Here is a 103,655-nt window from a genome sequence, read left to right on the forward strand (position 1 = left end):
AAAAAATGTATTGTTTATTTTGTCTTTATGTTATACTTCAGTAATAAATTAAATGAATAGTAAAATATGTTTTATACCTTAATGTTTTTGACAAATTAATAAATTTCACTGCAATCAACATGTTTATTTTTTTTTCTACTATAATCTCTGTTTTTTGGTAACAAAAGTGTTTTTTATGCACTTAATGAATTATATTATGTCAGTTAATTTATTTGAATGAATATACAAAAAAAAATATTTTGTACAGTGATTAAAATCAGTGTATTCACACAATATGAATAGATTTTCTCTTTTGTAGAAATAAGGTATGATTTTTAATGACTAACAGAAGGAAATTTATTTCTATAAGAAAACCAGTGGGGATTTGAAATCAGAGACACCAAAATATTATGATATGAGCTGATTTTAAATGTGCATATACATATAGCATATTCCTAAGTATGTCATGCATTGTATGAAAGTAATTTTTTTTTCATTTAGCAGGTTAAAGCAAAGCCACTTACACCAGGACACGATACCGCTGAGATAGTTAATGGTCTTGCTCTGGAACACAGTCATGGTCGCTTGACAGTGACAGGATTTGAACACATAACCTTTTCAGTCAGCACAACTAGTTCAAGTTCAGCTAACATTGTACTTTTATTTTTATCATATTTGTGTTGACAAATTTAATAAATTTATATCCAAAATGAGGCCCTTTTTAAAAAAACTGAGCTTGTGTATTTATTTTAAGACCTGCCAATTCTCTGACACAAGAAATTAAGGCTTAAAGAGAAAGGAAAAAAGAAATAGAACTGAGAAATCACAGATAAAGATTTTGTGAATGTAGTGAAATGTACAGCATGTGCTAGAAGAAATACCAAAGTTTAACAGTGTAATATTTATCAAATACACAAGCAGGGATGGGAAGCAGGATCCAGTGATAACCTGGCTTTAGAAAGCATATGTGTAAGATATATTAATATCTATCAATGTCCAAGCTTAACAAGAATTATTGTTGTCACTCTAGTCCACTGAAACAAGGATTCAGGTTCAAAGTAAAAAAAAATGGCTACAGAAAATTACAAGGTGAGTATTTCTTTGCATGCATTCTTGCATACAGTGCACTTAAACTTAGGTATCTGATAAATAGTTCAGGCAATGATTACTACATTATTAGTTTGGCCTATAAAAACATTTCACATAACATTAGTAAATTATTGAAAAAGGATGCCCATTTGTCCAATACATTATGTAAGTGAGAGTGTCAGCGGCGGGGGGGGGGTAAAAGACCCAAAAGCAGGACAGCGTAAAATTAAAAAGGTTTATTAACCAAAAAAAAAACACAGGGACAACGACACGACAACCAAAGACATGACCAGAATTGCCACAAGACAACAAGGAAGCAATCAATCCATTCATTCATTCATTCATTCATCTTCTACCGCTTATCCGAACTACCTCGGGTCACGGGGAGCCTGTGCCTATCTCAGGCGTCATCGGGCATCAAGGCAGGATACACCCTGGACGGAGTGCCAACCCATCGCAGGGCACACACACACACACCCATTCACTCACGCAATCACACACTAGGGACAATTTTCCAGAGATGCCAATCAACCTACCATGCATGTCTTTGGACCGGGGGAGGAAACTGGAGTACCTGGAGGAAACCCCCGAGGCACTGGGAGAACATGCAAACTCCACACACACAAGGCAGAGGCGGGAATCGAACCGCAACCCTGGAGGTGTGAGGCGAACGTGCTAACCACTAAGCCACCGTGCCCCCCCAATCAATCCACCTCCAACCAATCACGTTCTGATTTACTCGCTCTTCACACTCCATCACAGTAGGTGGTGGTATGCACCTATCAAGTTGGATCGCAACCCGCCATAAAACCTAAAGAAGAAGAAGAACTCCGACTCATATTGCTCACATGCACGTTTATCATGGTGGATAAACGCCATGATAAACGTGCATGTGAGCAATGCATACCGCCACCTACTGTGATGGAGTGTGAAGAGCGAGTAAAGCAGAACGTGATTGGTTGGAGGTAGACCGTGCCACGATTGGTCAGCGCCACGAGACCGTTGTCCGATTGGCTGGAGTAGACGGTGGGCGGAGTCTATTTGTGGATTCTTGTGCACGTCTTGACGTTAGAAATGTTTCAAATCCACAAATGCACAGAACGCAATCCACAAATGCGTGCAGTGATTCACAATTGCACAGAACGCGATTCACAAATGAGCAGAAAGCCATTCACAAATAAATACAATTAATTATATATTTATAAATATTTTTTTTATTTGCAAATCCCATTTTATTTATTTGTGACTTTCATTTCTTTTTGTGAAATTTATAACATATATTTACGGTTTGCTTATTGTACATTTGTTGATTTAAAAAATATTTGTGAAACTGTTTATATTTATTTGTGGATCATAGTATATTTTTTCAGAATAACGAAACAATTCTGACCCCATACCATACCGCCAACACTAACGAACTATGAACTATGAAATATACTGTATGAACTGAAAAATAAAATCACAGGGACTTAATAATTCTTGTCTGTCATCACTCCTCATGCATTATGACAGGAGTTGCTTATTGTCTCTTCCACATGCGGCACACTCAGCTGTACATCAGAAAATCTATGAGGAGACAAGCTGATGATTTTGTTAAATACCTTCATAACATTAGAATGAAATATTTCACATTTCTGGTGATGAGATATATGAACAGTACTAAATATAACATTAATAGGATTAACACTGATAAATGTTGCTATGGGAGAAATGAATCGAGGACACTTTTTTTATATCACAGATCTTCAATGACTCTGTCCATGGCCATATCGAGCTGCATCCCCTGCTGGTTAAAATCATTGACACACCGGAGTTTCAGCGACTGAGAAAAATCAAGCAGCTAGGAGGAGGCTATTTTGTCTTTCCAGGAGCTTCTCACAACCGCTTTGAACATTCCATCGGGTAAAACTGTCATACTTTCATACTAACATGAAATTATTTTAGGTGAAGATTGTGGTAGCTGATTTAAGTGATCATTCATATTCTAATTATTTCTATAAAGATTATGGACCAGGAGAGCTGATGAGAAAGACAGAACGAGGAAAGAAAGAAAGAAAGAAAGAAAGAAAGAAAGAAAGAAAGAAAGAAAGAAAGAAAGAAAGAAAGAATATATTCAGCCATTTTATGATTAAAAACAATGATATTAATTAATATAATAAATATAAATTTGAATAAATAAATAGTTGAATGAATAAACAAACAAACACAAAACAGTTGGTCCGTTAAAGCTTGTTACTAATACACTACAGATTTAATTGCTGCTGACTTACTGCTGCTAATATTTCGAGCACAATTATTATGTAATGTCTTACAATATTTATACCATCATGATGAGGTAAAAATACAACATTTTACTTTCCTTCACAGTGTGGCTCATCTAGCAGGAGAACTTGTGCGGAGTCTGAGAGCTCATGGAGAGCAGATAACTGATCAAGAGGAACTCTGTGTTCAGATTGCAGGATTGTGTCATGACCTGGGTGAGTTATATACTGTATATATATATATATATATATATATATATATATATATATATATATATATATATATATATAAATGCCCTGAATCAACACAACATATAATATATCATAATTTGTAAAATTATTTACAAATAAAAAATAAAAGTACCAAGTAGAAACATGTAACAAGAATCCTAATCATAAACACTAGATATGAATCAAACAAAGGCATGAGCAAGGCTGTGAAACACACGACACAACATCCGCACAATATAGTGACAAGAGTGATAGCTTGAAAAAGAAACGTACAGAAACCAGGACTTATGCTTATCATTAGGACATGGGATGCAGACACATGGCATGCTGAGGGTGATGGGTAGTTCAGTGTCAATTCCCACATCACTATCACACTGATAATTATTCAAACCTGTTTTCTACTTTTTTTAAATAAAGGTCATGGCCCTTTCTCTCATTTATTTGAAATCTTCATGAAGGAGGCAAAGCCAGAATTAAAGTGGACGGTAAATATTATAAAATCTATACAATAGATAATTGCCTTTTTTAGTGTCCTATATATTTCCCTTTTTTCTTGAATCAAAACCACCCATTTAAATTGAGCAAACAATTATCGCTGAAGAGAAAAATTACTGAAAAATCATATAAAGTAATACTTTTCATGATTTTTAGCTGTCACACATCTTATTTCTTTGTTTCTGTTCTCATGGCGTAGCATGAACAAGCATCAATCGAAATGTTTGAACAACTGATCAATAACAGAATGAATGACAAAACAATTAAGGATATCATGGCCGAATATGGACTTGGTGAACGAGCCATTGTGTTTATCAAGGAGCTCATCTTTGACCCAAATCCACCTACTGAGACGAGCAATCAATCTTCAGATCCAAATGTAATAATGATAATAATAATAATAATAATAATAATAATAATAATAATAAGAAGAAGAAGAAGAAGAAGAAGAAGAAGAAGAAGAAATAGATTAATATGTAAACAGACATAAATAAAAAGATTTAAGATTTAACAGGAAAAAGAATATATAGTTATATAATGTGTATTTACCATGCTGTTACATAAAGTTTATATTATATTGTGTCTTATTTAATGCAGTGGCCCTACAAAGGAAGAGCAAATGAGAAGTCCTACTTGTATGAGATTGTAGCCAACAAAATCACAGGTATTGATGTCGACAAAATGGATTATTTCAGTAGGTGAGTTGTGATGTGCTTATAGCCTTATTTTTATAGCTTAAATGATTGTAGGGAAATGTATTGTATATGCTACATATTTAGGTTTCCTTTTCCAGAGATTGCCTCCATCTGGGAATGAAAAGCAACTTCTCCCATGAGCGCTACATGAAGTTTGCAAGAGTTTGCACCACTGAGAACAATGAAAAGAAGATCTGCATGAGAGATAAGGTGAGCTGTAAAATAATGTGGGAATCATGTAAGCTCCAATCACCTTTAATTAAAAACTTGACAAAACTTAAGTTTGAAATTAGCTTTTTCTTTCAGGAAGGACTGAATATGTACGAACTCTTTCACGTTCGCTACCTGCTTCACCAAAACGCCTACCAACAAACAGGGTTACAAAAGCAGTTGAAAGGATGTGAGTTCACCAGTAAAGTCAGGTCAAAGTACATCACATGCAATTTAAGCAATGGTGTTTAGCTATATGACACTGTATGATGCTTAAATCACACAGAATGAAATAACTGTACTTGTACACCCCTACCCCCGTCTTTTTTCCAGGATTATTGATGCACTTTTGGCAGCTGAAGATGCAGATTTTAAGCTGGATGGAAAGAAAATCTCAGAGACTGTATCTGACATGAGCATATACCTGAAACTCACAGGTTGCCATTTAAAATACTTTGTTGCCCTGAATCACACACACACACACACAAACTAATGTTTTAAAGCTATATTCTAGTGAACAATAATATAGTAACAAAATTTTGTGGAGTTCACTAAACCATTTTTTTTAAAAAGTAGGAAGATATATAACATTAATAAACCAATCTTAAGAGAAGAAAAAATAATAATATAGATACAGAAGGAAATAGACAAGGGTCAGGTTAAAAGTTATACATGTTGTACTTTACTTTTTTTATCTGTTCTGTTTTTTGTTCTGTTTAACAGATAACATTCTTGATGATATTAAACATGAAACACAAAATGCAAATGAGCTCATTGAGAAAATTGAGAGACGTGATCTTTACAGATTTGTTGGTGGCAACCTATACAAAGGGAAACCAAACATCACTTATATGAAAGAGGTTAGTTAGTTACTTTATTGCAATTATTAAAATGGCATGACAAAGCTTAACAGCATTGTCACTGGGCAGTTTTTCCTAATTTTATTGTTTTTCCTTGTTCTGTCTTTTTTTTTTTTACTTACAAACATTTAACTTACAAACATTTTAAAGAGTTTTATTATTGGGGGGATTTTATCTACTGGAGCTCTCTCTCTGTGTGTGTGTGTGTGTGTGTGTGTGTGTTTCTCAGATACTGCAAAAGTGTCTAAAACTGAGCAAGTTCACACAATGCTCCGAAGAAGACTTCAGAGTCACAGTGAGTGGAACAGAAAACCCATAATATTTTTCAATTGGCTGTGGTTTTGGGTTTTAGGTTTTAAAGCCTGATGAAAAATATCAGGCCATGACGCTACTTGTGACTTTCTTTAATGTCAAGTAATGTAGCAAAATATGGCTTTAGTTTTCAGAAATGTCGCTGATTGTATTACAAGCTATGTAATACAAATTATTTTTTTTAAAAAAAGGTTTTATTTAATGCATGCACATTTAGCAAGAAAATGTAAATGATAATATAAACATATAATGAAATCCAATATATTGAATGTGCACAAGCATTTTAAATGAGAGCATTGTAAGAGAATTTAAATATAATATTCATTTAGTATTTAAACTGCATGCATATTCAACATGATGTTAATAATAACTACTATGTTTCTTTGTCCGTGGAAAACTGTTTTTTTTTGACACCACATTAAATTAATTAATCAGAATTAATCACAAATTATCTGAATTTACACCTTCACCTCAACACAAGTAATAATTTGTTGCCACATTACTCCCTGGTCATGACTGCTGCTGAATTATTAATCACTTCGGTACCATCTATTTCAGGTAATTAACATTGATTATGGGCAGAAAGAGAAAAATCCCATAGATTCTCTGTGGTTCTACAGAAGAGACAATGTCAGGAAAGCCATAAAGCTGAGGGAAGATGAGGTACTTATTTGCTTTTTGACCATTATCTCATTGTTTTAAACGTCTTTATAAATCGTAGATGACTTCTATAAAAATTATACTGCAATGTGCAAGCATTTTTATGGTATAGATTACTTTATGGCTAGAGAAGCATTTTCATCTGCAAAAGTGTTCATTTGAATGTATCTCCCTAGGTCTCTTACATTAAGCCAACAGTCTTTCAGGAAACCAAAGTTTTTCTGTTCTACACAAAAAGCTCTGCCCATGGCCTAAATGATGAGCAGCTTGAAGAGTTATGGAAACTAATAAAGAATGAAGAAAAAGAGGCAACACTTTCCAAGAAGGCTAAATACCACAATACTGTATAACACAATACAGTAACACAATATAATGAGAATTTAAAAGCACTAGATTGTGTGTGTTCAGGTGATCTGTGTTTTCCTATATTTAGTCCTTGAGCAAACGTCAATATTTTTTACTTACTTTTCACTCTCAAGATTATAGAGTTCCATATATACATTATGTAAACAACTATCTTTGCAAACGATTTGGCCACAGGTGGTTGGATTATCCTTAAAACGTAAAAACAAATTGTGCACAAGAGCCAAGATAGTTTGGTTTATTCCTGTACAGACACTGCTAATAGTGTAGTGGTGTGTACAAAAAACACACAATTGTTCACAATATAAGAGTGCTAAAAATGTTTACAGAAAAAACAAGTAGGAATAATGTACTGACATACATACTGATCTTTATTTTCCCATAATTATTAGTTTGAAGGATATTATTGATTTCTGTAGGTCTTTTTTTACACTTTGCTTAAACCTGGGTTTTCCTCATTCTAAACCCGGGTTTAACCCCAGGTAGAGAAATGTTTTAGTTTGATATCAAAAAATATTTGGTCAACTATGTGACTTTTTTTTAACCTCTATGTTAGTGATACGTTTAAAAATGAGGATTGAAACCATTCATGCAAATATGGTTACAATGAAAACACTACCTATAATCATCTCTATTATTTTAATGGTGGATTGTCCTAAAAATGCCTTTTGCTGTTTTCAAAATGTAACTAGGTCTCTTCAATATACATGATGGAAGGATGTACAAGCAGCTGCATAAATAAACATTCATTTTTAGAGGGTGTTATGGGGATTCAGAAAATATATTCAATAAAAACGTGTTCAATTATATACGAGTGTCACACATTCCTCCATGTTGTGTGGATTCCATACAGGTACTGTGATGATGCAAACTGGCTTCTTTTCATCATGAAAGCCATATCATATCACCATCCAGCCTTGCTCGGTAATTAACACTGTTTTACAAAATGGATTACAACGTTTTAAAAAAATAATAATAATAATAATTAAAAACTTTCTTATACTAATGCGAAAAGGGTTATCTTATAAATACAGATATGCCTTTATTTTCATTCTGCTGTAGCATTTTAAAAAGTGTCTTGTTTCACAACAGGATTGACATCTTGAGCAGATCAAGAATGTGGTGGTTCTCCCTCAAGCTTCATACTTATTTTTTTTAAACTCACTCACAGTGCATTAGATATTACGGCATGCACATTAGTCTTTAGCATTACTGTGCACAAACAGGACAGCATCTTTCACTGTACTACACTGATTCGCTCTGTAGTGTTGTTATTATAGATAAAAATCCCTTTGCTTCAGCTCTATGATTGAAAAGTTAAACACATTTTCTGGCTTATCGGAAGAACCTTGTGCTCATACATGAATAAATGATCAAAGGCCATGAAGGCAATAATAACTTTAATAATCAACTTTAATAATAACTTGATTTTTTATTCTTCTAGCTATTTAGTGCTAGACCAGCACTTAACAATTCAGTCCTGCCCACGTAGGCAAAATGTTCTTGCTGAACAAATTTACACAAGGCAGGCATAGTCTCACATACAGGGTTTCTGCTCTGGGAACAGGAGGTGAGTCAGGCTTGTCAAGGCTGGATGGCTGGAGCAGGTCTGTAGGGCAGGGCCATGGAGCAGGCCACCATGTCAGCCTCATATATATACACTTATTTGCTTATATACTGTACAGTATATATATATATATATATATATATATATATATATATATATATATATATATATATATATATATATATATAATTAGGCCACCCAAACCCAAATCTATGCTGAGGCAAATGTGGTGGCCAGCCCAGGCCCTGTACCAGGTCTTGTTCCACCCATTGTTTTGTGTTAGTCTTTGCTAAGTCATTGTTTCCTTATTTTTGTTTTATTTTTTTGTGTGGCTCATGTCACATTTCCTTCGCCCAAGTAAGTTCTCAAGGTCCCACATACCATACTCATAACATGAATAAACTCCTGCTTCTAATGGTAATAAGGAGATCTGCCTAGTTGGCACATCAGGCCCATCAGGCAAGAAAACATTGAAAATAGTTATGTAAATAGAGCTGGGCCGGGAGCACAAACACTGGCCAGGCTACAACAGGGTCAAGAAATCTTTTACAACTTTGGAAAAGATGTTACAGTCCTCTCCAAAACTATTGGAATTGTAAGGCTAATTCAAGTATTTGTGTTACACACAAGAGAGTTTAGTTTAAATCAAACTTTGATTGTGATGGTTTAACATCTCTGTGGTGTTTCCATGGAATCATTTGGTGCATTTTTAAGACTCATGAATGTGAATGACATTTATTGAAATATATCTGATTGAAAATCAGGGCTGTTATACACAGATTGATTGTAGGTTTGTGGTGGAATATACTTAATGTATAAATCACTTGTCCGCTTTTGAGACCACAGATTTTTATACATAAATCAGGCCTTCATGAACAAACAAATGGCTAACTAAAGAATGCATTGGTTACCTTAAAAAGTGAAACTAATTTGTTCACCTGGAGAGAAAAATGTTTGTACCAACACTGTCAGTGGTGGCTAATGGTGAGCTAAAATCTAAAAGCTATTTATAATGTAACAATTAAACTAAGTTAATAATAATAATAATAATAATAATAATAATAATAATAATAATAATAATAATAATGCTTAACAAATCAATATGTGCTGTATTGGTGATGGGTTACAAACAAATGGTGTATGCTACCAGATCATTTTTTTTTTTTCTAAAATGATTTTTTGGTTATTATATCAAATAAAATGGAAACAGATCTTAAATTATTTATCTTGTTTTCTTTTTTTTTTTGTCCTACTGCAGCTTATGAGTTCAAATGGACAATTATTTTTCCTCTCTCTATTTGCTAATCAAACTAGTTCTGTGTCTTAAATCACATACTATTCTAGATCATTATTCAAGAGTTAAAAATATCAGTAACCGGTTTTGTTAAGCGTTTGAACAAATATAAAAAAAAACATACTCAATCCTGAAAGCCCTATTTTGTGTACCATTCATCTGTCTTTTTAGTTTAGTAAATACTTTTAATTTAAGGTCATAGTTTTTAATTTGAGCTTAACCTCATGACAGCAGAAAGTTTAAAATAGAAACAAGACTCACTAGACTGTTTAACATCAAGTTCTGCATGATACCACTAAATATTTTACAGAAACAGAACTATTTTACAGAACAGGAACATGGGCCTCCTGTTCTCTATCCCAAGTCTAACACACAAAATTTACTATGAAAGCACATATAAACACTCACGATATGTAAAATTTCCACTACAAGAGATTTGGATGTTTTTCACAATACAGATGTAAATGCAGCAGAGAATGATTCCATAACTGATTATGTTAATGTTTGTAATGTTGGACAACATGCACACTAAAAAGGACATTCCTTAACCACAAAGCATTTATAACAAAACAGGGTAAACTCTGTACCAACAACAAAGAAGCAGCATTTAGAAATTGTGACTGGGTAGAGCTGAAAATAGTACAGAATTAACTTACTATCCATGTAACGATTTCAGACAAGTGCAGATGAATATTTTTCAGTATTAATGGGTCTTTGGACACCAATTCCAGATAAACCTTGATTTAAGAGAATAGTGACTATTCGTCTGTATCTTTAACCTCTGTTGTTTTATATAGAAGTTAATATATGGTATCCAATTTAATTTCCTTACATAAAGGGCAGACATTGATGTGTTTGACACCACCAACCACCTGATCTCTAAGTGTTTAGATGACAAAATAGTGCATGAATGACTGGTCTTTATTGAATTTTGTCTAATACGTTACCTTCCCATATTTATTATGTTGGCTTTGTAGAAGCCAACATTCTGATTTCCTTTATAAGCTTATTATTATTATTATTATTATTATTATTATTATTATTATTATTATTATTCTTAGCCACAAATTTATCAAGAGTAACTCGTCCTAGGGCTTTCGAGCCACATGCACCAAATTCGGATATGTCGTAGACCCTGGTCTGAAGTTTGTTGCTATTACTTTTCTAAGCGATCGGAATTCCGGCATTCCCGGTACGGAAGCTCAAAGTGGCCTTTTTTCGTATCCGCTTCCATTATAAACTTTGGAGGTTTATAACTCGGCAAGTTTTCGAGCGATTTACACCAAACTCGGACAGGTTCTTTAGGACGTTACTCCGGACAAAGTTCAGGACTCGGCGTTCCGACGGAACTTTCGGTTTTCCCGTAGTCGATGATGGAACGTCCCATAGACTTGAATGGGGAATTCCTAAAATTCCTCTAAGCTTTCACACACGCAGCGTGCGCAGAGCTCAGGCACGGCTTCTCTCCTGTGTTCTATGCAGTATAATAATAAGTAGAATCCCATAATGACTGCAGTATTGACATGAAAAAAAGTATTGGCACCCCACCGGGTATACTGGTGACATCACGTGACGTCACGTGTAGCCCCGCCCCCAGAATAAGCGAAATCAAAAATGAGCACAATATGGACGTCATATATCAAAACACTCAGCACAATGAGGGGAACTGCCCCACGTGTATTTTGGTCACGTCACGTGACGTCACGTGTATAGCCCCGCCCCCAAAATAAGCGAAATCAAAAATTTGCACAACATGGACATGTGACATATCAAAACACTCAGCACAATGAGGGGAACTGCCCCACGTGTATTTTGGTGACGTCACGTGACATCACGTGTAGCCCCGCCCCCAAAATAAGCGAAATCAAAAATTAGCACAACATGGACATGTCATATATCAAAACACTCAGCCCAATGAGGGGAAGTGCCTCACGTGTGTTATGGTCACGTCACGTCACGTGTCGTCACGTGTCGTCACGTGAAAATAAAAAATTAGCACAACATGGACATGTGACATATCAAAACACTCAGCACAATGAGGGGAACTGCCCCACGTGTATTTTGGTCACGTCACGTGATGTCACGTGTAGCCCCGCCCCCAAAATAAGCGAAATCAAAAATTTGCACAACATGGACATGTGACATATCAAAACACTCAGCACAATGAGGGGAACTGCCCCACGTGTATTTTGGTCACGTCACGTGAGGTCACGTGTATAGCCCCGCCCCCAAAATAAGCGAAATCAAAAATTTGCACAACATGGACATGTGACATATCAAAACACTCAGCACAATGAGGGGAACTGCCCCACGTGTATTCTGGTCACGTCACGTGAGGTCACGTGTATAGCCCCGCCCCCAAAATAAGTGAAATCAAAAATTTGCACAACATGGACATGTGACATATCAAAACACTCAGCCCAATGAGGGCAACTGCCCCACGTGTATTTTGGTCACGTCACGTGTCGTCACGTGTAGCCCCGCCCCCAAAATAAGCAAAATCAAAAATTTGCACAACATGGACATGTCATATATCAAAACACTCAGCCCAATGAGGGGAAGTGCCTCACGTGTGTTATGGTCACGTCACGTCACGTGTCGTCACGTGTCGTCACGTGAAAATCCACAATTTGCACAATATGGACATGTGACATATCAAAACACTCGGCACAATGAGGGGAACTGCCTCACGTGTATTTTGGTCACGTCACGTGACGTCACGTGTAGCCCCGCCCCCAAAATAAGCGAAATAAAAAAATTGCACAACATGGACATGCGACATATCAAAACACTCAGCACAATGAGGGGAACTGCCTCACATGTATTCTGGCCACGTCATGTCACGTGATGTCACGTGACGTCACGTGAAAATCAAAAATTTGCACAACATGGACATGTGACATATCAAAACACTCAGCACAATGAGGGGAACTGCCTCATGGGTATTCGGATCACGTCACATGCTTATGTCCGCTCGCCTCCAAAAGTATTGGCACCCTAGCAGTCCAGTAGCTTTCACAATCTTTCTGTCCACTTGCCTGCAAAAGTAACACTGACCCTTATGTCCACTCGCCTCCAAAAAGCACCGGCCTTTGCGAATACTTGCACCGTCAAAGCCAACATCAAAGTTTGTCTCGACGAACTTTACAAATCTAGTTTAACATGTTATAGCTTAAGTTCAAGTCAAGTCATTTCAAGAAGCTTTTATTGTCATTTCAACCATGTATAGCTATTGCAGTACACAGTGAAATGAGACAACGTTTCTCCAAGATCGTGGTGCTACATAAAACAAAGACATGGATAAGGATGTAAATATGTAAGTAGTCCTTGCCACATAAAGTGCAACCTGGTGCAAACAGTGCAGGACAAGAGAAACAAGACAGACAAGACAGTGCAGAACAAAAGAAAGCAAACAAAAAGTTACAAGACAATACAAAAAATACAAAAAAGTCAATACTCAAAAGACAATAAACAGAAACAGCGCTGACCAGTGTAAATACTGATGACCAGTGTAAATACTGACCAGTATGTTCAACAATATTGCGTGCAGTTATACTATAATGAACACAGTTTTGTCAAAATATTATATATATATATATATATATATATATATATATATATATATATATATATATATATATATATATATATATATATATACATAGAGAGAGTGGAACCAGACTCAGAAGGGAACCCATCCTCATTTGGGTGACACTGGGCTACAAATAATGTAAATGTAAATAATGTCCTTCCTACAAGAGTTTGTAGTTGAGTAAACTAATGGGTTAGCACAAATTTCGAGTCCACCATAGACCCAACCCAATGTCTTCCTGCCGAAGTCTTCAGATGATTGCTGATGAAGACCCAACCATAAAGCTGGCTGATGCAGCAATGGTTCAAAGAAGCCGAGACAGACTCTGGGCAGTTCCTTCCACAGAAATCCCATGAGTCACTGGCTGTCCATGCAGATCAATCCCCAGCAGAGTGCGCAACGGGTAGGGCATCAGGATTGATGATGTAGGTCTACCAAATAGCCAGTACCTTTTGTTCGAAGTAGTGATGGATTATAAAAAATAAAAAATAAAAAAAAAGATCGTTTAGGTACTGTGGCAGAAGACCATTAAGTGCTTTATAGGTCAGTAATAGTATTATATAATCAATGCAAAATTTGACTGGAAGCCAATGATAGGGGTGATGTGTTCATATTTTCTGGTTCTTGTTAGGACTCTAGCTGCTGCATACTATAATAACTGGAGCTTTTTTATGGAACATCCAGACAGTAAAGTATTACAGTAATATAACCTAGAGGCAACAAATCTCTGTCTCTGTCTCAAAAATCTGTCTCTTTTTCAGTTAATGGCTGTTTCAACAAACATATGAAATTGATGATCATTATCAGCTGCTTGGAATGGTTAATCATGACTCTGATCATACAAAATCCCTACTGTAACTTTGTGCAAGTGTAAGAATTGATGCTGTTAGGGTAGAAGCACCAAATATTGATTTAAGCTAGATTTTTTTTCTATTTGCTCACTTGTAAATTGATAAAAAATAAATAAGCAATTATAATACAAATTTTTCAAAGCATTCTTACTTTACAGCATTTCTTCACACTTGCCAAAACTTTTGCACAGTATGTTTTGTGCAGAGAAAAGTAAAAGCAATGAAATATGAAAGAATAATGACAAAGAATCAAGCTTTTGTTTACAATTGTCCCAAGCCTGTCTCTGGCATCCTCATTTCTGTTCCACCTCATAAAGTGTCACACTGGTCCTGGAACCAGGGACTGAGAAAGAAGACCCACTGTCATGGAGCTATTGCCACTTGCAGTAATCGTCAAGACCCTCATTAGCAAACACAAGGCACAAAATCAGGTCCTTTATGAGCTGTGTGAAGAGTAGGAGCAGTGCTTTCAGGCTTGTCTCCAAGCTCAGGCAGAGGACCATTTACAGCAGTGTTTACCTGTGGTGTGCAATATATTATTTGAGTCATTATGTTTAGAGAAATATTAACAGATACTAAAAAGCCTTGAGTTGTATGAAACTTGAATGCTGCCTTATCTACAGTGTGGGAAAACAGCATTCAAATACATTCTACAAATTGTATGCTTCAAACTTTGTGGGGAAGGCCACACATGGGTACAATGGTCCGGTGTAAACATGCTTTTAGAGAACAGTAGGGTAGATTTTATTGACCCCAAGGGGAAATTTGGTCTCACAAAAGCCACAATACAAGTGTAACATAGAGGACCAGGACCCATGAAGAAAACACAACACTTGAAGTGCACAAAAAGTTTGTCACAGACACATACACAGCTCTGTGTTTACAGACTGAAACTGAGGTCTCTGTACAGATTAACTGCATGCAAAATATTTACAAGTTGGTAGTTTAAAAACTGTATGTCAGATATATATGATGAGTAGTTTGTTAGTGTGTGTATCAAATAAATGTACAATGGTCATAAGTAAGACATAAGAATGTACATTGACACTATGTAAAAAAAATAATAATTAAACAAATAAGCAATATGTAGTGTAGTAGATGGTATTAAAAATCAGTTGACATGTTCATTGTCTTCTTTGTCCAGAGAGTGTTTCATTGTCTCTTTGTTTAAGTCTAAATAAAAACCTTTATAAGGAGTCCTGATCAAAAATTAATGCCATTTTATCTTTTTTAATTGAAATTTAATTGCAAGATTAAAAACTCATAATCATGCCTTATGTCAAATATCTTATGTCAAAAAGGTCCACCTTAATACTGACTAAGGTTTAATCAGCACTCTCTTTGCCTAGGTTTTAAATGATGTGCCTTCCTACAGCAATGCACTGTTTTTGGTTGATTTGGTGCACAGCTATAAAGAGCAGTTTTAATATTAGGTCATACAAGTCCTATGTACTAGGCTCTCTTACACTAAAGAGCATCTCTTGTATTAATTTGCCTGCAATTACCAGATAAGGCGTCTAGCAGATTGAAGTATTTTTTGTAGGTTTGTGGTTGAATATACTTGAATGTGAATACTTGAATGAGACTCTTAAAAAAAAACAAAGGCTAAATACAGTAAATGTCTCCTGACTAAATACCATATACTGAAAAAAGCATTCATTTCATTGGCGATGGGGGGGTATGGGGTTTGGGGCTTCGATTTCCAGTTCCTGTTATGTCTGCATGCATGTTCTTCCTGTGCTTTGGGGGGTTTCTGCCCCTGTGCAAAGACATGGGTTGTTGGCTGATTGTCATCACTAAATTATCCATAGTATGTGTGTGTGTGAAATAGTGCTCTGCAGTGGACTGGCGCCCCATCCAGAGTGGCCCCATGACTTTTGGTCCATTTCTATATGGACTACAGTATATGTAGCAGAAATAATTCATTAAATTGATGGAAGGATGTTATCAAACTACAAAACAAGAGTTTACCTTCTACTGAGAGACCATTTAGTTTTTCCATGTATTATAGACATATGGTCAGGTGAACAGAATTCTTGGATTGCTTTTATTGAAAAGGACATACGGTGGTATGAAAAAGTGTTTGCCCCTTCCTGATTTTTAATTTTTTTGCACGTTTGTCACACTTTAATGTTTCAGTTCAAACCAATTTAAAATATTAGTCAAAGATAACACAAGTAAACACAACATGCATTTTTTATATGAAGGTTTTTATTATTAAGGGAAAACAAAATCCAAACCCACATGGCCCTGTGTGAATAAGTGTTTGCTCCTAAACCTAATATAATTGGTTGGGCCACCCTTAGAAGCATGAACTGAAATCAAGCGTTTGCAATAACTTGCAATGAGTCTGTTACAGCGCTGTGGAAAATTTATGTTCACACATCTTTGGTAGAATTGTTGTAATTCAGCCAAATTAGAGTGTTACTGAGCATGGTAGACAGCAGAATTCATGGTTCCATTTATCACAGTAAGTCTTCCAGGTCCTGAAGCAGCAAAACAGCCCCAGACCATCACACTACCACCACCATATTTTACTGTTGGCATGATGTTCTTTTTCTGAAATGTTACTTTTACACCAGATGTCATGGGACACACCTTCCTCGTCAGTCCACAGAGTATTTTCTCAAAAGTCTTGGGGATCATCAAGATGTTTTCTGGCAAATCTGAGACGAGCCTTTATGTCCTTTTTGCTCAGAAGTGGTTTTCGTCTTGGAACTCTGCCATGCAGGCCATTTTTGCCCAGTCTCTTTCTTGTGGTGGAGTCATGAACACTGACCTTAACTGAGTCAAGTGAGGCCTGCAGTTCTTTGGATGTTGTTGTGGGGTCTTTTGTGACATCTTGGATGAGTTGTTGCTGCACTCTTGGGGTAATTTTGGTCGGCTGGCCACTACTGGGAAGGTTCACCACTGTTCTATGTTTTTGCCATTTGTGGATAATGGATCTCACTGTGGTTCGCTGGAGTCTTTATAAAATGGCTTTATAACCTTTTCCAGACTGATAGATCTCAATTACTTTCCTTCTTATTTGTTTCTGAATTTCTTTGGATCTCAGCATGATGTGTAGCTTTTGAGGATCTTTGTCAGTCAGGTCTTATTTAAGTGATTTCTTGATTGCGAACAGGTGTGGCAGTAATCAGGCCTGGGTGCTGCTAGAGAAATTGAACTCAGGTGTGATAAACCACAGTAAAGTTGTGATTTACAGGGGGGGCAAACACTTTTTCAGACAGGGCCATGTGTGTTTGAATTTTGTTTTCCCTTTATAATGAACGCCCTCATTTAAAAACTGCATGTTGTGGTTACTTGTGTTATCTTTGACTAATATTTCAATTTGATTGATGATCTAAAACAAGTGTAACAAACGTCCAAAAAAAAGGTTTTTCACACAACTGTATACAATGTTGCGCTAATATTTGGCAATAAAAACAGTACCCAGGGGCAGATGCTTTCTGATAGGGATAGGGCTCATCTAAAAAAATATAGAGTTAACTTCTGATCTCAGACCTATAGAGTCGCTCACATTTTTCAGAGACAGAGACCCATTTTTTGTCAAATGAATTTGCCAGACTGGCCTTATTCATATATTTACATTTACAGCATTTAGCAGACACCCTTATCCAGAGCAACATACATTTTTTATCTCATTTTTATACAACTGAGCAATTGAGGGTTAAGGGCCTTGCTCAGGGGCCCAGCAGTGGGAACCTGAAGGACGTAGGAATCGAACTCACAATCTTCCGATTGGTAGCCCAACACCTTAACCACTAGGCTACCACATCCCTATAAATATTTTATTAATTAAATATGTATAAATATGTATAATGATATTCTGGCTATTTATTGGAGGCAGAGTGTTTTTATTTCTGAAATCCCCACCAACTAAAACACTTTAGCTTTCTTTCTATTTCAATGCGCTTAGGTTTAACTCCATTTAATTCATGTGACATGTCAGGACTCAGCCCGGACTTTTGGCCATGTGCATTTGTTATGTTCCTTGTCACGTGTCTGCCCCGCCTTTGTCTGCTCCTCCTGTTTCCACACACCTGTTTCCTATTGTAATTACCTGTCTATTTAACCGTGCCGCATTGCCTTGTGCTTGTGCCTGTGTTGTCCACTGTTGTCTTCGTCTGTGTCCTGTTTAGTGTCTGTTTAGTTAATAAACCCCTGTTCCGTTTTCCTATCCTGCATTTGGGTCCCGTTTTATCCTGCATACATGACAGAAGATTCCACCACTTTAGGACCCAGCAGGATAGCGCCAGCTTGGACCGACTTTTTGTGGGAGTAGTTCTATTCTTTTGGACTGTTTTGTTTTTTGGGATTTTTGTTTTGTGGGTGACATAGGTCCGCATTTTTTCTGGTGAGGGAGGTTAGGTGGGGGGCGTCGCCTCACTTCCTGGTTGCGGTCCATGTCACCAGCCCGATTTTTTGGTTTTTGTGTTTCTCTCGGTGTCCTGCGACATCGCCCCGCACCTGTCCGGTGGGGGACGTCACTCCACTTCCTGGTTTTCCCGTGGAGGACGCCGCCCCACTTTCTGTCTGCGGGGGGTGTGGCAGGCCCATATGTTTTTGCCCTAGGGGATTTTTGTTTTATTTATTTGTTTATTTTTTGTTTGTCCCGGGGCGGAAGACTTTCCCCCCCTCCCCTCTCCTGGTGTTCTGGACTCGTGTAGGGGTTGCGCTCGGCCCTTCAGCTCAGCTGTGGATGTCGCTCGGCCCTTCAGCTCGGCTGTGGACGTCGCTCGGCCCTTCAGCTCGGCTGTGGACGTCGCTTGGCCCTCTCTGGCTACGCCGCCGTGTGCCTTGCTCCCCCCACCTGCCTCGCCATGTGCCTTGCTCCCCCCCACCTGCCTCGCCATGTGCCTTGCTCCCCCCACCTGCCTCGCCATGTACCTTGATCCCCCCACCCGGACCCCGTCGGGACTATCAAGACGGGTTGGCGCATTGGGAGCCGCACCTTGGGGGGGACTCTGTAAGGACTCAGCCTGGATCACAGCATAGAGACTGCACTGGTAGTAAATGACCCTTTGATTAGGGTTGTGTCTCCTTCCTGGTTGCCTTAGAGCAGATTTTGACTCTACTGGACATACTAATCTTCTTGATGAGCTAGAAAATGTTATTGGTTTTTAAAGATACAGGCCATGTCCACACTAATACGTTTTCGATTGAAAACGTATATTTTTCTCTCCGTTTTGGCCTTTAGTCCACACTGAGACAGCGTTTTAAGTCAACAAAAACGTAGCTGTTGGAAGACGCTCTCCAAAGCAGATAAATTTGAAAACGCCGTTTTCGCGTCTTAGTGTGAACTGTGAAGACAGAGGCTTTTGAATACTATGACGCACTTTGAGTCATGTAATGCAGTCGAAAGCAAATAAACACCTAGCGGAAATGACGCAGGTCGAAGCTTTACTCATGCGCAGTAGGGATATGTAAGCATTTTCATACATTTCAGTGTGGATGAGCCACTTTTGGAAAACGTTTGAAAATGATAATGTGGACGCGGAGCATTTTTAGACGTAAACTCCATTTTCAAATATATCCGTATTAGTGTGGACATGGCCACAATGCTCTCCTGGCTCAGGTCTTATTTGACTGATCAATTTCAGATTGTAGATGTAAATGGTTACTTCACTATGCATACCAAGGTAAAGTTTAATGTTCCACAAGGTTCTGTTTAGGGCTCACTGCATATATGCTACCTCTGTGTAAAATTCTTTGTAAACATGGTATTTGCTTCCACTGTTATGTTGATGATATACAGTTTTACATTTTAGTTAATAGTGTAGCAATTTGTACAAAGACACACATTTATTTGATCACAGTTTCACATTAACAACACTGCATGGGGTATGTAATTGAATGTGCTCATGCCATTACAACCACATCTATTTGAAAATGCCACATCAAGTGTACATTGAGAACCAATATAAAAACATATATTTATTCTGTGGAGATGTTTAGAAGGCTTAATGGTCATTAGCTAGAATTTCATTAATTAATAGAATAATTAGTCAAAGTTATTAGTAAATTAGTAAAGTTTCAGATTTCCAGAATTTTAACAATCATTAAAGTGTCCAGGGGTCAAATAGTGAAGAGGTCTTGAGGTCTTTTAGGGTTTCCTTACTATTTCCTTACTATTTTCTTGCTTCACTTTAACATACTTCCTAATGGAAGAATCTTGTGAAGTTTGTGCAGGAAAGATGTGCAGTTTTATGTGCATTTGTCACCCTCTCACCATTTTGAAAGGAGTTTTGTTAGTAGTTGCATGTGGTGTTGCTCTGTAGATATGTAGAAATGCAGTTACTTCCTGTGTACATGGCATGCGTAGCTGCACAGCAGTTGTATGCAATTCTTGAGGACTCATTTAAAACGTTTGACAGCACCATTTGCTTGAGCATGAATACAGGATAAAAGTTGAGGGAAATGCAATCAAGGTCATACACAAGAAAACTAGGCAAAATTAAATGGCTTGGTATGTAACATGAGAAAACTATGTGAAGGAAGCAGCGTTCATGCTGCTTATATTTCTGTACAAATCGGAAGAGACCGAACCCAGAAGTGGCTCAATATTCGGGTGAGGACGGAACCCCCTATCAGCAAAAGGGGGAGGGTGCTAGGGAGGAGAACCCAAATGCAGGCCAGAGTCCAAAAAAAGAGAATTTATTGAAAGAAAAAGGTATGAATATATAAAAATAACTGTTCGATAATGCACAGAAGAAGTATCAGAGTCAAGGTCTGAACCTCCTAAAGAAACAGTAGGAGAGTGACCACCGTGCTAGTCTATTCACGGGGAATAGTAAACCAAAAACACATGCAATAAAGTAATCCACACAGAAAAAGGAAGTAATCCAAGCACGGGCAAAAGTAATCCAAGCACGGGCAAAAGTAATCCACACAGGAAAAAGAATAATCCTAACGGAAAAAAAACGGACAAAAAACACCTGGCAGCAATGAATGAAAAACTCACTTAGAAAATCCCGGGGGAAAAGTAATCCGAGACGGGGAAATCCACTCGGAAACAAACAGCAGCTAGGCACAGATAACACTCGGACTGGAAGAAGGCTGGAGTGACTCACAAATCGCGACGTAGTGACGAGAGATCATCTGGCGACAATCCAGCACGAACGGTGTGCTTAAATAGCGCTGCCGAGTATAAAAGTCATGCGACAGAGGAATGACGTCACAAGTGTGCGCCGCGAAGGTGAGCTTCGGAGGAGTAGACTGACTGTACCCCCCCCTCCACGGGGCATCTCACGACGTCCCACCTGTCTGGTCGGGGTGTTCACGATGGAACTGGGAGATGAGGTCCGTGTCCAAGATGTGGCGTGCCGGAAGCCAGGAACGTTCCTCAGGGCCATATCCCTCCCAGTCCACCAGGTACTGTAGACCTCTCCCACGGCGTCTGGAGCACAGGAGCCGACAGACAGTAAACGCAGGGCCCCCATCAATGTCCCGGGCGGGAGTAGGGGGTCTGGTGGAGGGAACCAGTGCACAGGCCTGGACAGGTTTCAGCCTGGAAACGTGAAAAGTGGGGTGGATGCGCAACACTCTGGGCAGCTTGAGCCGGTCCGCAGCCGGGTTGATAACCTTAGATATCGGGAACGGGCCAACGAAATGGGGAGCCAGCTTCCTGCATGCCATCTTCAATGGGAGGTCTTTGGTGGAAAGCCACACCCGCTGCCTGACACGGTAAGGAGGAGCGGGGCGGCGTCTGCGGTTGGCCCAGCAAGCATAGCTCTGGGAAGACCTCAGCAAGGCGAGGCAGGCTCTTCTCCAGACTCGACGACAGCGTCTCTGAGGCTTCTAGCTCCTGTGTGGAGAATAATGGGGGTTGATAGCCATAGGCAGCCTGAAAAGGGGACAGACCCGTGGTAGCAGAGGGCAGAGAGTTATGGGCATACTCGACCCATACAAGGTTGGAGGCCCAAAACAAATGATCCTCGGCACAGAGGAGGCAGAGACCCGTCTCCAGCTCCTGGTTGAGCCGTTCCATCTGCCCATTGGACTGGGGGTGAAACCCAGAGGAGAGGCTAACAGAGACGCCTAAGAGCTGGCAGAATTCCTTCCAAAAATTGGAGGTAAACTGGGGTCCTCTGTCAGAGACTATGTTCCGGGGAATGCCATGGAGCCGGAAAACATGTTGGAGAAGGAGCAACACCGTTTCTTTGGCCGAAGGGAGTTTAATCAGGGGGACAAAATGGACAAGCTGAGAGAAGCGATTGACCACAGAGGATAGTGGAGTAGCCATCAGAAAGAGGGAGACTGGTGACGAAATCAAGTGAAATGTGAGACCAAGGTCTGCAAGGGATCCGCAGAGGACGCAGGAGGCCAGCAGGGCGAGATCGGGACCTCTTGTGTTGCGCACATACTGGACAGGCCGTGACAAGTCCCGTGCGTCACGTCTGAGCGAGGGCCACCAGAAACGTCGCTGGAGAACCGATAGGGTCCGAGGGAAACCAGGGTGACAGAAAAGCCGGGAGTTGTGGCACCACTGAAGAACTTGTGAACGGAGCTGGTCAGGAACATAAAGTTTGCCTCCAGGACAGTCAGTAGGAACCGGCAGGTTAGACACGGCTTGCTGAACTCTTCTCTCTATCCCGAGTCGGCACGCCCGAACAGTGATGGAGTGGGGAAGAATGTGTTCAGCAATGGCTTCAATGGGATCAGGGGAGAACTGACGAGAGAGAGCATCTGGCTTCCCGTTCTTCGTTCCCGGCCGATAAGACAAAGTTAAACCTGCCAAAGAAGAGTGCCCAACGAGCCTGTCAGGGTTTCAGTCTCTTGGCAGTCCGGAGATACTCAAGATTCTTATGGTCCGTCCAGACCAGAAACGGTTGTTCCGCACCCTCCAACCAGTGCCGCCATTCCTCCAGGGCGAGTTTGACTGCCAGTAACTCACGTTCACCGATAGTGTAGTTCCGTTCGGACGAGGAGAGACGGCGGGAAAAGAAAGCACACGGGTGAAGATTATTGTCCTTGGTGTCCCTTTGAGACAAAACGGCCCCAACCCTGGTATCAGATGCATCAACTTCAACCACAAATTGTTGCGTGGAATCCGGCAAGGAGAGGATGGGGGCAGAGGTAAAAAGCTGCTTCAGCTTCTTGAAGGCTTTCTCGGCTTGAGGCCCACAAGGGGAGAAGTTAGCTGGTGCAAGGGTGCAGCGACCGAGCTGTAGCCCCGGATGAATCTACGATAGAAGTTGGCAAATCCCAAGAACTGCTGGAGCTGCTTACGTGTTCCGGCTTAGTTAGCCTCTGCTGGGGTAAGTTTCCTAGAACCTGGATGGAAATAATTTTCTGGGCTCACCATGGCCTTGTGATTGGACTGCCCTGATCCCAGAGCTGGAGGCATCCATGGCTGAAGGGTGCTTGAAGATGGGGGCTGAAATGAAACTGGTCTTGAGTTTATGGAAGAAATATTTGGAAATTTCAGTCCATTGTTGTTTCTTAGGGTAGCCCAATTCAGTCAATTACTTTGTATATAATCTTTTATGTATAGGCTTTTAGTATTGTTTATTTGCACAGACTCTTGTCTTGCACTGTTTGCACTAGGTTGCACAGATGCATTTTACTGACTTGTACAGATGCATAGTCCTTAGCTCTATGTTGTTCTATGTAGCTATGCTTTTATGGTCCTGGAGAAACATTGTCTCAGTTCACTACTGAGATCTACTGCATCATCAACATATGGTTGAAATGTCAATAAAAGGTTCTTGAATATTAACAAACCTTATTTGCTCCTGATGCCAGCAGCCAGCAGCATTTCACCTTGATGAGCGCTGAGGGCATGAAGCTGTGAAACATCCACTTGGATCCATTTGAGGTGAAGTATTCTATAATGAATGCAGAGGGGGATCTTGGATCCCTATGTGTATTTTATTGCTGTACAAAATTAAACAAGGAACAAATCCAAAATGGTATTCAACAGGCAGTGCCAAGGAACAGGCAAAAAAGTCAGAACTTCTTGTTTTTTTTTCTAATAACATTCTTGGTCGGTTTTTATCCTGCACTTGGGTCTGGACTCTGTACCATGGGTGAACCGAGAGTTTATCCTTCTGGAGATGTGGGCCTGATTCCTACCTTTGGCAGATGTTATAGTCCCCTGCAAAGCTACTGGAATTTTAAAGCCAATTCATTTGTTTGTGCTATATGCCAAAGAGTGTTTGGTTTAATATCAAAAGAAGAAAATAGGAGTTTAAGTTTTAAAAACAGAAAATTTTGTGTCAGACCAGCCAATTTCACAACATTCACAAATTTCATGACATGGAATTTTATGAGCAACTCAACTGGCCATTAGACATCCATAACACTTACCATGAGTTATGATTTTTGTTAAGCAAGCAGAACAACTTGGGTTTGTTTATAGCCAAGGATAAACAAACATTTTTTGTGTAAATATTCATATTTCTCTCCAGATCTTCTACATTTAGCATAGAATATTTTATGATTTCAAGGTCATGCTGTTCTATATACAGTAAATAGACTTGACCTTTGCTGAATCAGGGATGACATCAATATGTTTTTCATTGAAGCAAGAAGTATAACCTGAATGTGTCCATGCCAGTACAACCACATCTATGGGTGTGTGTGGAATGATTATCATGCAGAAGAAACATTTCCAGTGTACACTGGGAACCAATCAAAAATATATATTTACTATTCTCGGTGAAGATGTTCAAACAGCTTGGTAGTCATTAGGTCGTACTTAATTCCAGACAACATATCATAGATTTAATATAATAATTAGCCTGTGACGTTTTAGATTTTCAGATCTACATATGGTTAAATTGACAACAAAAGCTTCTTGAATGTTGACTTGACTTGATTTGCTCCTGATAGGCCAGCAGCATTTCCCCTTGTTGAGCAATGAGGGCATGGAGCTGTGAAACATCCACTTGGATCCATTTGAGGTGAAGTATTCTATAATGAATTCAGAGGATCTTGGATCCATATGTATATTTTATAGCTGTACAAAATTACACAAAGAACAAATCCAAAATGGTATTCAATAGGCAGTGCCAAGGAACAGGCAAAAAAGTCAGAACTTGTTTTTTTTTTTCTAATAACATTCTTGGTCCGTTTTTATCCTGCACTTGGGTCTGGACTCTGTACCATGGGTGAACCGAGAGTTTATCCTTCTGGAGATGTGGGCTTGATTCCTGCCTTTGGCAGATGTTATAGTCCCCTCCAGAGCTACTGGAATTTTAAAGACAATTCATTTGTTTGTGCTATATGCCAAAGAGTGTTTGTTTAAAATCAAAAGAAGGAAATAGGAGTTTAAGTTTTAAAAGTTCAACTTTTATTTCCTGGTATTTACATTTACATGTGTTAAACAATTTTTGTATCAGACCACCCAATTTCACAATATTCACAAATTTCATGACATGGAATTTTATGAGCAACTCAACTGGCTATTAGACATCCATAACACTTACCATGAGTTTTTGTTAAGAAAACAGAACAACTTGGGTTTGTACATGCCAGTACAGTACAACCACATCTATAGGTGTGTGTGGAATGATTATCATGCAGTTTTTGAAGCAAGAAGTATAACCTAAATGTGTCCTGCCAGTACAACCACATCTCTGGGTGTGTGTGTGTGTGTGTGTGTGTGTGTGTGTGTGTGTGTGTGTGTGTGTGTGTGTGTGTGTGTGTGTGTGGAATGATTATCATGCAAGTACCAATCCAAAAATAAATATTCACTCTACTCGTTGAAGATGTTCAAACAGCTTGATAATCATGAGGTAGTAATCATAATAATTAGCCTGTGACGTGTTAGATTTTCAGAATTAAATTTTGCATAATTTCAAAACAAAACCAAAACAAAAAGCAAAATAATAAAAACCTGACCTCAACCCCATCATTTTCAACGTTCTAGAAAAGTTTGTAGCACAACAGTTATGCTAAAACCTACATAGGAGTAACATTCATGAAGGGTCTCAGTCAGGTTTAGGACTCATCATAGCACACAGACAGCGCTTGTTAAAATGGTAAATGATCTTCTACTGGCCTTGGATTTAAGTTGTGTCTCCTTGCTGGCTTTGACTCTATTAATCATACTCATCTCCTTCACATGCTAAAAAATGTCGGATTTAAATATGGTTTTAGCTTCCACTGTTAGGCCGATGACAGTTTTACTGAGCATTACTTACACAGTTAATAGTGTAGCAATATGTACCATCACACACATATCTGGTCTTAATTTCACAAGAAAAATATTGCATGGTTAACACGCAAAAAAGGTGTGTCCATAGTTTGTTGATTCATAACTGCATTCATTAAGTTGTATACTATATAAATACACACACACACACACACACACACACACACACACACACACACACACACACACCAGTCTGCTGTGTGGAATTCAGAGGATCTGGGGAGAAAGGTTAGCAAATAATTTACTTCTTTACAATTGTTTTTATTATTTTTAATAGTAAAAAAATATTGTTTCTTTTGCCTTTATGTTATACTTAAGTAATAAATTAAATGAATAGTAAACTATGTTTTATACCTTAATGTTTTTGACAAATGAATAAATTTCACTGCAATCAACATGGTTTTTTTTTTCTAGTATAGTCTCTGTTTTTTGGTAACAAAAGTGCTTTTTTATGCACTTAATGAATTATATTATGTCAGTTAATTTATTTGATTGAATATACAATAAAAAAAACTTTTATTTTGTACAGTGATTAAAATCAGTATTGACACAATATGAATAGATTTTCTCTTTTGTAGAATTAAGGTATGATTTTTAATGACTAACAGAAGGAAATTTATTTCTATAAGAAAACCAATGGGGCTTTGAAATCAGAGACACCAAAATATTATGATATAAGCTGATTTTAAATGTGCATATACATATAGCATATTCCTAAGTATGTCATGCATTGTATGAAATGGTACATAGCCAAGTAAATTTTGTTCATTTAGCAGGTTAAAGCAAAGCCACTTACACCAGGTCACGATACAGCTGAGATTGGAAATTAAAGGTCTTGCTCTGGAACACAGTCATTCCTGACACAAGAAATTAAGGCTTAAAGAGAAAGGAAAAAAGAAATTGAACTGAGAAATCACAGATAAAGATTTTGTGAATGTAGTGAAATGTACAACATGTGCTAGAAGAAATGCCTGGGAATGATTGTGAAGCAGGATCCAATGATACCCTGGCTCTAGAAAGCAGATGTGTAAGATATATGTATCTATGTCCAAGTTTAACAAGAATTATTATTGTCACTCGAGTCCACTGAAACAAGGATTCAGCTTCAAAGCAAACAAATGGCTACAGAAAATGAAATTAAATTAAATTTTTACTTGCATACATTGGTGCATACAGTGCACTTAAACGTAGGTTTCTGATAATTAGTGCAGGCGATGATTATTAGATTAATAGTTTGGCCTAAAAAAATCTTTCAAATAACATTAGTAAATTATTGAAAAAGTATGCCCATTTGTCCAATACATTATCTAAGTACACTCTAAAAAACGATTCGTTGGCTGAACAACCATTACTTTTAAAAATAAATAAACTAAACACAAATAACAAAGTAATTTTAACTTTCCAACCTCTACTTAGCATATATAGTGTCTGTAACATAAATATATAAGTTACAAGGTGAACCTAAGTGTATGCATAAATATAATGAAAAAACATAAGTCACGTCAACTAGTATTAAAATTGCATCAAAACTAAGTAATTATAACATAATATTTTAAGTTTGACTGTGAGCCACGTGATATGCAAATCTGGGGAAAAAAAACTGGAGCCATTTTGTGACGCACATGTGAAGACGGTGGAAAGAGGTAAGCTTAACTTTCTATAAACTAAGCAAAATATTCGATTTTGAGGTTTTGACATTAATAAACACTTGTTTGTAGTGTTAGATGAAGATATTTTCTGAAACGCAAAGAGACGAAGACGCTGAAAAGAGGTAAGATTTGTCGTTTTAACGTACATTCGTTTATTTGTGTTAATGCGTTTGTGGTCAAGAAAGAAACTTTTTTAAATTGAATTTCTGAATTGCTACGAATTTAGCTTCAACAATTAGCAACGTGTTACTTGAATACTTATGAAAGTCCAGTTTGTACAAGTAAGTTATTGTATGAAAGGAGGAACGAGTGTGAACGCGATTGTCCGCCTAAAAGCAGTGTGCCTCCATCGAATGAATGTTCTAGTGGTTAATTTGTTTATTACAGATGTATATGACCATGCATCGAGTTGGCACGTTTGCATTAAGATAAGGGCGAATTCGGACGAAGCTGTTCCCGCCCTGCTCCGTGTAACGCTTTGCAGTTCTTTGTTCAATTCCCCCCATCAAAATGAACCAAATGAAAAGTTGGCTTGAAACTTAATTTTTTTTTTCATTTTTTAGAATAATTCACAAACAGATAATTGCCAATCAGGTTAATTTTCGATTCTGCAAGTTTGGTTTGTTGCGTCTGAATCTTGATTTTTGAACAAAATGAAATTAAAAATGACATTCTGATTTTCCATTTATATAATTAGCGCTCACGGGTGGATCATACCACCAGTACTATTTTCTCATAATAACGTAAAGGTTTCTCATAATAATGACTTTGTTTCTCGTAACATATTTTCTTATAATAATGAGAAACTTCTACGCATGCGTAAATGCGGAGCAGAAGGGCGTGACACGCTAGCGACATCCGCTAGTCTCAGCATAGCACATTATGCAAAAACGTAATCTATTAATATCTTTAAATAACAGTATTGATAAATTACCAGTGTATGAGTATTTTGCCAAAAAAGGTGATGCGTCATTTTAGGTCATTTTAGTATATACAATCTTTTACTGAAAAGGTCTATGCTATTAAGACGCTGCAATGTCTTGCCTATTCATACTAAATATAAAACTGTTTTTTCTCCTTCTAGCTCAGAGCAAGAAAGTGTTGTAAAGGGGGCAGCATCAAGGAAGTGTCCTGTTGGAAGTGAACTTTCATTTGTTAATTTGACACATTTGTTGTACATTCATGATGTGTGGTTTTAGGCTTCACCATTGTATTGCAGCCTGTTTCAAAAAATAAAGTGAAATGCTTTATTTTGTGTGATTTGCATGTGTAATTTATTTTAGTGAAGTGACATGGTGACCCATACTAGGAATTTGTGCTCTGCGTTTAACCCATTCAAGCAGCAGTGCAGTATGCAGTATAGCTGATCTAAAATAACTTAAAATTTTACATTGGTTCAACTCAATTAATTATCTTTTTTTAACATAAATGAGCTTAAATTTTAAGTTAACTTAACTTGCAATTACTTAGCAGATTCTTCCATGTTACATATATTTTTATGTAAACAATGTTGAGTGTACCCAAAAATTTAAGTACATATAACAACAGTTTTCTTGTTAATTTTAAGTAATTTTTTTCCAAGTTGGGTTTACTTAAAAAGTGTGATGCAAAAATGGTGCATACATATTTTAAGTAAATCCAACACATCATTTTTTAGAGTGTAAGAAAGAATGCTAGTTATGTATCTAACAATTGAACTCTGTCTATGAACCCTTTATAAGGAAATAATCCTCTGCTGGTTCGCTGAGGAAGTTTTGGGGAATAATTCCAGTATAACAGAACTTTCTGGAAGTTCAATTTTTCTGTATTCAGTATGAACCCTGCCACCCCTCTGTTCAGTGGCAACAGAACACATAACATGTTATTTAGGTGCTGAACATCACCAAAGTGCTTTTTGGGGGGATTCCAAAGTGATAACATTGTTTTTCAGATCAAATATGCCAAAAAAATTGGTTTATCCAACTGGTCAAATATCATCTCCTCTCAGAAGCACATTTGATGATTTGTCTTCAATATGTTGTGTTTATGGAAGCTTTGTGAATTAAAATTATCAATGAATAATTTATTTTCTGCATTATTTAAAAATCAAGCATCGCGTTAGTTCAGGCAGGCCACGTCGTCAAGCTGCATCAGCTGTAACGCGCACCAATCCGGTTACGACATCCATATTATCCGAACCTTTAAATTCACATTCATTGAGCCGCTTTCTAGCGCATGGCTGCTGCATCGATTTAAACTCCTTCTTCTTTACGTTATAATTCTTCATCATGTATTTGTTTTTCTTCTCTCTCCCCCTCTCTCTCTATTTATTTATTTATTTGTTTGTTTTTCAAAACATGTAAGTGAGCGTATTTAATACTATGCATGCTTAATGTTTCTGCTGTTATACGGGGGTCTATTTTATTTACTATATTTTGCATGTGCACGGACGGGCGCGTGGATTTTTGCCAAGAACAGAACCATACCGCCAACACTAACTGAATGCATAGCTATCACCTAATAAATGCTCATTTGACAAAGTGGTCCTGACTGAAATATAGTGTATTGAGAAAAAAAGTACAAGACACGTTTGTGTTACATTAAATTCTTCATGCACTCAAGTAACTTAACATAAAAATATATGAACTATGAAATATACTGTATGAACTGAAAAATAAAATCACAGGGTATTAAAATAATTCTTGTCTGTCATCACTCCTCATGCATTATGACAGGAGTTGCTTATTGTCTCTTCCACATGCTGCACACTCAGCTGTACACTGTAAGAAATGATTCTGTGGTCATGTAGATTTGAATTAATGTTTTTGGTTAAAATGTATTCAATATAATTGTGTTTTTGATTTTGAGGCAAATATTTAATTAAATTTCAAATAAAAATGTTTGGAATAAAATCTACCCATTGCAGTTAAATAAAACTTAAGCACTATATTTATCTAATCCCAAATGGAGAGAATATTGAGTGAATTCAAATTAATGTAAATTTTAATTGAAAAGCACTTCCTGTCAAAATGCGCCTTTTTTTAAAAAAAATAAATAAATAAAAAATAATGCAGCAGGCCTACAAGACATTTGAAGAGAGTAGGCTACAGACAGTGAATATTCATTTTCTTCCACATTGCTCATCTTGCAAAATTTAACTAGTTGACTTAGGTAAGAAAACTTCTTTTGTTATCACTGGGCTAGTAAGAAGAACTCATGTAGTGGTATATTACAATATAAAATGAGTTATCACAGAAAAAGAGACTCAGCAGCAACACAAAGTTAGCTTGTGTTGGAAGGCTATAGTGTGATGTTGTTGCGCTATAATATGAACACAGCATCATACATTTTGGAAGAATTCTTATGTATTGAAGTCAAACTTTTATTTTGAAGGATGTGGGTTAGCATTTTCATTATCATGGTTCCTAGGTCTTTTGCATGTTAATATCATATCCTCAGTATGTTTTTATGAAATTGCGTAAATGAGTACATTGGGTTTTATTTTAAGGTTCCATAAAGAGCAATATTTGGGGTTATCGCTGGAAAAGCATCTTATATTTCAGACGGCACTTGACGCACTTCCGTTGGCTTTACTTCTCGTGTGTGGGGATCGTCTTCCCGAGACAGGTAACGTAACTTCTCTCTGTTGTTTCACTGTTTTATTGCAACTTGCAAATGTGAAGTTAACTTAGCTAAATCCACGTGAAGTCAGTCTATTAGCAGCTAGCACTTAAGTTTGTTAGCTAACGTAACTTTAGCAGGAGGGGAGGAATTCAAATTCAAATGGCACAAACACTCTCTTTTTACAGCTAAACCGTACACTAAAAGTATCTGAAAACATTTTAGTAACAGAATACTGTTTCATATCTCATATCTGATTAGCGGTGTTTAGTTTGATATTTGGAGTTTCGTGAGCAGGTGTTGTGTCGAAGTCTGTTCCCCTATGTTCCCCTTTAGTGTAATGTTTCTTATAGCGTTTTCATCACGTTTCGTTTTTTTTTTCCGTATATTTAAGTGTATTCAAATAGTATAGTTAAGTGTATTCAATTATGTATTAACTTCAACTTAACATCTATCTGACTACACTTCAAGTGTAAATAGTATACTAAAATGGAACAACTTTTTTAAACTTCAAGTGCACTAAAATAAACTACTGAAAATCAAGATTCATGAGCACACTTACAGTACGCCATTCTAATGGAAATACACTTAAAAAGGCATTGCAGCACCAATTATAGTTGTATTTAAGTACATTTTGTGCATACACAAAGTATACTTTTATAAAGTACATATTAAATACGCCCATTGAAGTCCATTATTCGAAGAAACATCCAGAAATGTTTTCCTCAAAAAACTTAATTTCTCTTCCACTGAGGAAATAAAGACATGGATATCTTGGATGGCATTGGGGTGAGTAAATTATTAGGAAATTTTCATTTTGAGGTGAACTAATCCTTTAAAATGACATCAACTCCTTTTCCCCAATTAAAAAATCCAGGATCTATCTCAATATGTAAATATTTTGCATAAATTCATTTAATTTTTCACACAGGGATGATTTTTGTCTGTAGAAATGTGAAACTGAAAGGCACTTCTCATATCTAAAACTTTGTGTTTTCCTTAGGTGCCGCCAAATGAGATGGCAGTGTAAAGTCTGTGGATTCAGAGCGACACCAAGGGGTGATCTTCTGCAGCATTACAGACTACAGCACAGGACGTTTGAGATTGGAAATTCGGTACCTTGTCTTGATTATTATTGTCCATGCTCATTTAAAACATTAAGTGCCCTTCGCACACATTTGTCAAGATATCATGCAGAGGATGAAGCTAAGGGGCCAGGAGTAGTCCTCTCTTTCACATGTGTTATTTGCTCAGCTAAATATCCCACTGAAAAAGAATATTTCCAAAACCTCGGCAATCACCTAAGGAGTCATGAAACCGTAGAGTGTGTTTTTGTTGGATGTACATTTAAGACCAATATATATGGGACATTTTTCGTGCACAAAAGCAGAAAGCACAACCCTCATTCACTTGAAGACTTAAAGCCAGATGTCATTGGTGAACACCAAACTTTACCAAATGAAACTGATCCTTTAGTCCCAGGTGATAGTGATTGTGATGATGGTGATACCAGTATAAATCCTCCAGTGGATATATCAAAAGAAATTCACCAAAGAATTGGCTCACTTCTCTTGAAGTTGGAAAGTGTGCACAACGTTTCTGGAAAATGTATTGATGATTTGGTGGAGGAGCTTTTTTTTATATATACCGCTTCTGCTCCAGTAATCCGTCAGCTTGTCAATGCAAGTTTGAAAAAGTATAATTGTGCTGTGGAGGAGGACCTTGTTAACGAATTGGTGTTGGAAATATGCAAGTCACACCCTACAAGCAAGGCACTGGGAGAAGATGGGCCCTTTGGTTCTGTGTATAAGAGAAGACAGTATTTCAAGAAACAGTTTGAATTTGTCCAGCCAGTAGAGTACATCCTTGATTCGCAGGAGAATATCAGCTTTCAATATGTGCCCCTTCTTCAGACCTTGGAGCATATACAGTATTGACCAATAAGGATATTGCACATGAGGTTTTGAAAAAAAAAATCTCATCCACTCAGTATGAATCATTTCAAGATGGGAAAAATTTCAAACAAAATCCATTTTTTGCTGTAGATGAACCAAGAATAGCATTAATTCTCTATGCTGATGATTTTGAGGTTTGCAACCCTTTAGGGACTTCACGTTAGAAACACAAGATCACTGCAGTTTATTGGATCCTGGCAAATGTACCACCTGGACTGCGCTCTACGCTTTCTGCAATAAACTTGGCCATTCTCTGCAAAGCCGCTGACATTAAACGATTCGGCTATGATATTGTTTTAGAGCCTCTCTTGAAAGATCTGTCTGTTTTGGAACAAGAAGGAGTTTTTGTTGCCTGTGTTGGAAAGAACATAAAAGGCACAGTATATTGTGTGGCAGCAGACAATCTTGGTGCACACTCTCTTGGTGGACTTGTTGAAAACTTCACTGGTCCTTACATTTGCAGGTTCTGCTTAGGATCTCAATCTGAATACTCTCAAAAGGAGTGGGGAATTTCCACCCCGGACTGAGGAAACCCATAACTTGCATCTCAAAACTGTAGAAGATGACCCCACCTTGCCTCATTGCTATGGAGTCAAGAAAGCTTGCCCACTGACTAAGAAGCTGAGTCACTTCAGTTTTTTAGAGGTTACCCTCCTGATATACTCCACGACCTATTTGAAGGCATTGTCCCTAAAGAATTAGCACACTGTCTGAATACTTTCATTAAGAACAAATACTTCACATTATCAGAAGTTAATGACTTAATAAAGCAATTTCCGTTTGAGTTTACAGACAATCTTGACCGCCCTCAACCCATCCCAGTAAATTTTGGTAGTCGTGGTACTATAGGAGGAAATGGTCATGAGAACTGGGCACTCATAAGGTCACTGCCACTACTCATTGGCCCAAGGATTCCCTCTGATGATCCAGCGTGGCAAATTCTCATGACTCTTAAGGACATTGTAGAGCTCTCTGTGGCCCCTCTCCACTCCGTTGAAAGTGTTGCTTATCTTGACCAAAAAATATCTGAGCATCGTCATAGACTGCAAGAAGTTTTTCCTGATTTAAAATTGACACCCAAACACCATTTTTTGGAGCACTATCCTGCGCTCATAGAAGCCTTTGGTCCTCTAGTTGGACTGTGGACTATGCGCTTTGAGGCCAAGCATAAGTTTTTCAAGCGTGTTGTGAGGTTCACAAGCAATTTCAGGAATGTCTTGGCGTCACTTTCAACAAAACATCAGCTGATGATGGCTTACAATTGGCAAAGAAATATGGCTAAGCCTGCCCTGGTAACCAGTAAAGTGTCATCTTTGCCTTTGGAAGTACTACATGTTGACATCAAGGAGTCTGTCAAGAAACTGTTCCCTCAGCTAACAAGTGTACAGTTGTCAAACACTTTGACATACCATGGAACAAGGTATTCAGCTGGGATGATCTTGACGTATGGTTCTACAGGAGGGCTTCCAGACTTTGTAGAGATCATACAGATGTTGATCTTGGAAAGCAGTCTTTACTTCATTGTCAAGAAACTCAATGCTTGGTACCTGGAGCACATCAGATCTTTTCTGTTGGAAACCTGTAATGAAGTGAATCTTGTTCATCACCTCAGCCTTCAAGATGTCTATCCACTTGCAGCTTACAGACTTGCAGGAATGCGTGTGGTTACACTGAAACGTTACATTTGTTGTACATTGTAGATTCTATCTTTTCCCTCTATCATAAACTGTAGGGTGTTGGTGATTTTGTGAATTGGCTTATTTACAAAAAACAGAGGCCCTCACATCACTTGTTTTTGAGGGTTTGAGTAATTTTGGTGCTTAATGGAGGTATAACCTTTATTTTTTTTTTAAAGACTGTTTTCTTCTCACTAGGCCACCTGACATGGATTCAGCAGTGCTCCGGGTCCTCTTTGGTCACAGAATAGAGAAACTGACTCTTCCATCCGGAATACCAGAGACAATGGAGGAACTGAACTTGGCCATCAAGCAGACATTAAGTATACCTGACGACTTCAGCCTGCAGTATTTAGATCCAGATTTTGATTACTTTTTTACTCTTAACTCCACTGCTGAAATTACACACAAAGCCACAATTAAGGTTGTGACAATCAATCCAGTTGTTCTCAATTTGTTCCCATTACCACCCAATGACAGCTATGATGAAAGTTTCACCTCAGAGCAATCCCATGATCCTGCCTCCACAAGTTCCACTGTACAAGACTCCTGTGGCTCATGTGATTCATCATCTGAAACCTCAACCATCATGTCAGCAAGCAGCAGCCTACAAAAGAAACCATGGCCAACTGATTTCATTATTCCACGATTCTCTATTGAAACCAAAATGATTCTTGAAAGAGCAAATGAAGTTTATAGAAAAGAAGGCACACTGCTGACTATGCCAAACATCAAGTCAGACATACTTGAAAAGTTAGCTCAGTCCATTTATACATACACTCCCTATCCATCACTCCAGAATCGTCTTTCTGTCGCTGAAGCACTTATCAAGGCACACCCATGTCTGAAGGATCCGGGGAGCTCTTCAGGCATCATTGGTTGGCAGAATAGTATTAAATACAAGATGGCTAACTACAGAACCAAGTTAAGAGGCTTTGGTATTCCAGATGTTACATGCAATGCTCTTAAGCATAAATGCCCTGCTGACAGGAAGTCTGCAAAAAATGTGAAAAAGGCAAAAAGAGCAGAGGTCAATTATCTGCCACCCTACCCAGCTGGTGAAAATGAGCAAAGCTTGGAGAAAGTAAGGGAAGAGCTGATCACAGTGTCAAAAAAGAACAACAATGAAAATGTAGTCAAAGACCAAATGAGCAAAACATTTGCCCTCAGACGACATGAAATCATCAATCTGTGTCCAACTGTTCGAGCCATGAAGGACCGCTGGCCTGCCCTGTTTGACCCTTTTCAAGTAAGTTGGATTGTGTAATTCCTGTTAAGAAACATGTAAACATGTAAATGTAAATGTGAAACCGACGACCCTGTAAAGGATTGCTTCCAAATAATTTTGTCAAATTGACTTCAAGATGTAAAAAAATACTCTTACTTTGATTAATAATTTGTCTAACATGTTTTTTTCCACAAAGTTTCAATAATGTCATTAAAATCCTTAAAATTACATCTAACTCTTCCTCATTTACAATTCCAGAATGTTTAAATATGCAAATATTGTGGGTGGAGGGGGACTTCAGTACTCTGACAGTGGCAAAAAGTATTGAATGTTAGACAATTTATATGGAAAAGGTTTAAGAGGCTAAGAACTGATGTGATACCTTTGTCTCTTTTGTTGCCTTTGTGTTTCAGATCAATGCAGAATTTCAAAAAACAACTACTGTACTTCTGGAAACAAAATTTATGTCTGCGTTAGACCGTCACACTCCCAAGCTACTGACGCTATTTCGTGCCAAAGGTGGAACATTTGGAAGAAGACTGGAGATCATACAGTAATTGAACTGCTGCAGGTTAAGTAATTTTCAAAATTAGAAGTAGCTTTGTTCCATAAGATTTCCAAATTATATGAATAAGGACATCAAACTGAATGATAGACAATTGTCCTCAGAACTGCTGCCCTATTTTAGAAAAGGAAAAACTAATAACAGCTCATGCCTTTAAGATGCTGTTTTTTGTTTTACAAATTAATCAGAGGCAAGGCAATTTTATTTGTATAGTCCATTTTACAAACATTTTGTCTCAAAGGGCTTTACATAGCATCATGACAACAGCCTCTGCACTTAGACCCTCACATTGACTGAGGAAAAACTCCCAAGAAAACCCATTTTAACAGGGTTAACCCTTTTTAATACCTCCAATCGCTCACTGTGAATCCTCCGGATAATTCACTGTTGTATTCACACATGGGGTAATTCAGAAATGACACAGACTTTGTACTATAGAGCTGTCCGGGTTAAATCCATTTAATGTCAGATTCGAACATTTGTGTTCACACATTTATCTTCTTCAGGTGATGTCTTTAAAATTTCAGGCTTGCAGTGCTTGTGTGGAAGGGGCTAATGGATTATCACGAAATCATAAACAGTACATTTTCTACTTTAAAGCCATTATGAAGCTCTGCCTTGTGGTCTGACGAAGCTTTATACATTAAATAAAGCAGACATGTAAAGTACGATCAGAATTGATAGGTGTCGTGTGTTTACATTTCTAAATTACAGAAACATCCAGTTTTTTGTTTTTTTTTAGTGATTGACTTATCAGTTGTTGCATTCCTCCCCAGGACTCAGTGCACTCTTCGATTGAGAGGACCAGAGAGGTTGTTATTCGCTGTCTTATAGAATACCTTGGAGAACAAGGGGGACATCTTATCAAAGAATTCAACGTAGGTGAACTTAATTTACATTAACTTAATTCAAGGACCATATTTCCTTAATTCCTCAATTAGGTGCTTGATCTAGGTATGTGACTTTTATCTGTAAATTAAATTAATGATGATTTTTTTCAGAATTTCTTATATCTGAATATTTTTTGGTAATGCATTGTGTAGGTCTTAAATTGACATCTTTATGGTCTTAAAATGTCTTAAAAAGGTCTTAACCCTGTACAAAAACATCAAAATAGAGAAGAAAACAAAACAAGGAACAATTTGACACCAAAATAAAATCTAATAAAATAGATTTATAAGCTACGAAAACAATAATAAATGTATTTTCTAGTAATGTGATATGCTTGCAATATATTTCTGACAGTTTTATACTAAGACAATAACAATTTCATGTTGCAGGACACTGGGAACTTGGAGGAACTTGAACAAGTCATAATGGCCATTACTGTGACCCCAAAGCCTGGAGCTTCTACAAGCAACAGCCCAAAGAACATTGGGATCGTCATACACACAGAAAAATCAAGGTACAGTAAAGTACCTAAAAGAGTACAAATGCTTTGTCGCCCCAGCTGTACCCTAGCAGGGTACAGAAATGTACCTCTGAACACTGGTACATTTTTGTACCTTCTTGTTTGTACCTCTAAAAGAACAATTTTGCACAATTTTGTTATGGTTTAAAATTACATCCTGGTATTCTCCCAGGGCCCTTCACTAATATCCAGCTGAACTGATTTGTCCTATTAAAGTAAAAATAAAAAAAATAGAAAGACACTTGCATGGATGGGGGAAGACTCAATTCCAATTCGTTCAGAGGCATTAGGCTTTGAGCATTTTGTTACCTGTTTAAATACAAAACATAGGCAATGCATTTTTCACATTTTTTTTAATCACAAAAATAACAAATTTGAGTATTAAAGTACAGACCATTCTCAGTTTTATAACTAATACTAGATATTCTGTACCACACATTAACAATTCAATTAACACAGAATTTCAATTCCTGTGCTAAACATAGTGCATGTTTTACAAGCATTTAAACAAAATGTAACAATTCTTGAATAAAATACAGAACATTAGCAATTCAACTCATATACTGGATGTTCTGTATAAAACCACTTAAAATATTTAACATGAACATGTACAATGCATTTCAATTCCTTCAGAGCTTAAATACAAAACTGAAATCATCGGGCCCAATGAGCAGTTCATTAATCAGTTTTAAATACTAAACTCTCAGGCATTTTAACATCCTATCCTCGCTTTTGCAGACTTGTTTTTACTTTTGTCCCTCTTTAGACCAACCATCACTGATTATCAGTATGTCAACTTGTATTTTGAACATTAAAACCACATATCTGATAAAAAATCTGGACGGAAGACTTGCATTAAACAGACAGTTTACCCAAAAACTTAATTCTGTCATTTACTCATCCTCATGTAGTTCCAAACCTCTAATTAAATGAAGATATTTTGAAGAATGTTGGTAGCCAGACAGCTAATGGTAGCCATTGACTTCCATATTAGGAAAACAATAAAAATACTACGCAAGTCAATGGCTACCAACAACTGTCTGGATACCAAAATTCTTCAAAATATCTTCTGTGTTCAATTGAAGAAAGAATTCATATAGGTTTGGAACAACATGAGGGTGAGTAAATGACAAGTTTCATTTTTGGTTGAACTATGACTGTAATGGCAGGTATAACAATTCTCTCTATTAATACTTGTACACTAAGCATCCTCATCATATGACCTTGCCAAAAACCTACAAGGATTTATACAAAATGTCTCAATCCAACATACAGATTACCATCAACTGTATATGTGTCAAGTGATGTGTGGTCAAACTCATCTCCAGATTTGAGCAAAATCCAGACACTGTCTACTCTTACACGATATGCATGAAAATGTGAATCAAAGGACAACGGAAGCAAGATTTTACTGCAAAGCACCCATGTGGTATCAATGTTAAGAATGTACTTGATCTGGCCAAACACAGGAATTTTTTCAACATGTAAAAGGTCTAACGTCAACACGTCACTAACAGTATACTTGATATTGTCTGCAGTCAGTTGAGAGACACGTTGCATTAATTTGACATCAAATTCTACATCCCTGAAGTTGCCATTTTCTCTTAGAGCAGTCTGAAGATCAATGGGTAGAGACAATAAGGGTGTGCATATACTTCTACCTGGCACCTTTTCACAATCACCCAAGATATTGTCTGGTGAAAGTTCCCAGCATTGTTTGAACTGGTGCCGATTGCTCAGAGTCATTGTTACATTTACAAAACTTCGACAGTTATAAGTCAGATTCTTAAAATATTGATGTTTTCCTTCGAATCTCATACACCAATGAGAACGAAGAGGACCGTACATTAACATTAATCTGGGATAAAGTATAAGATAGTGGCATTTAGGTGTTAAAACACTTCCAAATACTTCTGTCATCTCTGAAAGGAATGCATGTACAAGTACTTCTAGATTTGCTAGTGCATCTTTCCTCAACTTAGCTGCCATGACAATATCTGCAATCTCTTTACATAATAAGAACACGTGCCAATATCTGGTGCCCGGAGGAACACGATGACCCATTATAAATGGCAACAATCTGAAAAGACACCATTTCTGAGCAGCTGTTCCTATGATCCCTGAGGTTTGAAGAAGTCGTTCAGACAACAGCACAGGCTTATTGGCCTTGTCATTCTGACCAAAAGAGAATTTTTGGAGCTCTTCATTTATCTCAGTTACAGTTATATGCTTTTGTTTATGAGCTTCGCAAATAACATGCTTCAATATCAGTGGAAAAACTCCCTCCAACATATCATGCATGATGTCTGGGGGCAAAGACTTGGTCACATCAAAATAACCTAGCGCATCAAATGAACAAGTGCTGCGTACACCATACAAAGTAGCATTTTCTTTGTTATGCTGGACACACTGGAGATGATATTCGTGGACTTCAGTTGTTCTTAGAACAAAACTACTTCCTGGAAATTTTGATTCATTTCTGAATGCGTTGCCATACAATAACGACAAATTCGACCCGAGTTGAAAAACCGAGTTGATTGTCAGCAGAAAACGTTGCTAAAGCAGCATAAACTTTGTGTTCTGTTCCACAGACATTCACAGTGAAGCCATCAGTTGAAAGCTGTTTTAGGTCATCTATCAATGGTTTTAATACGATATCCATACCAAACTCTTTCAAATGGGAATGACGAACCAGCAGAGCTAAATGAATGTGCTTAAGATGAGATCGCTACATTCCACCTAAATTTCCAACTGTGTAGTAAAATCCACACAACTTATACTTCATTCTCTTAGGACCTAAAGGATTAACTATTTCAAATTCGTCTTCATATAAATGAAGTCTTAAAGCATCTGGATGTTCTCTAAAAAACAAATGTTCCTTGAAATAAAGGCCATCTTTATAGTCCATCAGAAACAGTTCATCTTGGACCTTGTTATTTTCAGATAGTATTTGATTCCAGACATCTTCATGGGAACAGTATTTTTTTAAAACTTCAGAGATGGAAACATAGGAATAGGTTCCTATTTTGTTCCCTGAAGGGCCTCTCAGTGTGTGGTGAACAGGTTCTGTATAGTCCATCTTGGCCTTACAGTGTTCTTTAATCATATGTGGAGAACGAACCACCTCAAAAGCTTTATCAAAGAAATCAGATGAATCCAAAACCTGCTGAAGTTCAGGACACTTTGAAATATCAAAACCACTATTTTCAAGATGATGAGAAATAAAATCATCATAGTTCTCTTTAAAAAAAGAAGAGAGAAATTTGAAATAATCTGCAATGTCTTGTTGGACTGACAAATGTAGAAGGTTTTTCTCTCTGCATTTAAGAATGAATCCAAATAGATGTTCTTGGAAATCTTCTAAAAGTTTATCTAAAAGTGGCATAACTTGAGGATCAGAGGAATTTGGATCAGATGAATTTTGCTGATCAGGGTAAAAGCTGTGTTGCTGTACTGCTGACTCTTCTTCACTGGGACAGTCATTTTTGTCATCAGATTGTCCAAAAACAAAGGATCTGTGCTTCCTGTAAACATGTTTTCTATAAGAATGATAACGCGAAAAAGTTGACTGGCACTCATTTATACTACAGGTGATATTAAAATTTGATTGATGCGCATGAACGATTCCAACATGTTGGATTAATTTAACGAGACTGAATGTCCTCCGTGTGCACTTTGGGCAATGGTACATTTGAGGGATGAGGATTTAATATAAAAGGTTTATCATCCTTAGTAAAGTGACTGGCAGTGGCTTGTCTCCCTCCTCCACGATGTTGACAATGCTCCTCTGAAGAAAAGTGAGAGTGTTCTTCAGGTGTGGTGGATATGTGATGTTAAAAGTAAAATACATACAGAAGGCAGTCATGAAGGCCTCGTCTAGGCTGGTGCACTGGCACACAACCATGCCATCCACCTTCACCACGCTGTGCCCTCTTCCAATGATTGCCATCTTCCAATCATTCTCCATCAGTTGAATGGTTGGAAAGGGGGTAGCAGGGTCCTCCTACGTACATAAGAGAAAACAAAGAAAACATTTTCAAATGTAAATAAACAAGTCAGTCATTTTAGCCTTTTATTATATTTTAAAAATTACTTGTATACATTGTAGATGGTTTTACAGGTACATTTACTCTAGAATTTTCATACTAAAGCTGGCGACAACTTAAAAAAAAAAAAAAAAAAAAAGGTTATGGCAAAAATGAAGCACATCTACCAGAGACAGAAATCCAAGCTCTTTTTCTGTTATTGTACTAACATGAGGTCCACCAGCCAGCATTGCAGGATAATTCAGAAGCCTACTTCTTTCATAGTAATGTAGTGTTCAATCTTTTCTCTGAAGATGAATGGCAAGAAGATAAGCCCAGCCCTTAAGTCAATTCCTGCAATGTGGAAAAATATCCTACTTTCTCAATCACATATTTTGCAATGTGGTAAAGCAAATGACATAGTGAGTTTCACTAGAAAAGTGACTGTCTCTACCTGGTAGATCTTCAGCCAGGGCATCCTGTCTTGTTTCAGTGTACTGTTTTGCTAGGGGGGATTTTGCTGTGGCAAGTTTCAGCACATTTGGCAGAACTCTAGCAAAGCCCTCTCTGAAGCGATGACAGAAGCTGCTTGGTGAGGGATGGATTCGGTCAATCTCATCAAAAAACTGTAGAATGTGAAGACATGATTAACATTCAGTGCACCACTGAAAGCAAATTTATTTTAATTAAATGTTTTATTTAATTAAATGTTTATTTTCTGTGACAGCAATCAACATGTCTGCAATTTCACAATTTCCAAAATCGTAACTGCATCCCTGTATCATTCAGATGTTTTCAAAACTCACTCCATTAGGCGTTCTTAAGTATGGGTACTTTTTGACTACATCCTCCACAGACATTCCTTCCATGATTTCTCGACGTCTCCAGGAGAATGCTCGTGCCATGCGGTCTTTGACAGTCGAGATGTCTGGATGTTTCTTCTGATACTCACTTTGTAGAACGTTCACATGGACCTCAACAAACGTTGAATCCTCCCCAACACAAGTTTCCTTTGTCAGAACAACAAACAGAGAATGCTTAAAGGCAGCGACAGATTTGTGAAAAGTGAATCCGGACCCTAATGTTCAGTCAGTGAAAGAGTTACTGTAGGTGTATGCAAAAATATTTAAATGTCTGTAATATCTGCCTTACATTGTCCTGCACTAAGTGAAATGTAAAAGTGATTAAAAGTAAATATAAAAAAAAAGAAACATGGAAAATTAGATATGCATATGGCAGTGGGCTTGCATATGCTACCCTAGCTGGCTTTCGACACGAGCTCGCAGATGCACTGGTGGATCTGGACTGCTTTGTATGGCCAAACTTCTCCTTTCTTACTTCACTGTCGCTGACAAGTGGTGCACGTTCTGCTTTAAATTTTCGCTTTAAAGACATGTACCAGGTGTGCTAGTAAAAAAAACAAAAAACAAAACAAAAACAAAAAAACATTTGACTATTTGGCATATTCCAGCAAGTAAAGATACAATATTATTTTGTACAATTATGTAGACAAAGATAAATGGCTTAAAAACAATGCAACTTACATAGCCATTTCCCTCCTTATCCCTCAGGAAAGGGTATTTCACTATCAGTGCCTTGGCACCTTGAATATACTCTGCATTAGTTGGATACCTAGTACAAAGGCAGAAAAAAACTCTAAATCTCTTGGTTGTGTCTAACAGTCTTCATAGATTGTGAATTGATCTTAAGTAGTACAGTTGTAGTAGCAAATATGTTATAATGGTTATACTTACAAAGTGTATTCTGCCATCGTTTCATACAGCGTTCTTATTATTTTGCTGCGTACTTTTGGCACTGTGTGACATGGTTCCTTGATGTCAAGTCTCACCTGGACATCTTTGGGAAAGGTTGGAATGACAGTCACAATAGGTAGTCCCCTGTGAGCTGCTTCAACACTGCAATACAAAATTACATCAGTAACCAATTGAGGGTTGATCCTATTGCATACAACAAAAAACACAGACTCTTACCTAAAAAGCCTTTATTGTAGGGCAGTGTTACATATCATTACATCAGTGTTTCCTTTTTATGGGCTATTGAACTAAAAACATTTATGAAATAATCAGACAATATCTAGTCTTTTTTCACCGTTTTCAAAATAATGTTAAAATTGATAAAATTTTATGTTGTTGAACACATTTACCAAAACGGCATCGTAAAAATAACCCTTACCTTGGATCAGTGGAAGGATGAGGCTGGAGTTCTGCCGTAGACTGAGCGACTTTAACTGGTACTGGCTCCAGTACAACAATGGTCTCATTCTCCTTGTAATGGCGTACAAACTGTTGAAATTTTAGTTGCTTTTTGAAGGAACCATCAAACAGGTAGCCAACCATGGCTTCAGTGAGTCCACAATCCACTGTTTCTCCATCTACGTCATTTTCTGATCACACAGAAAATTACAACAGTTATAGACGAATAACTGTAAAACACAGACAGACTTGAGTGCGATCAAATGTGTGGAAAATGATAATCGTCGGAGAATTAGTTAACTCCATGAACACCTAAACGAAGATAAGCCAAAGACGGTGCCAGTGTATTACTTATAAAAAACCAATCCCTGACTAATGAAGTCATCATTCACTGCAGCTGCCACTGACGCTTCGGCCTCCGGTTGCTATAGAAACAGTCAGTGTCCTGAGATGCGCGCTTAATTATGCTGCCTTCACGTGCTACCAGAAACTTCCTACTTCCCACTTTTGAAATCGTGGTTATACGGAACCCCGCACATGACATGCAAGAAAAAAAATAATAAATCGTGCGTACGATTTATTAATTCGTTCCCTCGATTTATGAATCGTGCGCACGTCTTTGCCTACTTGTCATGTCCGTGGCTCCGTATAATTACGAGCTCATCACATTCAAATTTTAACTTGAGAGTGTGTTCATGACCAATAGTATGTAACTAGTTACTAATATTTACCCTAATTCCGAAAGCACGTGAAGGCAACATAAAAACGCTGAGCTCTTGTGCAAGAGGCTGCAAAAGACGCAAGATCCATTATGGAGTATCAGCATTTTGTCCTTTTCAAAGTTCTGGTTTGAAATGCGTGAGCAAACTTCTGGCTTGAAAATGAGACTGTAGTTGCAGTGTACATGTTTTGCTACACGATGGTTAGCTTCTACAGAGCTTGGGAATTGTACATCTGAAAGTGCTATGTTTGTAAGTTAGCACTGATTTGGACTCTTATCCCACGAATGTCAGTGAGATTTCTAGTTCAGAGTACGAAATGTTTTTTACTCCGTTCAAATTACAATTTTCTGCTTTTGTTTTGGTACATGCACCTCTGGAGGATTTTTCTTTAATATCATTATTGACCCAATTTAGTGGCTAAGTGAGGTGAGAAAGCATGGAATCAGGTTTATGGACACCACCATTCTGTATGTCATTTATTTTTGTTTTTACAAAATAGTTTAAAGTCAGCATTCTGTCCTTTTCAAATGTCTGGTTTGAAATGCAAGATCCAACTTCTGGCTTGAAATGAGACTGTGGTTGCAGTGTACAATGATGTGCTACAATGTGTCTAAAGCACAAAAGTGAATAAAATTGTTAATAAAAATTCTTATTTGAGTATTTAAGTTCTGTACTTTCTGGGCTATATTATTCATAAGAAAGGAATATTTAGATTTAATTAATTGCATTGATTAAATTCAAATCAATGTGCAGATTAATGTAGATGATGATTACTCAATTATGATATGTAGAATTAAATTAATTTTTATTTGTACTATAGTATATACATTAGTATATATATTAGTATATACACATTACGGAGTTTATCTTTTTCAAATCTACTCAATATTTTTGTTTAGGTTATAATTAATTATGTACTGTTTTATATTAAATTTTCTCATATTAAATGGATAACTATTAAGGGTCTAATTTAATTAATATTTACTCAATACCAAACCTTGTGAAATGTAATTAATAATATTGCTTGTAATCTGTTGCCTCATTTTTATTGAGTAGATATGGTGTATCTTTTCTTACAGTGTACATCAGAAAATCTATGAGGAGACAAGCTGATGATTTTGTTAAATACCTTCATAACATTAGAATGAAATATTTCACATTTCTGGTGATGAGATATATGAACAGTACTAAATATAACATTAATAGGATTAACACTGATAAATGTTGCTATGGGAGAAATTAATTGAGGACACTTTTTTATATCACAGATCTTCAATGACTCTGTCCATAGCCATATCGAGCTGCATCCTCTGCTGGTTAAAATCATTGACACACCGGAGTTTCAGCGACTGAGAAAAATCAAGCAGCTAGGAGGAGGCTATTTTGTCTTTCCAGGAGCTTCTCACAACCGCTTTGAACATTCCATCGGGTAAAACTGTCATACTTTCATACTAACATGAAATTATTTTAGGTGAAGATTGTGGTAGCTGATTTTGATGATGGTAAGTGATCATTCATATTCTAATTATTTCTAATAAAGATTATGGACCAGGAGAGCTGATGAGAAAGACAGAACAAGGAAAGAAAGAAAGAAAGAAAGAAAGAAAGAAAGAATATAGTCAGCCGTTCTATGATTAAAAACAATGATATTAATTAATAATAAATATCAATTTGAATAAATAAATAGTTGAATGGGGGGCACGGTGGCTTAGTGGTTAGCACGTTCGCCTCACACCTCCAGGGTCGGGGTTCGATTCCCGCCTCCACCTTGTGTGTGGAGTTTGCATGTTCTCCCCATGCCTCAGGGGTTTCCTCCGGGTACTCCGGTTTCCTCCCCCGGTCCAAAGACATGCATGGTAGGTTGATTGGCATCTCTGGAAAATTGTCCCTAGTGTGTGAGTGCGTGAGTGAATGAGAGTGTGTGTGTGCCCTGTGATGGGTTGGCACTCCGTCCAGGGTGTATCCTGCCTTGATGCCCGATGACGCCTGAGATAGGCACAGGCTCCCCGTGACCCGAGGTAGTTCGGTTAAGCGGTAGAAGATGAATGAATGAATGAAATAGTTGAATGAATAAACAAACAAACACAAAACAGTTACTAAGACACTACAGATTTAATTGCTGCTGACTTACTGCTGCTAATATTTCGAGCACAATCATTATGTAATGTCTTACAATATTTATACCATCATGATGAGGTAAAAATACATCATTTTACTTTCCTTCACAGTGTGGCTCATCTAGCAGGAGAACTTGTGTGGAGTCTGAGAGCTCATGGAGAGCAGATAACTGATCAAGATGAACTCTGTGTCCAGATTGCAGGATTGTGTCATGACCTGGGTGAGTTATATACTGTATATATATATATATATATATATATATATATATATATATATATATATATATATATATATATATATATATATATATATATATATATGTGTGTGTATATATATATATATATATATATATATATATATATATATATATATATATATGCCCTGGATCAACACAACATATAATATATCATAATTTGTAAAATTATTTACAAATAAAAAATAAAAACATATAAAAACAAGAATCCTAATCATAAACACTAGATATGAATCAAACAAAGGCATGAGCAAGGCTGTGAAACACACGACACAACATCCGCACAATATAGTGACAAGAGTGATAGCTTGAAAAAGAAACATACAGAAACCAGGACTTATGCTTATCATTAGGACATGGGATGCAGACACATGGCATGCTGAGGGTGATGGGTAGTTCAGTGTCAATTCCCACATCACTATCACACTGATAATTATTCAAACCTGTTTTCTACTTTTTTTAAATGAAGGTCATGGCCCTTTCTCTCATTTATTTGAAATCTTCATGAAGGAGGCAAAGCCAGAATTAGAGTGGACGGTAAATATTGTAAAATCTATACAATAGATAATTGCCTTTTTTAGTGTCCTATATATTTCCCTTTTTTCTTGAATCAAAACCACCCATTTAAATTGAGCAAACAATTATCGCTGAAGAGAAAAATTACTGAAAAATCATATAAAGTAATACTTTTCATGATTTTTAGCTGTCACACATCTTATTTCTTTGTTTCTGTTCTCATGGCGTAGCATGAACAAGCATCAATTCGAAATGTTTGAACAACTGATCAATAATAGAATGAATGGCAAAACAATTGAGGAAATCATGGCCGAATATGGACTTGATGAACAAGACATTGTGTTTATCGAGGAGCTCATCTTTGGCCCAAATCCACCTACTGAGAGGAGCAATCAACTGCTATCTTCAGATCCAAAAGTAATAATAATAATAATAATAATAATAATAATAATAATAATAATAATAATAATAATAATAATAATAATAAATAGATTAATATATAAACAGACATAAATAAAAAGATTTAAGATTTAACAGGAAAAAGAATATATAGTTATATAATGTGTATTTACCATGCTGTTACATAAAGTTTATATTATATTGTGTCTTATTTAATGCAGTGGCCCTACAAAGGAAGAGCAAATGAGAAGTCCTACTTGTATGAGATTGTGGCCAATAAAAGCACAGGTATTGATGTCGACAAAATGGATTATTTCAGTAGGTGAGTTGTGATGTGCTTATAGCCTTATTTTTATAGCTTAAATGATTGTAGGGAAATGTATTGTATATGCTACTGTGACGGCGGCACGTGCACCACCGCGCACACACGGAGGAAAAACCGCTCTTCGCCCACGGCATCGGCAACCCGGAAGCGGGAGAGTGGAACAGGCGGTGGTTCAGCACCCTGGCCAGCGGCACTATCCGCGAGCCCCCGATCTCCAGCACCCTGGTCAGCACCGCGGCAAGTGAGAGAGGGGCGGAGCGGCCGAAACTCCCGCCGGAAATCCCGGACCAATCAGGAGCGCCGCTGGAGCATTCACCCTCCAGGAGGAAAGCACAGCAGGAAGCAAGGCTCAGCGACTGAAGAAAGGAAAGGGGGGCGTGCTAAACGGGACTAATGTTGGTTATCTTTTCTTCCCTTTTTTTCCAGAGACATCCAACTGACCTGGGACTCCACGGTGCTGGCTGAGCCTTGCTAATATCCTGGGAGGGCCGCTGTATGATTCTCCTGCCGTCCTCCTCTTGCTACCGGGTTGTGGAGCCTGGTTCTCTGCCCAACCGCCCCTACAGGAAGGACTCAGTTTTCTGCCTTCCAAAGTTCTGTTTTTTTTGCTTTAAGTGAGTGAGGAAATAAATACCTCATTTTTTGTTATCTCTCCCACCGCCTCTGTGCCCTTTTTTTTTTCCCCGTGTCCCATCTCTCGAAGAGCCCTACACTGGTGGAGAATGCGGGCAGCGGACACGGAAGCAGCACCGGAGCCCTCTGTGGGGCAGGTGCTGCAACATCTCATGCAGGCCAGTCTCCATCAGCACGAAGTCACCCAGGAGCTGGCCAAGAGTGTCAAGAAGGCCACAGAGGAGCTATTGGAACTTCGGCGGGGGGCCCCCGCCACATCAATCCCCCTCCCTGATCCCGGCCATGACGCTCTGCGCAGGCTCACAAAACTCGGCGCCGGAGACGATGTGGAGGCGTTCCTGGATACCTTCGAGCGCACCGCAGACCGGGAGGGTTGGCCCAAGCGAGACTGGGCCGATGCCCTAGCCCCATTGCTCAGTGGAGATGCCCAATTGGCGTATTACGCGTTGGATCCAGGAAACGCTCGAGACTATGAAACGGTGAAAGAGGAAATTCTTGTCCGCTGTGGTCGATCCCATGTCACGGCAGCCGGAGATTTCCATAGGTGGCGGTATGATCCAACTAGCAATCCTCGCCCCCAGATGGATGAACTGCTGCGTATCACCCGGCGCTGGTTGCAGAGTGATCGACTAACGGCCAAAGAGGTCACGGAAAGAGTGGCCATGGACCGGTTCCTACGAGCGCTGCCGGCCGAAGAGCGGAAGGCTGTTGGGCTGAAGGGCCCAGAGGACACCAAGGACCTTCTGAACACCCTGGAACATGCCAAGGCCACCCTAGAAATGGGTCGGGATGCTCGAAGAGACTTCCAGGCCAGCGCCCGCCACCCCCAGCCCCGACAACAGCCAGTGTCCGAACGGATCTGGGAGAGGAGACCTCTGGATAGCCGCCCCACCCTGGGACCGGTTGATGAGCCTATGCCCACCGAACCGGACCTCAGAGCCCCAACTCAGGCACCCAAACAATGGCTCGCGAGTTGTGGCCTACACACCCCCACCATTCCAAAGGGGGCCCGCCTTACCGTGGAGGTAAATGGCCGCCCGGTGTCGGCGCTCCTGGATTCGGGGAGTACAGTCACGCTGGCCCGGCCCACTGTACTCCCTGCCCCCATAAAGTCGGTGGGGACTCTCGCGGTCTCGTGTGTCCATGGCGATGCCCGTTCTGTCCCTACCGCACAGGTCAAGATCCGTAGCAAAGCAGGAGAGTGGCCACTCCTCATCGGACTTATCCCAGATCTCCCGGTCCCCCTCCTACTGGGACACGACTGGCCGGGGTTTGCTGCCGCCCTGAAGGCCACTGCCAAGGGTGGGCTGGAACAGAAGCAGAAGGGCCGGGACCGCCGGGCGTGCATGGCTCGGGGTGACAGAGACGCCAGCGACTCCTCTCCAGGTGAGCCCCAGCCGCAGGTTAACCCTATTTCTTCACTGTTTCAACAGGCCACCCAGGAGAGAGGTTTTGGAAAAGAGCAGAAGGAGGATGACCGGCTGAAGCACTGCTGGGGTCAGGTCCTGCAGGTGGAGGGAGTCAACACCAACCCTGCCCGGCCACTTCCCCCCTCGTACTTCCTGGTGAGGAATGGGCTACTTTATTTTCACACCGATAGGAGAGGAGAACCTTGCGACCTACTGGTGGTGCCACGCCAACGTACCCCGCCTCTGCTCCACCTAGCCCACACTCACCCCTTGGGGGGCCATCTGGGACCCAAGAACACACTAGAGAAACTGCGGGACCGATTCACCTGGCCGGGCATGAACGCCGAGGTCCTGGGCTTTTGCAGGGCCTGCGCCACGTGCCAGCGGACCTCTCCCCTGAAACCAGCTCCGGCCCCCCTTATTCCCCTTCCTATCATTGGCGTCCCCTTTGAGAGGCTTGGCATGGACCTCATCGGGCCGCTACCAAAGTCTGCCCGGGGCCATGAATACATTCTGGTGATGGTGGACTACGCCACCCGCTACCCCGAGGCGGTCCCGCTTCGGAAGGCCACCTCACAGAGCGTGGCCAGAGAACTGCTCCTGCTCTTCAGCCGAGTCGGGATCCCTAAAGACATCCTCAGCGACCAAGGTACGCCCTTTATGTCTAAATTAATGATGGATCTGTGTCGGCTCTTGCAGCTCAAACACCTGAGGACGTCTGTCTACCACCCCCAGACAGATGGCTTGGTGGAACGTTTTAACCAGACCCTGAAACGTATGCTACGGAAGGTGGTAGACCAGGAAGGACGGAATTGGGACCTCCTCCTTCCATACGTCCTCTTTGCAATCCGGGAAACACCCCAGGCGTCCACAGGCTTCACCCCTTTCGAGCTCCTGTTTGGGCGGCGGCCGCGGGGCCTGCTGGATGTTGCCCGGGAGGCCTGGGAGGAGCAACCCTCCCCCTTCCGCTCCGTCATTGAATTCGTCCAGGACATGCAGACCCGTATCGAGCGTGTGGGGCCCATCGTGAAGGAGCACCTTGAGGAGGCCCAACGAGCACAACAGAGGACGTACAATCTGCCCGCCCAGGCGAGGGAACTTCGCCCTGGGGACCAAGTAATGCTCCTCATTCCCAGTGCCGCCTGTAAGTTCCTGGCAAAGTGGCAGGGCCCGTACACTGTCCTCGAAAAGGTGGGACCGGTGAACTATCGGCTGCAACAGCCAGGTAAGCGTGCAGACACCAAACTATATCACATCAACCTTTTAAAAAAATGGATTCCCCCGCCGGCTGTGGTGTCTGCGTTTGCCTCCCTTCACACAGCTCCCCAAGAACGGGCCCTAGTGCGGAGGGGAGAGGATCTCACACCAGCCCAGCAGCACGACCTCACAGAGCTCCTGGACCAGTTTGCGGATGTCTTCTCATCCCAGCCAGGACGCACGGCACTGGTACATCACGAGATCAGGACCCCTCCTGGGATGGTGGTTCGACTGCGACCATATAGGGTCCCAGAAGCTCGACGCCAGGCTATTGAAGAGGAAGTAGAACGCATGCTGAAAGAGGGGATTATCGAGGAATCTGTCAGCCCCTGGTCCAGCCCCATCGTGCTGGTGCCTAAACCAGATGGGTCCATCCGCCTCTGCAACGACTTCCGGAGGCTCAACCAGATTTCAGACTTCGACAGCTATCCCCTCCCTCGAGTTGATGATCTGGTGGAGCGGCTGGGGAAGGCCCGGTTTATTTCCACCCTTGACCTGACAAAGGGCTATTGGCAAGTCACCCTGGCGCCAGAGGCGAAGCCAAAGACCGCCTTCAGCACCGCCCATGGCCACTGGCAGTACCGGGTCCTTCCGTTCGGCCTACATGGGGCCCCGGCCACTTTCCAGCGCCTCATGGACATCGTCCTCCGACCCCTCCGCGCCTTCGCTGCTGCCTACCTGGACGATGTAGTAACCCATTCCTCCACCTGGTCCGATCACCTATTCCACCTGAGGGAGGTTCTGGGGGCCCTCCGAACAGCTGGTCTTACGGCAAACCCCCACAAGTGCCACCTGGGCCTGTCCGAGGCCCAGTACCTGGGATACTGCATCGGCCGGGGACTCCTAAAGCCCCAGGAGAAGAAGGTCCAGGCCGTGAGAGAGTACCCTCGACCCACGTCAAAGAAACAGGTACGGGCCTTTTTAGGATTAGCGGGCTATTATAGACGCTTTGTGCCTAACTTCTCCTCTCTAGCTGCCCCTCTTTCAGACCTCACCAAGAAAGGCCAGCCGGACCGGGTGCACTGGACGGACGGCACAGAACAGGCGTTCCGCCAGCTCAAGGAGGCCCTCACCACCCAGCCAGTACTACGGAACCCCGATTTTGGTCGCCCCTTTTCGCTGCAGACGGATGCGTCTGAAACAGGGCTGGGAGCCGTCCTGTCACAGGAGTTCGAGGGAGAAGAACACCCGGTCCTCTTTATCTCCCGGAAGTTGACCCCCGCGGAGAGAAACTACGCTGCAGTGGAACGAGAAGCCCTGGCCATCAAGTGGGCTGTGGAGGATCTCCGGTACTACCTGGCAGGGCGACACTTCACCCTGGTGACAGACCATGCCCCTCTACTCTGGATGGCCAAGGCGAAGGACACCAATGCCAGGGTAACGAGATGGTTCTTATCTTTACAAGATTTCTCGTTCCAGGTCATACACCGAGCCGGGAGCCGGCACGGGAACGCCGATGGCCTCTCGCGGCGCTATGCTCTCTGGGGATGGTTACTACCAGGTGGGGGCTCAGAGCAAAGGGGGGGGACCTGTGACGGCGGCACGTGCACCACCGCGCACACACGGAGGAAAAACCGCTCTTCGCCCACGGCATCGGCAACCCGGAAGCGGGAGAGTGGAACAGGCGGTGGTTCAGCACCCTGGCCAGCGGCACTATCCGCGAGCCCCCGATCTCCAGCACCCTGGTCAGCACCGCGGCAAGTGAGAGAGGGGCGGAGCGGCCGAAACTCCCGCCGGAAATCCCGGACCAATCAGGAGCGCCGCTGGAGCATTCACCCTCCAGGAGGAAAGCACAGCAGGAAGCAAGGCTCAGCGACTGAAGAAAGGAAAGGGGGGCGTGCTAAACGGGACTAATGTTGGTTATCTTTTCTTCCCTTTTTTTCCAGAGACATCCAACTGACCTGGGACTCCACGGTGCTGGCTGAGCCTTGCTAATATCCTGGGAGGGCCGCTGTATGATTCTCCTGCCGTCCTCCTCTTGCTACCGGGTTGTGGAGCCTGGTTCTCTGCCCAACCGCCCCTACAGGAAGGACTCAGTTTTCTGCCTTCCAAAGTTCTGTTTTTTTTGCTTTAAGTGAGTGAGGAAATAAATACCTCATTTTTTGTTATCTCTCCCACCGCCTCTGTGCCCTTTTTTTTTTCCCCCGTGTCCCATCTCTCGAAGAGCCCTACAGCTACATATTTAGGTTTCCTTTTCCAGAGATTGCCTCCATCTGGGAATGAAAAGCAACTTCTCCCATGAGCGCGACATGAAGTTTGCACGAGTTTGCACCACTGAGAACAATGAAAAGAATATCTGCATGAGAGATAAGGTGAGCTGTAAAAGAATGTGGGAATCATGTAAGGTCCAATCACCTTTAATTAAAAACTTGACAAAACTTAAGTTTGAAATTTGCTTTTTCTTTCAGGAAGCACTGAATATGTACGAACTCTTTCACGTTCGCTACCTGCTTCACCAAAACGCCTACCAACAAACAGGGTTACAAAAGCAGTTGAAAGGATGTGAGTTCACCAGTAAAGTCAGGTCAAAGTACATCACATGCAATTTAAGCAATGGTGTTTAGCTATAGGACACTGTATGATGCTTAAATCACACAGAATGAAATAACTGTGCTTGTACACCCCTCCCCTACCCCCGTCTTTTTCCAGGATTATTGATGCACTTTTGGCAGCTGAAGATGCAGATTTTAAGCTGGATGGCAAGAAAATCTCAGAGACTGTATCTGACAGGAGCATATACCTGAAACTCACAGGTTGCCATTTAAAATACTTTATTGCCCTGAATCACACACACACACACACACAAACTAATGTTTTAAAGTTATATTCTAGTGAACAATAATATAGTAACAAAATTTTGTGGAGTTCACTAAACCATTTTTTTTAAAAGTAGGAAGATATATAACATTAATAAACCAATCTTAAGAGAAGAAAAAATAATAATATAGATACAGAAGGAAATAGACAAGGGTCAGGTTAAAAGTTACACATGTTGTACTTTATTTTTTTTATCTGTTCTGTATTTCGTTCTGTTTAACAGATAACATTCTTGATGATATTAAACATGAAACACAAAATGCAAATAAGCTCAATGAGAAAATTGAGAGACGTGATCTTTACAGATTTGTTGGTGGCAACCTATACAAAGGGAAACCAAACATCACTTATATGAAAGAGGTTAGTTACATTTATGTTTACTTTATTGCAATTATTAAAATGGCATGACAAAGCTTTACAGCATTGTCATTGGGCAGTTTTTCCTAAATATATTTTATTGTTTTTCCTTGTTCTGTCTTTTTTTTTTTTTTTTTTTTTTTAGAGAATTTAAATATAATATTCATTTAGTATTTAAACTGCATGCATATTCAACATGATGTTAATAATAACTACTATGTTTCTTTGTCCGTGGAAAACTGTTTTTTTTGACACCACATTAAATTAATTAATCAGAATTAATCACAAATTATCTGAATTTACACCTTCACCTCAACACAAGTAATAATTTGTTGCCACATTACTCCCTGGTCATGACTGCTGCTGAATTATTAATCACTTCGGTACCATCTATTTCAGGTAATTAACATTGATTACGGGCAGGGAGAGAACAATCCCATAGATTCTCTGTGGTTCTACAGAAGAGACAATGTCAGGAAAGCCATAAAGCTGAGGGAAGATGATGTAGTTATTTGCTTTTTGACCATTATCTCATTGTTTTAAACGTCTTTATAAATCGTAGATGACTTCTATAAAAATTATACTGCAAAATGCAAGCATTTTTATGGTATAGATTACTTTATGGCTAGAGAAGCATTTTCATCTGCAATCTGAGTGTTCATTTGAATGTGTCTCCCTAGGTCTCTTACATTAAGCCAGCAGTCTTTCAGGAAACCAAAGTCTTTCTGTTCTACACAAAAAGCTCTGCCCACGGCCTAAATGATGAGCAGCTTGCCATGTTATGGGACATAATAAAGGAAGAAGAAAACAAGCACCAGCAACACAATGAGAATATAATTAGAATTTAAAAGCACTATATTGTGTGCGTGTTCAGGTGATCGGTGTGTTCCTATATTTAGTCATTGAGTAAACGTCAATATGTTTTACTTACTTTTCACACACAAGATTACATATATACATTATGTAGTACATATATACATTATGTATTACATATATACATTATGTATTACATATATACATTATGTAAACAACTTTCTTTGCAAAATGATCAGGCAAACGATTAGGCCACAGGTGGATGGATTATCCTTAAAAAGTGAAAGAAATTTGTGCACAAGAGCCAGGATCGTTTGGTTTATTCCTGTACAGACACTGCTAATAGTGTAGTGGTGTGTACAAAAAAAAACACACAATTGTACACAAATAACAGTGCTAAAAATGTTTACAGGAAAAACAAGTAGGAAAAATGTGTCCTTTACATACTGATCTTTATTTTTACAATAATCATAGGTTTGAATTAAGGATATTATTGAATTCTGTAGGTCTTTTTTAAACTTTGCTTAAACCTGGGTTCTTCTCATTCTAAACCCAGATTTACCCCTTAGGTAGAGAAATGTTTTAGTTTGATTTCAAAAAATATTTGGTCAACTATGTGACTTTTTTTTAACCTCTATGTTAGTGATATGTTTAAAAATCAGGATTGAAACCACTCATGTAAATATGGCTACAATAAAAACACTACCTATAATCATCTCTATTATTTTAATGGTGGATTGTCCTAAAATGCCTTTTGCTGTTTTCAAAATGTAACTATAAGTCTCTTCAATATACATGTTGGAAGGATGTACAAGCAGCTGTACAGTATAAATAAACATTCATTTTTAGAGGGTGTTATGGGGATTCAGAAAATATATTCAATAAAAACGTGTTCAATTATGTATGAGTGTCACACATTCCTCCATGTTGTGTGGATTCCATACACTAGGTACTGTGATGAATGAAACTGGCTTCATTTCATCATAAAAGGCATATCATATCACCATCCAGGCTTGCTCTGTAATTAACATTGCTATACAATACTTTCACAGAAGTTTCACAAAATGGGTTACAGCGTTTTTAAAAAAATAATTCTTTCTGATGCTAATGCGAAAAGGGTTATCTTATAAAAACAGATATGCCTTTATTTTCATTCTGCTGTAGCATTTTAAAAAGTGTCTTGTTTTACAACAGGACTGACATTTGTTGGACTTGAGCAGACCAAGAATGTAGTGGTTCTCCCACAAGCTTCATACTTATTTTTTTTAAACTCACTCACAATGCATTAGATATTATGGCATGCACATTAGTCTTTAGCGTTACTGTGCACAGACAGGACAGCATCTTTCACTGTACTACACTGATCCGCTCTGTAGTGTTGTGATTATAGATAAAAATCCTTTTGCTTCAGATCTATGATTGAAAAGCCAAACACATTTTCTGGCTTATCGGTAGAACCTTGTGCTCATACGTGAATAAATGATCAACGGCCATGAAGGCAATAATAACTTTAATACTCAACTTTAATAATAACTTCATGGTTTTATATTCTTCTAGCTAATTAGTGCTAGACCAGCACTTAACAATGTTCTACAGCAGTCCTGCCCATGTAGGAAAAATGTTCTTGCTGGACAAATTTACACAAGGCAGGCCTAGTCTCACATTCAGGGTTTCTGCTCTGGGAACAGGCAGTTAGACAGTGTCACACTTGCCAATGCTGGATGGCCGGAGCAGGTCTGTGGGGCAGGGCCTGGGTTGGCCGCCACATACATATATATATATATATATATATATATATATATATATATATATATATATATATATATATATATATATATACACCCATTGTTTTGTGTTATTTTTTACTAAATTGTCATTTTTACTAAATTCTTTGTGTGGCTCAAGTCACGTTTCCTTCGCCATTGTGTTGTCTTGTGATGGTCATTTGGTTTCTGCATTTTAGGTTGCTTAGTGTTGTCCCCAATATTTTGTGTTTTGTGGTTGGTTGTTTTTTTTCCCAATAAAGTTCTCCATCCGTTTTTATCCTGAATTTGGGTCTGGATTCTGTACTTTGGGCCAACCAAGAGTTTCTCCTGCCGAAGATTCAGGTTCAATTCTGACCTCTTGCAGCACTGTCATGAGAGCCCTGTTTGCATCTGGAGAGGCGACTACAAGGTTGACCCTGTAGTAGCTGGTGAATGGCTGAGTGGGCTTGGCTGTCAGGCTGGTTCTCCCAAGTAACTTCTCAAGATCCCACATACCATACTCATAACATGCACTGTAAGCAATTGCTGTTAATTTATAGCCAATTTTCAACACTAAAATACTGTTTTCATGTTAAACAGTTTAGTACTGTAGTTAGCAATGCATTGTGGGCTGCTTAAATTGGAGCAACAAGACAGAGGCCCTAAACAGTACGCTGATGTTTTAAATTACAGGGCACTACAGTATTTTTTGGAAACTGCGTGTTGACTGGGGAATTTGGAGCACGTCAGAAGCTTGATACAACGCTAGTCTTTTGAATTGAGGCTACTGCTTTTGGTCAGTTCTCTTTAAAAAATACAGAAATAATTTGCCATTAACTCCTGGAGGGGCTTCGGGAACCATCATTTGGATAGGAGATTTTCCAGAAGAGGAAGCACAATTTAGATGACGTGCTGCATAAATATTGTCTTAAATATTGTCTTTCTGGACTCTTTGTGAATGCATTTTGTTTATTTATCTTTATTTAGTCACTGCACGTCTCACACAGCCAACTTCTCAACTGTTTTAGAGCATATAGGCTTTGTCAAACCATTTTGCATCATTTGTGGCTTTTCTTTCACAATCTTAACATTGCAACTCGGTTAAGGTTAAACATTTCTGCGTGAAGACTGATACGGTGTCACTAAAAATCAGCCAGCAGCCGTACTAATGCATGTTTGTTGATGAAAATTTTCAATCTACAAGGAATTTACCATCGGGCAATAACAAAATGTTCCCCTGTCAGATCTGTTGTCATAATTGTGCCACAATAGTGACATACATAAGGCACATGAGAATTCATAAAAATACACCTAATTTAACCTTTGTGTGTTTTGCCAGATTGCAGTCAGACTTTTCAAAATTTTTCAATGTTTAAGTGTCACACTTACAGACATAACATACGTGTAGTTAGGCCTACTTTGTCTGGTGTTGAACTAACATGTCATGTTGATATCTGCAGTGCAAGGTGTGAGACTTTGACGGCATTTTACTCTCATTTGAAAACATTCATTAGAGAGGGGAAAAAAGTTGTGTGTCCTTACAGACACTGTAGCAAGAGCTTTACAGTTTCATCCACAGTCACATCACACATGAGTAGCAAACATAAAAATGGTGCTGAGGAAAATTTGGCTGAGTCCATTGTGAATCCTGGTGTTTCCCATGAGAGTGAACAAGATCAGTCTGATATGCAGATTGATCCTCCCAGTAATACAGGTGATGAACAAGATATTTACCCAGAAATTGCTGATGAATCACAGTAAAAATTTAGCCCTTTTTTATTTGAAATTGCAAGCAAAGTGTTTGCTTCCATCCTCTGTCATCCAAACAATTATAGAAGATTTTCAGGAAATACATGATATAAGCCAGTCACATTTACTTTTCAAACTCAAAGAGAAGTTGATTACACTTGGGATTTCTGAAGCAGACACAAACAATGTGACTGAAGTCATGAAAACTGAGGATCTCTTTAGGACCTGCAACACTCAGCCACTGAAAACTGATCAGAAAAGAAAAACAGTTTTCAAGAACAGCTTCAACTATGTTGAGCCAGTTCAGATCTGCCTAGGTCAGAATGAGGCAGGCAAAGAGTGTTTTGCCCAGTATGTTCCTATTAAACAGACAATTGATTCTCTATTCCATTGCCAATCAGTGCAGGAACAATATAAGCAAGTACACTCCAGTATTGGTTCTAAGGATATTCTTAAGGATGTGTGGGATGGCAAAAATATGGCTGAGAATGTGCTCTTCCAGATGGAGAGCTCATCGCTGAGCTTGATCCTGTATCAGGATGCATTTGAAGTGGTAAACCCACTGGGATCTAGAAAGAAAAAACATAAGATACTTGCAGTGTATCTAACTCTTGCAGATTTAATGCCACATAACAGATCCAGCACTGATCAAATGCAACTTGTTCTTCTCTGTAAAAAACACGATTTTAAGTATTTTGGTCAAGACTTGGTTTTGGGCTCTCTTGTCTATGACCTTAAAGATCTTGAGCTCAATGGTGTTACCCTGTCTGATCGAAAGGTTTACAAGGGAACTTTGTGTGCCATTGCAGGCGACAACCTAGGCTCACATAACATAGGAGGCTTTGTGGAGAACTTCAGTAGGAGCTCACACTTCTGCAGATCCTCTTATCCAGAGCACAAAACGCACAGTGCAGTCATACAGTGGTCCTGTTCGGAGCAGTGAAGGACAGTCTACATCTAGTGGAGGTGTTAATTTTGACTCTGCGTTTAATACGCTCAAATACTTCCATGTATGTCAGCCAGGGTTGCCTCCATGTCTTGGCCACGATCTTTTTGAAGGTATTGTGTCCTCTGATCTGGCACTGTACATTAACTATCTTGTTACGATGGATAAAATGTTTAGCTATCTTGAGTTTAATCGACAAATAAATCAGTTCAAGTATCTCGGTAGGGATGCTAATGACAAACTGTGTGAGGTTAATCCAGAGGGTGGAAAACTTGGGGGACATGCTGTGCAGAATTGGTGTTTGCTGAGAATGTTGCCCGTTTTGATCAGAGACAAAGTATTTTGTTATCAAAATTAACAGCAAGATGCTGTTTTGTTAGCAACAGTATCCTACTGCTAAATAACAGTTGTATGCTGTTGCTAACAAAACAGCATCTTGCTGTTAATTTTGATAACAGTTACCCACTGTATTTTAACAGTACAATGCTGGCAAACCACAGCTGCCAGTAGATTACTGTTTTTTTACAGAATTTTTTTTTACAGTGTATAACTATTCTTTAACAGTAGGATATGGTTACATTAGCTACACCATACAAATGTTATTTAGCGGTATATATTTGTAATTTACATTTACAATCACAACCCAATTATTTTAAATTGCAAATGCTATTATACCCTGCATTCTACATTTGTGGAAAACAAAATAAATAAGGCCAACTTATTGTTTTAGTCCTTCTTTATTTCTCTTTAACATTAAATGAATTGTTACAGTAGGCTGTTGTGGCAAAAAAATAGCAAAAATGCAAGCCATTAAGTACAATAAATCAGCAATATATTACCTTACCTTATTTAAGACTTTAACAAACACCAACCCTTTCTGGATATAAACAATAGAACACAAAAATAATAACAATATATACAAACCACTGTAAAAAAAAAAAAAAACATTTTAAATAAAGTGCCACTCAAAGTTCATCAATCTTTTTAAAAGATTCGACACTTTCAGATTGACTGTCATGGTCTTCTTTTGTACTCTTTTCCCTGTCTTTTTAGACGTCACTTTTCCTTTTGTAGCCTTGGTCCCTTTTTCTGGATTTATTCCAACAAATCGTCTGAAAATAATAAGGGAAGACTTTCTGTGATTTAATTTAATAATCTAAAAACACTGTACAGTAGTGTACGACTTGTTATTTAATACATTAGCTAATGTTATGAATTGTTAGAAAAATTACAGCTTAAAAGTCACAAGTTTGAAATTGAGTAAATTAGATCACCATTTTGGAACTACAGTACTCCTCTTAGGTCAAAATACTATTGTTACCATATTATTCATTCATTCATTCATCTTCTACCGCTTATCCGAACTACCTCGGGTCACGGGGAGCCTGTGCCTATCTCAGGCGTCATCGGGCATCAAGGCAGGATACACCCTGAACGGAGTATCAACCCATCACAGGGCACACACACACTCATTCACTCACACAATCACACACTACGGACAATTTTCCAGAGATGCCAATCAACCTACCATGCATGTCTTTGGACCGGGGGAGGAAACCGGAGTACCCTGAGGAAACCCCCGAGGCACGGGGAGAACATGCAAACTCCACACACACAAGGTGGAGGCGGGAATCGAACCCCGACCCTGGAGGTGTGAGGCGAACGTGCTAACCACTAAGCCACCGTGCCCCTGTTACCATATTATTGAAAGACAAAAATAAATTTACCGTTGTAGAAATTCCAGTGTGGATGCTGCTTCCTCTTGATATTGCAGGTTGAAGATGTAATACAGTGAAAACAAAGCAGCAAGTCCAGAGAGAAAGGTTGGTTGCACACCCTCGCAAATTATTCTGCCTTCCAAACTGATCATCCACCTTTTCATCCACTGTCCTTGAGTATCACTTGGACCTTAAAGGAGTGTACAGATTATGTTATAAACTATTGTCCTTGGAGAGCTAGCATGAGAAAAGGCAATGAGAAAATTATGCAAGCCCTGACAAAATAATATAATATTCATATCTTCCAAGACAACAAACCTTGCAGTTTCAATATTTTAGCCAACAAGCCACTAATGTTATGATATGCAAACTAAACATCACAAACTCTTTCAGGCATAACATAAAATATTTTCCTGTTTACACAAGTACACTTTAATCAAACAGTTTTATACAGTGGCCAGAATGAGGCACATAATGATGGATGGTAAAAAGTTGTGCCAGCCAGCCTAGAGTGTGATCCTTGTTTACTGAACATGAAGTCATGTCATATTTCATATACTTACCAAGCAGAATCAATCGAGGAGTCACAGGTAAGTTACCAGTCTTCTCAAGGTTAGCAGGAGTGGCAGAAATCTATTAGTAAAGATAAGAAATTAAAATCTCCAAAAAAACATTTGCCCCAATAATATTCCACAGTGTACGTATTAAAACAAGAATAGCTTATCCAAATGTATACTTCTTACCGTTTATTTACTTTTTTGTTAATATTGACACAAAATACATATTTTCAACATTTAATATCTAACTGTCTATACAGTGCACAGAATGGGAGTCAGAATGGAACACCAAGATGCACAGTGAAAAAAAGAGATTCTTTTGGTTGTTCACGCTGTTTTGAGTTTCACTCTGTTTTGAGTTGAGCTTTTGGATTGACTGAATATCTTCAATGATTGTCTGAATGACTGAGGCTGGAAGCAATAGTTTTGCTTGCAGTTTCAAATAGAACAGAGCAAGATTCCTTACAAACAGTGTCTCGTCAACATTTTCAGGACTTACATCTGGTTCCTCACAGTTCTCACCTTCATCAGTCTGTGTATCAGACTGAAAATTATCCTTCTGAATCTGCGAGCAGCTGGCTTCAGGTGTCGTGACTGATTGTCTTGTGTCTCTAAGACAAATGAAAGGTAAATGTTGATATAACAGCAAACGTTTTACCACACTGCATAAAAGGACATGCGACTCTTCGACCCTCTTTAATGTGTTTTTTAACATGAGAAATAAAGTCAGGTAAACTAGTACTTTTGGCACCACACAAATCAACATGACATTCTAATGAATTTGTTGTGCACATTGTGGCTTCTGACATATATCTTTTATGGCGCCTGTACACATGAGATTTCAAGCCCGCGTGTTTTTGAAACGTTCGATTACAGTATGCAGCAACGGAATGCACAATTTGAGACATGACTGTGTATTCTCATGTGTTTCACGTAAGTCGCAGGGGTAGCACATGTTTCCCCGCAGAAATGACAGGGAAACACAATGCAAAGGACAGCAGGAACAATATCTAACAAATTACTGATGCATTCGAGTCGCGCTCAAAAGATAAAATGGCTGACGAAAGTGCAAGATGATTTGACGTTAGATTTTTTTTAATGAACACATTCACAGGAATCTGCCCATAATTATAGCCTATAACCATTCACTATAAACTAGCATAAAATAAACCTGTCTTTCCAACTACGGGTACACGTACAGAGCTTGACAATGTAAAGTTAAACTGGGGTAAAATGGCACAAGCATATCTCTTGTATTTGAACGTTAACGTTACCCGATCACCATTTTGGAAAGTTTCAAGCCCCTAACGGCTAACGACTTGACCGAATCTTTACCGCATGCTTTTTAGAAAGCAATACCGATAAAACAGTGAGTAACATATGGTGTAATCAACCGTTAAATTGTAAAATAATACAAAAATCTAATTTGAGAGCCGAGTTTGCAGATTTTTTGTCAAATAAACAGAATAAAAGCGAACTCTTACCTGTTAACAACACGATGGCAGATTTCAGGCAGTATGAGGTGTCGCACACCGGGAGAGTTGCGCAGGTCCGCGCTGCTTCGCTCCAGAGCTTTGAATTTCACAATTTTCGGAATCAGTCCGCGGCACACAGTTATGAGGACAGTCTCTGTTTTGATTGATCCGTTACCCACATATTTTCATGACTTTATTTTTCGAAGTAAATTGCAACACACATTATATTCAACGGATATATTTTGCGATAACTATTGCTTTCTCTGATTAAAACATTTAAAATTCCCATGTAATTTTTATTTTTTAAAGATATGACAAACATAGATAAAGGTGCAAACTACCCCGTGGTGATAATCCATGTCGCACAAATAAAAAAAATATGATATAATACCGTTAAGATAACAGTGAAATATTGTTGTTGCTCGACCACTAACCTGAAGTGAACAAGCCTTCCCACAATGCATTGCAAAAAACGGCAATCTACTGATATTTCATGATAACAGCAATTTGCTGTTAAATTTCTATGTAAATTTACAGAAATTTTTCACAAATATATTTGTGCAATGAAGAAAGACAAAAAAAATAAAAAATTCATTGAATTAAATTGCATGTTGCAATGCTACTGAAGAATCTCCTTGACTTTGAATGGAACTTCATATAGATCAATGAGCTCTTTAATCTTTCTCTCTTTGTTTTGACAGTCTGGCATTGCCACATTAAGCCACAAGAGAACTGGTATTATTAACTTTATAAGCACTACCTTGGCATGTATACTGATTGTATAGTTTATTTATTATTAGGATTATGATTGTTTGTTGTTGTTTGACAGTCGCAGCACTGGAATAATGCCGCAGAGAGGGACAGCGGCTACCAAAGTGATGGTCATTTCTCCTGGATCCACAAGAACTAAGATGTAAAAACACAAGCCTACCTCACAGGACAATTTTAAGAGGCAACCTGCAAGTCTAGCTTGCAGTGGCACAGGTGCCTACCTTATAGTTTCATCCCTAAATGTTTTTATTGATGCATATTATTGATACATCGTGTCAAAATGTTCTATAATAGTTTCAAAATCTTCTTAAGTATGTTTTCAAAATGTTGCCAATTCTGCATATGTTCAAATGTTATTATGAAAGTATATTTTTACAGACAGCAGAGAATATATTGCAGATTACATATATAAATCTTTTAAGTTGACTTTTGAGGAAATATTCATCTAACTCACAGGAATATGTTGAGAGGAAAAACACGAGCCTGTGGGCTTTTTTCCCCAAAATGTGCCAAAGATGCTTGCATGCTGAATGTTCTTACTCATGTTATAAAAAGGTCTTAATGTTCCTTAAATAGTCTTAATAGTGTAGTTTTCCAAATATTGCTAATGTGTATTTGTTGTCTTGGTACTTTTCTTATACCTATTGTGTTATTCAAGGTAAAGCTTAAATTACTGTAGATAAGATAAATCACTTATGACAATAATTTGGTAAGTGTTCAAACTTATGTCTTAAATAAAAAAGTCAACTAAAGGTTATGCCCTTCACATATGGTAACGATTAGGGTCAGTATCTGATAGGCAATTTAAGAATGTAAGTTTATTACCATAGTCTAAAGCAGACACTGCTGTTTCTGTTTGCTACTAGAAAGCTCTTCTCAGCATCGTCCAACAGGGTTTATTTTCTTTTTTCTTTCTTTTTTTTTCATGTTGACATTGACATTGCTCTTTAAAATAAAGGTATTTGATTTTAAAGTGTTCATTGCTTATTTTGCATAATATTTACAATAATACATATCTTAAGCAATTGTCTTAAGCCCTGGGAATATTGAAGTTCATTGGGAGACTGATATTTTAAATATTAATCAAGACCGATATTTTAGGAAACTGCTAAATTTATGTTATTTCTAATAGAGTAAAAAAATGCAGCATATTTCTGTGATTATTTGGAAATTAAAATAATATTGTTTAGGTTGTTACTTTAACTTCTCACAGTTTACTGTAGACAGGCACATCTAATGTGCCTGTAACATCAATCATCAATGATTGTTCTCCTTATTTATACCAGTTTTTTTTTTTTTTTGCTGAGTCCTTGTCTCTTGTTTGATGTCTTTGGTTTATTCCTGTTTCTCTGTTCCCATGTTTTGTGTTTCCTTGTGTTTCTAGCCCTTTGTTTTGTTTTGTTTTTTCCCCCTCAATAAAACCCCCTTTTATGTTATCCCTGCATTTGGGTCTTTTAATCTGTGAAGACACCCCCCGTTCCCTGACAATTTATCAAGAAATCTTTTACAACAACTTTAGAAAAGATGCTACCGTCCTCTCCAAAGCTATTGGAATTGTAAGGCAAATTCAATTATTTGTGCTATACACCAAACAAAGTTCAGTTTGAAATCAGAAGAATGATCTGAAATAGGATTTAGGAAACTGATGAAATATAATACAAAACAAACACTAAGCTTGGCAAGGCAAACAAATTGACAGCAAAAAGAAAAGCTTGGGTTTGTTTATTGTTTCATTGAAGCAAGAAGTATAACCTGAATGTGTCCATACTTGTACAACCACATCTATGGGTATGTGTGGAATTATCATGTGAAAATACCATGTCAAGTGTACATTGAGAACCAATCCAAAAATACAGTATTTACTCTATTCTGTGAAGATGTTCAGAAGGCTTGATAGTCATTAGGTAGTACTTAATTCCAAACAACATAGCATATTTTTCTATAATAATTAGCCTGTGAAGTATATTTTTTCAGAATTTTTTCAGTATTTACAACATCCTGGAAAAGGTTGTAGCATAGCAGTTATGATCAACTACATAAAATAACATTCAAAAAGTATCTCAGTCAGGATCAGTGTTGTATAAAGTACTTGTTATGAGAGCCATGAAGGCTCCCTCTGCTGGCCTGCAGAGGATTTGTGGCACTTTATCATCAGGACTCTATTTCCCACAATCCACTGCACCACCAACTCAGCACACCTGTTTCCTGTTTGTAATCACCAGGGGTCTCATTTATAAAGCGTGTGTACGCACAAAACGGGGCTGGAAACGTGCGTACGCCAGTTTTCGCGCAAAGGTTGTGATCTATAAAAAACAAACTTGACGGGAAAATGTGCGCACCCTTAAGCAAACTTTGAGGTGTGCGTAAGCACATTCTGGAGACAAAGGGAATTGGCGACACAGATGGTGAGGTCATGAACTGAAGTTAGATTGTAGAAAATACATGTGAGAAGAACGATTATAAGAATTCATTCATTCATTCATTCATCTTCTACCGCTTATCCGAGCTACCTCGGGTCACGGGGAGCCTGTGCCTATCTCAGGCGTCATCGGGCATCAAGGCAGGATACATCCTGGACGGTGTGCCAACCCATCACAGGGCACACACACACTCTCATTCACTCACACAATCACACACTACGGACAATTTTCCAGAGATGCCAATCAACCTACCATGCATGTCTTTGGACCGGGGGAGGAAGCCGGAGGAAACCCCCGAGGCACGGGGAGAACATGCAAACTCCACACACAAGGTGGAGGCGGGAATCGAACCCCGACCCTGGAGGTGTGAGGCAAACGTGCTAACCACTAAGCCACCGTGCCCCCCCATTATAAGAATTAATGACACTTAATTTTCACTCAATTTCATGCGTTATATCCACATTATCATGAAGATTAAATCCAACAGTGTTATTTGTGCTGATTGTTTTAGGCTATATACATCTAGTAAAATCCAAACGTAATTCAAAATGTATTAAAAATAAAATAATAATAATAATAATAATCAGCGCTACTCCGTCCAGGGTGTATCCTGCCTTGATGCCCAATGACACCTGAGGATAGGCACAGGCTCCCCGTGACCCAAGTAGTTCGGATAAGCGGTAGAAGATGAATGAACGAATGAATAATCAGCGCTGCCTTACAGTCACACTGTCCACAACGGGAGCGCAGGAGGAGATGGCACGACTACATGTGATACAGAATAGCATGAAATACCCTTTTATTAGAGAACTGCAGAGCGAAGTGTAAAAACGAAATATTTTCCTTAATGTACATATAGCTATCATAAAATGTCAAAGTCTGCAAATACAGTCATGAAGCACAATCGCTACTCATCATCGGTCCCACGGTGTTCATTACAAAACCGTCATGAAGAAGCATGCGAAATTTTCACCCACAAATTAATTCTGTGATTTTGTCAAGGTGTTAACGATCAGTCTAATTGTTAGAAACATATAAATCCTCCGGTGACCCGGGTATGTAATGCTTCCTGATGGCACTGCTGGCACTCTTGGAGGATTACGCCAATGGCAGAATAAGGAGAGAACGAGTTTTCAGGAACCATGATGATTTCCTGGCTAATAAGCCGATTTAGATTCCCTAGAGCTGTGCTCTTAGATCTATGTGTTGAATTGGGTCCAGTATTAGAGAGGGCAACACGCCGGAACCATGCCATCCCAGTCCAAATACAAGTCATCACCACTCTGGGGTTCTTGGCAACCGGCTGTTTCCAGCGGGAATTGGCAGACAGGTAAATTATTTATATAAAAAAAACTATAAGTAATCCTCAACTTTCTCTCTAAGACCTTTTTGTATATGAAATAATTCTATTGGAATCTATCATCTCACCCTATAGGTCTGGTATATCACAGCCGTCCCTGAGTGCCATAATATCTGTCGTTTTGAATGGTATACTTAATATGGGTAGTCGATACATCGGGTTCCCCTACACTGTGTGAGAACAGGCCGAAATTAAAATGCAATTTGCAGCAATGTCTGGTTTCCCAAATGTAATCGGCGCAATTGACTGCGCTCATGTTGCTATAAGTTCACCTCTGAAAATTAATTTGCTTATGTTAATAGAAAGCATGTGCATTCTATTAATGTGCAGATCATATGTGACTCCAACATGACCCTCACAAACATTGTGGCACGCTGGCCTGGTTCAACACATGATTCCTTTATCTTGACACATAACTGTAGGGAACAGACTAAATGCAGGCGCAGTACATGATGGCTGGCTTCTTGGTAAGTTTAACAATATTAAAAAGTAGAAACTGTAACAATGTTGTTTTTAATATAATTATAACCTGCAGGAGACAGTGGTTACCCCCTGAGACGCTGGCTCCTCACCCCATTTTTATACCCGCAGAGCGCAGAGGAAACTCATTATAACGAGGTCCACTCTCGTGCCCGCGCAGTGATTTGCATTGACTATTTATGGTTAAAAATGGGCGTGTACAGGGCAGGATTTCACGTACGCACATCTGCGGGTGATCTGTGATTTATAAAGGGAACATTGCTTAGAGGAGTGCGTACGCACGGTTTTATAAATCTGAATTTTTTTTGGCGTACGCCATTTTTGGCTTTTGGGCGTACGCAAACCTAGGGATCCTACGCACAGTTTTATAAATGAGACCCCAGACCAGAACAAACCGTGAATGCCTGCAGAACAATAACAAAATGAATATTGAACGAAGTAATATAGTTAGTTTATTGTTGCTTCTGTCTGTTAATGAAACATGTCTTCATTAACTCCATGAAAAAGGTCATTAGTGATGAGATAAATATTGATAATTTACTGATCTCTGGTTTCTAGGTTTAACAATTAAAGTTCATTCATTCATTCATTCATCTTCTACTGCTTATCCGAACTACCTCGGGTCACGGGGAGCCTGTGCCTATCTCAGGCGTCATCGGGCATCAAGGCAGGATACACCCTGGACGGAGTGCCAACCCATCGCAGGGCACACACACACTCTCATTCACTCACACAATCACACACACTACGGACAATTTTCCAGAGATGCCAATCAACTTACCATGCATGTCTTTGGACCGGGGGTGGAAACCGGAGTACCCGGAGGAAACCCCAGAGGCACGGAGAGAACATGCAAACTCCACACACACACAACGCGGAGGTGGGAATCAAACCCCCAACCCTGGAGGTGTGAGGCAAACATGCTAACCACTAAGCCAACGTGCCCCAACCTTAAGTTACCAGCTAACTTGTAATTATTCTTTGTAATGTATTGTTTTACCATGGAGAAATGATACACACACACACACACACACAATAAATGCATTTATTAAAAACAAATAAATTTTTTTGTATTCTTTTTTGTATTAATTCAATGGAAAAAAATTAACATAGGACTACCCAGTAGAAAGAATGTTTACATAAAATAATGTTTTTGATTAAAATTTTAACCTCAAGTCAGAGTGCATTCTTAGTGTTTTATATGTTGTTGCAATTAAGATCGATGGCACGCATTGGATCTCATATCCTTTGGAAAATACAATGGATTTCATAACCCTACCAGTCTGAAGATATCTTTTGTCCTCACTATCTAAGGAGCAATGGCGATGTGCACACAGAATCCCACTTCCCTAGCTGTTGTCCTCAATGCAGGTGACTTTGCAACTTTAGCGTAGCTTAACTTAGCTTGCTCAGCTCTGTCCTTGGAAACACAGTTCGACTCACTCCCTCACAGCGCTGGTTGTCCACAAACTCCTCTGTGGTACACTGGAGCAAGGAACAGTTTTCCAAGCTTGCTGAAACTGTTTTCCTGGACACATGACTTCTGCGGGCATCGGCATCACATGTTCAGTGCTTTGTGCTTTTTTGATTGTTCTCCCTCTATATTCTTCTACACTTCCGGTCTTACATTGTACACTCAGAGCATCATGGGATAACAAAAATGAATTACACATGGGTTTTTTCATCTTATAAATGAACTATGAATTCTATTAATAAATAAACTATTTATGATGTAACAAAATACATCAAATAGCCCAATGCACCAATACAGCAAAATAAAATACATTCCTATAAACAAAAGTCAAACACAAAATATCCTGATTGCTGGATAATCAGGTTATTACAATAACAAGACAGAGGTGATGTTTGGCCCAAGAGGCTCCTCTCAGTCTCCCCTGTTGACCTGGGTATTTTATGATGTACAGCACTTTGTGTCAGCTGTGGCTGTTTTTAAAGGTGCTTTATAAATAAAGTATTATTATTATTATTATTATTATTATTATTATTATTATTATTATTTCTATAAGTATGATGTTTCGTATAAAACCTGTTATTCCCAAACGTTCTATCAAATTGCTAGGATTTTCTCTTGTTGCTCAGCACATTCAATACAGAATGATAGGAACTATTTGTACCCTGATATTCCCTGTCTAAATCTGGCCTTTTTGTTGCTCTAAAGGAGTGTAACTATGGGGTCAGAATTGTTTCGTTATTCTGAATAAATATACTATGATCCACAAATAAATATAAAGAGTTTCACAAATATTTTTTAAATCCACAAATAAATATAAAGAGTTTCACAAATATTTTTTTAATTCACAAATAAATAAAATGGGATTTGCAATTAAAAAAAAAATATTTATAAATATATATTTAATTGTATTTATTTGTGAATGGCTTCCTGCTCATTTGTGAATCGCGTTCTGTGCATTTGTAGATTTGAAACATTTCTAACGCCAAGACGTGCACAAGAATCCACAAATAGGTGGACTCCGCCCACCGTCTACTTCAGCCAATCGGACAACGGTCTCGTAGCGCTGACCAATCGTGGCACGGTCTACCTCCAACCAATCACGTTCTGATTTACTTGCTCAGAGGCTGTTCTTCAATGCAGTGTCTAGTTTGCACTCGTTTTTTTCATCCAGTACGATTCTCTTGTTCTATTTTGTGTGCGCTTTCACATGTATTTACAGTCTCATGATTTTTTTTACTTTGCATTTTTCTCATACTGATGCTTTCACTTGCACGTACATGACTTATCCCTGTGTGCCATCGTTCCACGTTATATAAAGCATTATGGTCGTGAAGAAATGACATTTTATTCTAATGTATACAAGCTGTATAGAGGAATTATGATACCTTGAATGATGAAACCTAAGAGTTATTGTAAGCATAATGCATCCTGCTTCCTTTAGCTTTTACTTTAATAAAGTCACACAGTACATTTTCAATCAGCAAAATGTGAGCAATGTTTACAGGTGTACAGTGAGTTGACACTGAATGCTATTTCACATGAAACTTCTGTTTCTAAATGACCTGCACTTGACCGATTAGTAAGGATAGCATGTATGTTATCTCTATCAGGAGTTTACAATATTTGTCTTAAAAGATTCATCTCTGTTTCTGGGCTTTTTATTTTTATTTTTAGTATTTCACATACAGTAGATAATGTCATGATTTCGAGTCATGCGATTGCGAGTAAATCAGAACGTGATTGGTTGGAGGTAGACCGTGCCACGATTGGTCAGCGCCACGAGACCGTTGTCCGATTGGCTGGAGTAGACGGTGGGCGGAGTCCACCTATTTGTGGATTCTTGTGCACGTCTTGGTGTTAGAAATGTTTCAAATCCACAAATGCACAGAACGCAATCCACAAATGGATTAAATAAAATATTTTAATAAAAAAATATAAAATATTTTTATTTGCAAATCCCATTTTATTTATTTGTGAATTAAAAAAAATATTTGTGAAACTCGTTATATTTATTTGTGGATTTAAAAAATATTTGTGAAACTCTTTATATTTATTTGTGGATCATAGTATATTTATTCAGAATAACGAAACAATTCTGACCCCATATGTAACTGGTATAAATAGTGCCTTGATGCTTGACACAAATAGTGCCTTTGTTTTAAGTTTTCCTTTTCTCTTATTTATATGTTTCTGTATTGAAGTTGTTTTTTTTTCTCTTTTCTCAAGCTTATTTTTTTTATTAATGTTACACTTTGTATATTCAAGGTGAAGTGATGTACTTCACAAAATTTTGTTTTTATAATTTTTGTTTAAATATCTGAAAATGTAGAAAAACCTTTTTTTTGAGTACTTTTTTGGGGAGGGAATGTCATCAGCAGGGGTTTCTCATCGTGTGATATGCGTAGGCTTCAGTTACACTGCACGAGGCTGGTGGACGCATGCAGTTTGCGGTCCTCCCTATGAACAATTCTGCATTGTATGCTAAATTTAGTGTGTATCAGAGTGGGAGTTGATCTGATGATTTATCTCTATTAACAGATTAATAGTGCCAAATATCATCGCTGAGTGGTTGTGTGGTTCTTGTGGGCGAAGGTGTCCATCCCTGACATGCTACAGTGCTACAAGTGACTATGAAACTCAGACACCAATTCCAGGTAAACACTGATTAAAAGAGAATATTGACTATTCGTCTGTAACTTTAACTCCTATTGTGATAAAGTGTTTAAAGAAATATATGGTACCCATTTTCATTTGCTTTCATAAGGGCAGACACTTATATTTTTGACACATCACAGAGTACATGCACATCTGGTATTTATTGATTTTAGCTCCACATCTTTAGCCACATCTATATTTGACATGCAACAGCTTAAATTAGAGAAAACATTTGAAAGTCCTACAGGAACTGTGCACAATTCTGTTTGGAAGGTGCAGTATTGCTCAGTGGGCAATACTTTTTAAGCTGTGTAAGGCTTTAACTATGCAATACTCTTGGGACCATGTAACTACTGTATTATTGTAGCTATGCTATACTGTACACTGTGCAAAACCGATGAAAATGTGCATTAATGATAGCACTACAAAATACCTTTTGGTGGGCAAAACTACTAGGATTGCATATGTATATGTACAGTATTTATTTTGTTTGTTTGTTTGTTTCTTTCTTTCTTTCTTTCTTTTCTGGTGTTTATCATAAACTTAACCTGACTTAATTTCATTATTTTGACACACAAATAAGTATTTACCTATAAACAAAGTTTTGGTACGTCACAGGGGAGGCAAGCTAATCCACAAACAAGGCGTTGTCCGGATTTCTTCTCTGTCTTTTGGGCTATATGTATCAGTCTGCTCTGCTGTTTCATAGGTTTAAATTGTAAGCCAAAGGTAAGCCAAAGTTTATCATGTCATAGCATTGCTGTATGGTATTTTGTGATCTGTTCTTGATGCTTTATAGGTAATAATAAGCTTTATAATAACTGCACACTATTAAGCATTAATTAAGCATGAGTACATACAAGCATTACCATTAATTGTTTTTTATTATATTGATAAATACCTTACTTCATTTTAAATTATATTGTCAAATTGGAAAATAATAGTGGCTTAAACAAATGTATACACCAGAATTCTATCACTTCTGAATTTGCATCCCAATACTTTTTGCCAGTAACAGTAATAATGAACTGTCGATAAGCAACTAAAAGATTAGAAATTAAAGCTCATTCATTCATCAAGTGATCATTTCATGCAACTTAAACATTAAAGTTAATTATTAATTCCATACACACAATTTTCATAGTAAAAGTCTTGTTAACATTAATAATGAAAAATCTGGTCAGATGACATGGTCAGGAAATCAGCTGTGTTGTGAGCAAGTTTGATACTTTATCAACACAAGCATATGAGCAAATCTTGCACATGCTCAATTTGTGTGAATTATAAAAAATAGTAACCTTAATTTTGTTCCCTTTTTTAATCCACTGAAACAAGGCTTCAGGTTCACGGAAAAATATAGCTACAAGAACAAGTGAGGTAAGTTTTAGAATTGCTTACATTGTGTTTTTATTAGTAATGTTATGTTATGATCAACATTTTACTTTTGTTTTTATCATATTTGTGTTGACAGATTTGATGAATTGTTTGAATTTATACCAGGAATGAGGTATAAATCAACTGAGCTGTTCTTTTCATTTTATTGTGTATTTACTCAGACTTGCCATTTCTCTGAAAAAAAAACTGTATCGATAAATCAAAGATAAATGTAGTGGAATGTACAGTAGGTGGATAAGAAATGGCAAAGTTAAACGGTGTAATATTTATCAGAATTGACTAGTATGGTTGGGAGGGAGGATTCAATGGTACCCTGATTTTAGAATAAATCAGTTCCTGAAGATACATATGTATAAGATATATAAGATAAGATATATCTATGGCCAAGCTGAACATGCTTAATTTGTGTGAATTATAAAGCATATTAACCTTAATTACTTTCTCTAATCCACTGAAATAAGGCTTCAGAGCAAAATATGGATGAACGTAAGTTCAAGGTGAGTTTTAATCTTGTATACATTGTGATTTCATGAGTAATGTGATGGTTAAGTACACATTTACCATGATGTAGGAGATAGAGGCGGGTTGGCTACATTTATTTGTATTTGTAAAAAATATATTTGTTGGAGATAATTAAAAATGAATGACTATCACAAGAACTAGATCCAAAGGCAAGAGACTCCACCTCCAATATTTAATGGACATTCAATATTTACATTCTTTTGCACTTTACGTTATATATTACCGACATGTTTACATTCCGTTTATAACACTTTAATACCTTCTCAGTATATACACATATCCCTGTTTGTCTATATATACTGTAAGGTATACAGAGAACGTAAACATATAGGTTTTGTGTGTAAAATGCCAGATCAGATTGTTGCAATCCTTCAGATTACATGTATGTGTGTGTTCACAAGTCTAGGTGCATCTAGCTGTCATATGATACTGGGGTAGAAGCTGTTCTTTAGTCCAGTGGTTCTCAACCAGTGGGGCACGCCCCTCGGAGGGGGTGGGGGGGTTTCAACACTATCGCGGAGGGGCGCGAGTAGGCTACAGGAAGGGAGGGAAAAAATAAAATCTGGAAAAAATAAATTGTTTAAGTTTTTTATCACTAAACTACTGTCATCAAAAGTGCTCGTTTTCTATATCCATAACTCCTGAATAAAAATTTAAATGTGTTTGGACTATAGTGTTTGTCGATAGTGAGCGCGGAAATACAGGTGATAAGTGGTTTTATTAAGCGAGTCATTGAGTCGTTCATTCAAACGATTCGTTCAAACGGCAGATTTATCAAGAATGAGACAGATGTTGTGAATAGGTTATTGAATCTTTGACTCAACCGATTCGTTCAAATCACTGAATCATTCAAAACACGATTGAGTGTTGCTGTGAGTGTGAGACGCGCTATGCTCTGATCTTTGTTTGGATTCATCAGATCTATTTTCGCTGCTAAAATAGACCAAAACAGTCAATATTTCGTCTAAAATGTAAGTGACTTGAACTGTAAAACCCGAGTGTAGGCCTACTTCTTATTTATTTATTTACTAATGATTATGATTAGGTCGGGAGCAGGTTTTCTTCAGTAAACACAGAGTTTCTGTCAGTCTCCTCCCCTTTATTAAAGAGGAAGCGACGTTTAAACGCCTCATTCATTGCCCACATTTCAGTTACGCAGAGAGCAACAACAGGATTGTGGGATGTTGTGGCTCAGTGGTTAAGGTGTTGGGCTACTGAGCAGAAAGTTATGGGTTCAAATCCCAGGTCCACCAAGCTTTTGTGGACACAATTGCTCAGTTGTATAAATTGAAACAAAATATAAGTCACTCTGGGTAAGGGGGTCTGCTAAATGCCGTAAATGTAAAATGAATGAAAAGGCGTGTCCTTTTATGGACGATCCTGTTGATGAAGAGTCTGTATTAATTCGTTTGAGCCCAGAGTGGATTTTTGTCACATCCCTATGCATTTTTATTTGAGCGGTACCGTTTTTCTTTACAGTCAGTAAGATCCATAATCTCATCCATCCTTACATCAGCCATCGCAGCCATGCTCTTACATCCGAGCAGATGCTTTGTGTTGCCTTACGTTTCCTTGCAAATTGTAGTTTTGTGTATAACATCGGGGATGCAGAACATATTAGTAAGGCTACTGTTTGCAGAGCGGTCAAGAAAGTGTGGCTCGCTCTTAAGCGCTTTCTGACAATTTTTGTGTTGTTTCCTGATAAAATAAAATACTGTTCTTCCGGTTTCATCTCTGATATTATAACAGTTGGGAATTTACTCTAAAATAGTTCTTAATTACTAACTACAAATTACATCTTCAACAAGCCTAATTAGATTAATGTAATAATTTCTATCTCTAGAAAGTATTGGTCTACTTCCTAATTTGGTCTATTTACTTATTAATTACTTTCTAGATCCAAAATCAACATCAACAACTTGAACAATAAGGTGAGACAAGAACCTGCACTTCTAATGCTTTCAAATAAACAATATACAATTGCATGAATTATCCTTGAATTGAACAAAGTGTGTAACTAGAGGGAGAAGTTTACATTAAAAATATACCTTTTTTATTTAAATTATATATATATATATTTTTTATTTATATATTATATATATATATATTTTTAAATACACCTTTTAAAATTTTATGTTAAATCCACTATTGTTTTATACAGCAGTGTTGCTTTTTTAAAATACGTGTTCATATTCTCCATATGCTTGCATAAGCACTTCCAGTTCTGCTGGTGAGAAATATGCAGACCTCTTTCTGTCTGACGCTGTTGCCATGGTGACTCGTTATATCTGCGCTCCATTGATAATGGCTTTTTTTAGTTGTGGTGCACGCGCTTAACTCAGAGTTGATAAAAACAACTCTTTTCAGCTGTTCTGTAACCAAAAACTCAGAGTTTCCCATCTCAAGGTTTGTCAACTCAGAGTTCAAGTTTAAACTCAGAGTTGGTTGAACCACCTTTCTGAAACAGGCCCCAGGGCTGTTTTCTTGGTTGTTTTTGTTGTTTAACATCTAGATGCAATTGTTGTATGCCATCTTAACAAACTTCAAGACTATCAAGTTTATTAATGACCAACTTCTAAAAAGAAAATGTTTAGTTGTCTTTGTAAAGAAATGCTCACACGCACACGGCCACGCACACGGCCACGCACACGGCCACGCACACGGCCACGCACACGGCCACGCACACGGCCACGCACACGGCCACGCACACGGCCACGCACACGGCCACGCACACGGCCACGCACACGGCCACGCACACGGCCACGCACACACAAACATGTTTAAATACATTTATGTTGTTAATAAATAACAAATTGTTGTAACAGCAATATCTCCAAGTTTTTTTTTCACTGTAAAAAATGATTTGCCAATGCAAAGAGAATACCACCACCTTTTTCCCCCCATTTCAAGCACTGATTATAACACAAACAAATCATCCTCCTGGCGAGTTTTTTTTTTGTCAAAAGCGACGAATCCAGTGACATTTGTGGTGTTTGGAGACTCGAAAGCACGAATCACTCTGCAGTTAGGCCTACTCTGCTCAACAAGCAGCGGGTGCTGCCGTGAGCCCCTCTCCCGTCCAAAAGCACTCACAGGCGGTCAGTCTCTCAGTAGCCTCATATGGGGTCAGAATTGTTTCGTTATTCTGAATAAATATACTATGATCCACAAATAAATATAAAGAGTTTCACAAATATTTTTTAAATCAACAAATGCACAATAAGCAAACCGTAAATATATGTTAGACATTTCACAAAAAGAAATGAAATTCACAAATAAATAAAATATTTAGAAATATATATTTAATTGTATTTATTTGTGAATCACTGCACGCATTTGTGGATCGCGTTCTGTGCATTTGTGGATTTGAAACATTTCTAACGTCAAGACGTGCACAAGAATCCACAAATAGGTGGACTAGGTACTAGGTGAAATAGGTACCCCCTAAATTGACTCACGCTATAGCTCTCCATTCACTCTAGTCTAGTCTCTTGCCAAGTTCGCTTGTGCCAGCCCTCGCTAGTCTGTTATCATCAATCTCAATTTACATAGGCCTTTACTACAAAACCCCAACAGTCTTTTTAAAGACTAATCCCACATTTTTTTTAAAGATTAGATCAAATCTCAGCCCTAGTCAGTATTTTTTTTAAACTGCTAAGCAGTAGCTACACTTAGCTAAAAACCACCCACACGACTAAGACACACACACAGACGAAGGACTACAATCGTTATGTATTAAAATAAAATCTGAATTGTCTGCAAAATTATTTTGTTCGTTTTATTAAAGATTGTGCCTAAGTCCCGACCGATTAGCCCCCGATACGTCTCTCAACATAGCCATATCTGCTCATACAGTGTGGACAACATTTTTATTGTCTGTGGTGAAGTGAAACAGTGTCAAAAACCTACTCCTTGTGGTTTGTTGGTAAGAAGACTGGGGAGGTTCTTTGTTTACATTGTACATTCAATGCTGGCCAGTCTGTATATCTATTCAAATAGTATATTACTTTCCTAGCAGTATGCCAGTTAATTTAATTATGTGCCATTATTACCTACTGCAAATGGAATTATTTTATGTTCAGAACTGTCTCTGAAGGTTAGATATATTCTGTTTCCATACAACACAGTCCTAATTTGAATGTTTACATTTTCAATAGCATGGTTAAATAAATGATGGGTGTAAGGAATTATTTCTCTATTGTCTGCTGCCTGGACAGGATTCAGAACTGTAAGGAATTATTTCCCTCTCATCTGCCGCCTGGACAGGATACCTGAACTTAGCCTCTCGATCCTCTGCTCAATTTCTGCTCTCCACAAGCGCTTAGGGAAGTCTCAGTGAAACACGAGTCTTTCAAAGAGAAGGTCCAAAGTTTATTGTGTCAAGTATAAATATATAGTAGTACAAAAAAGAGGACGGGTGTAATGTGTGTGTGCAGAGCTTAATGCTAGTATCCACAAAAGCAGGCTTGACCATTATCACGAAGCAGGAAACCTCCCAGCTGCAGTATCATGTTTTTCATAACTGCTTTCATACAAACTGTATTGTAGCAGAGCAGATGTACCAGGGAGAGGAGGTTATGCTAAGGTCAAGGTATCTGTCTGCATGCATGCGTGCGTGCGAGAGAGAGAGAGAGAGAGAGAGAGAGAGAATTGTGCTCTGTACAGAAAGTCTGCAACATTATCAGAAAAGTATTTTATACAATATTCTCACAATTCCCCTCTTTTATCCATGATAAACTTATAATAGATAAACAACTCATATGATTATATCTTTCTCTGGAAGCCGTGCTAAACGAGTACTCACTGTTACTGCATTCCTGGCCTGGGCCAGACCCTCAGTCACTTCTCAGATACTACATATCTACAAATACATACATCGCCTATCTACCTTGCATAGGAATAGGATAATAATCTGGTGCTCCGGGGACAGGTTGATACCCAGAAATCATAGGATGTAACATTGTTTGAAGACATTGAAGAATACAAGAGCCACAGAGACACAGTAAAACCAAAATACAGAGTGCAGGAATCAATATAAAAATATACGGGACCCATTAGTATGTTGTCAGGCTGTCCAGGTAGCAAACTGCCAGAAGGTGTTGTCGTGAGGATACGCTTGGACAGGTAACCCTGTCCCAAGGCAGATGATCAAGATGAGGAGGATGACAACCATACTGTGCACTGGTTGTGTGTCCTGTGCTCAATGGGAGGTTGTTGTTCAGTTTTCTTTAGCCTTTCCCGGCACCTCCTACAGCTGGGATGACGTCCGAAGAGCCGGGAGTTTGAAGGCACCTTCTAGAATACTCATGGAGGGGTTATAGGGCTGTATCTCTGTAACAAAAAATGGTGACAATACTTTTATGCATTCACAGCGGATTCGACACCAGGAGAACATCTCTTCACCCTGGTAGCATGGATCCACTGTGGAAAAAGATCAGTTAATACACCCATGTACGTAATCGCGACTATTTCTGCTGGCCCATCATATTTACATTCACCCAATGGTTTAGGTTTTAATGACTTAATTAAGACCATATCTCCCACTTGAAAGGGATGGTTCGGTGCCTTAGAAATGACAGGTATAGCTGCTGAAATTTGTTCATAGTGTTTTGACAATGTGTCAATCAGGGCAGCGGAATACTCAACGATGTGCACATCCAGATTAGTTGTACCTTTAGCTGGCTTACCTTCTTCCAAGATGTGGAAAACGGGAGGCCAAAAATAATTGTGTGGCGATAAAAGGAATTTGGAATTTTCTCGCTGGCAGGGGAAAGCCTCTACCCACCTTGAGTACTTATCTACCATTACCAGGAGATATTTGAAAGACTGTGGTGGCATGTGTGTAAAATCTATTTGCCATTCAGAAAATGGTGCAGTTGGTATTGGAAGATTTTCATGTTTAGCTGTGCTTTTAGTAGGATTATTATGAGTGCAGGTCAGACATCTAGATAAAAATGAGTCTATTGTGCCTTTTAAATTAGCTACACAAAAGAGTTTATTCATGTTTTCCCATACCCCTCTTCGGGTGCAATGTGCAAAACCATGAAACTCGAGCACGAATAAGGTAAGGCAGTGGGACAGGCAGCTGTCTGTGCAGACATAAAAGGTAAAGAGTAAGCTTCAACAACAACATCAGGAGAGCACACACAGAATACCCACACAGAAAGTGACCATCATGTGGCTTTGAACATCAACAAATAACGAATCGCCTGCATTTAATGGAGTGAATGCTAAATCAGGATGAATGCTAGTATGCAGGTAAGCCCTGGGCAACAGTATCAAGTGTTTTAGACAGGAATGCACATGGTCTCATGCCCCCCATGCTCCTGGGCCAAGACAGCAGAGGCAGTGCCCTCGTGCTCGCAGGCATAGAGATGGAACACCTTCGCATAGTTCGGGAGCCCCAGAGCAGGAGCGGAGCATAGAGCCGTCCGCAGAGCCTCATACGCTTCGAGCATTTCAGGAGTCCATGTTAGCGGACGTTGCATTGGGTCCGTGTGGGAGATTGCGGACCGGAGGCATTTGTCATAGTAAGAACAGTCAGGTGTCCATTGACGGCAGTAATTTATCAGCCCCAGGAAAGCCATAAGAGCGTGTTTTGTGTCAGGACGCCGTGTGTTGAGGATTACCTGTATACAGTTTTGAGAGAGTTTTTTGCTACCTTATGAGAGTTCAAACCCCAGATACTTCACTGTGGGCAGACAGAACTGCAACTTGGGTTTTGAAACCTTGAAGCCTTTTGAAGCTAGATGGCTCAGGAGGCAGAGGGAGGCTTGTTCACAGAGATTTCAGAGGCTGCGGAGACTGAGAGGTCATCTGCATACTGAAAGACAACAGAACCAGTGGGGAGAACACGATCACATAATGCATCCCTTACAACGGCAGAGAACACTGCCGGAGAATCAATACACCCTTGTGATAGGCGTGGTCACGTGTACTGCCGCCCCTTTGTGTGAGAGCAAAGAGAAGCTGCGTCTGCTCTTCGACAGGAACACTGAAAAAGTCAGAACATAAGTCAATAACAGAAAAAGAAGTATGTTCACATAGAATGGAGGTGAGAATGGAGGCCACATCTGGCACAACAGGTGCCACAGGGATGATAGTCATTTATTTTTCTCAAATCTTGTGTAAATGAGGGTTGTAGAGCGTCTAGTAAGGTAGAAGATGAGGATGATGATTTCTGTGTGGTAGAGAGAAAAAAGTCATTAAACGTCATATCAGATAAATGTGTCAGTGGGGCAGACTCAGTAAGAGAAACAATGAGTTTGGAGCCAGTGAAGCTAATAGAAACTAGTAACCTGCTCATGAGATCCCTCCCCAAAAGATTAAGGAGTTACTTACTCCTCTTCCCCGACCTCTCCCTCGAGCCGAGTCACCATTGTTTACATTGCCTTCAGCCACAGCGAGGCATACTGCTTGCCTACTTTCTAAAATACCATCGCCTTCCATGGTGCGCACTCTCTCCCCTAGAGTTTTAACTGTCATATTGCTATGATCTGTGAGCTGATATCTAAGAACCTTCTGCACTTCAAGTTTACAATTATGGATGAAGATTGTGAGGAACAAAGGATTAGCGATTTCGGTTTAGTTTGGGGATCAAACTTCGGCAGAGATTTTAATTCTTTTTTTGAGTTTGGAATAGAGTGATATTTATCCCAGATTGGTTTCATTTCTAGCCACTTCTTATAACCGTCTGTCATGTACTGATAATCCCAATCAGGATCCCTGAAGCCGTTATAAATTTGAGTATAAGCAGATGCCAAATATTCAGGTTTAAAAGTACCACCACGAGGATGTCAAAAATTGAGGTTGTGATTCGGTCCACCCTGCTAAGTTATCTAACCAGGGGGTAGTATAACAACCTAGACCACAATGGTTCATCCAGTCACGAGGAGTTTCCTCATGATCTGGCTTAGGATATTTTGGACCGAATTACCCATGTTGAACTATAGGTACAGCTGTTATTATTACACACAAACAACACAACACAAGTGGAGCTAGCAACCGAGACAGAGAGGGCAGGTGGTCTCAACTCTAGAGACGTTTTCAGCGCGCTCTATTCCACTGGTTCAATAACCAGTAACCAATTCGCTTACATCATCATGTATACATTCTACAACATTAATCTTAGTATACACGGTTATGGATATCACTTTAAACGGTATGACAGGATACCAAATCAGCACTTACCCAAATACCGATATCACGGACGAGCCCCCAAGAACTGTAAGGAATTATTTCTCTATCGTCTGCCGCTTGGGCAGGATACCTGAACTTAGCCTCTCGATTCTCTGCTCGATTTCTGCTCTCCACAAGAGCTTGGGGAAATCTCAATGAAACACACAAGTCTTTCAAAGAGAAGTTCCAAAGTTTATTGTGTCAAGTATGAATATATAGTAGTACAAAAGGAGGACGGACGTAATGTCTGCGCGCGTAGCTTAATGCTAGTATCCACAAAAGCAGGCTTGACCGTCATCACGAAGCATGTTTTTCATAACTGCTTTCATACAAAGTGTATTGTAGCAGAGCAGATGTACCAGGGGAGGAGGTTATGCTAAGTTCAAGGTATCTGTGTGTGAGAGTGAGAATGAGAGAGAGAGAGAGAGAGAGAGAGAGAGAGAGAGAGAGAGAGAAGAACATTGTGCTCTGTACAGAAAGTCTGCAACATTATCAGAAAAGTATTTTATACAATATTCTCACAATGGACCAATTCCAATATTTTTGTACAGGGTACTGTATAATATACAGTATGCACACTGGTCACTTTATGTGGCTAGGACAACTTACTTACCCTACAAAGTCCTTAGCTCTGTGTTGTTTTTATGTAGGTCTGTGATGATTTATTTAGCACCATGGACCTGGAGAAACGCTGTTTTATTTCATTATGTACTGTCTCAGCTATATATGGTTGAGATGACAATAAAAAGATACTTGACTTGACCTGATAAATAACTGGTGAATAAAAAAATATTTTTGAAATCTTACTTTATGGAATTTCCCCAATACCTGTTATAATATTATATTTACATTGTATTATTTTTTATATTATTTACCTTGACAGTAAAATCCGCCATGGTTTTCTGATTGATCCACTTCTGCCATCGGTTTAGCCTTGCCTATAGTGGAACACACACAGGTCAAGTTGTAAGGTCCTAAACATCTTTTATCTTGTTGAATGTGCAAGTGCCATATAATCTTGCAATGACTTTACATTTGTGCTAAAAAAAAAAAAAACCTCAAAATAAAGAGCTAAAAAGTGAAAGTAGCTAATTTATTTAGTCTAAAATATTATTTTCTTTGATAAAATAAAAGACAAACAATTGTAAGAGGCAGGGGGTTTAGGATTTTGTGCTCCTCAAAATTTTAAAATCAACATAAAACCCAAAAATTCAAATCACATTTTCTGATGTTGTCTTGATATACTGCAGCCAGTCTTCTACCGCCGCCTGTTGAGAGAGACACACATCAAATATGTGGTACAAAAAAAAAATTTGTTTCAGAAAGAGCAAATGTTTTTCTACCTTTATGAAACTGATACAGTTTGTACTCATTTTTATTTTACACAGTTTGGCTTCTTAATTATCCACTCACTGGTTTATAAAAACCTTCACCAATTAAAAAACAAACAAACAAACAAAGAATACTACAAATAATAATAATAATACAAGACAGTTTCTTGAAATTGACAAAATATTTAAAAATGAGGTATTTCTTATTAAATAATGAGGTATGTTCAACACTTGCCACACTTTTCCCTCACTTCTAGTGCCACCAGAATTCATTGGTTCTCATTTATATTTATAGTACAAATGCATATGTCTGCTTTTGTTAATAAAAATCTGCTTAAAATATAATATTTATTTATTTTATAAATTTACATGCGTCTCACTGCCTTTTATCAGGTATCAGCTAATGTTTATTCTGCTCTGGGGAAAAGAAGTTGTTGAATTAGTGTACTAGAGTTTTTAATAGACTTTAGATCAGGTGTGCCAAACTCAAATTCTACTTCCGACTGATTCATGATAATTTTTCCAAAGTTCACATAGGACAAATGAAACTGGGCTGTGGGCCAGATTATCAAATACCCCTAAAAATTTACCCAAACAGAATTAGCATGTATGTAGCACATTGAAAATTATAGACATGCCCAAAATACTAATAACCGTGTTAAAAAATAAATTTTCCCTGACTTAAGTAAAAGAAAATTGGTACAAATGAGCATGACTAACCATCGTTTGAGCTGTTTTCAAGTTTTTTATCTCCCTTGTCTGAAATATTTTGCTACCGACAAATTTGTTAAGCTCACGTTTCCTAATTCTTCTGATGATTTTCTTTAAGTTATTGAGGTTTGGGTTTGTTGACTGCATGATATTCATGACAAATGTCATCTGGGGGGAAAAACCAAAAGATCAATTCAATTTATTACAATTAAATCCTTTCAAATAGGAATTCAAAAATTGCATTATATTATACTGCCTGAGATTATTTTGTTTTTGTGAAGATTGGTTTAAAAAAAAAAAAAAAAAAGTACTGTTTAGGAGAGACAAAGGTGTGAACCTGTGAGTTTCATGAATGTTTTAGAGTCCGAAACTGCCTCAGAGATAGTCTTTCCACCCAGTTTATAGTGATCTTCAGCAGCCACAAGTGCGTCAGTAATTCTTTAAAGATGACAAAACATGGTGAAAATATGTACTTTTATCTTGATTATATTAAACTGCTATATTTGGCAATATTTTGAAATTTTATACTGTATTTGTATGACAGCAACTATGTTTTTCTAAATCTCACATGAAGGTTGATTTTCCAAGTTAACTCACATTGTTTCGATTGCCACCTTAACCCTGTGATGGCAGACGGTGTAGTGAAGCATGTATCGATTATGGAAGAGCTCGTACATGTTTATTGCTTCCTGAAGGATATAAGAAAGAAACTCAATGTTTTTTATCTCTCATGCAAATCTGCTTTTTTGGTTCATCCTCATTGCAGCAAACTCGTGCAAACATCATAAAGCGCTTATGTGAGAAGTTGCTTTTCATCCCCAGATGCAGGCAATCTCTAGAAAAAAAATAAATAAATATATAGGACAGTCTCATACATTTAGCAATACGTTAACAATACGAATGGCATTATTTAAAAATGATTGTGCATTTTACATAGAGAATATGCACAAGTGAAACTCACCTGCTGATATAATCCATTTTGTCAACATCAATGCCTGTGCATTTATTGGCCACAATCTCATACAAGTAGGACTTGGCCTGTGTTCTTCCACTGTAGGGCCACTATATCAGTCAAAACATATACAGATCATAAAAATGAAACAGAAATTTGCTGTGACTGTTGTCTTATATTGATCCTTACATCTATAACCTATTTGACCCTATGATTGTGCTTTATGTATGTGTGTGGTGTATTTCTGTTATTATTACCTGAGCAGAAGATCTTGAAAGTGGTGCGCCCTCAATAAGTTCATGGATGAAATCGAAGTCTCTTTTTTTAAATCTTAATGTTTTCCCTTCATACTTGTAATATTCTTTTAGCATCTTTTTCTTAATGCCATGTGAGATCAGCAGGTCAAACATTTTGACTGATTGTTCTTCATGCTATGCCATAGAAAAAAAAGAGCAGTATAAATCAATCCATATTTATTATTAAACTACAATAGTGATAATTTTAGAGAGATCTTCAAATGAACAGGCTTAACTCTAAATTAAATTAAACAGAATACATAGCATAGTTTGATTACAAACACATCGAATGCCTTATTCAGAGAGAAGAAGAACAGCAATAATAAACCAAATAACTCTATTGAACCAGAACCTTGCATTAATCTTAGCTATTTAAATGAAATATTCAAGTTCATTTTGGTGGTAAATTTAAATGTAAAATTGTTTAGTTACCAATTTCTCTGATGGCTCCATCGTGACTTCTTCAAATAAATGTGAAAACGGGCCGTGACCTTCATATGAAAAGTAGATTTTACTGGTTATTTTTCAGAATGACATTAATTAGGTATAGACATAATACAGAAGAGTCAACCTAAAAATATTTCTATAACAAATTCAAGATTAAATTGTTGGAACATCCACTCTATTCTTTGCTGCTGCCTGCATGAACAACTACAGTGACCACTACCATTCGCCATAAATACAGGGACCATAAATTCGCTGACGACACAACGGTGATAGGCCTGATCACCGACAACGATGAGAAGGCCTACAGAAAAGAGGTGAGCACCCTGACTACATGGTGTCAGGAGAACCACCTCTCACTCAACATTGACAAGACCAAGGAGCTGGTGGTGGATTTCAGGATACAGAGGAGTGAATACAAACCCATCACCATCAACAAGACACCTGTGGAGCGGGTGAGCAGCTTTAAGTTTCTCGGTGTTGACATCAGCGAGGATCTCACCTGGACCACACACACTGACGCAGTACTGAAGAAGGCACATCAACGCCTCTTCTTCCTGAGACCGCTGAGGAAGTTTGGAATGAGCCCCAGCATCCTCAGAACATTCTACACCTGCACTATAGAGAGCATCCTGATGAGCTGCATCACTGCCTGGTTTGGAAACAGCACCACTGGCAACCGTAAAATCGTAAAAGCCCTGAAAATGGTCGTGCGAACTGCCAGCCACATTGTTGGAGGTGAGCTTCCCTCCCTCCAGGACATCTACACCAGGCGGTGTATAAGGAAAGCCCGGAGGATCATCAAAGAATCCAGCCACCCGTGCCACAGACTGCTCTTTCTGCTTCCCTCAGGAAGACGTCTCCGCAGCATCCGATCCCACACTAGCCGACTGAGGGATAGCTTTTTCCCCTCAGGCTATCAGACTAATTAACAGTCACAACTAATACACCCTACAGCATACTTTTACAGCATACAATATGGTATGCCACACACTCCACTTTAACTTCCTGTCCTCAGATGAGCACCAGTACCAGCGGGGGTCAAGATTTTTTTTTTCTTTGAGCCCAGTCTTTTGAAGACATTTACCTCAGAAGACGTGTTGATTCGTTGCGACTCTTCTTGAGGAGAAATATGCCACGAAGCTCTCCCGTGGAGTGAAGATGATGCTGGATAGTGTCCAATGGAGTTAAGAGATTTGCGCTCAAGCTATTTTCAAGACTGTAGATTGGTTAATAACTTGTAAAAATAACAGACCCACGTGGGGACTGACCAATAGCATCGATATGTGAAAAAATATGAAACCGACAAAATCTGGACATAGGAGGTTTCTGCCCGACAGCGACGATATAATATATTTACACAAGTACATATTGCATATAATGTGTAGTGCTACTGTAAGGATGCCCAATAGTACACTGTGTGTACTGACTATATGTAGGAGCATATTGCACATGTTCACTTGATTCCATTATCTGGTTGTTAATTGTACATATTGTCCTGACTATATGTAAGAGCATACTGCACATTTCACTTGTTGATTTCATTATGTTTGTTAATTGTACATGTTACCCGCTCTAGGCCAGAGAAACCCAGAGGGGCAAGTTGAATGTATAACACTGCAGAGAAATAACAGACACGTTTATGCTGCGAGTTCTGGCAATGTGTTTATGAACTCTGACCTTTCTTTATCTTTTCTGTTTTCTCTCAAATAAGGTCAACTTGAATTACAACTATTCAGTTTGAGAAAAAGAACATAGTAACAATAGGAAAATACATTTCTAATCAACTATGTATTCCAACGTCCATATGTTCAAATAAATTCTCTCTTTTCAAATAAAGTCCATATTTGTTCCAGTAACTCAGAACAGGGCATCAATGTGAACAATACACTGCATCATGTATTCTAAATAAATGTAAATAATCACATCATATAATATTCACCTTATAAATTGTAATTTAATCACAATAATATTCACCTTATAAATTGTAATTTAAGTTTCCATTTACTTTACTCACATATTCACAGTTCTCCTAATCATGAACAAAGCATAAGTGCCTATTACCTCTTTTTATTAAACAGGCTTTAAACAGGCCATTTTGTTTCATGTTACTTTTCACATGGCCGCCGCCATTTTGGCTCTAACTCAAATACACACGCCACCATTTTGGCTCATTCTTTTCGAACTCACAATCCATATATAAAACTCTTTAAATACATTTACGAACTCCTTTTGTGTCCATACTAGCTTATCTTTTGCTGTTTTTTTGCACATTCGTTCATCGATTACACAATTTAATCATGAATTTAACAAAACTAACAAAATAACTTTTTTAAACCCAAGTAATTGCATTTCTCTGCACTATCATGCATAAGAACAACATCATGACTCATTTAATGTCATTTTAAGCGATTGACAAACCATATTTTTGCTCACCTGCAGAGAAATAACAGAGACACGTTTATGCTGCGAGCTCTGGCAACGTTTAATGAAGTTTGACCTGAGCTCTGCAACCTCTATTTCTCAGAAGCGCTAGACGCCCTCTACAGGGGGCAAGGATAATGACCATTTAAAGATAAATCCAAAAGTACATTAATGAGTCCATAATACACAGAACAACATCTGTTTGTCTCTACAATTTTAATTTTGTGGGGTGCCTATGTGACGGTCTTGCCCGGGAAGTCCTTTCTGCTTAGCTGCACAATGGAGAATGCAGGAAATAAGGGAACCCGCATGGAGAATTAAAACAAAACTTCCACAGCACAGTCTCATTATCTCTGCTTTTTATTTAGAACAGTTCCCTTTTTTAATCTTTTTAAATCAATTAAATATTTATGCATTGTGATCGTATAGTGTATTCAATAGACATTTTCAATGAATTGATAAATCAGTGAAAAACCTAACAATTCAATTAAACTAAGTTGAATTAGAGAGTAAACATCCCCACCTAGCGGCGAACACATTCATTCATTCATCTTCTACCGCTTATCCAAACTACCTCGGGTCACGGGAAGCCTGTGCCTATCTCAGGCGTCATCGGGCATCAAGGCAGGATACACCCTGGACGGAGTGCCAACCCATCGCAGGGCACACACACACACTCTCATTCACTCACACAATCACACACTACGGACAATTTTTTCCAGAGATGCCAATCAACCTACCATGCATGTCTTTGGACCGGGGTAGGAAACCGGAGTACCCGGAGGAAACCCCCGAGGCACAGGGAGAACATGCAAACTCCACACACACAAGGCGGAGGCGGGACTCGAACCCCCAGAATCGGAGGTGTGAGGCGAACGTGCTAACCACTAAGCCACCGTGCCCCCAACACATAGTTCAATTAAAACAATTAATTAACACATTAAAACAACAAGTCTCATTATCTCTGCTGTTGGCGGTCCCTATTTCACGTGCTAAATGCCATCACGCAGCAAACAGATGGCGCTGTCCCCATTTATGCATCAATTTAACTATTTACACACCGTTACATGCACCCCCTTAATACCTGGTTTGACACTGCTGAACAACAGAGTGATTATATACAGTCTCAAAACACTGTCCTAATGAAGGGTCGGATTGCTGAGCAAACATTAACTGATCCCGAGACATGGGCAAATCTACCTCAGGGCCAGGATAGATATTTCTCTCATTTGTCATCTCAATGTTGTCACTAACTTCTTTACAAGGTTCCTCCTGAGATAGGAAGGAACTACGTCACCAAACTTCTTTTGTTGAGCCCGTGTCAAGACACAAACGGGGAACAGAGAAGAATACTGGTCACAGACTTGAGAAGTATCAGTCACTGGTTCAGAAACTACTTCAGGTAAAACGAAAACGCTATTTCCAGCTATGTCATTGCCTAGAATGACTGAAACTCCTGCAACTGGTAGCTCTGAGTGCACAGCTACCTTAACCAGTCCAGAGAAATTGTCAGTTTCCAAATATACATGATGTAATGGGACACGAATTACCTCCATACCAATACCTTGAATCAAGACATCACTACCTGCATAAGAGGCTTCAGAAAACGGTAGAGTACTTTCTAACACACATGTCTGTGCCAAACCAGTATCTCTCAGTACTCTTACAGGCTGTTTTTCATCATCAGTACCTAATGAGACATAACCTGAACATACAAAAGATCTAAACATTGGCTCAATGAGGCAGTGACTCTCAAAGATGCTTTTTGAAACCGCTACTGCATTAACTTTTTTAATCTCTGCCGGCTGCTTAGTCTGCTTCCGCTTGATTACGGGACAGTTAGCAATGATATGACCCAGCTCATGACAATAGAAACAAGTACGAGGCCCAGCTGAGGGATTAGCCATGGTTCCAGTTTTATTTGTAGGCTTAAAGGAACGTGCAGATGCATCTTTGCGAGATGAGGGTGGACTAAACACAACCTTATGAGTTAATACAAACTCATCTGAAAATATAGCAGCCTTAGACAGGGTTTCAATTTTCTGTTCATTTAAATGTACTACCAACTGTTCTGGCAGACATGACTTAAATTCTTCCAACAATATCAACTCTTTAAGCTGGTCAAAATCTCTTACCCCACTAGCTGAACACCATTTATCGAGCAGTGTGGCTTTTTCACGTGCAAACTCAACATAAATCTGTTGAGGAGACTTAACAGTGTTCCTAAAGTTTTGTCTGAAGGCTTCCGACATGTGCTCATATGCAAGGAGCACTGTTGCTTTAACTGTGTCATAATTTAAACTCTGCTCAAGAGTGAGGGCAGAACATGCTTCCTGTGCCTTTCCTGACAGTTTACATTGTAGCAACAATGTCCATAAACTTTCTGGCCAGTTCAATGTAGTGGCTATTCTCTCAAAAACTGCAAAGTAGGCATCAACTTCATCTTCACGGAACACGGGCACTAAACCAATATGTCGGCTAACATCAAAGGCAAACGGACTTACTGATGAGGACTCGGCTGGAGCGGGCGGTGGCCTGGAGCATTCAGAGGCAATGGGAGACGGTTGGTTGGTTTCGAGGAACTGAACGTCCGTGGCAGCGGCACCGGCTTCTGCCGCTGAGCTGCCAGTCGAGCTTTTTCCCTTCAATATCCAACTCCCGTTCATGAACTCTCAAGAGCTGCGTTTTATACTCTTGCCTCTTAATCTCCACTTCAAGCTCCTTTAGAGCGAGCTGCCAACCTGGATCTGCCACACCGGCTTGAGGTTGTGCCAGACTTACCTCAGCCTCCTCCAGCTCCGTCATAGCCTCCGCTCTGCTGGGAACCTGGAGAGGTTGGGTAGGCGGTACGGTGCTTCCCAGGAGTGCTTCCCGCTCAGGTAGGACCTGTTGAACCACAAGTGCCTTGTATAGTTCCGCTTTGACTACCTTTTTGCTAGCTGTCCGGCAAACTGACACATTGAAAAAATCAGCAATGAGGAGCAGATCATCTTTCCTCCACCTATCAAAAGCTTCCAACGAAGGACACAGCGTAAACGTGATTAAATCAAATGCCATGATCCACACAGACACAATATACCCACACACTATACACTGAATATAAAGATATCCCGGACGAGCCCCCAAATCTGTTACAACCCGGTCTAGGATTGGGCTGCACAGCGTTATAGCTCGGGATTCAGTGAATGGATACCTTTATAAATACCAAAAGAAACCACACAAAGTAGAATTTCTAGGTAAATGTATTTACAAACAAATAATGATACAAACAGCCAACAGTACACAGGCATCTCTTCAAGGTGGGCCAAGGCCAAAATAATAAACAAAAAGGTCTAATAGTTAAATAACTATCCTTACCTGAAAGCAAAGAAAAGAAAAATACAGTGGCTCTTCCCTAACTCCCTACCAAAACACACAAGGGAAAAAGGAACCCACTCCCAAAGAAAAAAGGCAGCCACGCCCCTACTGCCAGTGAAACAGTGACAAATTTTACAGTGAAATAAATGTATATATACAAAGTGTAACACAGCAACAAATCCAAGGGTAAACCAAGCTCAGAGTCAAAAACAGGCAGAAGTCAATACCAGAACAATCACAAAACCACAATAATCCAACTATCACAACGCCACAAACAACCACCACTACTAACAACACCCTCCTCCTTCTTCTTCTGCTTCCTCTTTATATAGTCCATCACTAATGGACAAGAACAGACATGCACAAGAACACATAATACAATACCCTATTTTCACGGGTTGTAACATTATGCTAAACTGGGGAAGCACCTATATGGCAGAAAACATAACACAATAACTAGAATAAGGTAAGTTGGGAGAGAAAATAAATAAATAAATAAAATAAACAAAGATGACAGTGTAAATGTCCTTGACACATGTCAGCATAAATGTCAATTATGAAATTCCTCCATAGGAAGTATGCAAGTGTGAACCGGTACCAAAATCCAGACTTAACATAGACGCAAAGAGATGCCCTAAACACCCCTCTTTACATACACAATTCAAGGATAGAATTGTCGCCTGAAAAGACAATCTCAACTCAAAAATCGAATCACTGTAATCGAATCACTTGAATGGGACTTGGATGGTAAGTTGACTTAATCTTTTGTACAGAAAGTTAACAGGGAGTAAGAGATTCCTGTGCACAGTCTTTTCTCTGCCTGTTTCAGTGTCTCTTATCTGATAGACATTAATGGGTGATCTCACAGACATTACTTCATAAAGGCTGGACTCCCACTTGTCTGCAATTTTACGTTTGCCATGCTCACCACGGTTCGCCAAAAGGACTCTGTCACCAATGATCAAAGGCGATTTTGATTTTGTTCCAACATCACATCGATTGGAAGACGTGGAACTCTTCCGAACATCAGATAGAAAGGCGCAAAGCCTGTGGTCTCGTGAACAGTGCAGTTATAACAGAATGTCAGCATCTGCAAAGACTGTGGCCACGTAGCTTTGGACTGGGGAGGTAAAGCTCTTATCATGTTACCTAAGGTTCTGTTGAAGCATTCTGTGATCCCCTTTCCCATTGGGTGATAAGGAGTGGTGTGTGATTTCTTGACACTTGACATATTCAACAACTCCTTCAATAAGTTGCTCTCAAAACTTGGACCTTGATCTGAATGCACTCGCTGAGGGAATCCGTAAACACAGAAGAGACCATTCCATAGATGAAGAGCAACCTTTCGCAGATGGGTTCTTGCAGGGAAAAGCAAAGGCTAATTTAGTGAAATGATCTGTCACTACCAGAACATCCACACTCCTGTCACCCCGCTCCGCTGTCCAGAAATCAATACAGATGAGTTCCATAGGCTCGGAGGTATGTATGTTCTCAAGAGGAGCACAATCTTTCGGTTCAGGAGTCTTGCCTACAATACATCGCATGCAGTTCCTCACATGATTCGCTATGTCATGTTCTATGCCTGTCCAAAAGAACCGCTGTCTGGCCAATGAAAGTGTCCTGGAGCGCCCTTGATGACCAGCTGCATCATGCAGACCATGAAGCACTTGTTGTTTCAGAGCATCTGGGACAATGAATTGATGCAACTTTTTGTTCATCTGATTGTCTCTTTTGACTTTGAAAAGCATGCTGTCTCTGATGGTAAGTTTATTCCAGTGCTTAAGAAGTTTTAGGACAGTACGAGGTTCACTAGCACGTTCACGCTTGTCAGGACGTTGATGTCTCCGAACATAAAAGAGTGCTCTACTCACAGCGGTGTCCTGTTCTCGTAGCAGTCTGGTCCACATCAAGTAAGTGTGGAATGGATTCTGCACCCATGAATCGTCCTACACCACCAGAATGATGCGCGTCCAATACAGCAACATCCTGTGAACTCAAAGCACCTGCAGTTGTCTGACATGGACTGCAAACTCCAGCCGCTCCAGAAGAATTGTCAGTAGGACTCAATACTTGGCAGTTAGTGGTAAGTCGGAAAGAATCTTGGACGACTTGATTCACAACCCCATCAACCTGACTGATCAAAGACTGGTAAGGTTCAGTCACGAGGCGATGGCTTACACTGGACTGGACAAAAGGTTCCCTGCTCAACGTGTCCGCAAGCTGAAGGAAGCAAGCTTAGCAACCCAGTGTTGCTCGCAGGCATCGAGTCTTGGCTTCGTGAATATGTAGGTGAGGGGATTATTATCCGTCCAAGCTATAAAGTGACGTCCCTTCAACCAGTAATGAAACTTGTCACATATCGCCCATTTAAGTGCGAGGAATTCTAGCCTGTGAGCTGGGTAATTCATCTGAGAACATGATAGTGTCTTGCTAGCAAATGCAACTGGCCTGGCCAAAGTGCCACCCTCTGGGATCTGGGAAAGAACAGCACCCAACCCATCAAATGAGGCATCTACAGCTAGTATGAAGTCGCGTTCGAAGTTCGGGTGAGCCAGCGCTACACTTGAGAGAAGATCCTCTTTCAAGGTGTCAAACGCTTTCTGACTTTTGGCCGTCCAATCTGTTGGTGAGAGTTTTAAACACACAGCTTTTGGGTTGAGCTTCTTTTTCCTGCCTCTAGAGCCCTTTGTGTCTGTTTTGGAGACAAGCTCGAACAAAGGCCTGGCTTTGGCAGAACATCTCTCTATAAAATGTTGGTAGTATAATACCATACCTAAGAACGATCTGATTTTTCTATGGCATGGAGTGACTCCATCAGAGTCCATCAAGTCAACCGCTTTAACATCCGTAATGGCCTTTATTTTCCCAGGGTCTGTTTTAACACCATCTTCACAAATTACATGGCCAAGAAACTTGACTGACTTTCTCAAGAAATGGCATTTTTTTGGAGAGAGCTTGAGATTGTGGGCCTTGAGTCTTGAGAAGACCATCTCCAGCCTTTCAAATGTAACCTGATCATTAGGAGCAAAAACCATGAGATCATCAAGGTAGCACAACAAACTTGTGAAATTCTTGTCACCAAAGATTGACATCATCATACACATGAATGTAGCTGGGCTATTACAGAGACCCTGCGGCATGCTGTTATATTCATGCAATCCAAATGGAGACAAGAAAGCAGTGTATTTCCTATCGTCCTCGTGCAAAGGAACATTATATAAGCCTGAGGTAAGGTCCATAGTCGAGAAGAAAGCATTCCCCCCTAGAGCAGCTAAGGCGTCTGACTGGTGTGGTAGAGGATGGGCATCTTTTACTGTTCTGGCGTTCAACCATCGAAAAATCGGTACAGATCCTCAGATCACCATTCTTTTTCAACACCAGAACGAGAGGAGAAGCATACTCACTATTTGATTTTCTGATAATACCTTTCTCTTCCATTTCATCCAACGCTACTCTCAGTTTCTCATAATGGCCTGGAGGTACACGATGGTAGGGAAGACGAAAGGGTTTGTCATCCACTAAGCGGATCCGACGTACAAAATATTTGGCTTCACCACAATCCATCTTGTTCCTAGAAAATATGGACTCGTATTTCTTGATGAGATGGAGTAATTTCATTTTCCAAGAGGAAGACACTTCACATGCTGCCAGATCTAGGTCTCTCAGTCCCAAGTCATTCAAGATTCGCGCCATCTCATCTTCAGATTCCTGGGGACCATACTCATGTTGAAAGTGTTGAGACTTAATTTGCTCACATTCTGGAAGATCTTCTACAGCAACACATGGAGAAACATCCGCGATCTTTGCATTTCTTCTTAATGTCAACACACTGTTAGTGGGATTAATTACTTTCACCGGTATCCAAGCGTCGCCCCATAAAGGTGTAATAACTTGGCCTACCATGATCTGCTTAGGGCCACATTTTGATTGGGTAGGTTCCACAAGCACTGTACTACCCACAGACATTGCAGTGTTGGCAGGAAGCGTTCACCACACAAGATGTTCACTCTGTGGTTGAAGCATCACACTGTGCTTGAGCTTAACAGTTTCAACTTTTTCAGGAACATGATCGCCTCTCCATCTCTGTGTGTTGGACAGTAAGGAAATGAACTCTAAAATCTCACTCTCTCCACTACCACATGATAGTGAGACCAATTTCCAGTAATCATCTGTATGCTTTAGCAAAGACAGCAGGCTTTTGATGGTGTTACTGCCCAAGATCATCTCATCCGCCTGGCCTGGGATGACTAGCACTGGTATTAACATTTTACATCCATAAACACAGACAGACAGATCATACATCGCTGTTGGAGTGACTCGATGACCACCACATCAAATAATCTCAACACCATCGGCAGGACACTTTGGCAGCTTAGAAAGGCTCTCCAACAATCTTGCTTCAGCTGCCTCACTGAGAGTGCAGGCCATTGAACCGCTGTCAAGTAATGCAGTGAAAGATGGGCCATTTTCCACAGATGCATTTGTGTAAAATAATGAATCAGCTCTGAGGACTCTTTGTATTCCTTGAAAAATGGCAGTTTTATCAGGTGAGATACTGGGTTTGTACTGGTCATATACAGACTCAAGATCTTGTGTTTCAAAGATGGGAGGGTTATCAACCTGGTCTGTGCTAACCTCCCTTACACACAGACCTGTTAGTTTTCCTGTGTGGGCTGAGGTGGTTGTCGTCTTCTCTTAGGGCAGAAATGTCTGGAGTGACCTGGAGAAAAAATCTGTACTCACGGCAATGTGTTAAGGCAGAGTGAGCATCACGCAGATAGCACACGGCAAAGCATCCAAACCTTCAAGCCTAGGGAGTCTGTTATAAGGCTGGTATTTAGGATGAGACTGAGGACGGTTGGTATTGGTCAGCAGGACCTTCTCAAGCATGCCAATGACCTTTTCAAGAGCAGAGAAATCTGTGTTTTTTTGTTGTTCGCACACCGTGGGAGCAGGCAACGGAACTGTGCTAACATCAATCTTGTTGACTAAAACTTTCACTTTGGCTGCGATGCACTGCACTCGTGGCATTGAAAGACACCTCAGATTGGTAGTCACTAAGTACAGCCTGTACTTCATGCGCTGACCACTTGTCAATTGGTTTGGACCTGAAGGTTAAGGCTAAGTCTTTACTGGGGCAGTGTCTGATGAACATGTGCACTATTTCAACACTGGGCTTGTCAAGCATTTTAACTTGCTCTCGCAGGCATTCTGAAGCAACATCTGCTGCTTTGTTGAGTCTCAGCCAGTAGTTGTATGGATTCTCATCCTTCTCTGGCAAGGTAGTGTAAAAATCAGCAAGAGGGACAGGGGAGTAGTGATTACAGCTAAAATGTTTACGGAGCAGACTGTAGACAGAATTAGGGCAGACAGTAGTGGAGGAGTCGCAGTTCCTGATCCAGGATTTGACTACATCTTTTGCTCTACCATGCAGGTGTACAGGGATCTCACAAGAAACAACTTCTTAACAACTTGTTTGAAGACGTGACCCAAAGCAACACAGCATCATCACAACTTCACTGCACCAATGTGACGGTCTTGCCCGGGCAGTCCTTTCTGCTGAGCTGCACAATGGAGAACGCAGGAAATAAGATAACCCACATGGAGAATTATAACAAAACTTCCACAGCACAGTCTCATTATCTCTGTTTTTTATTTAAAACAGTTCCTCTTTTTAATCTTTTTAAATCAATTAAATCTTTATGCGTTGTGATTGTATAGTGTATTCAATAGACATTTTTAATGAATTGATAAATCAGTGAAAAACTTAACAATTCAATTAAACTAAGTTGAATTGTAGAGTAAACATCCCCACCTAGCGGCGAACACATAGTTCAATTAAAACAATTAATTAACACATTAAAACAACACATCTTACAACATACCTGCACAATGGAGAACGCAGGAAATAAGGGAACCCGCGTGGAGAATTAAAACAAAACTTCTACATAAAACAAAGACAATGCACAATTAGGCCTCGTAACACAAACTAAAAATAACTCAATATAAAACAACACATTCGACGCCAAACACATATCAACAGTTCCACCAGTAGTTCATTGCAAGGTAAATTCGCAATACAGCAATTATGTGTTTTTAATCATTTTAAACATTTAATTCTCCACTACTGAAAACGTGCAACTTACCCACAGCACAGTCTCATTATCTCTGCTTTGGTGGGCGGTCCCTATTTCACGTGCTGAATGCCATCACGCAGCAAACAAATGGCGCTGTCCCCATTTATGCATCAATTTAACTATTTACACACCGTTACACCTACTTTTCACATTTCGCATTTATTTCTTGGCCGTCTACATACATACATATTGTACTGACCATATGTACGTATGAGCAAATTGCACATTTTCACATGTCAACTCATTATCTATATCTTAACCTGTATAATTGTTCTGCAATTTCTGGAGTTTGCTCCTAAGAATTTCACTCACCAAGGCACATGTGCTGTGGTGATGTGACAAATAAAAGTGATGACTTGACTTGACTTGACCATTCTCCACCCCAGTGGTTCTCAACCAGTGGGGCGCACCCCCTGGGCGGAAATAGATGAGCGAGAAAATACAGGTGATAAGCGGTTTTATTAAGCGAGTCATTGAGTTGTTCATTCAAACGATTCGTTCAAACGGCCGATTCATCAAGAATGAAACGTGTGTGAATGGGTCATTGAATGTTTGACTCAACCGATTCGTTCAAATCACTGAGTCATTCAAAACACGATTGAGTGTTTCTGTGAGTGTGAGACGCGCTATGCTGTGATCTTTGTTTGGATTCATCAGATCTATTTTTGCTGCTAAAATAGACCAAAACAGTCAATATTTCGTCTAAAATGTAAGTGACTTGAACTGTAAAACCCGAGTGTAGGCCTACTTCTTATTTATTTATTCATTTATTTATTTATTATGTTTGCTGTCTTGTAAACATATCGAAAAAGACAAGATCAGGGGCCTATTGCACAAAACTAGGATAAGGGATTAAGCCGGGATATCTTGGTGATCCTGGCTCAATTTATCCGTGATCCGGTTGCACTAAAGCTGGATTAGGGGGCGGTACAATGTTATATGGTATAAATTACCATGGAGATTTATTCTGTGGAGCCAGCCTGCTCCAGACCAGGCTAAATTCTAGGATCTATTTAATCTCATCCCTTATGTCAGTCAGCAGTCACCACAAACAGAAACCAATAGTTATTCCACTGCCCACTATACATTGTTATCACATATAACTAGACCCACTGTCATTATTTAAATGTTTATGATCATTAATTTCAATCATTTTGGATAAATGATGATTTTTCGATGATGTTGCCATCATTAAATAATTTACAGTTTCCCATAGACTATAAGGCTATATATAAAATGATAGAATATTAGGGCCACAGAGGGAAAAAAAGAAAATTCACAGACTTCGAGAATGAAGTCTTTAATAATATTGTAACCCGTTGTTTTAGAGGAGGACAGTTGTTAAAATAACCGCTGTGGGGCATTTCTTGAAATTGTTCTTCAGTATGGTTTCACAAACAAGGACATACTTAATCTTTTGGCACATCAGCATCACATTGTCATAAGTATCAGGACTGTAAAAAGAATATACATCTTTTCTGCAGAAAGAACCAGCCTCATAAATTTATGACTTTTTCCCTTCTTCATCAGTGTGGCCCTGATACTCTGTCGTATAAAATACACATTCCATATAAATATAAAAACACAAAGTGTATCATTATGGTCCTTTATTGAATAAGGATAAAACAAAGCAGGTAAACCATCAGCTCCTTTTGAAACTGAAGTCACACAGTGACTCTAAAAATGGAAAGCACAGAATCAAAGCATATTATACAACAAAAGGATAAATACACATTCAAAAGGTCTGTATATAACACACCCCACATGTCTGCTCACTGAAATAAATGCAGGACAAATCCATACACATCAACTGAACAGACAAATAAACGGATGCAGTAGCCTCCCTGTAAGCTTGTATTACACACAGTATACAGCACAAACATCATAAGAGGCCAAATCAATTAAAAAAAAAAACACAAAAATTGAACACAAAAAAACCCAAATTCCTCTGCTACCGCAGGAAATATTTAACCAAAATTGAAAGAACACATACTAACTAAATTAATTCAACACATATTGGTCCCTCAGCAGCCGACCACTGTCTTCATCAGGGAAGATTGCCGGATTGTCCCAGTCCATGGCTGGTGGCACTCTGGGGGCCCTCTCCTTCCTCAGGCAGGCCAAATTGTGGAGAACAGCACAAGCCACAGTAATGTCACATGCCCTCACAGGGCTGACCCTTAATTTGTGTAGGCAGTGAAAGCGTGCTTTCAGGAGGCCAAAGGCCATTTCAACTCTGGCCCTGATCCGGGCATGGGCGTGGTTGTAGGCCCGCTTCCTGGGGGTCTGTGAAAGGTGTCAGGAGAAAAGGCTGGCAGCCATACCCCCTGTCTCCCAGCAACACACCAGAGAATTCACCTGTCAACACAAAAATCTCATCATTACTACCTCATAAACAGTGATATTATTGACACAGCCATGATGTAAAAAGTGGTTAATATTTGTGTGGCTCACCTTGTGATAGGTGCTGATAGATTTCAGAGGCCCGAAAGATTCTGGAGTCATGGACTGAGCCAGGCCATTTTGCCACAACATTGCTGATCACACAGTCAGCATTGCAGACGATCTGAAATCATAAGATGAGGAATATTAAACCAATCATTGCACATCACTGGCAAGGCAGTGTTCATCAATGGACAATATCAAAAAGTTATGTTCACCTGAACATTAATGCTGTGAAAGGATTTCCTATTTACAAAATCCGCCTCATGGGCACCTGAGGGGGCTTTTATCCTTATGTGTGTGCAGTCCAGTGCACCAATGACATTGGGGAAACCTGTCACACAAAGTAATGAGTATCCTACTATGAGTGTTACTAACAGTTGCCCTGTAATTTGTAGATCCTCTTAACTGCAATCCTATAGAACTCCTCTTTGATGTCACAGAGTCTTCTGTGGCCAGGGAAGGAGATGAAGACATCTGCTATTGCTTTAATAGCCAGACACACACTCCTTATTTTGTGGCAAATTGTGGCCTTGTTCAGCTGTTCTGCATCCCCCACTGAGTACAGGAAGGCTCCACTAGCAAAAAAGGCCACACAAACCATTTGCTCCACACTCAGTGCATGGCTCCGTGCTGTGCGGTGCTTAATCCTGGGACCCAGCAGTCGGCACAGATACCTGATGCCATCTGCAGAAAACCTGCATCTTTCATATAGATGGTCATCAGGGAAGGCCAGTGGGTCCAACCGGTCCCTGAAGACCCTCTCTTGCCTGAAGGCTCTTCTGAGCACAAGTGCTTCTTCATCCACCACATCTCCCAAGAATGGGCACGCCATTGTCAGAGCAGAAAGGAACACACCATTTTGGGCCTTCATATAGGCTAGTGGCCACACCTGGAACTGGTTGGGGCGGCAAAAGGGGGCGGTGCCTTATAACGATGCTTATTTGTACTGATTGCTGGGTAAAATAAAAAAACAACCTACTAAAGATGCCGCTGGTCCTGTGCGCTCACAATGGGACCTCATATGTCATCACTTGACAAGAATTGGCCTTATATTTTTTATTTTTCGCTAGCACCGGTGTTCACTGAGATATTCAACCACTCACTGGAACAGTCTGTTGTCCCCTCATGCTTCAAACAGTCCACCATTGTTCCTGTCCCGAAGAAACCCCAGCCCACCTGCCTCAATGACTACCACTGTCACTTTAACTCTGGACTTGCACAGCACTGTGCCACTTTATACACTATTACACACCATACTGCACCTGGACACTTTAAGGACAATCTTTAACAACCATACACATTTATGTATATGTATATTTATGTATATGTATATACATTATTTCTTCATATTCACCAAATATTTCAGATTTTTATATAGTTTTATATATAGTTTTCTTATATAGTTTATACGTCCTTATTATTTTATTCTCATTTTATTTTTTGCTTTTTTATATATTTATTTTTGATATTCTTTATTCTTATACCGGACAGTTGCATAAAGCATTTCACTGCATATCAGACCCTGTATGTATGTGTATGTGTAATGTACACGG

At 39.1% G+C, this 103,655-nt stretch overlaps 4 protein-coding genes and 1 pseudogene across 8 annotated transcripts in view; 2 read left to right on the top strand and 3 right to left on the bottom strand.

Annotated features, from left to right (window-relative positions):
* Positions 1-912: 912 nt before the first annotated feature.
* Positions 913-56,595, top strand: LOC132855044 (deoxynucleoside triphosphate triphosphohydrolase SAMHD1-like; annotated as a pseudogene).
* LOC132854927 (uncharacterized) lies at positions 41,995-45,575 on the bottom strand. The gene is made up of 9 exons (XM_060883591.1): positions 45,569-45,575; positions 44,922-45,132; positions 44,483-44,644; positions 44,273-44,360; positions 43,986-44,135; positions 43,535-43,738; positions 43,183-43,354; positions 43,003-43,082; positions 41,995-42,706 (listed from the first exon to the last, which is right to left on the bottom strand). Exons 1-9 carry the CDS (start codon positions 45,573-45,575, stop codon positions 42,410-42,412), a joined length of 1,371 nt encoding a protein of 456 aa, XP_060739574.1. The 3' UTR covers positions 41,995-42,409.
* LOC132855435 (deoxynucleoside triphosphate triphosphohydrolase SAMHD1-like) lies at positions 49,177-55,331 on the top strand. Its single transcript, XM_060884380.1, has 4 exons — positions 49,177-49,271; positions 54,774-54,885; positions 54,982-55,075; positions 55,223-55,331. Coding segments are annotated over exons 1-4 (225 nt in total). The 5' UTR covers positions 49,177-49,254; the 3' UTR covers positions 55,225-55,331.
* Positions 56,596-79,525: 22,930 nt separating the features above from the next.
* LOC132855434 (deoxynucleoside triphosphate triphosphohydrolase SAMHD1-like) lies at positions 79,526-90,236 on the bottom strand. Its single transcript, XM_060884378.1, has 5 exons — positions 90,176-90,236; positions 87,728-87,786; positions 87,257-87,430; positions 87,009-87,109; positions 79,526-81,158 (listed from the first exon to the last, which is right to left on the bottom strand). The coding sequence occupies exons 2-5, from the start codon at positions 87,746-87,748 to the stop codon at positions 81,143-81,145; spliced, it is 312 nt and encodes a 103-aa protein (XP_060740361.1). The 5' UTR covers positions 87,749-87,786; positions 90,176-90,236; the 3' UTR covers positions 79,526-81,142.
* An 11,551-nt stretch (positions 90,237-101,787) lies between these two features.
* The window catches only part of LOC132855432 (putative nuclease HARBI1), a 10,076-nt gene continuing 8,208 nt past the window's right edge, over positions 101,788-103,655 (bottom strand). For 4 of the 5 annotated variants that reach the window (XR_009649323.1, XM_060884377.1, XM_060884375.1 and 1 more), the window contains 2 exons: positions 102,112-102,223; positions 101,788-102,015 (listed from right to left, as the gene is read on the bottom strand). Coding sequence is in view for 3 of the 5 variants with exons in the window: in XM_060884377.1 (XP_060740360.1) it covers positions 101,888-102,015; positions 102,112-102,223 (240 nt within the window). In the remaining 2 variants the exon portion in view is untranslated. Of the gene's footprint in view, positions 102,016-102,111; positions 102,224-102,343; positions 102,434-103,655 lie in introns of those variants that run through there. The other variant, XR_009649326.1, reaches the window with a different exon arrangement.

Source organism: Tachysurus vachellii, chromosome 12 (genome assembly GCF_030014155.1).
Source record: "Tachysurus vachellii isolate PV-2020 chromosome 12, HZAU_Pvac_v1, whole genome shotgun sequence".
NCBI lineage: Eukaryota > Metazoa > Chordata > Actinopteri > Siluriformes > Bagridae > Tachysurus > Tachysurus vachellii.

Coding starts and splice junctions, on each gene's coding strand:
- LOC132854927 (XM_060883591.1), bottom strand. Junction 44,136..44,272: donor ATAAGGAGGGAAATGGCTAT/GTAAGTTGCATT, acceptor TTTTTTTACTAG/CACACCTGGTACATGTCTTT. Junction 43,739..43,985: donor CGTGTCGAAAGCCAGCTAGG/GTAGCATATGCA, acceptor GTTCTGACAAAG/GAAACTTGTGTTGGGGAGGA.
- LOC132855435 (XM_060884380.1), top strand. Junction 54,886..54,981: donor ATATCTGCATGAGAGATAAG/GTGAGCTGTAAA, acceptor TTTTTCTTTCAG/GAAGCACTGAATATGTACGA.
- LOC132855434 (XM_060884378.1), bottom strand. CDS start 87,748: ATGGAGCCATCAGAGAAATTG. Junction 87,431..87,727: donor TGGAGCCATCAGAGAAATTG/GTAACTAAACAA, acceptor TCTATGGCATAG/CATGAAGAACAATCAGTCAA. Junction 87,110..87,256: donor TTTCAAGATCTTCTGCTCAG/GTAATAATAACA, acceptor TGACTGATATAG/TGGCCCTACAGTGGAAGAAC.